Consider the following 121,896-nt stretch of genomic DNA (forward strand, 5'->3'; position numbering starts at 1 on the left):
GACAGACAGACAGACAGACAGACAGACAGACAGACAGACAGACAGACAGACAGACAGACAGACAGACAGACAGACAGACGTAGAAAAGGGAACAGATTTAGTGATGTTGTGGAGGAGTTTGGCTATAGTGCTTGTCCCCCCTGACCTCATGACTCCCCTCCCATGTGTAACAGTATAACTTTAGTCCGTCCCCTCGCCCCTACCCGGGCTCGAACCAGGGACCCTCTGCACACATCAACAACTGACACCCACGAAGCATCGTTACCCATCGCTCCACAAAAGCCACGACCCTTGCAGAGCAAGGGGAACCACTACTTCAAGGTCTCAGAGCGAGTGACGTCACCCGATTGAAACGCTATTAGTGCGCACCACCGCTAACTAGCTAGCCGTTTCACATTGGTTACACATGGTTGATGGGCTTTATTCCGATTCTACGTATTGATTATAGTAGGGCCAGAGTAAGACCTCTTGCATCATGGCTGGATAATCTGAATGCCAGAGTTGGATGGGTTGCTTGTTGCCCCTATGGTAGTGCAAGCCCAGGCTTTTAATATGGCAGAGAGAGAGGGAGATATTTTGAAACTTTCATTTGTAATGTTAACTGTTTATGTCTGATTGTTCTCGTGTTTTGCTTTCATTTGCTTTGGCAATGTTAACATGTGTTTTTCATGCCAATAAATCCTCTTTGAATTGAACTGAGAGAGAGAGAAGTATTCTGGCTTTGGAAGGCTCTTAGGAAAACAGTGGTTTTCTTCTGGAGGGGCTCTACAGGGTGACACATTGTTTTATGAGGGTTTTTGGAGATTACGTAATATTTCTCACTCCGTTTTTGAGAACTCTTCTCTACCTAAATGTTCATTCTTAATGCCTTAGATTTGTATCCCTTGTAAGTGCTCCCAAATCATTGTAAAATTAGCAAAGCCTGTAACCTAAAGTCAACTCCTACCTTCTCTAGTGGGTAATGTTGTTCAAACTATTGTCTGTAGTGTTGTTCAAACTATTGTCTGTAGTGTTGTTCAAACTATTGTCTGAGGAGCGACCATTATTTGTACTTGTCCTGGAGAGGCTGAGCTGAGGTGCATATCAATATTATTTAATAATAATTTCCTTTCTTCCTCTCTCTCCCCATCCCTATCCATATCTCTCTCTCTCTCCCCATCCTCTCTCTCTCTCTCTCCCCATCCCTCTCTCTCTCTCTCTCTCTACCCATCCCTCTCTCTCTCGCTCGCTCTCTCTCCCCATCCCTCTCTCTCTCCCCATCCCCCTTTCTCTCTCTCTCCCCTTCCCTCTCTCTTGCTCTCTCTCTATCTCCCCATCCCTATCTCTCTCTCCACCCTCTCTCTCTCTCTCTCTCTCCCATTCCTCTCTCTCTCTCTCCCATCCCTCTCTCTCTCTCCCCATCCCTCACTCTCTCTCTCCCATCCCTCTCTCTCTCTCCCCATCCCTCCCTCTCTCTCTCTCCCCATCCCTCACTCTCTCTCTCCCCATCCCTCTCTCTCTCTCCCCATCCCTCACTCTCTCTCTCTCTCTCTCTCTCTCTCTCCCCATCCCTCTCTCTCTATCTCCCCATTCCTCTCTCTCTCTCCCCCCATTCCTCTCTCTCTCTCCCATCCCCCTCTCGCTCTCTCCCCATCCCTCTCTCTCTCCCCATCCCTCTCTCTCTCCCCATCCCTCTCTCTCTCCCCCATCCCCCTCTCGCTCTCTCCCCCATCCCCCTCTCTCTCCCATCCCTCTCTCTCTCTCACCATCCCTCTCTCTCTCCCCATCCCTCTCTCTCTCCCCATGCCTCTCTCTCTCTCCCCATCCCTCTCTCTCTCCCTATCCCTCTCTCTCTCCCCATCCCTCTCTCTCTCTACCCATCCCTCTCTCGCTCGCTCTCCCCATCCCCCTCTCTCTCTCCCCATCCCCCTCTCTCTCTCTCCTCATCCCTCTCTCTCTCTCTCCTCATCCCTCTCTCTCTCTCCCCATCCCTCTCTCTCTCTCTACCCATCCCTCTCTCGCTCTCTCTCCCCATCCCTATCCATATCTCTCTCTCTCTCCCCATCCCTCTCTCTCTCTCTCTCTCCCCATCCCTCTCTCTCTCTCTCTCTCTACCCATCCCCTCTCTCTCTTGCTCGCTCTCTCTCCCCATCCCTCTCTCTCTCCCCATCCCCCTTTCTCTCTCTCTCTCCCCTTCCCTCTCTCTCGCTCTCTCTCTATCTCCCCATCCCTATCTCTCTCTCTCCACCCTCTCTCTCTCTCTCCCATTCCTCTCTCTCTCTCCCATCCCTCTCTCTCTCTCCCCATCCCTCACTCTCTCTCCCCATCCCTCTCTCTCTCTCCCCATCCCTCACTCTCTCTCTCTCTCCCCATCCCTCTCTCTCTATCCCCCCCATTCCTCTCTCTCTCTCCCCCCATTCCTCTCTCTCTCCCATCCCCCTCTCGCTCTCCTCCCCATCCCTCTCTCTCTCTCTCTCCCCATCCCCCTCTCTCTCTCCCCCATCCCTCTCTCTCCCCATCCCCCCTCTCTCTCTCTCCCTCATCCCTCTCTCTCCATCCTTCTCTCTCTCCCCATCCCTCACTCTCTCTCTCCCCATTCCCCTCTCTCTCTCTCGCTCTCTCTCTCCTTATCCCTCTCTCTCTCTCTCCCATCCCTCTCTCTCTCCCCACCCCTTCCCTCTCTCTCCCTATCCCTCTCTCTCTCCTCCCATCCCTCTCTCTCTCTCCCCATCCCTCTCTCTCTCTCTCTCCCCATCCCTCTCTCTCTCTCTCTCTCTCTACCCATCCCTCTCTCTCTTGCTCGCTCTCTCTCCCCATCCCTCTCTCTCTCCCCATCCCCCTTTCTCTCTCTCTCCCCTTCCCTCTCTCTCGCTCTCTCTCTATCTCCCCATCCCTATCTCTCTCTCTCCACCCTCTCTCTCTCTCTCTCCCATTCCTCTCTCTCTCTCCCATCCCTCTCTCTCTCTCCCCATCCCTCACTCTCTCTCTCCCCATCCCTCTCTCTCTCTCCCCATCCCTCACTCTCTCTCTCTCTCCTCTCCCCATCCTCTCTCTCTATCCCCCCATCCTCTCTCTCTCTCCCCCCATTCCTCTCTCTCTCCCCCATCCTCTCTCTCTCCCATCCCCCTCTCGCTCTCTCCCCATCCCTCTCTCTCTCCCCATCCCTCTCTCTCTCCCCATCCCTCTCTCTCTCCCCATCCCCCTCTCGCTCTCTCCCCCATCCCCCTCTCTCTCCCCATCCCTCTCTCTCTCTCCCATCCCTCTCTCTCTCCCCATCCCTCTCTCTCTCCCCATGCCTCTCTCTCTCTCTCCCCATCCCTCTCTCTCTCCCTATCCCTCTCTCTCTCCCCATCCCTCTCTCTCTCTCTACCCATCCCTCTCTCGCTCGCTCTCCCCATCCCCCTCTCTCTCTCCCCATCCCCCTCTCTCTCTCTCCCCATCCCTCTCTCTCTCCCCCATCCCTCTCTCTCTCTCTACCCATCCCTCTCTCGCTCGCTCTCCCCATCCCCCTCTCTCTCTCCCCATCCCTCTCTCTCTCTCCCCATCCCTCTCTCTCTCCCCATCCCTCTCTCTCTCCCCATGCCTCTCTCTCTCTCTCCCCATCCCTCTCTCTCTCCCCATCCCTCTCTCTCTCTCTACCCATCCCTCTCTCGCTCGCTCTCCCCATCCCCCCTCTCTCTCTCCCCATCCCCCTCTCTCTCTCTCCCCATCCCTCTCTCTCTCTCCCCATTCCCTCTCTCTCTCTCCCCATCCCCCCTCTCTCTCTCTCCCCATCCCTCTCTCTCTCTCTCTCTCTCCATCCCCCTCTCTCTCTCTCTCCAACCCCATCCCCTCTCTCTCTCCCCCATCTCACTCTCTCTCCCCATTCCCCCTCTCGCTCTCTCCCCATCCCTCTCTCTCTCTCTCTCCCCATCCCCCTCTCTCTCTCCCCCATCCCTCTCTCTCCCCATCCCCCCTATCTCTCTCCCTCATCCCTCTCTCTCCATCCTTCTCTCTCTCCCCATCCCTCACTCTCTCTCTCCCCATTCCCCTCTCTCTCTCTCGCTCTCTCTCTCCTTATCCCTCTCTCTCTCTCTCCCATCCCTCTCTCTCTCCCCACCCCTTCCCTCTCTCTCCCTATCCCTCTCTCTCTCTCCCCATCCCTCTCTCTCTCTCCCCCATCCCTCTCTCTCTCTCCCCATCCCTCTCTCTCTCTCTCTCTCTCTCTCTCTCCCCATCCCTCTCTCTCTCTCTCTCCCCATCCCTCTCTCTCTCCCCATCCCTCTCTCTCTCTACCCAACTCTCTCTCCCCCAGGTGTTTGAGAAGCTCAAGGACCACATGTTGATCCCAGTTTCCAACATGGAGAAGGTGAAGGTGGATGGAGCCCTCACCTGCTGCTCTGTTCTCATCAACATGAAAGCCAAAGTCTGATCTGAACATGCTCCGTTGGGGGTCTCTCAGGCAGACCTGGGTTCAAATACTAGTTGAAATCGTTCACATACTTTGATGTGCCAGGTTTGCCAGTTTTGGACTATACTATTGGGCCATTATTACACCAGGCAAACTCAATCAAGCACAGACAAAGTATTTGATTTGATTTCAAATAGTATTTGAACCCAGATCTGCTCTCAGGGCAGGGTCGGCCCACTGCTGCCACCTTGCCCGGTTCAGAACCCCAACTACCTTGCCCGGTTCAGAACCCCAACTACCTTGCCCGGTTCAGGACCCCAACTACCTAGCCTGGGTGCAAGTCTGTTTCTGGCCAGTCTGTTTCTGCTGTCTTGCCCCTGAAAACAAATTGGCATCAAGGTTACCAACCCCCCTCCACCTTCTGAAAGTGCTCATGTGTCAATCAATCCCTCTGCTTACTGGTCAATGTTTACAACCCTTTAAAAACAACCACTTCTACTATAACACAGGAGAGGTAAAAAAGGACAGTCTGTTTCATAGAATGGTTTGAAGGTGGAGCTATATAATGTTACGGTATAGTTAGTACATTATATGCATAGTGCAGTAGCCGGTTTATAAAGAATATAAAACGCAAATATATTTACAATCAACTGCTGATTACTCTATACATATTTGTAATTATTTATTTTTAGATTCAATTCATCATGATTCATGCCACATAACAAACAAGTATACGTTTGTATTGAGGGGGAGAAAGGAATTAAATCAAATCTACCTAGTTATGGGCAATTCCATGGTGACGGAATTACGCAGAGACTCAGATTTTTCACTTTTAAAATGTATATCAAACAAAAAACTGACTGAGAAGTGTAATGAACCACATAACTCTATACACAAGGACTACTTTTAACAATTTACACACCAAATCTTACAAAAGCAGATTTACAGGTAAAACTGTGGATACCGATCGGTATCAAACCAGGATGTGTCACAGCCGGCCGCGACCGGGGGACCCATGAGGCGGTGCACAATTGGCCCAGCGTCGTCTGGGTTAGCTGAAGGGTTTGGCCGACTGGGTTGTCCTTGTCCCATCGTGCTCTAGCGACTCCTGTGGAAGACCAGGCGCAATGCACGCTGACACGGTCGCCAGGTGTACGGTGTTTCCTCTGACACATTGGTGCGGCTGGCTTCCGGGTTATGTGAGCATTGGGTTAAGGAGCAGTGCGGCTTGGCAGGGTCGTGTTTCAGGAAGGACGCACGGCTCTCGACCTTCGCCTTACCCCCTTTTCTCCCCAAGTTTGTGATATTCAAAAATGTATCAAATGTAAATGTATAAAATAAAATCTGTGCCGGTACAAAGTTTAGTAACCGTCATGCTGTCCCCAAACTTTGCAAACGGATAGTTTTTCAAGGTAAATGTTAACTTTTTTACTGTGTAAATTGTTGAAAGTAGTCATTGTGCATAGAGGTGCATGGTTTGTTGAACTTTGAAATCCATGGTTTTTATTTGGCATACATTTTAAAGTGACAAATCGGAGTCTCAGTATAATCCCCTGTGGAATTGCCCTTATCTTAGTCAAATATAAATAGTGAGCTTGTTCTCTCTGTCTGCCATAGAGACCTGAGTTCTCTTACTTTATCAACATCATTGTTGATTAAAAATGTATTATTATTGGACATGAATGTTGATTGATCCCTAGCAGTGGGGGGGGATCCCACTAACTAGCACCCCCCCCCCCCAGTGGATCACTAGCAGTGGGGGGGGGGGGGGTGCTAGTTATTCCACCTGGCTGATCAAGGGGTTATTTCTGTGACTTCAGAATCAAACCCAGGGTAGGAAATGAACTACAAAATTCCCCTGAAAATAAAATGTCAAAGGATGCAAAGTAAAAGTGAATTTCCTACCCTGTCTTAAACTAAGCTGTGCCCACTTTATAAAAGACGGAGCACACTGTGTGACGTATGTTTAATTATGACCAATTGGCTTGTCATTACTCATGATATACTCTCATAACTTTTAACATGCCTCAATCTGCTGTGTGCCTCCATCGAAAACCAAGTGGCTTAAATAACTACTGCTCTATACTCTAGTCAAGAAGCCTTTATAGCAGATTTCAATGGTTTTTGTTGAGTTTTTTAAGCCCATTGTCACTGTGTTGACTACTGATACTCACCCTGGTACTTCCTTCCTGTTATGCTCTTTCTGTATGAGAGCATGTTGGGAAATCAACATGAGACTGTTCCTCCAGCTGGAGAGATGATACACACTCAGTAGGGTCTCGCCACTAACCACCTCTAATCTATCCTGCTGTGTTTACATTGCATAGATAGCCTTTAGTAAGATCTTTGAAGTCTGTTGACGACATAGAAATACATGTATAAATACTAAAACGGGATCTCCCATTCAAGTCTGGAGTCTACATATGAGGGTGCAGACTTTTTCACCATTCTAGTAATTCTATTTCTATGGTTAAGGAGCTCTTCCCAACGGCCTCATCAGACATGAGCGTATACATCTCCAGCAGAGGTTTATGAACATACAGATGGCTACCAGCATCCACAACCAAAGCCTATTGCAGAGTGGGGCAGATGAGCAAAGAACCTGAAAATGTTTGCTTTCGTTTTTTACTTTTTCTTTCTTAATAATCTGATGCAGATGAAAACTGTTTCATCAAAGGAAGTGACGTCTTGCAGTAAGGAGCACAGCTAGAGACTCTCAGCGTGACGTCCAGTGCTCTGGCCTGGAGTGATGTATAGCCTAGTCTGCGGCCGTTCAGGAATGGGCGAGCAGAATCATTGTGATGAAACATGGAAAGAATTCATTTTGGAAGAGAGGCTTGTAAGCCAGTAAATACTCACTCTCTCTTAAAATGTTCTCTCTATAATTCTCTCCCCCTCTTCATGTATATGTATATATATGTATGTATACATGATCCCTTTCCCTGCTATTGCCTCATACACATTTCTGGGGTAATTTATGACAATGATATCATACAGTCTGGCAAAAGGGCGCAATGGCCTGCAGTTAAAAAACATAATTTGTGACACTAGCAGTATATTTTACAGGAGGCCCTTGGCAGGTCCACTGATGATACCATAGTTGCTGTGTATCCAGCACAGACCAGAGCTGACGCAGTCAGTGGCTGTTTACATCCCAAATTGCACCCTATTCCCTACATAGTGCAATGCTTTTGACCAGAGCCTTATGGACCCTTGTCAAAAGTAGTGCATTATATATATATATATGGTGCAATTTGGTATGTACAATTTTTATGGAGGCCAAAGCACCTGCTGCAGTTGTAGCCTACTGCTGAAAGTTAGAATAATCACAATATCCCACCAATCACACTGGCTGTTGCTTGTGATAATCTGAATTTTAAATCAAGTCCCCAAAATACAAATCTATTCAATCTTCCTTCAATTTGAATATTTTTTTTCTTGATCTATCCTTTTTTCTATTGGTGGTGACAACTTTCATTACTGATAAATGTACTGCTCCCACTGCCAGCAACATAATGTGCTGTTCCACATGAGAAAGTGTTCCACTGGTAGCCTAGGTTGAATTCCTCATAAACTACAATAACATTTTAAGATGGACCTTTTGAGTGACCCTGTGTATCCCATAGAAGTGCTGTGAATTGTCCATTTTCTCAGGTTTCTTGGTTTTAGTGTATTGTAGATGTTAAGTTGTGTGGAAGCCTCGGTCAGCCATTTCAGTCTTTTTACACTGCATCTTGATTTTAGCTTTTCATCCACTTTCTACAATAAACTTCATTCTAACATCAAATTGAAGGGTTAACTTATTGTGCATTGTATGGGTTTATACTGCAGACTAACCAGGTTTCCATCCAACCATTTCATGCGGATGAATTACCTGACGCAGGAAAAAAGTCACAACCGTGCTAATGGAAGCAAACAGGATATGCCGGTACCATTTCATATAAAGACACTGCTCGTTCGACATGGTGGGATGTTTTTATTAATTATGCGAGAAATAGCGGTGGAAGCACCTTTATGTGCAAATATTGATATAATAACCATCATATCGAAGTCAACTTGGAGTCACGCGAAGACATTTTGCGTGGTCCTCCCACTACGACTCGGGAAAGCATGCAGTTTATTAGGCTACATAAAAGATGAAGCACTTCACAGGGTGGTGAAGGTGTAAGTTGATGAGCTTGATACACCTTTCCAATAAATATCGCGAGGGTCTTATTATGGTAACATGATGATCGGTGCTTGGCTGACGTTTGACAAATACAAATAATATCATAATGTAGATAGCCTACCCGCACTGTATCTGCTAGCTGTTGGCTAGAGCGCATGTTTGCTATATATCCTAACCAACAGTTTTTGTGACAAAACCATCAGGAGTTGAGAATGTACGGAATGTAGTGTAACGACCCTGGGTTTATAAGCGCGGAAATCGACTATGCTTTTGCGGCACAGTCGATAAAGCGCCTGACCTCGGGCACGAAGATCGAGGGTTCGCTCCTTGCTTTTTCATTACACTGGTGTCAGAAGTGGGATGTACATGGGAATTTATCAGCAAAAGTATTTATGTGCACTATGTCATTACACATATACTTTTATCCGCAAAAAGTCAATTTGATGGAAACACAACTTTTTTTAAACGCACATATTGTTTTAGGCAGATTTTAGAATGTTCGATTCAAAATCTCGCAAATTGGATGGAAACCAAGCTAGTGATTGGGCTGCCCAATCAGTCAATTGCGTCACACATTCAAAATGAAGTGTTATATCGCCACATTGTGGTCGTACATGGGAAAAATAATTATAAAAGCCTTTCACAACTCAGGGTTGCAAAGAGGAACATGAGCACACATTTTATGGAAAATCTGTTAGGTTTTATTTATATATAAAAACACGTTGAGTATGATAAATAAATCATCAAGGACCTGAGCCACGGCCTAATCACCCCACTACCATCTAGAAGGACGGGGTTCTACTAAGCTACTATATGAAATTGTTTTAAGATGGTCCTAGGATACCAAGGATCATTAAGCTATTTGATTATGAATTTTAGGGCCCTTTTTTGTAGGTATAAAAGTGTATACTGAACAAAAATATAAACGCAACATGCAACAATTTCATTGCTTTTACTGAGTTACAGTTCATACAAGGAAATCAGTCCATTTAAATATTCTTTAGGCCCTAATCTATTAATTTCACATGACTGGGAATAGAGATATACATCTGTTGGTCACAGACACCTTAAAGAAATGGGTCTCGCAATGTGTTTTTGTGCATTCAAATTGCCACCAATAAAATGCTATTGTGTTTGTTGTCTGTGCCTTATGCCTGCCCATACCATAACCCCATCGCCAGCATGGGGCACTCTGTTCACAACGTTGACATCAGCAAACCGCTCGCCCACACAACGCCATACACGTAGTCTGCAGTTGTGTGGCTGGTTGTATGTACTGCCAAATTCTCTCAAAAAATGTTGGAGGTGGCTTATGGTAGAGAAATTCATATTAAATTATCTGGCAACAGCGCTGGTGGACATTCCTGCAGTCAGCATGCTCCCTCAAAACTTGACACATCTATGGCACTGTGTTTTGTTATGAAACTGCACATTTTAGAGTGGCATTTTATTGTCTCCCGCACAATGTGCACCTGTGTAGTGATCATGCTGTTTAATCAGCTTCTTGATATGCCACACCTGTCAGGTGGATGGATAACGTTGTCAAAGGAGAAATGCTCAATAACAGGGATGTAAACACATTTGCTCAAAAAATTTGAGAGAAAAAAACTTTTTGTGCATATGGAACATTTCTGGGATATTTTATTTCAGCTCAGGAAAAATGGGAACAACACGTTAATTGTTGTGTTTATATTTTTGTTCAGTGTACACATAAAAAAATATTTGATGAAACATTGAATTTGGCTTTACTGATATTAGCCCATAGAAATGCATTGAATAACAGATAGTAAAATAAAAATCAGAAGGATTTGGTTTTGAAGTGTCTGTATCTGAGAGATATAAGAAAGATCAGGAAATTATTTTAAAACATGTCGGACACATATTTGACCCCTGTTTAAGGCACTGAGTCTTGTGGGTGTTCTCAGTGGCAGCCTCGGCATCCTAGATCAAAACAACGTACAGTCGTGTACAGTCGTGGACAAAAGTTTTGAGAATGACAAATATTAATTTCCAAAGTTTGCTGCCTCAGTGTCTTTAGATATTTTTGTCAGATGTTACTATGGAATACTGAAGTATAATTACAAGCATTTCATAAGTGTCAAAGGCTTTTATTGACAATTACATGAAGTTGATGCAAAGAGTCAATATTTGCAGTGTTGACCCTTCTTTTTCAAGACCTCTGCAGTCTGCCCTGGCATGCTGTCAATTAACTTCTGGGCCACATCCTGACTGATGGCAGCCCATTCTTGCATAATCAATGCTTGGAGTTTGTCAGAATTTGTGTTTTTTTTTTTGTCCACCCGCCTCTTGAGGATTGACCACAAGTTCTCAATGGGATTAAGGTCTGGGAGGTTTCCTGGCCACAGACCCAAAATATCGATGTTTTGTTCCCCGAGCCACTTAGTTATCACTTTTTCCTGATGGCAAGATGCTCCATCATGCTGGAAAAGGCATTGTTCGTCACTAAACTGTTCCTGGACAGTTGGGAGAAGTTGCTCTCGGAGGAAATGTTGGTACTATTCTTTATTCATGGCTGTGTTCTTAGGCAGAATTGTGAGTGAGCCCACTCCCTTGGCTGAGAAGCAACCCCACACATGAATGGTCTCATGATGCTTTACTGTTGGCATGACACAGGTCTGATGGTAAGCGCTCACCTTGTCTTCTCTTGTCTTCCAATCAGAAAGGGGATTCATCAGTGAAAATGACTTTACCCCAGTCCTCAGCAGTCCAATCCCTGTACCTTTTGCAGAATATCAGTCTGTCACTGATGTTTTTCCTGGAGAGAATTGGCTTCATCTTTCTGGTAAGAAGAGGGGCGGGGGCGTATGCCTTATGGCTAACGAGACATGGTGTGATGAAAGAAACATACAGGAACTCAAATCCTTCTGTTCACCTGATTTAGAATTCCTCACAATCAAATGTAGACCGCATTATCTACCAAGAGAATTCTCTTCGATTATAATCACAGCCGTATATATCCCCCCCCCAAGCAGACACATCGATGGCTCTGAACGAACTTTATTTAACTCTTTGCAAACTGGAAACCATTTATCCGGAGGCTGCATTCATTCAGCTGGGGATTTTAACAAGGCTAATCTGAAAACAAGACTCCCTAAATTTTATCAGCATATCGATTGCGCAACCAGGGGTGGAAAGACCTTGGATCATTGTTACTCTAACTTCCGCGACGCATATAAGGCCCTGCCCCGCCCCCCTTTCGGAAAAGCTGACCACGACTCCATTTTGTTGATCCCTGCCTACAGACAGAAACTAAAACAAGAGGCTCCCACGCTGAGGTCTGTCCAACGCTGGTCCGACCAAGCTGACTCCACACTCCAAGACTGCTTCCATCACGTGGACTGGGATATGTTTCGTATTGCGTCAGATAACAATATTGATGAATACGCTGATTCGGTGTGCGAGTTCATTAGAACGTGCATTGAAGATGTCGTTCCCATAGCAACGATTAAAACATTCCCTAACCAGAAACCGTGGATTGATGGCAGCATTCGCGTGAAACTGAAAGCGCGAACCACTGCTTTTAATCAGGGCAAGGTGTCTGGTAACATGACCGAATACAAACAGTGCAGCTATTCCCTCCGCAAGGCTATCAAACAAGCTAAGCGTCAGTACAGAGACAAAGTAGAATCTCAATTCAACGGCTCAGACACAAGAGGCATGTGGCAGGGTCTACAGTCAATCACGGACTACAGGAAGAAATCCAGCCCAGTCACGGACCAGGATGTCTTGCTCCCAGACCCGAGGTGAGTAAGACATTTAAACGTGTTAACCCTCGCAAGGCTGCAGGCCCAGACGGCATCCCCAGCCGCGCCCTCAGAGCATGCACAGACCAGCTGGCCGGTGTGTTTACGGACATATTCAATCAATCCCTATTTTTTATTTTTTTTATTTTTTATTTCACCTTTATTTAACCAGGTAGGCTAGTTGAGAACAAGTTCTCATTTGCAACTGCGACCTGGCCAAGATAAAGCATAGCAGTGTGAGCATACAACAAAGAGTTACACATGGAGTAAACAATTAACAAGTCAATAACACAGTAGAAAACGAAGGAGGGGTCTATATACAATGTGTGCAAAAGGCATGAGGAGGTAGGCAAATCATTACAATTTTGCAGATTAACACTGGAGTGATAAAAGATCAGATGGTCATGTACAGGTAGAGATATTGGTGTGCAGAAGAGCAGAAAAGTAAATAAATAAAAACAGTACGGGGATGAGGTAGGTGAAAAGGGTGGGCTATTTACCAATAGACTATGTACAGCTGCAGCGATCGGTTAGCTGCTCAGATAGCTGATGTTTGAAGTTGGTGAGGGAGATAAAAGTCTCCAACTTCAGCGATTTTTGCAATTCGTTCCAGTCACAGGCAGCAGAGTACTGGAACGAAAGGCGGCCAAATGAGGTGTTGGCTTTAGGGATGATCAGTGAGATACACCTGCTGGAGCGCGTGCTACGGATGGGTGTTGCCATCGTGACCAGTGAGCTGAGATAAGGCGGAGCTTTACCTAGCATAGACTTGTAGATGACCTGGAGCCAGTGGGTCTGGCGACGAATATGTAGCGAGGGCCAGCCGACTAGAGCATACAAGTCGCAGTGGTGGGTAGTATAAGGTGCTTTAGTGACAAAACGGATGGCACTGTGATAGACTGCATCCAGTTTGCTGAGTAGAGTGTTGGAAGCCATTTTGTAGATGACATCGCCGAAGTCGAGGATCGGTAGGATAGTCAGTTTTACTAGGGTAAGCTTGGCGGCTTGAGTGAAGGAGGCTTTGTTGCGGAATAGAAAGCCGACTCTTGATTTGATTTTCGATTGGAGATGTTTGATATGAGTCTGGAAGGAGAGTTTGCAGTCTAGCCAGACACCTAGGTACTTATAGACGTCCACATATTCTAGGTCGGAACCATCCAGGGTGGTGATGCTAGTCGGGCATGCAGGTGCAGGCAGCGACCGGTTGAAAAGCATGCATTTGGTTTTACTAGCGTTTAAGAGCAGTTGGAGGCCACGGAAGGAGTGTTGTATGGCATTGAAGCTTGTTTGGAGGTTAGATAGCACAGTGTCCAAAGACGGGCCGAAAGTATATAGAATGGTGTCGTCTGCGTAGAGGTGGATCAGGGAATCGCCCGCAGCAAGAGCAACATCATTGATATACACAGAGAAAAGAGTCGGCCCGAGAATTGAACCCTGTGGCACCCCCATAGAGACTGCCAGAGGACCGGACAGCATGCCCTCCGATTTGACACACTGAACTCTGTCTGCAAAGTAATTGGTGAACCAGGCAAGGCAGTCATCCGAAAAACCGAGGCTACTGAGTCTGCCGATAAGAATATGGTGATTGACAGAGTCGAAAGCCTTGGCGAGGTCAATGAAGACGGCTGCACAGTACTGTCTTTTATCGATGGCGGTTATGATGTCGTTTAGTACCTTGAGTGTGGCTGAGGTGCACCCATGACCGGCTCGGAAACCAGATTGCACAGCGGAGAAGGTACGGTGGGATTCGAGATGGTCAGTGACCTGTTTGTTGACTTGGCTTTCGAAGACCTTAGATAGGCAGGGCAGGATGGATATAGGTCTGTAACAGTTTGGGTCCAGGGTGTCTCCCCCTTTGAAGAGGGGGATGACTGCGGCAGCTTTCCAATCCTTGGGGATCTCAGACGAGATGAAAGAGAGGTTGAACAGGCTGGTAATAGGGGTTGCGACAATGGTGGCAGATAGTTTCAGAAATAGAGGGTCCAGATTGTCAAGCCCAGCTGATTTGTACGGGTCCAGGTTTTGCAGCTCTTTCAGAACATCTGCTATCTGGATTTGGGTAAAGGAGAACCTGGAGAGGCTTGGGCGAGGAGCTGCGGGGGGGGCGGAGCTGTTGGCCGAGGTTGAAGTAGCCAGGCGGAAGGCATGGCCAGCCGTTGAGAAATGCTTATTGAAGTTTTCGATAATCATGGATTTATCAGTGGTGACCGTGTTACCTAGCCTCAGTGCAGTGGGCAGCTGGGAGGAGGTGCTCTTGTTCTCCATGGACTTCACAGTGTCCCAGAACTTTTTGGAGTTGGAGCTACAGGATGCAAACTTCTGCCTGAAGAAGCTGGCCTTAGCTTTCCTGACTGACTGCGTATATTGGTTCCGGACTTCCCTGAACAGTTGCATATCACGGGGACTATTCGATGCTATTGCAGTCCGCCACAGGATGTTTTTGTGCTGGTCGAGGGCAGTCAGGTCTGGGGTGAACCAAGGGCTGTATCTGTTCTTAGTTCTGCATTTTTTGAACGGAGCATGCTTATCTAAAATGGTGAGGAAGTTACTTTTAAAGAATGACCAGGCATCCTCAACTGACGGGATGAGGTCAATGTCCTTCCAGGATACCCGGGCCAGGTCGATTAGAAAGGCCTGCTCACAGAAGTGTTTTAGGGAGCGTTTGACAGTGATGAGGGGTGGTCGTTTGACTGCGGCTCCGTAGCGGATACAGGCAATGAGGCAGTGATCGCTGAGATCCTGGTTGAAGACAGCGGAGGTGTATTTGGAGGGCCAGTTGGTCAGGATGACGTCTATGAGGGTGCCCTTGTTTACAGAGTTAGGGTTGTACCTGGTGGGTTCCTTGATGATTTGTGTGAGATTGAGGGCATCTAGCTTAGATTGTAGGACTGGCGGGGTGTTAAGCATATCCCAGTTTAGGTCACCTAACAGAACAAACTCTGAAGCTAGATGGGGGGCGATCAATTCACAAATGGTGTCCAGGGCACAGCTGGGAGCTGAGGGGGGTCGGTAGCAGGCGGCAACCGTGAGAGACTTATTTCTGGAGAGAGTAATTTTCAAAATTAGTAGTTCGAACTGTTTGGGTATGGACCTGGAAAGTATGACATTACTTTGCAGGCCATCTCTGCAGTAAACTGCAACTCCTCCCCCTTTGGCAGTTCTATCTTGACGGAAGATGTTGTAGTTGGGTATGGAAATCTCTGAATTTTTGGTGGCCTTCCTGAGCCAGGATTCAGACACAGCAAGGACATCAGGGTTAGCAGAGTGTGCTAAAGCAGTGAGTAAGACAAACTTAGGGAGGAGGCTTCTGATGTTGACATGCATGAAACCAAGGCTTTTTCGAACACAGAAGTCAACAAATGAGGGTGCCTGGGGACATGCAGGGCCTGGGTTTACCTCCACATCACCCGCGGAACAGAGAAGGAGTAGTATGAGGGTGCGGCTAAAGGCTATCAAAACTGGTCGCCTAGAGCGTTGGGGACAGAGAATAAGAGGAGCAGGTTTCTGGGCATGGTAGAATATATTCAGGGCATAATGCGCAGACAGGGGTATGGTGGGGTGCGGGTACAGCGGAGGTAAGCCCAGGCACTGGGTGATGATGAGAGAGGTTGTATCTCTGGACATGCTGGTAGTAATGGGTGAGGTCACCGCATGTGTGGGAGGTGGGACAAAGGAGTTATCAGGGGTGTGAAGAGTGGAACTAGGGGCTCCATTGTGAACTAAAACAATGATAACTAACCTGAACAACAGTATACAAGGCATATTGACATTTGAGAGAGACATACAGCGAGGCATACAGTAATCACAGGTGTTGAATTGGGAAAGCTAGCTAAAACAGTAGGTGAGACAACAGCTAATCAGCTAGCACAACAACAGCAGGTAAAATGGCGTAGACTAGGCAACGGGGCCAACAGATAAAACAAACAAGCAGAATGGAGTACCGTGATTTATGGACAGTCCAGCGTGCATCAGCTATGTAGCCAAGAGATCAGTGTCCAGGGGGCAGCGGTGGATGGGGAAGGGAAGCTGGACTGGCGAGTGTTATCCAGGTAAAAAAAACGAACAATGACTAAATAGCTTGTAGCTAGTTAGCTGGTTAGCTTCTGGAGGTTCTTGAGTGTGTTCTAAAAATAAATAAAAAATAATAGCGATTCCGTATCACATTGGGTGAGGCAGGTTTCCGGAAGGTATAAACAAATTAAAAGTCAAAAGAGATAGAAAGTAAATATGGGTCCGGTGGGCGTTTGGGACGCGGCGATTCAGGCGGTTAGCAGGCCTGTGCTAACAAGCTAACAGTTTGTAGGCCCGGGCTAGACAAGGTAGCAGTTAGCGGACCGGAGCTGGACAAGCTAGCAGTTAGCAGGCCGAATTAGCAAGCAGGGAGATAGCGAGGGCTAGAGAGTTAGCCTTTGGGGGACGTCGCGATGGGGTGAGTCTGTTTATTCCTCTTCATGCGGTGACATCGATAGACCGGTCGTGGGCCCGGGTATTGTAGCTCAGGAGTATGCTACGGTGGTAGCGCAGGCCGGGCTAGCTTCAAGCTAAGTGGGTGGAAACGCTAGCCAGGGGTAATCATCCAGGGTTGCGGTTTAGCTAGATAGCTAGTTGTGAAGATCCAGCGTATTTGGAAGCTTAGGTTTAGCAAAATGTTTTTAAAGGGATAGCTATGTAAAAAACGAAAAATATGTAAAAAACGAAAAATAAACAAAATATAAACAAAATATACAGGGACACGACACGACAGGACGACTTACTGCTACGCCATCTTGGATCATCACCAGTCTGCTATTCCCACATGCTTCAAGAGGGCCACCATTGTTCCTGTTCCCAAGAAAGCTAAGGTAACTGAGCTAAACGACTACCGCCCCGTAGCACTCACTTCCGTCATCATGAAGTGCTTTGAGAGACTAGTCAAGGACCATATCACCTCCACCCTACCTGACACCCTAGACCCACTCCCTAGACCCACTCATCAAGCTCGAGACCCTGGGTCTCGACCCCGCCCTGTGCAACTGGGTACTGGACTTCCTGACGGGCCTCCCCCAGGTGGTGAGGGTAGGCAACAACATCTCCTCCCCGCTGATCCTCAACACTGGGGCCCCACAAGGGTGCGTTCTGAGCCCTCTCCTGTACTCCCTGTTCACCCACGACTGCGTGGCCACGCACGACTCCAACTCAATCATCAAGTTTGCGGACGACACAACAGTGGTAGGCTTGATTACCAACAACGACGAGACGGCCTACGACGAGACGGCCTACAGAGGAGGTGAGGGCCCTCGGAGTGTGGTGTCAGGAAAATAACCTCACACTCAACGTCAACAAAACTAAGGAGATGATTGTGGACTTCAGGAAACAGCAGAGGGAACACCCCCCTATCCACATCGATGGAACAGTAGTGGAGAGGGTAGCAAGTTTTAAGTTCCTCGGCATACACATCACAGACAAACTGAATTGGTCCACTCACACAGACAGCATCGTGAAGAAGGCGCAGCAGCGCCTCTTCAACCTCAGGAGGCTGAAGAAATTCGGCTTGTCACCAAAAGCACTCACAAACTTCTACAGATGCACAATCGAGAGCATCCTGGCGGGCTGTATCACCGCCTGGTACGGCAACTGCTCCACCCTCAACCGTAAGGCTCTCCAGAGGGTAGTGAGGTCTGCACAACGCATCACCGGGGGCAAACTACCTGCCCTCCAGGACACCTACACCATCCGATGTTACAGGAAGTCCATAAAGATCATCAAGGACATCAACCACCCGAGCCACTGCCTGTTCACCCCGCTATCATCCAGAAGGCGAGGTCAGTACAGGTGCATCAAAGCTGGGACCGAGAGACTGAAAAACAGCTTCTATCTCAAGGCCATCAGACTGTTAAACAGCCACCACTAACATTGAGTGGCTGCTGCCAACACACTGACACAGACACTGACTCAACTCCAGCCACTTTAATAATGGGAATTGATGGGAAATGATGTAAATATATCACTAGCCACTTTAAACAATGCTACCTTATATAATGTTACTTACCCTACATTATTCATCTCATATGCATACGTATATACTGTACTCTATATCATTGACTGCATCCTTATGTAATACATGTATCACTAGCCACTTTAACTATGCCACTTTGTTTACATACTCATCTCATATGTATATACTGTACTCGATACCATCTACTGTATCTTGCCTATGCTGCTCTGTACCATCACTCATTCATATATCCTTATGTACATATTCTTTATCCCCTTACACTGTGTATAAGACAGTAGTTTTGGAATTGTTAGTTAGATTACTTGTTGGTTATTACTGCATTGTCGGAACTAGAAGCACAAGCATTTCGCTACACTCGCATTAACATCTGCTAATCATGTGTATGTGACAAATAAAATTTGATTTGATTTTCTTTGCTGCCCTTCTTGACACCAGGCCATCCTCCAAAAGTATTTGCCTCACTGTGCATGCAGATGCACTCACACCTGCCTGCTGCCATTCCTGAGCAAGCTCTGTACTGGTGGTGCCCCGATCCCACAGCTGAATCAACTTTAGGAGACGGTCCTGGCGCTTGCTGGACTTTCTTGGGCGCCCTGAAGCCTTCTTCACAACAATTGAACCGCTCTCCTTGAAGTTCTTGATGATCCAATAAATGGTTGATTTGGGTGCAATCTTACTCGCAGCAATATCCTTGCCTGTGAAGCCCTTTTTGTGCAAAGCAATGATGACGGCACTAGTTTCCTTGCAGGTAACCATGGTTGACAGAGGAAGAAGAATGATTCCAAGCACCACCCTCCTTTTGAAGCTTCCAGTCTGTTATTCGAACTCAATCAGCATGGCAGAGTGATCTCCAGCCTTGTACTCGTCAACACTCACACCTGTGTTAACGAGAGAATCGCTGACATGATGTCAGCTGGTCCTTTTGTGGCAGGGCTGAAATGCAGTGGACATGTTTTTTGGAGATTCAGTTCATTTGCATGGCAAAGAGGAACTTTGCAATTAATTGCAATTCATCTGATCACTCTTCATAACATGCTGGAGTATATGCAAATTGCCATCATACAAACTGAGGCAGCAGACTTTGTGAAAATGTATATTTGTGTCATTCTCAAAACTTTTGGCCATGACTGAACATGACTGTTCAAAGGTTTAAGTACACCTACTCATTCAAGGGTTTTTATTTTTACTATTTTCTAAAGTTGTAGAATAATAGTGAAGACATCAAAACTATGAAATAACGCACATGGAATCATGTAGTAACCAAAAAGAAGTGTTAAATAAATCAAAATATATTTTATTTTGGGATTATTCAAATAGCTACCCTTTGCCTTGATGACAGCTTTGCACAGTCTTGGCATTCTCTCAACCAGCTTCAGCTGGAATGCTTTTCCAACAGTCTTGAAAAAGTTCCCATATTCTGAGCACTTGTTGACTGCTTTTTCCTTCACTCTGCAGTCCGACTCATCCCAAACCATCTCAATTTGGTTGAGGTTGGGGGATTGTGGAGGCCAGGTAATCTGATACAGCACTCCATCACTCTCCTTCTGGTGGTTGAGGGAATGCCACGAGTGTGCAAAGCTGTCATCAAGGCAAAGCGTGGCTATTTGAAGATTCTCAAATATATTTTGATTTAAAAACTTTTTGGTTACTACGTGATTACATACTGTATGTGTTATTTCATAGTTTTGATGTCTTCACTATTATTCTACAATATAGAAAATAGTAGAAATAAAGAAAAAGCCTTGAACGAGTAGGTGTTCTAAAACTTTGGACCGGTAGTGTATGTGTTTGTGAGAGTCACTTTTCCATAGGTGTGTAGCCCAAACTGTTCAGACGCTACAGGCAGAAGTTGGCAGACAGGCAGTACCGATTTCAGACAAGTCCCGTGAAGCTTGTGGGGGTCGTAGAGCAAAACGGAAAAACACATTGTGTTTGTAAGTATAATCTTTCCATAGCGGGGTCATAGTTTCTAGGCCAAACCGTTTGGAAGCTACAGACATTTTCGGGATGTCTCGTGTTCTGACAAACACACTATCTCTGTCACCTTTCACAGCAGATGTGGAAGACAGACATGGATTGATACACAGCCCATGCAACAACAAAAAATCCCAGATTATTCAAGTTCAAACAGAGCTATTATGCTGACTAGATTTCTGTGGTCACAGACATCGACTTTAGGGGGTTTAAATAGTTACCATTAGCTGGCCTCTGCCCAATACCCTGCCCTGAACCTTAGTCACTGTTACTAGCCGGCTACCACCCAGTACTCTACCCTGCACTTTAGAGACTGCTTTTCCCTATGTACATAGAGTAATTGAACATTGGTCACTTTATTAATGTTTACATACTATTTTATCCACGGGGCGGCAGCGTAGCCTAGTGGTTAGAGCGTTGGACTAGTAACCGGAAGGTTGCGAGTTCAAACCCCCGAGCTGACAAGGTACAAATCTGTCGTTCTGCCACTGAACAGGCAGTTAACCCACTGTTCCCAGGCCGTCATTGAAAATAAGAATGTGTTCTTAACTGACTTGCCTGGTTAAATAAAGGTTAAATAAAAAAATATAAAATAAAAAATATGTACACTGAGAATACAAAACATTAGGAACACCTGCTCTTTCCATGACATAGCTTTCACCTGATCAGTCTATGATCTCTTTTTCATGTCACTTGTTAAATCCACTTCATTCAGTGTAGATGAAGAGGAGGAGGTTAAAGAATGATTTTTAAGCCTAGAGACAATTGAGACATGGATTGCGTATTTTCACACTCAAAAGTTTCCCATGTGTATCAAGAATGGTCCACCAGCCAACTTCACACAACTGTGGGAAGCATTGGAATCAACATGGGCCAGCATCCCTGTGGAACGCTTTCCACACCTTGTAGTGTTGTCCATGCACTGACAAATTGAGACTGTTGAGGGCAAATGGGGAAGCAAGTAAATATTAGGAAGTGGTTCCTAATGTTTTGTACACTTAGTATATGTACTGTATTCTAGTCATGGCTCATCCTATATAACTGCAAGTGCAGGTCTGAACATTTTCATAACAACTTCATTATGTTATTCATAAATTCATTTTGAAATGCTTATTTTGAAACCTAAGGGATCAAATTGATCAGTCTTACATCACCTGTTTGTTATAAATGTCTTCACTATAGTGTCATAATGGTTATGATCCAGGCCTACAGTTATAACATGACAGACAGCTAGAGCTCAGTCAATTAACTTTTCACATAGGTGATGAGAGCCTTCTCCTTTTGGGTTACTATTACTTTATAGAGTTAATCTGCACCTTGCCACTTGAGAATGGAGGAGAGGAGTACTGGGAGAGAAACGCAAGCAAGCGGAGTGATTGATTGCTCACAGTTTCAGGTAAGAGCTGTAAATAGATACAAACAGTCCTAAAGCCTAGAATAGATTCAATTTGATCCGTGGAAGATCTGCTTTATAGCCGCTTGACATTTAAAGGTAGCCTAATTGTTGATTGAGCCAACATATTCGCGTACTGTGTATGCGGGAACATTGCCTTTAAAATGTGCATCCCGGCCTAAATATAGAGGCATGGCAGGCGGGCTTGATAGGTCTATAACAAAATAGTCTACTCTAGTATCCTTTGGGCGGGGCAACTGCCAATAATGTTGCCAAGCACGTGCACCAGAGTGTGCCTTGCAGCCTACAGTTGTCCTCTTGACCCCGCCAGTTAAATGGCCTGTAGGTGTAACATTTGTATTTATGAGACTAGTCTAGAGTAGACCTAAGAGGCTACAGTGATATCATAAATATTCCCTATATAATTACAGTGATATCACAAATAGGGCCCTATATAATCGAGTCTCTCGAAAAATGCCTACCTATTCTGCGCAGGTTGCAACAAAGCAATTTGCAAGGTTGATTACCCCCGGACAACACCCTAAGTGCAATCAATCACCAAAATATGTCTGTGTCCCAAATGGCACACTATTCCCTATAGGTCCTGGTCAAAGTAGTGCACTATATGGAATTGGGTGCCATTTGGGGAGCAGACATCATCATAAAATAAAGGCCTGAAAGTGAAAGGTCACCTAATTTCTGTTGTTGATTCAGTTATGAAGGGCAAGCTCATTCCAGTGGACCTAAAAACACTTTAGATGTGTCCTCACATCTTCAGTGTGTTCTCCCCTTTGTTTGTCCCGCGTTTCTCCAGTGTTTCCAGTCCTATAGGTCGGTGGTAGTGTCAGTCGCACTGGTGTCACAGGGGCTCCTGTGACCTTGACAAAAGAGAGCCTGAACCAAGATGCTTCCGAGACCACTGACCTCCACGGAGGTCAAGGATGTACCTGCTGAGGGAGTGGGTGGAGAAGGAGGGAAAGGGGGCCGAGGAAGAGTGGCAAAGAAAGATTAAGGAGGCCGAGCTCCGGCCCTCTGCAATGGAAAAGGACTTGGAAAGTGAGAAGACCAGGGCCTCCTTGCTTGAGAGGGAGGGGAGCAAGAGGACACAAAGGCCAGTCTTAAAAGAAGTGAGGTAAGCAGGGCCTTGCATTTGAGAGCCATTGAAGAGGGACAGAGGAAGGTGGACAAGGTGGAGGTCAGGGTCTCTTGGAGGGAAAGAGGCCTGTAGAAACATCTCTCCAACTGAAGAAAGAGCAGAGCTGGAGACATTGAAAGTTAAGAGCAGTGAGGACTCTGAGGCCAGGCCCTAGAGATGGAGAATGTTAACACCAGAGTGCAGGGCTTCAAAGCTGGCCGATGCTCTGAAGGAGGAGAAAAGGGTCAGGTCAAGGGAAGGACCTTTGGCCGAAAGAGAAAAGGAAGATGGAGCTTGACATCAATCGAAAGTTTGAGGCAATCGGGGAGGTTGAGAAGAACATTAAGAAGGCTAGCAAGGAGAGCGAGGAGATGGTGAAGAAGAAGAAAAGGACCATTCAGAACCCATGGGAGGTCCTAAGGAAGAAGACTGTCAAGCTTGAGGAGGATACCCGAACACTTGTGGCCAAGAAAGGGGGAATGACAATAAAATGTAAACAATGAATAAACAGCTAGAAAGGACTGAGGAAGAAAACAACGCCCTCAAGGACAACATCAAGGTCCTTCAGTCTAAGATTGAGAAGGATGAGGAAGACAGAGGGGCGGAAAGCACTGCCTACTGTAAGTTTAGTAGTGAGATAGGAAACATGGAGGAGGAGAGAGGGGCAGAGAACATCACCTACGACCAGCTGAGGAGTGAGCTGGAGAAAATGGAGTAGGAGAGGCAGGAGGAGAAACGTTCCTTCAACCAGCTCAGGACTGAGCAGGAAAACAATCTGGCAAGAGAAAAGATTGTTTTGGAAAGGGCAACCCAGCTAGCACATTTGGTACCTCGGAAGTTCTGTAAACGTAAGTTTTTGGTTTCCCATTGGTTCTGGGAACGAACCCATACGTTTCCTGACTGGTAAAACTAAACGTTTTTTAAACATTCTGAGAACAGAAGTGACAATTTAGTCTGTTCTGGGAATGTACATTTTTAGGTTGCAGGGAGGTTCTGATAATGTTTTACTATGGTTCCCTGAAAGCTTTCCGGGGAGGTTTAATTCATGCTCAGAGAATGGAAATGATTGGTTATTTTGAGGTTTTTTTTGTTATAACTTGCTTAACTTTCACTGAATGTTTCAATAATACTTTTAATCATGCAAACACATGCATTTTTATTGTGACACACCATCACCAGGATGTAGCTAGCATGCCATGTTTTTTTACACATACAAAGCTGTTGATTTTAGTCTATTTAAACAGTCAAAGGAAACAAGCAGTTTTTTATCCTATCAGTATCGAAACATGGTCCAATGATGCACAACGACCATTCTCTCTGTGGGGTGTTTTGGGAAACACATGATACATCTTCGACTGTTGTAGGAAAGATGCATTGTTAAAACATGTGTAAGCCTAAATTCCATCGCTATCGGGAAACCGGGCCCAGGTTAGGTGTACGTGTATCACCTTTTCAGTTGAAGAAACGGGTTTCTCTGTCCGAGTAGAAGAACGGAGAACTTCCAGCTCAGGGGGAAAGATGGCGGAAGCAGATGATGAAGTGGATTCTGAATACAATGGCTGTCAAATCAAGGAGAATTGGAGTATTGTCCAAAATAATGGAAAACGGAGCAAAGTGGTGTACAGTGATGAGAATGACCCTTCATATCTAGTAGGAGTACGGTTTGTTAATGAGGAGCAGCTGAGCAGAGTACCAATCTTTAGAAACCATTTGAGTTCTGAAAACTGGTGGAGGGATTGCTGGGTAAAGGGAAGGCTGTGAGGATCACGAGAAGCGGGCTTGTTTAGATTTTTTGTGCTTATGCGGATCAGAAGGAACATGCGTTGTGTCTTAACCAGTTTGAAGTGTCGTGTATGCCTCTTCGGAACAGGGCACCCCTCAAGGGAGCTATATCAGGCGTCTCGTGGGAAGTTGATTTTGAAGAGATGAAAAATATTCCTGGAGTAGTTGAAGCACGTCGGATGAATTGTGCGGTGAATGCTGAAAAAGTGAAGAGTCTTTCTGTTCTTCTGTTTTTTGATATGGAGTCTCTCCCTACTCAAGTGCAGTTAGGGTATATTAACTACAGAGCATTTACCCCAAGACCAATGCAATGTGATCATTGTAAAGCTTTTCGTCATGTAGCAAGTGTTTGCAAAAGGGAGAATCTGAGATGTCCAAGTTGTGGATGGATCATATTATGTGTTGTAAAAGTGATGAATATGTGACATGTTGCAATTGCGGTGGGAACCATGAAGCCACATCTTCCGAATGCCCCACAGGGGTGAAAGAGAATGAGGTGGCCAAAGTCTGGGTTATAAAGGGCATTTCATATGTAGTAGCTGTGAAAAGGGTTGAGGGTTTGAATGGTGCACCAGAAGAGTCCATGGTAGTGGATAGGCCTACACTGTAGGATGCAGGGGTTGCCTTTCACCAGCAGGATCCTGAAATGTTAAAGGTTAAGAAGGTAGACTTTGTGGCATTTATAGCTATGGTAATTAATGGGACTGCCAAGGTGGAGAGAAGGTCCAGGAAGATAGAAATCATAGTGATTGTGGTGTAGCGGTTCCTGGGGCTGAAAGATTTCACATCAGAGGAGTTATATGTTATATTGGCACAATTCATACCACCCTCTCAGGTCCTAGAGCCTGAGATGGGAGACATGGAGAACGAAAAGAAGGAAGAAGTGGGAGTTGTTTATTTTGGCTATGTACTATTTTTATTAGGATGGATTAAGTTACTATCAGTATTACGTATGGATTTATTTATTTTTTGGTTTCAAACCGTCCAGTTGGTGGCGGCAATACAACGTTTTGAGTGTAGTCCACCATACAACCCACAGAAGAAGAAGCAGAAAACAAGCACTTGTTAAGGTCAGGTGTGGCCAATTATGGGTGCAGCAAACACATCTGAACACACTTAACAAGACAGATCATGTTGATGACGCATAGAACAGAATGGATGTTTTAAATAACATTCTTAGAACGTTCTCTGAACGTTACTAAAGTTTTATTGTGGTCTTTATGGAAAGTTTTCACTTTCTTGGAAAACGATTGGAGAACAAGACTTTAAATAAAACCATGAGGAAACCAAGGGTCCTGGTTGTGGGTTTGGCTGGGGTAGGCCGTCATTGTAAATAATAATTTATTCTTAACTGACTTGCCTAGTTAAATCAAGTTCAAATAAAAAATTGAGCATGACGAAAATAACTGCTCATAAAAGTTATGTCGCGTCTTGAAAAAATGGACTACTGCTCCTTTAAGAAAATATTTTTACGACCGTGTTTTTACGTCATTGCGTACTCTTTTACGGCAACAGTCACTCAAAATGGAGTAACCAGCAAAAACATCAAGCTTGCTTGCTAATTAATTAGGGGCATCATCTTATCTCTTAAGTTAAATTTATCGTATTACTATCTGAGGGAATAATTTTATCAGTATGGCTGATAAGAAGAAACCGGACTCTTTCCATTACTTCATGAGTTACGATGATTTGAGTGACAGTAGCGATAGTAACAGCAGCGATTCTGATGAAGCGGGCCAGAAGAAATCAAGGGGGAAGGGGGGGACCGATGCTACTGGAAGCGGTAGCAAATCCCCCCAACATGGGACCAAGCGGGCTGCCAGTGGAGCTCCTCTACCAAAACCCGACGAGCTCTTCAAATCGGTCTCTAAGCCGTCCTTTCTGTACAACCCGCTGAATAAACAGATCGATTGGGAGAGCCGCGCCGTGAAAGCTCCAGAAGAGGTACTGTGTTTAACCAGCCAGCTAGCGTTCGTCCATTAGCTAGCTGTTGTCGTAACTAGTTGTTGACCAAGCTAACTAACGTTAACTACTTGCTATGTATACTGAACAAAAATATAAACACAACATGTAAAGTGTTGGTCCCATGTTTCATGCGCTGAAATTAAAGATCCCAGAAATTGTCCATAAGCCCCAAAAAATTGCTTTTCTTTCAAATGTTGTGCACATTTGTTTACATCCCTGTTATTGAGCATTTCTCCTTTGCCAAAATAATCCATCCACATGACAATGTGGCATATCAAGAAGATGATTACTCAGGTGCACCTTGTGCTGGGGCCAATAAAAGGCCACTCTAAAATGTGCCGTTTTGTCACACAACACAGCATGTGCAATTTGTATGCTGACTGAATGTCCACCGGAGAATTTAAGTTATCGAATCATCAACACATGATACATCTTCGACTGTTGTAGTGTAACAGTATAACTTTAGACCGTCCCCTCGCCCATACCCGGGCGTGAACCAGGGACCCTCTGCACACATCAACAACAGTCACCCACGAAGCGTCGGTACCCACCGCTCCACAAAAGCCGAGCAAAAGCAGAGCAAGGGGAGCTACTTCAAGGTCTCAGAGCAAGTGACGTCACCGATTGAAACGCTATTTAGTGCGCACCACCGCTAACTAGCTAGCCGTTTCAAATCCATTACAGTAGAAAAGATGCATTGTTAAAACATGTGTAAGCCTAAATTCCATCGCTATCGGGAAACCGGGCCCAGGTTAGGTGTACGTGTATCACCTTTTCAGTTGAAGAAACGGGTTTCTCTGTCCGAGTAGAAGAACGGAGAACTTCCAGCTCAGGGGGAAAGATGGCGGAAGCGGATGATGAAGTGGATTCTGAATACAATGGCTGTCAAATCAAGGAGAATTGGAGTATTGCCCAAAATAATGGAAAACAAGCCGTCATTTTAGAGAATTTGTCAATACGTCCAACCGGCCTCACAACCTCAGACCATGTGTAACCGTGCCAGCCCACCTACACATCCTGCTTCTTCACCTGCAAGATAGTTTGAAACCAGCCACCCGGACAGTTGATGAAACTGTGGGTTTGAAATTTCAGCAGAAATGGTCAGAAACAGTCTCAGGAAGCTCATCTGCGTGCTCGTCGTCCTCACCAGGGTCTTGACCTGACTACAGTTCACATTGGAACTGACTTCAGTGAACAAATGCTCATCTTCGATGGCCACTGGCATGCTGGAGTAGTGTGCTCTTCACGGATGAATCTCGGTTTCAACTAACGGGCAAATGGTGTTCATGAGGGCAAGTGGTTTGCTGATGTCAATGGTGTGAACAGTGCGCACCATGTTGGGGTTATGGGTGAGCCAGAAATCTTGCTTGTTTGTAGGTGACCAAATACTTATTTTCCACCATAATTTGCAAATAAATTCATTAAAAATCCTACATTTTGTCTGTTATAGTTGAAGTGTACCTATGATGAAAATTACAGGCCTCTCATCTTTTTAATTGAGAGAACTTGCACAATTGGTGGCTGACTAAATACTTTTTTGCCCCACTGTAAATAGGGGAAACCTATAATTTTTCAATTGAAAAGATGAGTTAATTATAAGTAACTTTTCCTGCAGCCTGCAAAGGAGTTCAAGGTGTGGAAGACTAACGCGGTGCCCCCTCAGACCTACGCCGCGGAAGCGGAGAAGCCCAAGAAGGGAGCTCCCCCAGGGATGGACATGGCCATAAAGTGGTCCAACATCTATGAAGATAATGGAGAAGACGCTCCGCAGCCTCACACCGGCAATGCTGTCTTCCTGCCCACAGAGGAACAGCCATCAGATTCCGGTAGGGAGAAAAGTGTTACCCGTGTGACTGACCGCATTCTGCCTGCTTAGTATTACATCTTCCTCCCTACAAAGGGTAGTGGTACACTGTCCATACATCTGCTCGAACCAGAGCCCTCTGCCTCGCAAACACACATAACTGCCCGCTTGACGAGGTACTAGCCACTTGCGCCACTGAAAAACTAGCAGCTATGTGCAGACATTTCAAGCTGTTGTGTGGGCTTACGGTACCAGCTTTACCTCCATCTGCTTATGCCTGCACATCTCTCAATTATTTTCAGGAAGAAAATGATTTCTCTCTCCTCTGACCCACAGTAACTTGATATTTACAGCAGGGGGGGGGGGGGGGGGTATCAGTGCTGGTTAGGCAGGATACAGTACGCAGCTGTGCATTCCCAGTTCATTTCTGAATGATTATGACGTGTTGTTTTCTCCCTGGTGTAGACGAGGACGGAGACAAGGCCTCTGCGAAGAAGCGTAGGGTGGAGAGCTTCCAGCAGAAGGAGAAAAGGAAGAGGGATCTGGGCCAGGCCACATCTGACAAGAGTTTCGTAGAGGAAGAGAAGAGGATCCTCAGGCAGAATGCGGATTGAGGCCCAGATCTGGTGTGAAGCTCGGGTCTGGCTGCCCTAAGCCTCTGACTGTCCTGCAGCTTTACCCCAGACACCCAACACTTTCCCTTCTTCTCCTCTGTGTCCAGCCCCTGGTTATGTGAATGGTCCAGTACTCGTCTACCTAGGACACATGATATAGATGTTATTGTTCTGAAAACATTTGGACTGTTATTTTTAATCCCTTGTTATATCTTTGAGCATATTATCCAAACACTAGTGGAAAACGCACGTATTACTGAGTGTGTCTAGGTATTGATCAATGTTTCGTTGTAAATACACGACCACCTGATCTACATAATATAGTCTGGATTTGGATGAATGCCTCTGGACTGCGTTGGGCAAATCAATGTGTTCATCTGTTTGGATCATGAGCAGATGTATTTTTTTATATGGCAACTTATTTTTGAAAAGCAAGAAATGTATGGTAAATACATTTAGATTATTACTGTCTCTACATGTCTCTGTTGGTGAGACATTAGGTCATTTACTGCATTTACTAGAGTAATAAACTGTTCCTCAACATGTAATATTCGCTAGATGGCAGCCTTGGGCCACATTTGGTACACAACCTTTTCACTGGTGGGGAGTAGTATCTTAAATGTTGCCATGTCTTTTAATGCGTCTATACAATATGTATACAGTTAACCACACACTGACAGTTTTGTCTTTTGTAGTAAATTCCGTTGTCTTACACAACTGATGCAATAAATGGAATGTGAATATAAGGCTTGCTGATTGGCTCTGTCTTATCTTGAACTTAGAAATCAGCATTGATGTGAGAGTACTAGTAACACAAGCATAACTCTACTGAACAAAACAAATGGTGTGTTTTGGATCTTAATGCTCAAAGTGCTATATTTAAGCCATAAGGCACGTGGGGGTGTGGCATATGGCCTATATACCACGGCTAAGGGCTGTTCCACTATAAACTGGTTACCAGCGTAATTCGAGCAGTTAAAATGTTGTCATACCCATGGTATATGGGCTGATATAGCATGGCTGTCAGCCAATCACCATTCAGGGCTGAAACCACCCAGTTTATAATGTGAAAAGTGTGTGGCTTTTGTTGTCGAGAGTAACTTAAAACTACTTTTGATCATTCTGTACAGGCAGTGTACTTCAGATAAGTCAAGGATGTTTCTCATTACATGGAAACACCTGGGAAGTTATTCTGTCAAACATTAACCCATGTTCTGGACTAAAAGTCCTTATATAGCTACTCATTTAAAATGAAACTACACCTTGGTGATATGGGCATACTGCACTGTTAATGAATACAGTGTTCCTTTGGTCTTACATTGACTTTGTTCATATTCAATTCATTGACTTGTTTTTATAACCTGGATTTCTGAGAATGTGCTCTGATTGACATGCATGAAATGTGAATTCCCTATTTAAATTTCTTTAGTAGTAAATGGAGCAAATGTGTTTTTTTTAGCCCAAGAAAAAAAAGCTGTGTTTCCGCAACGCTTCTGTGATCTGAGGAATTCCTACCATATCAGTCATCGACCGCTGACATGAAATACTGGCAAATATGCTTTTGATAACATTCCACCTCCAGGTATGTGCCTGGCCTTGCCTGAAATGCATACCTAATCCAGTTTTGGAAGAAGAAACGTTGTTATTCCACAATACTAACTTAATTAACGGAGTGAAAACAAATAAGCCTCTACAGAATACAAATACCTGCCTGCTTTCCACCAGTGGAGGCTGCTGAGGGGAGGACAGCTCATAGTAATGGCTGGATTTGTCAAATTATTTGACCTTTATTCAACTAGGCAAGTCAGTTAAAAACAAATTCTTATTTTCAATGACATCCTAGGAATAGTGGGTTAACTGCCTGTTCATGGGCAGAATGACACATTTTTTACCTTGGGGATTCGATCTGGCAACCTTTCGGTTAGTAGTCCAACACTCTAACCACTAGGCTACCTGCCACCCCAGAATGGAGTCAATGGAATGGTATCAACCACAAACACATGGTTTCCATGTAGTTGATACCATTCCATTGACTCCATTCCAGCCTTTATTATGAGCCGTCCTCCCCTCAACAGCCTCCACTGCTTTCCACCAGACACTGGGAAATTAATTAACCTTTCAGCAGGACAAGAATCTAAAACACAAGGCCAAATCTACACTGGAGTTGCTTACCTAGGAGACAGTTAATGTTCCTGAGTGGCCGAGTTAGTTTTGACTTAAATCTGCTTGAAAATCTATGGCAAGACCGGAAAATGTGTTTTGTCTAGCAATGATAAACAACCAATTTGACAGAGCTTGAAAAAATGTGAAATGAATAATGGGCACATGTTGCACAATCCAGGTGTGGAAAGCTCTTAGAGACTTACCCAGAAAGACACACTGTAATTGCTGCCAAATGTGATTCTAACATGAGTCAGGGGTGTGAATACTTATGTCACTGAGAGGTTTCTGTATTTAATTTGCAATACATTTGCAAAAATGTTTTTAAAAAAGGGTTTTGAGTGCCTTAGACCACTGCGCCACCCAGGAGGCATGTCCAAACTTTTGACTGGTACTGTAATCTCTATTAAACAAAACAAAAAACAAAAAACCAGATCATTCTGGAGTTCTATTTTGACAGTAAAATATAGCAACTGTTGTCTAATTAGCAACCCAAAATTCATGACAATCACTGGAATAGGTTGCACAAAATATCTTGAGTCCTGCATTCCTGCTTGGACGTGTTAGATGAAACAAGTTATTTCTTGAATACGTCAGTAGTCTATTTATTACACTTCCTATAGAGCACTAATAGAGCAATCTTACTTTATAAGATGATTACTCATTATCTGACCAAATCATGGGCTGGTGCCACCAACTGTAAAAGTTAGTTGCAGCAGTGATACCAGAGGAAAATGTTAGTCTGGAGCCCTGTAATAATAGTAATTCACACTTAGGGTAGGTGTTGATTCAGGGGTACAGATATGCCAATTTGCCACTGATTTGCAATATATCTTAATTCTTTGGCTTGGCTTTTATAACTTATAAGGCTTAAGCAGACAGGCAGACAGACAGACAACGACAGCAGAGAAGATGCTGAGACAGGCAGATAGACAGACAGGCAGAGAAGATGCTGAGACAGACAGACAACGACAGCAGAGAAGATGCTGAGACAGATAGACAACGACAGCAGAGAAGATGCTGAGCCAGACAGACAACGACAGCAGAGAAGATGCTGAGACAGATAGACAACGACAGCAGAGAAGATGCTGAGACAGATAGTGCAGCAGAGAAGATGCTGAGACAAGCAGACAGACAGACAGGCAGAGAAGATGCTGAGACAGACAGACAACGACAGCAGAGAAGATGCTGAGACAGATAGACAACGACAGCAGAGAAGATGCTGAGACAGATAGTGCAGCAGAGAAGATGCTGAGACAGACAGTGCAGCAGAGAAGATGCTGAGACAAGCAGACAGACAGACAGGCAGAGAAGATGCTGAGACAGACAGACAACGACAGCAGAGAAGATGCTGAGACAGACAGACAACGACAGCAGAGAAGATGCTGAGACAGACAACGACAGCAGAGAAGATGCTGAGACAGATAGACAACGACAGCAGAGAAGATGCTGAGACAGATAGACAACGACAGCAGAGAAGATGCTGAGACAGATAGTGCAGCAGAGAAGATGCTGAGACAGACAGACAGCACAACAGGGAGGATAACAAAATGGCTAGAGCAGAGGCATAGTTATAGTGGTACCTCCAGTAGAGTGGTACATCCTCTGAATGTAGTTTGTATTTGTACATCAGTACGAGTGAACTACTTCAAGTGTAGGAAACCTGTTACATACAGGTTTGATAACAGGCATGAGTTGATACGTTTACTGTAAGGTCAAGTGTATGTCCTTTATAAATGTCATGCATAAGCGGGGTTGGGTAGGTTACTTTCTAAATGAAATCCGTTACAGTTACTATTGACTTGTCCAAAATTGTAATCAGTAACATAACTTTTGGATTACCCAAACTCAGTAACGTAATCTCATTACACTTCGTTAATTTTAGATTTACTTTCCTCTTACGAGCATTAGAAGAAGACAAAAATGTATGTTACCAATTGAACAACATCTATTGCAGGATAAATCAATGTTAGTTTACATAGCTGGCCATATATGGATGTTATATTTTACTTTATGGGTTGGTTATGTAGGCTACTTCCAACCAATCGCTTTCTACTCCATATAATAATATGATTCAATTATATTTTTATCAGAATTCCAATAAATGTTACACCCCTTGATCTTCAAGAACAGGACATGGAAATATGGAAGTACAGATTAGCCAAATTGTTTTACCTGAGCATGACCCCAAAACTAAGGATTTATTAGCCAGCCCTACTCTGTTGTTTTTGATTTTGTTGTCATGGAGAACTGATTGAGCTCATTGAGTTGAGTTGAAAAATAAATGCTGCTTTGAGCACTACTGAAAAGTGCTATTTACATGTAAAAAATGAATGTCATATGCTGCATTTGCTATAGGCCTATTGTTTACCTTTTTGTTGGTGACACTTTGATATGCTAATAATATGCAGCTGTTTAAAGGGCAAATCTAAAGATGAAACAATAACAAAACGGATTTGGTAAAAAGCTGAGGGATGGGCCTGGAGAAATGTAACCACTCTCAGATTAATACACAGAGCTACGGATGCAAGGACTGACCCTCCATGAAATCCACATTTGTGTTTTAACCATGTTATGAGGCTATACCGTGTTTGTTTACAAACATTGGAGAAAACAAGCCTATATTTTGGGTTCTGATGGAGTGTGACAGTTGAACTAAGCTCATGAAGCATTTATAAGTTATATTCTTCAAGAATCAATGGATACACATATATACCCCCCCCCCCCCCCCCCCCCCGTTTTTCTTGATGGCCAAAAAGCCCAATTTTAGTATCATCTGACCAGAGTACCTTCTTCCATATGTTTGGGAAGTCTCCCACATGCCTTTGGGCAATCACCAAACGTGTTGGCTTATTTTTTTCTTTAAGCAATGGCTTTTTTCTGGCCACTCTTCCGTGAAGCCCAGCTCTGTGGAGTGTACGGCTTAAAGTGGTCCTATGGACAGATACTCCAAACTCCTCTGTGGAGCTTTGCAGCTCCTTCAGGATTATCTTTGGTCTCTTTGTTGCCTCTCTGATTAGTGCCCTCCTTGCCTGGTCTGTGAGTTTTGGTGGGCGGCCCTCTCTTGGCAGGTTTGTTGGGGTGCCATATTCTTTCCATTCTTAGATAATGGATTTAATGGTGCTCCGTGGGATGTTCAAAGTTTCTGATATTTTAGGGGCTTCATAGCAAAGGGGTGAATACACATGCACGTTCCACTTTCTTCTTTATTTTATTTAAACAAGTCATTTGTTTAATTTCACTTCACCAATTTGGACTATTTTGTGCATGTCCATTACATGAAATCAAAATAAAAATCCATTTGAATTACAGGTTGTGATGCAGCAAAATAGGAAAAACGCCAAGGGGGAGAATACTTTTGCAAGGCACTGTATATGCCTGATAAGTGAACTACTCCATGCGTGATGTATCACATGCTCATGAAATGGGTTGTTCCACAAAAAGAGTGTCTTTTGCATCCCTTTGATATTTTAAGTAGGAATTTGGCACCAATATTGAATTTTAAAAGCATGTTATATTAAATGAAGTACCCTTTAAAATAGACCACAAGGATCATTCAATAAATCTGAATAAATAAATTCAGCATTTTGACATGTCCCTCCATGCACCCTCTGTGACTTCTAGGAAGATTTTAACTTCGCGAAATGTTGGGGTTAAGTGTGTTTTCACTATCATTGTAAAGCCCTAGTTATTTTGTTGCTTTGGCAAATTCCTTTCTGAAGATGATTATTTATTTTATGTGATTAGTGATTCATTTAAGTCTGTCCCTGTTACATTTCTTTTCAAATATTTTTCCGAAAGAAACATGGAACATCTAGAAGTCAAATCATAGTGTAAAAGCAGGTGAGCTGGTTCTACTCTTTGGCCATTTTCTGGTGTTTTGTGTTGGAAAACTTAGTTGGTCGAACATAACAAGTCAACCCTGTTGCCAATAGATAGACAGGCTAGACATTTTTTAAAGAACCTGTGCAATCGAAATTCAGTTTTTCCTGTTTTATCATATTGTAGAACAGCTGATGAAACTAACACTGTAAATGTTTTTATTTTATTTTGTGAGTGTTATTTCCTGATAGTTGCTGGTTGAAAATACAATTTACACAGGACCTTCTAATCAGCAGGTTCGCGTCGGCGGACGTTTCGGCTTGCAATGGTGACATCACCATTCAGTAAATTGGTTAATAGACCAATAACAAAAAATTCCAAACCAATAATAGCTAGTTTTCAGTTTCCCCCTCCCCACTCAGACCACTCCCAGACATCATTTTTATCCACGGCAAACTTGATGCAAAACCACACCCAAGAGTAACCTAACAACATTCAAAGCCATGCTGATTGGTCAGAGTTTGGATGTTCCCTGTGATGAATTAAATGCGTATGAGAGAGTAAGAACTCTACCTCGAGAGGGAATCCCCGTGAACGTGGAGTTTGCTCATGCCTGCCATGCCACAAACCTTAGGAGATGCGCAGTTTCGTGGCAACATGTGACTCTGTAGATCAGTGGTTGCCCAATGCTGGAAGTGGGGCCCCGATTGAAAAACTGTGATTGTCAGTTCCCCAATGCTGGAAGTGGGGCCCCAATTGAAAAACAGTGATTGTCAGTAATAGTGAATCAATGGAGCTAGCTTTGCCCATTCAGCTAGAGTTAGCTATGCAGCATCTCTTTTAGTTGCCAACTAGCACAAATGTCAAGTATCTCAATAGTCCTTTCGTAAACAACCTAAGCTAACGCTAGATGATGCACACTGCTAGACAGCTTCAGTCCAATCGGCGTTGTAAATTAGCGATAACACTTTATATAATTCACAGCTTACTTACCTCTAAAGACAATGCAATTATCCATGATGTCGATGCTATCCATCTGGTCAGGCTGGCTGCAATCACTCAATAAAAAGCTACATAATTTAACTCAACTTCATATACAAATTTGGGAAAATGCTAAATATGGATGGCAATGTTTTGTTTTGTTTTGTTTTGGTGGGGATTCCGTCTCTAGCGTTCTTCCCAGTGTTGCCAACTCCTCAGTAAGGAAAGTAGCTATTGGCTGTCCTAAAAGTTGCTAGAAGTCGCTAAATGACAGCATCGCCTAATTTATATAATTGGCCATGTGCCTGTAATTGTGATGGACGCTGTAGGAGAGAGGAATAATGTCGTGGGAGAGACAAAAAGTGAGTAAAAAACACCCTAAATATGTTTAGAACTACAAATGAGCTGCAGAGAGGCACACACAGCGAATAAGAACCAGATATTTGAGGCCATACTCCTCCTTCAGCACTTTATCAGCACTGGATCCCCGTCATAACAGAGGCATTGTCAGTCCCTATCCCCAGGAGTTTCTCTTTTTTAAGACAACACTTCTCGAGGAAAGCCACAACAGCACGGGCTATGGATTTGGCATCTCCTCCCTCCAACTCAACAAGCCCCAGAAATGTTGATACAATTGTCTGCTTGGTGTCACTAAAGTACCTTATCACAACCCCCAGGTACTTAGAAACGCTTACATCCGTGGACTCATTGAGGAGGAGGCTGAAACGTTGGTCACCCACATCCGTGGACTCATCGAGGAGGAGGCTGAAACGCTGGTCACCCACATCTGCGACCAACTCAGAAAGTATGGTGCTAGAACACCATTAATCATTTCTGTACACTTTGTCCTGTGCATTTTGAAGTGTGTAGCAGCTGAGAAGTGGGTAGCAGCTGAGAATGCTTCTCCAATGTGATCACATGCCAGCATGTAACAGTGTTCAGCGATAGCTAATGCCATGGTGGCCTCAGCCTTTTTTGCAGAGTAAATTCTTTTAACCATAAATGGCAGCTCAAAAGGCTTAGCCTTTTAGAGTATGTTTTTGAGTTTACGTGTTTTTTTACATCACTAAGTTTGGTGTAGAAATCAGCCTTACAATACAGGCAGAATGCCCATGTATAATCTCCAATAAACAGCTTCAACCAGCCTTTGAATTCAGGGTTTGATTTCCACTCCTTTCTGTATTTTTGAGTGTACAGTTTAGACTGAGACATGATGAGCTAGCCAGCTAGATGTTTAGCTTATGTCACAGAGAGGCACACACACAGTGGACAAGGTGAGTAAGTGACTGAGGCTGTGTGAGTCAAATGCAGTGATTTATTTTTGTGCAGGGATTTATTTTAGACAAAGAACATTTTACATTTACATCCCACCCTGAATGTAAGCCAGGGCGGGATCAACCAGCGGAGGCTTCCCTCATGCGCGAATCATTTGCAGTCTAGACGTGGAGGGGTGAACATCTCCTGCTCTGACTGCAGCTGGGAGGGACTGCTGCCTGTGAGTGCTTTGGGACGGGGGTGGGGCCCACGGCAGCACCTGCTGCTCGTTGAGAAGAGTAAGAACGATACGTGCTTTCACGTCAGAGTCTCAAAAGTCTCTAATAACACCAGAAAAAGTCACTAAATTTGTCGCTAGTTGATTTTTTGAAAATGTGTCGCTAGACGGGTCTGAATACTTGCTAAATATAGCGACAAAGTCGCTAAGTTGGCAACACCGCTCTTCCTTCTCTCTCGCGCTTTTACTTCTCACAGGGATCAACAGAACTCTGACCAATCAGCTTTAAATGTTGCTAGGTTTCTCATGGGCGTGGTTTTGCATCAAGTTTGGCGTGGATATAAAGGACACCTCCCAGACAGTCCTAGCAAAATTCTTGCTTGAGAAATAGTTGTGTGCTAAAAAGCTATTTTTGGCCATTTTAATGGAAATCTATTACAGTACTTAATCTATTAAGGTACTTCATTCTTACTCAGAAATTATTTGATATTGATATAAAAATGGCTGCATTGGGCCTTTAACAATGCACTTTGTTTTGTGAATTTTGTCAATTGATTTAAGTTGAAATCATCATCTCTGTTACTTTATTTATTTATTTGACACTTAACAGGCACTAGCTATAGTATTATTATTATTATTTTTATCTATTGAGATGGGAAATCATGTTTTTTTAGGTTGAAAATTAGCTCTTTATGACAGAATGTTAACAGTTAATGAAATCAAAGGTTTTCTTTTGACAAAGTTACACTTGGTTGAAGTTACACTTGGTCCACAGTTGGTGGAACGACCACATTTTGTACTGTATTTTATGTGTCATATAACCAGTAAAATCAAGCCTTAATGATGATGTCCAGGCATGACACAAGTAATGTGTCCAACAATTGTTTGCAGACAGATTATTATCACAATTCCAGCGGGTCAGAAGTTTACATACACTAAGTTGACTGTGCTTTTAAACAGCTTGGAAAATTCCAGAAAATTATGTCATGGCTTTAGAAGCTTCTGATAGGCTAATTGACATCATTCGAGTCAATTGGAGGTGTACCTGTGGATGTATTTCAAGGCCTACCTCCAAACTCAGTGCCTCTTTGCTTGACATCATGGGAAAATCAAAAGAAATCAGCCAAGACCTCAGAATTTTTTTTTGTAGACCTCCACAAGTCTCGTTCATCCTTGGGAGCAATTTCCAAACGCCTGAAGGTACCACGTTCATCTGTACAAACGATAGTATGCAAGTATAAACACCATGGGACAACGCAGCCGTCATACTTCTCAGGAAGGAGACGTGTTCTATCTCCTAGAGATGAACGTACTTGGGTGCAAAAAGTGCAAATCAATCCCAGAACAACAGCAAAGGACCTTGTGAAGATGCTGGAGGAAACAAGTACAAAAGTATCTATACCCACAGTAAAACGAGTCCTATATCGACATAACCTGAAAGGCCGCTCAGCAAGGAAGAAGCTACTGCTCCAAAACCGCCATAAAAAAGCCAGACTATGGTTTGCAACTGCACATGGGGACAAAGATCAAACTTTTTGGAGAAATGTCCTCTGGTCTGATGAAACAAAAATAGAACTGTTTGGCGATAATGACCATCGTTATGTTTGGAGGAAAAAGGGGGAGGCTTGCAAGCCAGAGAACACCATCCCAACCGTGAAGTATAGGGGTGGCAGCATCATGTTGTAGGGGTGCTTCGCTGCAGGAGGGACTGGTGCACTTCACAAAATAGATGGCTACAAGAGGGAGGAAAAAACATCTCAAGACATCATGGGTTGATGTTAAAGCTCGGTCGCAAATGGGTCTTCCAAATGGACAATGACCCTAAGCATACTTCCAAAGTTGTGATAAAATGGCTTAAGGACAACAAAGTCAAGGTATTGGAGTGGCCATCACAACGCCCTGACCTCAATCCCATCGAAAATTTGTGGGCAGAACTGAATAAGCGTGTGTGAGCTAGGAGGCCTACAAACCTGACTCAGTTACACCAGATCTGTCAGGAGGAATGGGCCAAAATTCACCCAAATTATTGTGGGAAGCTTGTGGAAGGCTCCCCGAAAGGTTTGACCCAAGTTAAGCAATTTAAAGGCAATGCTACCAAATACTAATTGAGTGTATGTAAATTTCTGAACCACTGGGAATGTGATGAAAGAAATAAAAGTTGAAATAAAATTATTCTCTCTACTATTATTCTGACATTTCACATTCTTAAAATAAGGTGTTGATCCTAACTGACCTAAGACAGGGAATTTTTACTAGGATTAAATGTCAGGAATTGTGAAAAACTGAGTTTAAATGTATTTGGTTAAGGTGTATGTAAACTTCTGACTTCAGCTGTAGTTAATGAAGACATTTTTTTCCATAATGTGCTAGTTGCAATATCAAACCCAAATTATGATGGTACATCCACTTATAATTTCATCCCATGACTCTGGCCAAGGCTATTATCCAACTGCTGGTGAGCTGTGTGGTGGTCTGTATTTACACCCGGAGGACTGCTAAGTGCCAGGAAAAAGGGCTGTCAGGCTGTCACCAAGGCTCGCTGGGAATGCTAGGTGGTGGGTGCTGTGTAGAGGAGCAGACCTGGGTTCAAATACTATTTCAAATTTCAATTACATTATCTGTCCTTGATTGAGCTTGCCTGGCCAATAGAATTCTCCAAAACCTGCAAACACCGCCCATCTGACAACTCCAGACAGGCAAGAGCACAAAGTATTTGAAAGATGACGAGTAGTATTTAAACCCAGTCTGCTGAGTGCTGAGAGACGTGTCCTGTGTTGTCTCTTTCTTCCCACTGCCAGCAGGGGCCACAGGCAGATGTTTCTTAGAAGTTACTTTTCACACCACTGGCCGGCCCATACTGACAAACAGATGTTGCACAGTGGAAAACACGGAATAACAGCTAGTAGGGACAAATCCTTTCTTAAATCTGTCATTAAATGCTTAATGTAAGGCAACATAAGCAGTGGTATAAAAAGGCCCCAAATCCTGGTAACCTCACATAGGTCTTATTCCAGACTAAAGGGGAATATTAACTTGTGTAAATCAATTGTATCTGCTGTGTAAGTACAGGTAGTAACATACAAATATATGTAATATAGAATGAAAATACAGAAATTGTAAGGCATAAATGATAAGAACTCATTCAAAATCAATTGTTTTACTGTTGATTGATGCAGGCACGAAATAGGCTACTTTGTAGACATTAGAGTTTATTCATTCATCCTGCTCTGTGCTTTTACTCAGTGATGGAAAAAGTACTTTATTGTCATACTTGAGTAAAAGGAAAGATACTGTACCTTAATAGAAAATTACGGAGGCGGCTTAGGGTAGAGAAATTAACAGTAAATTATCTGGCAACAGCTCTGGTGGACATTCCTGCAGTCAGCATGCCAATTGCACGCTCCCTCAAAACTTGAGACATTTATGGCATTGTGTTGTGTGACAAAACTGCACATTTTAGAAAACTGCACATTTTATTTCAGCTCATGTAACATGGGATCTGCACTTTACATATTGTACGATTTTCTTGTTTTGTTTCTTGTTTTTTTAAAGTTACGGATAAAGGGCACACTCCAACACTCATAATTTACAAATAAAGCTTTTGTGTTTAGTGAGTCCGCCAAATCAGCGGCAGTAGGGATGACCACATGTTTTCTTGATAAGTACGTGAATTGGACCGTTTTCCTGTTCTGCTAAGCATTCAAAATGTAATGAGTACTATTGGGTGTCAGGGCAAATGTATGGGACTAAAAAGTAAATATTTTCTTTAGGAATGTAGTGGAGTAAAAGTAAAAGTTGTAAAAAATATAAGTAGTAAAGTACAGATAACCCCAAAAATGACTTAAAAGTAGTACTTCAAACTATTTTTACTTAGTTACTTTACACCACTGAACGTAAGGCAACACGTTGCTGTTGCAGATGTACATCAGACGTGTGTTTTTGAGATGTGTGTGTGTGTTTTAGGCAACACAACATAATCATTACATTTCTTTACAGGTAGTGTTATAAACCTACGCTGAGGTTACAAAACAATAAGAAAATCTTCCTAATATTGAGTCAACAGCCTCAATTTGTCGGGCATGGACTTTACAAGGTGTCGAAAGCATTCCACGGGGATGCTTTGCCCATGTTGACTCCAATGCTTCCAACAGTTGTGTCAAGTTGGCTGGATGTCCTTTGGGTGGGGGACCATTCTTGATACACACGGGAAACTATTGAGTATGAAAAATCCAGTAGCGTTGCAGTTCTTGACACAAACCAGTGCGCCTGGCACCTATTACCAGACCCGTTCAAAGGCACTTAAATATTTTGTCTTGCCCATTCACCCTCTGAATGGCACACGCATGCACAATTCATGTCTCAAGGCTTAAAAACCCTCCTTGAACCGGTTTCCTCCCCTTAATCTACACTGATTGGAGTGTATGTAACAGGTGACATCAATAAGAGATCAGAGCTTTGACCTGGATTCACCCGGTCAGTCTATGTCATGGAAAGAACAGGTGTTCCTAATGCTTTGTGCACAGTGTATAGTAGACCAAGGCATTTCGTTGAGTGGTATTGTGAGTGATTTTATAGAGGAAAGACAAACACACACACAGGCCATGGCCCCAGTCACTTAATAGAACCTGGACAGGCCTGAGATCAATGATGTATGGCAGTAAAGTGGAGCCAGACCCAGAGAGGAGAGATTGGTGATGAATGGTGAACAGTAGCAAAGAGGTAGACAGGAGACAAAGAGTCTGACTGTGATGATAAACATGTCAGTGGCTGTCTGTTGATAAAGCCAAGCAGAGGGAAAGGCAGGGCAGGAGGGCTAGCCCCAACCCACTGAGCCCAGCCAGGCCCTAAGTGGCTAACGGTAGCCTGAGTGATAGCCTGATAGCCAGCCTGGACAGCAGTAGGCTAATAGGAGAGATGTGTATCTCTACATCTCTGTCCAGGTTTTGTCCTGCATCAAGAGGCTTAAGTGGCCGGAGCAGGTCGAGTAGCAAACACATGCACTGGATTGGAAGCTTAGAGATAACACTGCCCTGGTCTGGGTGTGTCAATTTGTTGGTGAGTGTGTTGTCTAGATGCTTAACAGTGTGTACTGCTAATAAATCTGTGTCAAGATTTTAGGGAAGGGGTTGTGATGTGATGTCAACATATTGTTCGGCAGTGGTTGGAGTACAGATTAATGTCTGCATTTCAATGTATAAACAAATAAAAAATGTTCACTTTAGGGACAATATCACAATAAACTGTCAGTTTGACTGCTGTATTTTCCCAGACATTTTGAAAAGAGAATAGAACATTTAACAACTGTGTTCTCAACTGAAGACATACAATTTTGGGTTTGTGTTGTTTTCATGGTCTTCTCATCATTCGTCATTTTGTCTTCCTCATGTCCCGCGTATATATACTTACATATTTTCTTCAAATATCTTTTTATATATTTTCTTTTCTAAAGACTCAATTTCAAAACACTCTCCTGCAACCCGCCTCACCAAATAAAAATAAAAAGGTATTATTCACCTCAAATCTGAAATCCACAATAGAAGCTAGCCAGAAGCTAGCCAGTTTACTGGCTAACGTTTGTATTCAGCTAACCAAGGTTGGTGGTCATCAGCTATCCTTTAGCTCGAAAAGCTATCGCCAGTTTTGTACAACGTGACTCAGACCAGAGCATACCGGACCTAATTTCTCTCCATATCCCCGGCTTCCAACCGCAAGCTCTCGACATTTACACCTGGATCTTGCAGCTAGCTAGCTGCTATCCGAGTGACTATTGGCTTACGTTGGTCCCGGAGCAAACATCAATTATTCCGGAGTTAGCCAGCTGAAGAGTTCCATCAGCCACTCCTGGGCTACAAACACATATCTGGACCCGTTTTACTGCCAATGCGGAGCCCCAGTTGGCCTTCACGACGGTACTACCGACGTTATCTGCCCGAGGGAGTTATCCTACTGGCCTCTCCGTCGCGACGTTACCTGAACACCCATCTGCGGCTGTCTTATCGGCTGCTATCTGAATAGGTCTATCGGACAATTTTCTTGGATCACTATAACTATATCTATTTTGCCAATTGGATTGGTCCCCTCTACCACACGGAACCCCACTAATCTACCGACGGAAACGCACGAGGTGGCTAAAAACAGAACTCCATCCTCTGCCGGCTTGCTACCGATGGCCCGGCTAGCTGTCTGAATCGCCGTGACGCCAACCAACTACTCACTGGACCCTTATGATCACTCGGCTAAGCATGCCTCTCTTTAATGTCAATATGCCTTGTCCATTGCTGTTCTGGTTAGTGTTTATTGGCTTATTTCACTGTAGAGCCTCTAGCCCTGCTCATTATACCTTATCCAACCTTTCAGTTCCACCACCCACACATGCGATTACACCAGGACCTGGTTTCAATGATGTTTCTAGAGACAATATCTCTCTCATCATCACTCAATGCCTAGGTTTACCTCCACTGTATTCACATCCTACCATACCTTTGTCTGTACATTATACCTTGAAGCTATTTTATTGCCCCAGAAACCTCCTTTTACTCTCTGTTCCAGACGTCCTAGACGACCAATTCTCATAGCTTTTAGCCGTACCCTTATCCTACTCCTCCTCTGTTCCTCTTGCCCTGCAGTGCCTAGCTCCACTCCTATTCCCCAGGCGCTCTCTTTTGATGACTTCTGTAACCGTAATAGCCTTGGTTTCATGCATGTTAACATTAGAAGCCTCCTCCCTAAGTTTGTTTTATTCACTGCTTTAGCACACTCTGCCAACCCGGATGTCCTAGCCGTGTCTGAATCCTGGCTTAGGAAGACCACCAAAAACTCTGAAATCTCCATCCCTAAACAACATTTTCACACAAGATAGAACGGCCAAAGGGGGCACACTCAGCCTCCAGTATTTATGCTGCAGTAGTTTATGTGTCGGGGGGCTAGGGTCAGTTTGTTATATCTGGAGTACTTCTCCTGTCCTATTCGGTGTCCTGTGTGAATCTAAGTGTGCGTTCTCTAATTCTCTCCTTCTCTCTTTCTTTCTCTCTCTCGGAGAGAGAAATAAGCATGCCCCATTCAAGAAATTTAGAACCAGGAACAGATATAGCCCTTGGTTCTCTCCAGACCTGACTGCCCTTAATAACCAACACAAAAACATCCTATGGCGTTCTGCATTAGCATCGAACAGCCCCCGTGGTATGCAACTTTTCAGGGAAGCTAGAAACCAATATACACAGGCAGTTCAAAAAGCCAAGGCTAGCTTTTTCAAGCAGAAATTTGCTTCCTACAACACAAACTCCACCTGGCTACCCCTAACCCGGTCAACAGCACTGCACTCCCCACAGCAACTTGCTCAAGCCTTCCCCATTTCTCCTTCTCCCAAATCCAGTCAGCTGATGCTCTGAAAGAGCTGCAAAATCTGGACCCCTACAAATCAGCCGGGCTAGACAATCTGGACCCTTTCTTTCTAAAATGATCTGCCAAAATTGTTGCAACCCCTATTACTAGCCTGTTCAACCTCTCTTTCATGTCGTCTAAGATTCCCAAAGATTGGAAAGCAGCTGCGGTCATCCCCCTCTTCAAAGGGGGGGACACTCTTGACCCAAACTGCTACAGACCTATATCTATCCAACCCTGCCTTTCTAAGGTCTTCGAAAGCCAAGTCAACAAACAGATTACCGACCATTTCGATTCCCACCACACCTTCTCCGCTAGGCAATCTGGTTTCAGAGCTGGTCAAGGGTGCACGTCAGCCACGCTCAAGGTCCTAAACGATATCTTAACCGCCATCGATAAGAAACAATACTGTGCAGCCGTATTCATTGACCTGGCCAAGGCTTTCGACTCTGTCAATCACCACATCCTCATTGGCAGACTCGATAGCCTTGGTTTCTCAAATGATTGCGGCAGGGGTAGCCTAGTGGTTAGAGCGTTGGACTAGTAACTGGAAGGTTGCAAGTTCAAACCCCCGAGCTGACAAGGTACAAATCTGTCGTTCTGCCCCTGAACAGGCAGTTAACCCACTGTTCCTAGGCCGTCATTGAAAATAAGAATTTGTTCTTAACTGACTTGCCTATTTAAATTAAATTAAATAAAAATTGCCTCGCCTGGTTCACCAACTACTTCTCTGATAGAGTTCAGTGTGTCAAATCGGAGGGCCTGTTGTCCGGGCCTCTGGCAGTCTCTATGGGGGTGCCACAGGGCTCAATTGTTGGGCCGACTCTCTTCTCTGCATACATCTATGATGTCGCTCTTGCTGCTGGTGAGTCTCTAATCCACTACGCAGATGACACCATTCTGTATACTTCTGGCCCTTCTTTGGGCACTGTGTTAACAACCCTCCAGATGAGCTTCAATGCCATACAACTCTCCTTCCGTGCCCTCCAACTTCTCTTAAGTACAAGTAAAACTAAATGCATGCTCTTCAGCCGATCGCTGCCTGCACCTGCCCGCCCGTCCAGCATCACTACTCTGGACTGTTCTGACTTAGAATATGTGGACAACTACAAATACTTAGGTGTCTAGTTAGACTGTAAACTCTCCTTCACATCAAACATCTCCAATCCAAAGTTAAATCTAGGATTGGCTTCCTATTTCACAACAAAGCATCCTTCACTCATGCTGCCAAACATACCCTCTTAAAACCGACCATCCTACCGATCCTCGACTTCGGTGATGTCATTTACAAAATAGCCTCCAATACCCTACTCAATAAATTGGATGCAGTCTATCACAGTGCCATCCGTTTTGTCACCAAAACCCCATATACTACCCACCACTGCGACCTGTACGCTCTCGTTGGCTGGCCCTTGCTTCATACTCGTCGCCAAACCCACTGGCTCCAAGTAATCTACAAGACCCAGCTAGGTAAAGTCCCCCCTTCTGTCAGCTCGCTGGCCACCTGTAGCACGCGGTCCAGCAGGTATATCTCTCTGGTCACCCCCAAAACCAATTCTTCCTTTGGCCGCCTCTCCTTCCAGTTCTCTGCTGCTAATGACTGGAACGAACTACAAAAATCTCTGAAACTGGAAACACGTATCTCCATCACTAGCTTTAAGCACCAGCTGTCAGAGCAGCTCACAGATTAATGCACCTGTACATAGCCCATCTATAATTTAGCCCAAACAACTACCTCTTCCCTTACTGTATTTATTTATTTATCTCCTTTGCACCCCATTATTTCTATCTCTACTTTGCACATTCTTCCACTGCAAATCTACCATTCCAGTGTTTTACTTGCTATATTGTATTTACTTCGCCACCATGTCCTTTTTTGCCTTTACCTCCCTTATCTCACCTCATTTGCTCACATTGTATATAGACTTATTTTTCTACTGTATTATTGACTGTATGTTTGTTTTACTCCATGTGTAACTCTGTGTTGTTGTATGTGTCGAACTGCTTTGCTTTAACTTGGCCAGGTCGCAATTGTAAATGAGAACTTGTTCTCAACTTGCCTACCTGGTTAAATAAAGGTGAAATAAAACTCCAGATAGCGGGAGGATACAGCGGAAAGCATGCGAAAAGAATAGTCACTCTTGATCATAGAGGAGGCCCTTGGCAACGCTGCAGTTCTGACAGTTAGGGATCCAGTCTAATTTATACCCAGAGAAAGACTCAGTGTCATGGACATACATTTAGTTGTGGTGCACACTGAGAAAAGGAAAGGCCCATAAAATAAGCTAGGGGAGAGACTGGGAACAATGGTCAGCCATCAGGACAAGCGCTCCAGCAGCTGCAAAGCCCTCTTTCCAACACACACAAACACACACTCCCTGACCAGGCTGGCCTGAATGGGGGCCAGCCAAGCAGATGTTCTGCTTTGCCATCTCAAAGAGGAAAGCGAGTGATTGAAAAAATAAAAATAAACGTCCGGTTCTTTGTTCTTTCCCTGCTGTATCAGGGAGTTGTAGAAAAAGTTGCAGAGTAAATTGCAATGTGCTCCTACATGTACAAGGCACTTGGAACAGGCTAAGATGCTCTCACGACTTGGCAACGCTGGTTGTTGCACAACTTTAATGTTACTAAGATACTAGCATTCTACAAGAGAATGTAAGGAATGTTGCTTTGCCATGTGACTTCACTGACAATGTTATGCTTTAGGACGTAAAACTAAACTGACATGTCTGTGTTTTATAGGTTAATCTATGATAGCCTTGAGTAGTTATCCTGTAATGTTGATGGTATGAAACAGATCTATTATACAGTAGTAACACTGTATTTCTCTCTTCACTATTTCAGATCATTTGAGTCATCCACTGCTCACTTCTGTGATTATTGTTCATAGTTGTTTAAGTAGCTATCCTCTTTTACTAGTATAAACATGTAGCCTATATCAATCAATCAAATGTATTTATAAAGCCCTTTTTACATCAGCAGATGTCACAAAGTGCTTATACAGAAACCCAGCCTAAAACCCTTAACAAGCAGTGCAGATGTAAAAGCACGGTGGCTGGGAAAAACTCCTTAGAAAGGCAGGAACCTAGGAAGAAACATCCTCTTCTGGCTGTGCTGGTGGAGATTATAAGAGTACAGTGCCTTCGGAAAGTATTCAGACCCCTTGACTTTTTCCACATTTTGTTACGTTACTGCCTCATTCTAAAATTCATTCAATTTTATTTTGTTCCTCATCAATCTACACACCCCATAATGACAAAGCAAAAACATATTTAAAATAACCCCCAGAAATGTCACAGTATTCAGACCCTTTACTCAGTACTTTGTTGAAGTACCTTTGGCAGCAATTACAGCATCAAGATTTCTTGGGTATGACGCTACAAGCTTGGCACACCTATATTTGGGGAGTTTCTCCCATTCTTCTCTGCAGATCATCTCAAACTCTTTCAGGTTGGATGGGGAGCGTTGCTGCACAGCTATTTTCAGGTCTATCCAGAGATGTTCAATTGGGTTCAAGTTCGGACTCTAGCTGGGCCACTCAAAGACATTCAGAGACTTGTCCTGAAGCCACTCCTGCATTGTCTTGGCTGTATGCTTAGCTGTCCTGTTAGAAGGTGAACCTTCGCCCCAAGGAACTCTCTGTACTTTGCCCCGTTCATCTTTGCCTCGATCCTGACTAGTCTCCCAGTCCCTGAAAAAGATCCCCACAGCATGATGCTGCCACCACCATGCTTCACCATAGAGATGGTGCCAGGTTTCCTCCAGACGTGACGCTTAGCACTCAGGCCGAAGAGTTCAATCTTAGTTTCATCAGACCAGAGAATCATGTATTTCATGGTCTGAGAGTATTTTAGGTGCCTTTTGGCAAGCTGCAAGTGGGCTGCCATGTGCCTTTTACTGAGGAGTGGCTTCCCGTCTAGCCACTCTACCATCAAGGCCTGATTGGTGGAGTGCTGCAGAGATGGTTGTCCTTCCAGAAGGTTATCCCATCTCCACAGAGAAACTCTAGAGCTCTATCAGAGTGACCATCGGGTTCTTGGTCACCTCCCTGACCAAGGCCTTTCTCCCCCGATTGCTCAGTTTGGCCCTGATGGCCAGCTCTAGGAGGAGTCTTGGTGGTTCCAAACTTCTTCCATTTAAAACTAATGGGGGTCACTGTGTTCTTGGGGACCTTCCATGCTGCAGAAATGTTTTGGTACCCTTCCCCAGATCTGTGCCTCGACACAATCATGCCTCGGAGCTCTCCAGACAAGTCCTTTGACCTCATGGCTTGGTTTTTGCTCTGACATGCACTGTCAACTGTGGGACCATATATAGACAGGTGTGTGCCTTTCCAAATCATGCCAATGAATTGAATTTACCGCAGGTGACTCAGATCAAGTTGTAGAAACAGCTCAAGGATAATCAATGGAAGCGGGATGCACCTGAACAAAATGTAGAGTGTCCTAGCAAAATATCTGAATACTTATATAAATAAGGTATTTCTGTTTTTTATTTGTAATAAATTAGCAACAATGTTTTAAAAAACTGTTTAGCAATAGTAATAACCTGAACCTGGTTATGGCAATAACCCATGGTCCCATTTCCAGGCTCCTGCTTTCCATGTTGCAAGTAGTTGTGCGATGAGACATCTTTCACATACAAAAATGTTCACTTGTGTCGTGTGCCATAAGTTATGCACAGTTGTTGTTGTGGTGGTCTGCATATAGAATAAAATGACCTCTCTTTCTCTCTCTCTCTCTCTCTGTCTCCCCCTCTTTCCCTACCTCCCTCTCTCTCTACCACTCTCTCCTCCCCCATCTCTCTCTCTCCCTCTGTCAGTCTCTTCCTTCCCATCTCTCCCTCGTCTCTGTGCCTGCCTGTAGGCTTTGACCTGTAAATATCAAATCAAAGTTTATTTGTCACATGCTCCAAATACAACAGGTGTAGTAGACCTTACAGTGAAATGCTTACTTACAAGCCATAAATCAGCCGTACAAATCAGCTGGGCTTGACAATCTGGACCCTCTATTCCTGAAACTATCCGCCGCCATTGTCGCAACCCCTATTACCAGCCTGTTCAACCTCTCTTTCATATTGTCTGAGATCCCCAAGGATTGGAAAGCTGCCGCAGTCATCCCCCTCTTCAAAGGGGGAGACACCCTGGACCCAAACTGTTACAGACCTATATCCATCCTGCCCTGCCTATCTAAGGTCTTCGAAAGCCAAGTCAACAAACAGGTCACTGACCATCTCGAATCCCACCGTACCTTCTCCGCTGTGCAATACGGTTTCTGAGCCGGTCACGGGTGCACCTCAGCCACACTCAAGGTACTAAACGATATCATAACCGCCATCGATAAAAGACAGTACTGTGCAGCCGTCTTCATCGACCTTGCCAAGGCTTTCGACTCTGTCAATCACCATATTCTTATCGGCAGACTCAGTAGCCTCGGTTTTTCAGATGACTGCCTTGCCTGGTTCACCAATTACTTTGCAGACAGAGTTCAGTGTGTAAAATCGGAGGGCATGCTGTCCGGTCCTCTGGCAGTCTCTATGGGGGTGCCACAGGGTTCAATTCTTGGGCCGACTCTTTTCTCTGTATATATCAATGATGTTGCTCTTGCTGCGGGCGATTCCCTGATCCACCTCTACGCAGACGACACCATTCTATATACTTCCGGCCCGTTCTTGGACACTGTGCTATCTAACCTCCAAACGAGCTTCAATGCCATACAACACTCCTTCCGTGGCCTCCAACTGCTCTTAAACGCTAGTAAAACCAAATGCATGCTTTTCAACCGATCGCTGCCTGCACCCGCATGCCCGACTAGCATCACCACCCTGGATGGTTCCGACCTTGAATATGTGGACATCTATAAGTACCTAGGTGTCTGGCTAAACTCTCCTTCCAGACTCATATCAAACATCTCCAATCGAAAATCAAATCAAGAGTCGGCTTTCTATTCCGCAAAAAAGCCTCCTTCACTCACGCCGCCAAACTTACCCTAGTAAAACTGACTATCCTACCGATCCTCGACTTTGGCGACATCATCTACAAAATTGCTTCCTACACTCTACTCAGCAAACTGGATGCAGTTTATCACAGTGCCATCCGCTTTGTCACTAAAGCACCTTATACCACCCACCACTGCGACTTGTATGCTCTAGTCGGCTGGCCCTCGCTACATATTCGTCGCCAGACCCACTGGCTCCAGGTCATCTACAAGTCCATGCTAGGTAAAGCTCCGCCTTATCTCAGTTCACTGGTCACGATGGCAACACCCATCCGTAGCACGCGCTTCAGCAGGTGTATCTCACTGATCATCCCTAAAGCCAACACCTCATTTGGCCGCCTTTCGTTCCAGTACTCTGTTGCCTGTGACTGGAACGAATTGCAAAAATCGCTGAAGTTGGAGACTTTTATCTCTCTCACCAACTTCAAACATCTGCTATCTGAGCAGCTAACCGATCGCTGCAGCTGTACATAGTCTATTGGTAAATAGCCCACCCATTTTCACCTACCTCATCCCCATACTGTTTTTATTTATTTACTTTTCTGCTCTTTTGCACACCAATATCTCTACCTGTACGTGACCATCTGATCATTTATCACCCCAGTGTTAATCTGCAAAATTGTAATTATTCGCCTACCTCCTCATGCCTTTTTGCACACAATGTATATAGACTCCCCTTTTTTTTCTACTGTGTTATTGACTTGTTAATTGTTTACTCCATGTGTAACTCTGTGTTGTCTGTTCACACTGCTATGCTTTATCTTGGCCAGGTCGCAGTTGCAAATGAGAACTTGTTCTCAACTAGCCTACCTGGTTAAATAAAGGTTAAATAAAAAAATTAAAATAACCAACAGTGCAGCTTTTAAACAAAAAATAAGAGTAAATAGCTGCCCAGACAAGGTCTAATCTATCAGTGAGGCACGCAAAGGTGACAGGTCTACATGGCTCCGCAGAAATAACAGATGCTTATCATAGTGTTTTACTTGGGGGTGCATGCGATCATTACAGACATTGTACTCTGTTTTATTCTCCTAAAGCTGGATTCCCCTCCTGGAAGCACGCAGACCGAATATGTCCCGCGAGTGATTTTTTTAAATGTTTTTATTGTTGAACAGAAAAGACTGTAAAACACCAGCAAATCTCTTATTGATGTCACTTGTTAAATCCACTTCAATCAGTGTAGATGAAGACAGGTTCAATAAGGATTTTAAGCCTTGAGACAATTGAGACATGGATTGTGTATGTGTGACATTCAGGGGGTGAATGGGCAAAACAAAAGATTTAAGTGACTTTGAACGGGGTATGGTAGTAGGTGCCAGGCGAACCAGTTTGTGTCAAGAACTGCAGCTGGATTTTTCACGCTCAACAGTTTCCCGTGTGTATCAAGAATAGTCCACCACCCAAAGGACTTGGCACAACTGTGGGAAGCACATTGGAGTCAATATGGACCAGCATCCCTGTGGAAAGCTTTCGACACCTTGTAGTCTATGCCCCGACAAATTGAGGCTGTTCCCGAGGGCAAAAGGGGCTGGGTGCTCCTCAATATTAGGAACGTGTTCCTAATGTTTTGTATACTCAGTGTATATGATCATATACAAATGTAAGCCGTGCCTGAATTGGACTGAAATTGGTGCCGGTACTGGTTATATTTAGGTGCAGGAGCGCCACAATACTTTTGAGCTAATATTCTACAAGAGGAACTGGAGCTCCTAAAAATCTGCCCCTTTTGCCTGTGGTCAAGTGAGTTTTGGATGACGTTTTTGGCTGATGTTAGCATGATGAGAAATCCTCTTTAACATAGAAAGGATAGAGAGACTGTGTTGTTATTCCTCTAAATATGGAGTCATACTGAGGAGGAGATGTCTCCTGAATGGTTCCTTACACACCCACCATGATTATCCAGACTTTAAGGTAGGGGAGCTGAGGATTCTGCAGCACCCCCAGAAAAATCAAAATAGTTGTGCACAATTAATGTTGTGGTGGTCTGCATACAGAGTAAAATGCCCTCTCTTTCTCTCACTCCCTCTCTCCTGAAAATTCATCATATTTTTTCAAAATGAATATGTATATACTGTATATTAGCAGACCAATATAGCTGTCTGTAGCGCAGGCAAAAAACAAGTTAATCATATTTATCTGTATGGACACTCTGTCCAACATGTTTCCCTCTGAGGCAGGCAGAAGACAGATGTGTCTCTCTCTGCTGAAATGCTTCACAGCTATCTACCAGTGAAGGTGTTGATTTAAAACCTGATCAGAGGCTATTTACTGCTCATGGTCCTGTACTTTCATTAAACATGTCAGGACTGGGATTTGAATGTGAAAAAGGATTTTCACTTAGAAAGAAGGAATTCCATAGGGTGGCGCACAATTGGACCAGCGTCGTCCAGGTTAGGGTTTGGCCGAGGTAGGCCGTCATTGTAAATAAGAATTTGTTCTTAACTGACTTGCCTAGTTAAATAAAGGTTCAATAAAAAATCTAATCAAATCCTGGCAACCTCACATAAGTTAATATTCCCCTTTAGTCTGGAATAAAACCTATGTAAATACATTGTATCTGCTGTGTAAGTACAGGTAGTAACATACAAATATATGTAATATAGACTGAAAATACAGAAACTGTAAGGCATAAATGATGAGAACTCCATAAGAAATCAAGTGTTTTACAGTTGCTTGATGCAGGCACGCAATAGGCTACTTTGTAGACATTAGCATTTATTCATTCATCCTTCTCTGTGCTTTGGTGGGAAAAGTACTTTATTGTCATATTTGATTAAACGTAAAGATACCTTAATAGAAAATGTCAAGAACAGATCTTGAGATTGACAAACATGTTGCTAATAAACACTTATCACAGTTTAAAAGATTATAGCTATCAGTTGTTATAGATTCTGGACTGGCTTATTACTTAATATTATCATGTATTATTATTATGCCTATTTTGACTAGACCTATATGGACTCCGTGGGGATTTATTCATGCGTTTATAGCTTCACTGGAATGTAACCAGTGATTTGCTAATCTGTCACATGTTGCCTCTAGGATACAATGGCACATGTTGTGTCAGTGGCGTACTAGGCTGCGTTTACACAGGCAGCCCAATTCTGATATTTGTCCCACTAATTGGTCTTTTGACCAATCACATCAGATCTTTTCACAGCACAAGCTCTTATTCAAAGCTGATCTGATTAGTGAAAAGACCAAATAGTGAGAAAAAAATATCAGAATTGGGCTGCCTGTGTAAACCGCAGCCAAATGTTGACAAATTCTTAACATATTGTCGTGAAGTTCTACAATGTAGCAGGTAGCTAAATATTATACTGCTTGCGTACGAGTTTGCGCAATGCGCCTATCACCCCCGCCAGAAAATATTCCAAATATTTGAACAGCAAGCGCAGAGAGGAAGGGGGCGTCGGAGAGAGCAGAGAGGAAGGGGCCGGAGAGCGGAGAGAGAAGAGAGAGAGGCGCAGTTGAGCAAGTGAGCTAAGTAGCTAAAGCCAGTCAGTGAGGCCGAGGCGGACAGTTTTGAGGTGACAGTGGAGAATGGGGAGGACTTTGCACGCCCGGCGAATTTTGTCCGCAGAAAGGGTGCTCAAACTCGATCTCTACCCATCTGAGAGCGTGTGCTGAAACTGGAGAAACACCGGTGGACAGGAAGGAATGGCTGATCCTCTGAGGAGGAATTTATTAGCAAAACTTCGGGGGAAGAAATCTAAGAAAGGGACGCCGGCTGGTGGATACGGCGCTGCGACTAATGGGGGCAGAGCAGGTAAAGGAAAAGTTTCTCAAAACCCAGACGGCCAAACTCATCCAGTAGTAATGTTCGCAGAGTTGCATTGTCTGACAGACAACATCATGAGGGGTAACGATAGTTACGTTAACGACATTGTAGTAAACAAGGTTGGATTAGATCAAGAGCAGAGCACGGTAGGAGTTGTTGAGACGAGTGAGTTTCCCCAGCAGTACGAGGCTTCAGCTAACATGCACATAAACACTAGCCGGGGGCCGGGGGACAATCAGGGTAGCGGGTGCTCCGGGATTAGGGGTCGAGTAAATGAGGAACTCTTGGGGGTCTCACTTCAAAGAGCAACTCAGTACGAGGGGAACGATAGAGACGAGATGATCAGAATCCATAAACAAGGGCCCGGCTACTTCTCTGGACAATTACAACAAGGACACATAGGTAGAGCGCACGAACAGAGAAAACACTTTGTCCCCATTCCGCGACAGTATAGCGCAGGGGATTCAATAGGGTTTGGGAGCAATAGTCCTAATAATCACATGATATACCACAGAAGGCCTGATGGGGTAGTTAAAATGACAAATGGCCACTATCCTGCTTCAAAGAGTAATGGAACAAATGTCTGCTTTGACAAAGATCTAAAGACTCGAGTAAGCCACGGGCAGACAGACGACTCCTGCCATCAAACTGTGTACAACTACAAGGCAGACAACGGGCAGAGGTCTATAAATGATTTCAAAGTTACGGCAAACGTGCATCCTGGCCACAACCAAATATTGAAAACAAATGTTACAAATAACGGGACGCAAATGTGTCCGCCGGGTATCCCGTGTGCGCATCATCCGGACAGTAATTACACCGAGGAAAACATTGTGATTAGAAACATAGAGAGTTACGGGAGCTCGTCTGAATTTACAGGGGACAACATTAGTGTGACCCATTTGCAGAGCCCGACATTTTTCCCCACTGAATTGGAGATATGCGACGTTAACGTGGCCTCCCACTTCATATGCGCCAGAGAAGGAGCACTCCGACACTACTCTCTAGATAGCGAGGATGATGATTATTATGATAATGTAATTCTTCCCTTTTATGTATCTGAGTCATTAGGTCCAAATGATAGAAAAAGCTCAGATAAAATAGAAGCCATAGAGTCGGGAAAAGATGTTCCTAAAGGACAAGTCATTAGCGACAGTGTGCAGGAGACAGACAGACTGCGGAGCCAGTTGAAAGAGGCCTATTACCTTCTTATAAACACCATGCATGATATTAGTTTTGATGGTCAGGTCAGTGTCAACGGTTTTATAGATCAGGCAAGTTCCTCCAGTCACTCTCGGGACAGCATGTGCTCACGGTTGTCCATCAAGCACGTGGACAGTGATGCTTGGTCGTCGGGAGAGCACAGTGTCCAACAGGTGTCTGACACAGACTCCATCCTGTTGTGCCTGCTGAGTGAAAACCGAGGGGATCCAAGTCTCAAAAAAAATTTAATTAGCAAGAGTCTCGTGAATCTATCTGCTAGCAGGACTGGGCCTCCCTTACTGCGTTCCACTAGTGACAGAGCTATCAAATACCGCAGTGGTGCGCACAATGCGCCCTGCATCCAGGCCCTCGGTTCCCAAAGCCCTGCCTGTGAGAATGGGGATGGAGCAAGTAGGCCACAGGCTGTTGGAGCCTCTGACCCGTTTGAGAAACAGGCCAGCTACAATGGTGACACGAGCAGCGACGACCTGCTTCAAGACACCGGTGAAGACTTCAAGTTGAACGAGAGTAGTGGCTCGGTCAACAGCCTCACTGGATCGTCCGACAACGCAGACACCCAGCAGGGTGGTAACAGCAAGCGAGATGGAGAGATGAGCGCATGGGACCGGGGAGGATCTGCCAAGACCCATGGAGTCACCGTCAACAAGATGCAGGAGTGGATGCACAAAGGCCGTCTGTTGTCTTCGGAGATGAAGCAGCGCATCGCGGGGTCCACGCCCCAACCCCATGGCACCCACGGTGACCTGGATAGTGCACCACGGCCCAGCCAGGGCCAGGCCAGCTCAGTTCCAGGTGGATCTAAACCAGCAGCCCTGACGACCAGAGTTCACGGGGCCATACCCGCCACTGTGGTCCCATGCCAGAGCCAGGCTTTGCATCAGTCAGGTAGGAAGGGAGGTGGTGGCCCCCCCTGGTGGAGCCACTCTCCGGTCCAGGGAATCTCCCCCTGTCGTCCTCCTCCATCCTCCTTCACCCATATTAAACTACTCCGTCTGGTCTGGTGGTGGTGGTCTCACTTTCTCTCCCTCTGGATGCAAAGCAAAGGGACGGAATGAATAAATGCCTGTCTGACCGGCCCCTTTGCTTTCCTAGTAGGATTCTCTAGTCTAACAGGTGGCGGGTTCTGGTTCTTCTTCTTCACACACTAATGTAGGTTCCATTTTAACACTGAATAGCACATTGGTTATAGTGGGCCACACTGTAGTAGTAACAATAACCACTAACTCACTCTGTAGTCTCATGGTGTTGATAACAGTGATAATGGTTGTGGTGGGTATGAACATTACTCTTGAACAATGAAATGTATAATGTGTATTAATGTTTGTTTGAGACCATAATTTGAGATGAAAACATCTGTATCGTGAAACACAAATGGATATCCTGTTTTGATATTACCATGTTATTATTGTATTACCATAAAACCTGTCCTTTCATCTGCTGACCTATTTTTTAAGGAAATGGGATACATGTCTACTTTTGCAGGTTGTAAGGTTTAGTTGGTGAGGTGACATCTCTTTCTTGTTGTTTCCCTGTGATATTTTCTATGGTTGGTATGGATGTGTGTGTGTGTCAGGTTGGTGTTCCATGGTATGTGTATGACTGGTGGGTTGAGCCTCATCCAGGGTAAATAGGGTGATAGGCCACATGTACCGGGTGCTGTTGTTGACTCTCTCTGGTGCAGGGCTAGAAATAGAGTGTGATCTCCAGACTGCAGCGGAGAGGGAGAGAAATAAAGAGGGTGAGAGAGGAGGAGGGAGAGAAGTAGGGAGAGGGGGAGCATGGGGATGGAGAGGGGGAGAGAGTGAGGGGGAGGGAGGGAGATGGAGGGCAGCTGTTGGCTCTTCCGAAGATGGTTTGGCTGCTAACTTTCTACTTTCTCTCCTTTTCTCTCTCCATCTCATATCTTTGTCTCTGTTTCTCTCTCTCTGTCTTCATCTCTCATGTTTCTGTCTCTCTTTCTCTCTATCCCTCTCTTCATCTCTCATGTCGCTGTCTCTCTTTCTCTCTATCCCTCTCCTTCATCTCTCATGTCGCTGTCTCTCCTTCTCTCTCTCCCTCTCTTCATCTCGCTCTGTCTTTCCCTCTCTGTCTCTCTATTCATCTTTGTCTACTCTACTCTCTTCTTCTCATCATAGAAAAGTTCAGCCTCTTCTGCACTTTTCCACTGTCTAACCATACCTGTTGAAGTCGACAAACAGGAGAAGACAGGGAAAGAGAGGACAGAGAGACATAGAAGCCACTAGGTGTATGAAAAGGGATGTATAGAAAGACTAGCTCAGGGACCTGGGAAGAGAAAATAAGGTTTCTCTCCCTGTAGGTTGTTTTATTCACTGTCCTGTCCCCCACTCCTTCCTTCATAAGTTCCATGGTAACTTGTATTTTAAAAGGACCTGGGAGTGAATATTTAGAATGCCAATCCTGTTGTTTAAATTGTTTGCTCCCTGTTACTTAATTCCTTAGTATGAATGAACAAAATGGGCAGCGATTAAGTATTTATTAAGGTCAGCCCCAGAGCTTATCTTACCCCTGTGGATCTCTCTCTTTCTAGATCTCTCCCTTTCCCCTCTCCCTCTCTCTAGATCTATCTCTCTCCTCTCTCTCGATCTATCTCTCTCTCTCCTCTCTTTCTCTAGATCTCTCTCTCTCTCTCTCTCTAGATGTCTCTCTCTCTAGATCTATCTCTCCTCTCTCTCTCTCCTCTCTCTCTCTCCTCTCTCTCTCTCCTTCTCCTCTCTCTACTCTCTCTCCCTCTCTCGATCTCTCTCACTCTAGATCTCTCTCTCCTCTCCACAAAGAGCCATTTAAAAAAGTAATACCAAAACGTCTCAAAGCGTGACTATAAACTTAGACTATAAACGTTCCTTTTATAGGCGCTCTTTTAATTTATGTAGATATGTGTCTTGGCTGACACGCTAAAAGTGATCCCCATTTATCCCCCTCCTGGTTTATTTATTGGAAATTAGAACTCACTTTGAAGTCATAAATATAATGCAGTTGATTAGGAGTGTAAAATAGATTTGACGACAGTCCTTTTAAAGTGTCTGTATGGCATCTTTGTACTTTTATAATTAGTGTGAAATCCCCCTGCATATTCATCACCCACAATGTGCTATTCACAGTGATGTGTGTGTGACTGAGTGTCTTGGGAAGTAGGTTAAAATAGAGTAGTGAGAAGTTGTTAGATGGCTCATCGTGTGTGTGCATGTGTGCATATGTGTGTGTGAAGTGGGACCACCACGATATTGTTGATGGTTAATAAAGATAGGGAATATCTAGAATGGTACGCTGGGACAAACACTGGCTGAGTTGTGTTGAGTTCAGTTATCTCCAGGTGTCTACTACCATGTGTAGCATGCAGGCAGTAGGTCTCTACTCAGTATTTTTGTTTTCGTCAGTTTGGGGCTCAAAGGAATGGGGATAAATCAAACCTACTGTAGACCAATAGCCATGCCAGCCAGTAGGGTGAAAGGCCCACCAGACTGCTGTTTGAACTTTGAAGATTTGATTTTCTCTTTTTCTCAGTACCTGTTATGGCTCAGTCTGATCCCTTCGTGAGAGAATAATAACCAGCCTCTGTCTGCATGCTTTGGATATTAACCTTATTGGAAGTCACACACCTGAATTGGGATTATGGGTAACATTTGTCAGAGGTCACAATATATCATTTACAAGGCGTAAAGGCTTCATAAACCCGTTATATGGCTGACATATATGCTTCACAAATCATTTATATGCAAATGTCATACTTTCTACAGGTGATATATTTGGTCTTATAGGGGACATTTTAAAACATGTCTACTCTATATTCATGATGTCCAGCACCACGCCAACATCAACATACTGTGAAAATGGCACATTCCTGTGTAAAAAATAAATAATAAGACACAGGAAGATAAGTGATTCCAGTGACATCAAACAATTAGTAGTCAATGCCTCCTCATCATTGGTTAAAATCACTGATGCTTTCCAAAATTGTGGCGTAACCCTTTTGCTGTAACATATAACCCAAGGTAAAGTGATCTCCCCTGCTCTTGTTAATGTATTAAATTGGCTACAATATCAAATAGGCAGGAAATATTCAATCTGATCCTCTTTACCAGCTTCCCTCCAGTGTTAAGTCGTGTTAAGACTGTGTCGCTCTCTGTGTCTGCATCAAGCCATGTCTTGTTACTGAGCTGCACTGTTTTCTCTCATAAACACACGTAGCACTAGTTCCAGATTACCAGGTACAATGCTTCCTCCTGTCTGCTGTTTGTGATACTAAAGACAGATCAGATGATGAATGAGATAGAGGAAGCAGCATCATGGTAGTAGAGCCAGACATCTTTATGTAGAGGGTGAGTCAAATACTAATCATAATACGATATTCTCTCCGAGTTTGTCTGTTGACTCTGCCAAGTCAAAGTCAAGCACCAGCATCTTCATTTTCATGTGATGTCTCAGGCAGGAAGTTCGTTTTTTTTAATGTGTTTTTCTAGTTTAAGATTCCAAAGAAAAGGAGATAGCAGTATGAATAGCAGTATGAATGAATAGGTCGGAGAGAATAGGAACAATGATAAGGTGGAATTCTTGTTGTTTTTTCTGTTGGTATTCTATGTGACCGGGAGAGTGACACCATTTCCAATTCTCACCCCTGCAACAGGGCGGCAGGGAAGAGGACTGACTGACACACTCACACAAACACACACACTGCATTATTTGCCCATCCCATCTGTTACCCCTAAGGTCTTGGGTGTTCATTGGGCAGGCATGCCACTCTCACAGGTCTCAGTCTGCATTACTTTTAATTGGCTGTGTGTGTGTGTGTGCGTGTGGTGACCACTGTGGACACTATTGGTGAAGGTTACCGGACTCTCATGCCAACTAGAAGCCAAGGGCGAAGGAAGGCTCAGGTCTTGGCAAGCTGTGTCAATCAGCGCAGAGTGCACTAAAGTTATCTCAGGGTCGGGTTAGGGCACACACACAGCGCACACACATACACAGCGCACACACACATTGCGTTCCCACAGATTAGGTTTATAAGGGCAAAGTCATAGGTCTCTATCAAGGAAGTGTTGACCCAGTTTAAGTGTTTGTAACGGCTTTCCTCCTGGGAAGGAGAGGCGAACCAAAATGCAGCGTGGTTATAGTTCATGTTTTTTAATAAGAAAACTCAACATGAACAGAATACAAAACAAGAAACGTGAAAACCCCAAAACAGTCCCGTGTGGCACAAACACTAACACAGGAGACAACCACCCACAAAATACCCAAAGAATATGGCTGCCTAAATATGGCTCCCAATCAGAGACAATGATAAACACCTGCCTCTGATTGAGAACCACTCTAGGCAACCATAGACTTCCCTAGACAACTACACTGAACACAACCCCATAAATCTAATAAACCCCTAGACAAGACGAAACACAATAAATCACCCATGTCACACCCTGGCCTAACCAAAAGAATAAAGAAAACACAGATAACTAAGGCCAGGGCGTGACAGTGTTTTCACCACTGCTTTAGTTCTCACACAGTTTACTATGAATCCCAGGACATTCCTGGGAACTCTTCACATCTCATCAATAAAATGACAAGACCAGAGAAATGACATTTTCCCCCAATATGGCACTAATGCAATTCCTCAAAATGCACAACATGTCAGCAGTAGATTAGCACCAAAAAAACACTAGAAAGTGACCATTCTGGATTATTTAGGACCAATGCCGATTTTTGGGTGTCAAGGAGGCTGAAGGCCACTAATACATAACAACAAAATGGCAATCATTTCATTTGAATGGTAAATGTCTTGATAAACTGGGTAAATGAAGATGGCATAGGCCTATTCACAATACAGGTGAATGCATATTCAATAGGAGTGTGTGCATGCATTGAGTTATTGAGCTTGTTTTGGGTGATCAGTGGAGTCTATGGTGCTACAGATGACAAACAATCTGTTTGTCTTCCATTTGAGACTTAATATTATCCTACTGATCAACAACAATTGCAAAGAAGCACCACTCCCACATGTCACGCCTATATGGAAGGAAATCATACAGGCACTGCTGTTAGTTTGAAGAACATCTATGGGTCCAAAGTCATTTCATGATTTGATTTGTGATCGTGATGTGTGATCACTAGGGATGCACGCTATATCGGTGAAGATATCGGAATCGGACGATATTAGATAAAAATGCCAACATCAGCCCGATGTCTAGTTGAACGCTGATGTGCAAAAACCGATGTCAAAGCTGACATGCATACTTATATAACGTAGGTACATGACGTAATGACGCCGCGTAAAATCTGGCACTGAGGAAAGTCGTATTTCATGCTCATGACTGTGCTGGTTATGCTGGTTGTCATACCGCAGCTGCCATTTCAATGGCATTTGAGAACATGTTGGAAACTTGGAAACATGAACACATAGCTAGCTCCATTCGAACAACTGACTCGAGAAATAAGCTCATCATTTGCACCTGCAGCAGACGTGATACCCTCTTATGGCATTGAAACGCCTGCTCAACAAAACTGCCGACCCAGGCTGTGAACAAGCGGTTCGGTGGCATTCTCTCTTTACTGTGTCACCACCATGCTCGATGCGATGTACAAGGACCGCTACTTTCATGCTCGATGCGATGTACAAGGACCACTACTTTCATGCTCGATGCGATGTACAAGGACCACTACTTTCATGCTCGATGCGATGTACAAGGACCACTACTTTCATGCTCGATGCGATGTACAAGGACCACTACTTCGATGCAGACAAGAAACAGGGCTTACGTGACATGTTACAGACACAGCTGGACAAGATGGAAACAGACACATTGACAGTGCGCACCGAGGAAGAGAGGCCATGGACAGACAGAGCTGAAACTTCACTGCTTGACATGTATGATGAAATCCTGGTTGAGAATGAACAAATGAACAACGAAACAGCACAGCAAGTAAGTGAAAGAAATAGGTTTTGATGATGTTTTACTGGTAATGGGGACATACGTAAATGCTAACAAAATAACTTTTTGGTCAGTGTGGTGTGTGTGTGTGTGTATAACCTTTATTTTACTAGGGAAGTCAATTAAGAACAAATTCTTATTTACAATGACGGTCTACACCGGCCAAACCCGGACAACGCTGGGCCAATTGTGCGCCACCCTATGGTACGCCCAATCTTGGCCGGATTTGATACAGCCTGGATTCGACCCAGACCCTGTAGTGACGCCTCTTGCACTGAGATGCAGTGCTTTAGACTGCTGCGTCCATGTGTGTGTGTTAACTATTTAACTGTACTAGAATGCTTCAAAGGCCGCAAAAATGTTAAATATCGGTTATTGGTATCGTTTTTATTTTTGGTAAGGAAAATAGCCAAAAATGTCATATCGGTGCATCACTAGTGATCACTGATGCTTATGAAATTAGTATTTTCTTCTCATTATCTTTGACTAGGATTTTTTATATTTTTTTCAGCTGTCAGGACACATCTCTTAACATCTCAGCTGCCAGGACGAAATTCTAAACAATTCAATTGGCTAGTTCAGCTATCTGTCAAGAAAATTGCACGTTGTAACTGGATCCTACTGCTACGATGGGATAGAGCTAAGCTGTAACTCCGCTCCCTTTCACATCTCTCTCCATCGCTCATATCACTTACTGCTGTTTATTGCTACTATGAGAACTAGTTCAATAGCGATGGCATTTTCTTATCAAGCCATAAATGGGCATAATATCTAACAAGGAGAGCGATGGTAGGAAAAAAAGGTGACACAATGATGCAACTTCTGTCTGAATGACTCATCTTCCCATAGTTTGCAAAGTGAGAAGGTACACACACGTGCTGACCTACAGCTTTTTTGGTCCATAAGCATGCAGGAAGATTCTTAGGTAGCTACACCTATTGTCAACCTTTATTTAGGCATTTTAAAACAGTTCCTTCTTTCTATTTTATGACAATCATCTAATCCAACTATTAACTGTCAATTTACTGATACGATTGTGGTTGGTCAGGTCAGCACACCAGTAAATAGCTAACATTACACCGCAAGTCAGATGGCTCCTTGTCGGAAATGGTGCATGTTCAAAATGATAACCCGCTAACTTTAGCTAACTATGTTGGCTATTAGCTCCTATCTGATATATTAGCACCATGTTTATCTAGCCAGCATAGTAGCTAATATAGATAGCTATCTAACGCCACAGATGAAAGGGTTAGTTATCGTAATCTGTGCTAACAGGTCACATAGCTATCTGCTTAGCTAGCTAGCTACCTAGCATATTGCATGCATGTGCGGGCACGTCAACACAATCCTTATTATTAGTGAATTAACTAAACTAATATTTGCAACAGGAGTTAGATTTTGGCCACTGTGTCAATACTGCAACTTTCTGTTGGAGAATAATTTATCTTGCTGCTGCTGATTTTCCCAGTTAGACATTCCTCCGCATTGTGCAGTGCTCGTGGCTCAGGCGGTAAATTGCGGCTGGCTAGCAGCAGTTTTGCTATGTAGAGGGACTATCCGCAAAGCCGATAACGATAAAGAAGGACCCAATATTTTGGCTCGGCCGATTATCGCTTGTTCTCTAAATAGCACATTATCCAAATAGGCTGTCGCATGGTAGCCTTTAGCCTAGAGTATTTACTTCATACAAAATCGGCATAAATTCAAAGTACACGCATAATTGACACTGCCAGACTGAATGACCTGAATGCAGTTAATAAACCCTACAGGAAACCATATAGCCTATAAAATAACGTATGCCTCGTATGCCTCTTTGCTGACAGTCACAAATTTGATAAGCCTATGCAGAGTTCACTACATAGGCATCTCTGTCACAGACAATGAAGTCTGTTAACAATTCATAGAGGCATGAGGAAAAATTCTATATTTTCCTGTCCAGTCCCAATTCCACTGAAACCCAAAATCCTGTCGTGCATGACAATTCCTTATTTTATTCTGTAATCAATAGGTTGCATTATCAAAGCATGTCTCTTGCCAATGCTTGTCAAAATAGCGATATAACATTTCCCCCGCTTCTCTGCGCTGTCTCGTACTTACTTCGGTAGAGAATATGTGATCGATAAACGGTATGAGAGTAGATATGGATATTTTTTAAACAGGTTAAGATACCTTGGTATTTAAACTATTTCCACTATTTAAACTGGTCTGCTATATGTATAACCATCAACCCGATTTTGCCAAATATAGGAGATATTCTGTCATTCTTTGATGGAAGTTATTTAGCAAGTTTAGCAACTTTGGTCATTTGACTTTTGTTACTGCCATTACAAAATGTGTATGATTCGACAACGCTATACTCGAAGGACGCTCTGTGCATCTTGAGCGCGCTCTGTGTCGGGATAGCCTACTGCTGAAATGCACTGAATTGAGAAACATAACGTTCAAAATTGATGAATTGTCTGTTTCGCAATTCACAACAGTGTCATTGGCGTATAGTATTTTTTTGTTTTCAGGGCATTGATATGAATTCAATATGCGTTTACAGTTTGAATGTGATGGTAGAGTGATAGTAGGAAATGGATGGAGGGGTGTTGGAGGAAGGCGGTGCCGTGCCATGCATGATGAAGGTGTGAGAGGTGTTGAAGAGAAAACTGTCAATCTAGAGGAGCTGTGGTCTGGAATGTTCTACATGTGGGAACACGCTACCTCTGTTATGGAAGACCCCTTAAAGGAGACAGCTCTGCAGTGACCAGCTCAACTCACGCTAGGCTATACGACAGCAGCCTCTAATTCAACTTGAGCTAAGGCTAGCACTAATGCTAACATGCCATCCCCATGCTAAGAGCCTATTCTCATTGACGAAAGTTTAAGCAGAGGCACTACGACAAGATTTCAATTGACATAATATGTACATCAACTGTTTCAATATACATGACATTCTTGTCTTCCTTACATTTCGTTGAGGCTGGCAACGTGGCATTCTTGCTCTGCAGATCCAATTTACCGTAAACATCACAGTAGCCATTAGAAATGCAAACTATTCAACAATGCGAGTTTAAGGTAGGTAGCAAATTAAACAAAATGATTTCTGCATTCTCCTTAGTTACATCATAATAGCTGCATTAGCTAGTTAGCCGAATGCGGATGTTTGCTAAACCTGGAACTGCTTTGAGGTCGTCCCTAAAAAATTATAATAATGTACAATAAATTAAGACTACAGATTATTGAATGGGATAATATACACAATTTTTTGAGAATGATAATTTGAAACATACAGTTTTAATGAGTAAATGTATTTATACATGTTTTCATTTTGATAAGACATTAATCTACAATGGATGGAAGGTTATTTGTTGATGTAAAAATCTAAATGTACCGATTTTAAGGTTGTGCCATTAGATTTGGGGTGAGGTGGGGTCACGGAAATTGTTTGGGGGGAAAAATGGGGTCTCCAGAAATTGTCTGAAAAAATGGGGTACCCACTGAAAAAGTTTGAATACCACTGCCAGGCTTAATTTGATCAATATCATAGAGCTCTTTATATGAGGTAAAAAGCTAATGTACACGTGCACACACACACACACTGTGCCTTTAGGGCCCATGTCAATAAAATCAGCCAAGCAAAAAAGAAACTTAGTTTCAATCTAGTGAACTCAGAATAGCTTCCTTACGCAACTTTACAGGCCATGTTCCACTAATTTGATTGCACTGGTTAAAAAGAAACTATTTATTCTGACACGCTGGTACTTTTTAATAGTACACTTCTTCAACCCTGCACACACACCAACACCCAACTCTGGACCCTATGTATGTTGTTTTATAAGTGAAAACATTCTCGGTATCCAGTCTGTAATTTGGTGGTTTTAGCGCAGCTTGCAGGAAATCTGTTTCCTTAAGGGAAAGAGAACTTGTCATTAGCGTCTACTGTGGAGGGGCTCGTCTGGGCTGAGAGGAGAATGCACGTATCAAAACAGTCTTTACAGAGAGAAGACTGCCATGCGATGCGTGTTGCAACACGACCCAGCCCTCATCACTCAGATCCAGCCTGTCTGTTTCCCTCTCTCTTTCCCAGCAGGCAGCATCTGCTCATCAGCCCATGGCTTGTCAACACTGCCTGCGGAAAAACAAGACCTGTCAGACAAACAATCTTTGCATGATTTGCAGGGTTACTTGCTTTGCGATTTGTAAGAGATTTGGCTTCTCTTTTTATTATCTGTTAGGTAAACTGTACACACAGAGCTGCGAACTGTACAGACACACAGAGACATCTCTTGTTGCGTTGAATGGGGATGGTACTTTCTGAACCCTTTGAAAAATGTCAAGCCAGAAGCTGCTTCACCACCACATTTTTTATCTGCCCCTATTGATGCTCATATCGCCGTTGGTTTTACTTATGTCAACTGACCAAACCATCCTCCTCACCCTCCATCATCCCTTCATCCCATCCTCCTCACCCTCCATCCCCTCCTCGTCCTCCTGATCCCTGGCACCTCTATTTTCACTGCTGTCACGATGGCTGTGATTTTTCTGATTTTTTTCCCCCTGCTCTGTTTATGGGAGCTCTGACTCTATCCCATCTCTCTCTGTGTGTGATTTTCCATTAGGTCTGAGCTCGCACATTCCCCAAGCTGACATTCCAGGGATGGGAAGTCATTGGAGGAGATGTGCCAGTGTTGCGAGGCGTTTGTGTTACAAGGGGCCTGCATGGCCTGCCACGTAGTAATGACGGTTTGTGTTTTAGTCAAAATATAGCAGAACCAGCAGTGGAGAAAAATACCAAAAAACACATTTCTCATTCTGTCTATCAGAGGTGAAATACAGACGTGAAGAAAGATGATGTGTTTGGATTTTGAGTAGCGTGTGTGGTTGTATGTGAGCGTGAGAAGAGAGGGGAAAGTCCCTCCACATTTCACCATACCAAGGCTGGGTAAGTCACTGTTGGTAAGTCACCTATGGTTTCATGATACAGATGTTTTCATTTAAAGTAACAAAGGCACAACGTTATCCTCGCAAGGCAAATATAATCAGGTAATCAAATGTTGGGGGGAGGCTATGATTCAACAGGTTATAAAACATCCCACACTGTTTCCATGGTGATAGTTGCCAGAATATCTCTTTGTGTCTTAAGGCTCCTGTATGAAGGGATACAGGTGAGCAGATGGTGGCAATGAGATATCAGTACAAGAATGCGTCCAAAATGGCACCCTATTCCCTACATAGTAGTGCTTTGCTTTTGACCAGATAATAGGATGCCATTTCAGATACAGCCTCAGTCTCTCCTGCTCTGCAGCCTGACACGTCTCTCTTTCTCTCACTCTCTCTCCTGCAGCTCTGATGGAGAATGTCCACTCCTCCTCCGACAGGCACGAGGTTGGCGAGGGCAAGGCCAGCGAGCTGTCATTATGGAGACCCCCACTCAACACCATCACCGTTTCCAAGAAACGCAACTGGCTCCAGCAGAGCTCTGGGAGGCCGCATCACACCACCCAGGATGACTCCCAGTGCATTCTGGGAGCAGAGGAGGACAATGGACAAGGACATACACCCCGACCCCCTCCTAGCCCCTCCCCGGAGTACCTAAAACCCCCCGGACCGCCGCCCTCCCGGCCCCTCCGCCTGCACCTACCCCAGGTGAGCATGTGCCACGCCCGCGTTGGACCCCAGCCCAGGTGTGTGGACCCGGCCGAGGAGAATGATGCAGATGACGAGGGGGAGATCTGGTACAACCCCATCCCTGAGGATGAAGAACCAGAGCTACCTCACATTTACAGACCCACCGCCATCCCCCAGGTTAGACTGATGGTCCCTACACGGCCCCAGGAGCCCCAAGCCCCCCAGATCCAGAGGAGGCCCAGCCGGGAAGGGGTGGCCGGGCGGACCCTGGAAGGCTGCAGCCCTGACCTGGAGGGTGTGGGGGAGAGCCTGGGTGGTGGGGGTGGAGGTGGAGAGGGGAGTCAGCAGGGGAATGCTGTACATTCCATGGAGCCGTCGGTACAGCTGCACAGACAGATGCTGCACACATGCAAACCTCAGGAGGAGGGGCCAGCCAGTTCCAGCAGAGCCACAGCTGCAGGTAAATAACCTCTAGAACTATGTCTATCCATCTCCCTCCTCCTAGTCTTATACTCTTTCTAATCTACTCTCACTCACTCTCTCCTTTTCTTTTCTTTTACTATCCCTTTCTCCTCTTTCTCTGTACTCACCTCTTTCCCTTCCTCAACTTAGTGCCGGCGGCTGTCTGTCTGTCTCTCAGTCAATCAGTCTTTCAATCAGTCTTGAGACACCACGCACACACACATACCTCTCCTCTCTCTAATCATATCTCTACATAGTGGTGTCAGTCATTAGGCTAGCTAAACCCACCCACATTAGTTAGCCAGGTATAATTAGTTGGCATTCCTGAAGGGAATAAATCATTTTTTCTTTGTGACTGAAGCTCATTCCCGGTATTAAACAACGCTGTAGACTAGGGCTGTCCGAGTTAACCAATTTACTGAAGTTCACTTTTTGTAATTTCAGTGCACAATTTGTTTATTTATTGCGATTAATCGCAATGTCTGAAAGCATTCAAAATACACTGGGTGTGTGTGGGTGGGTGGCAGGCCTGGAATTTTGTGATTTTAGTGGTAATCTACTAGGGCACCAAGGCCATCTGCTAGGGCACCAAGGCCATCTGCTAGGGCACCAAGGCCATTAACCAAAATAGCCAATTAAATTGCTTTGAAAACAGAAAAACAGTAGCCATTCTTTAAAAAAAAACATATGTCTATGTAAATGTACATAACATTTTTTGCCTACAGTACATCTAAAGTGTGCCCCCCTCATGTCAGCACCAGACCGATGCTGACATGAGGGAGGCGCCAGGAAATGTAGCCACACTTTAATGAGACTTTTAATTACATGTACTGTATATACACTGCTCAAAAAAATAAAGGGAACACGAAAATAACACATCCTAGATCTGAATGAATGAAATATTCTTATTAAATACTTTTTTCTTTACATAGTTGAATGTGCTGACAACAAAATCACACAAAAATTATCAATGGAAATCAAATTTATCAACCCATGGAGGTCTGGATTTGGAGTCACACTCAAAATTAAAGTGGAAAACCACACTACAGGCTGATCCAACTTTGATGTAATGTCCTTAAAACAAGTCAAAATGAGGCTCAGTAGTGTGTGTGGCCTCCACGTGCCTATATGACCTCCCTACAACGCCTGGGCATGCTCCTGATGAGGTGGCGGATGGTCTCCTGAGGGATCTCCTCCCAGACCTGGACTAAAGCATCCGCCAACTCCTGGACAGTCTGTTGGTGGATGGAGCGAGACCTGATGTCCCAGATGTGCTCAATTGGATTGAGGTCTGGGGAACGGGCGGGCTAGTCCATAGCATCAATGCCTTCCTCTTGCAGGAACTGCTGACACACTCCAGCCACATGAGGTCTAGAATTGTCTTGCATTAGGAGGAACCCAGGGCCAACCGCACCAGCATATGGTCTCACAAGGGGTCTGAGGATCTCATCTCGGTACCTAATGGCAGTCAGGCTACCTCTGGCGAGCACATGGAGGGCTGTGCGGCCCCTCAAAGAAATGCCACCCCACACCATGACTGACCCACCGCCAAACCGGTCATGCTGGAGGATGTTGCAGGCAGCAGAACATTCTCAACGGCGTCTCCAGACTCTGTCACGTCTGTCACATGTGCTCAGTGTGAACCTGCTTTCATCTGTGAAGAGCACAGGGCGCCAGTGGCGAATTTGCCAATCTTGGTGTTCTCTGGCAAATGCCAAACGTCCTGCACGGTGTTGGGCTGTATGCACAACCCCCACCTGTGGACGTCGGGTCCTCATACCACCCTCATGGAGTCTGGAGGTCATTTTGCAGGGCTCTGGCAGTGCTCCTCCTGCTCCTCCTTGCACAAAGGCGGAGGTAGCGGTCCTGCTGCTGGGTTGTTGCCCTCCTAAGTCTCCTGATGTACTGGCCTGTCTCCTGGTAGCACCTCCATGCTCTGGACACTACGCTGACAGACACAGCAAACCTTCTTGCCACAGCTCGCATTGATGTGCCATCCTGGATGCGCTGCACTACCTGAGCCACTTGTGTGGGTTGTAGACTCATGCTACCACTAGAGTGAAAGCACCGCCAGCATTCAGCCAGGAAGCATAGGAACTGAGAAGTGGTCTGTGGTCACCACCTGCAGAACCACTCCGTTATTGGGGGATGTCTTGCTAATTGCCTATAATTTCCACCTGTTGTCTATTCCATTTGCACAACAGCATGTGAAATTTATTGTCAATCAGTGTTGCTTCCTAAGTGGGCAGTTTGATTTCACAGAAGTGTGATTGACTTGGAGTTACATTGTGTTGTTTAAGTGTTCCCTTTCTTTTTTTTGAGCAGTGTATTTAGGCTAAACACCAGTTATGTTTGGCAAATATAATCTAGGATCATTCTTATGGCTTGATTCTGTCGACATACAGTGCATTCGGAAAGTATTCAGACCCCTTGACTTTTTCCACATTTTGTTGTTACAGCCTTATTCTAAAATAGATTATAAAATGATTCCTCATCAATCTACACACAATGCCCCATAATGATGAAGCAAAAACAGTCTTTTAGAATTTGTTGCTGTCCCGTTTTTTCCCTCCATTTTATGATGCATGTCTTACCATGTTCTGACCATAGGAATTTTAAGGGGATTATTTTATTAACACTTCCTCATATGTCAATGAAACCAGTATTTCTTTCATGTTGTCAACTTTCTTTCATTGTCCAGCAGCCAAAGGCACAATCCTAGTCATATTACCAACCCATGCTAGTTTTTGAGTCTTGTTCCGTATCCGCTCCCACGTTGTCTTGGCAGTGTGCTTCGGTCGATGTCCTGTTGAAATAGTTTATCAACATTTTAAGCTTAAACCTTCTGATCTGTTGCATCAGCCTCATTGCTTTTAAAAGTTTTTTCTTAATGTACAGGGGTTGTATTCATTTGGGATCTATCGTGTCCCAGAACTGTCCCAGAGTATGTTTAGAATATTTTTTCTCGCACAGAAGGACAAGCTGACCAATAGAATATGTCAATGTTTGTACATTGACATAGGCTAGTGCTTTTGCTGTTCGTTATTCTTCTTGTTAGCTGACGAAAAGTAAATGTGGACAATAACATCTTCAATATGCGCCTCGGATTTGGATAAGAAGGATGCGCTCCTTTGCATCCCCGGTGTGTCTTCACTTGTAACCTACTTCTGAGTGGGGATGCCTGTGAGAAGGACCCGATCATGTGACGGGCATTGGCTAATAAGAATTTAGATGTTTGAGAGAACCATGTGAGTGAGAGCTGCTTCGGAGCATGGCGATTGGCAGCCGGGAGAAAGGAAAGGAATTATTATATTCAGCCCAAGGGCACAACAGCCACTTTGGCCACAAGACATGAATTCTTTTAGGCTTCATTGCTGGGAAATTTGAGGCCTGGTGTGTGTGTGTGTGTGTTTCAGTGTTGAGACTGCGCAACACGATTTTAACTATTATGTAGGGTGTCCAATCAAAAATGCATATTTTGACCAACTTCTTATCTCTATCATAATCTGTCCAAACTGTATTGAAGGTTTTACCCTTGTAGCATGGCCAGAATTAGGGTGACTAAATCAATGGAGGAAAGACACAAAAGTGGTCAAAAAACTTGGGAAATTGCTTTGCGTCAGTAAGGCTGGATTCTGTACAATAATTAAATCTACATGGCTACCTGACAGGCTCATCTTTCTTCTCGAATACTCAGGACATAAAACAATATAGAGGTAAGAGGGATATCGATTTAGAGACATGACATGTAGTATTTTCATATTTTAGTATAAGTTTAATTTGAAATTTCTATTCTTTTTCGAAGATTGAAAAACCCCACTGAACGATTCAGAACATAAAAAATTATATTTGTCTTCACATAAGGATTTAACATTTCATCACCAAAGTGCGTTTCACCCACTCTGGGCAGAGAGGGTGTACCCCCTATATTGTGATGACAGCCCCTACACAACTCTCTTAGTACGTTGTATTTTACATTTTTTTACTTCTTATTTTGACTGCTCTGATGTGGCAACACGGTTGTTTGGACATTTTGACAAATCTTGAAGTGAACCCATAATTATGACTTTTAACTACTGTCTTCTATGGCATGCAAAAGAGCTTTCTGATTGTTGAACACAAAGCGAAGCTGAATAGCAAGGATATACTTATCCCTTCCGCATAATTGGCAGCAGCCATAGCAACAGAAGTTCTTTATGAAAGTCATAACAAGCCTGACATGTGCACTGGTGTTGCTCACTTTACTTTGACTAAATGTATTAGTGAAAAGAGCAAACTACCAGATATCTATTGGTAATATTAGTTGGTTAGAAGTTTTAAAAGTATTAAAACACTTTTTACATTTGTCTGAGTGAACAACAGCAAATGTTTTGGAACCTCCTTCATCCTACATCTCCAGTCTTGTGTTGGGGACATTCCCTCCAAAACAATGTGTTCTGAGGGGACATTCTCTCGCTGAACCTTTTTTGTGAGAGTGAGTGACATAACACAAGCGTGATTGACAGGTAGCGGCCAACAGCTAGAGCTCGGCCAATGGGTAACAACAAAGCCCCGGCTCACAGTGACATCACATGCTGAGTGGCCAAAGTCTCAGTCATGAAAGACTTTACATGCAGGATCAGGATTAGCCTTAGGCCAGGGCCTGAGTGGGGTCTCAGTGTTCCAGCACATGAATGCTGGAATAGCCACAGACACTGATTATAACCAATTAAAACTAAGCTATTTTCTGCTCTTGTCATTTGATATGGTACAGTGTGAAATTCCAGATATTTCCCACAGTCTTTCATGGTTAAACGATGAAAGGGGAAAGCACGTAGAAAGACTCCTCTGTGTAGATAGAAGTTGCATGATTATTATGTTGGTTTATCTGTTCTTATTCTGTGAACTGTGTGAATTCTGTGTGATTGATCTGTGACTGAGACAGAAAGGCATTTACAGGAACTTGTATCATAAATGAGTCAGTATGTTGTTGTGTTGTGTGGAATGTGGCGTCCTTGTGATAGTGTAGGTCGCCTAGTTATCTGGGAGATGTGCTGCTTGCTGTGTTCTGTGTTGTGCATGGTGGGGAGTGTTCAGTGAGTGTTTTGTGTTCCAGTGTTCCACTCCGGAACTCCCTGCTCGTTGTTGACTTTGCGGTCGGCTCCTGTGGGTTAGCCAACGCCACTCCACACTTCAACCCGTGTCTCAACAAAAAAGAACCTACCGCATTACGTGTCCTCAAAGAGAAAGGGTGTGTGTGTGTTACTACGTTGTGTGTGTTACTACGTTGTGTGTGTTACTACGTTGTGTGTTACTACGTTGTGTGTGTTACTACGTTGTGTGTGTTACTACGTTGTGTGTGTTACTACGTTGTGTGTGTGCCAGCTAGGCCCCCAGTGAGAGGTGACGTTACCTATTTATCCGTCAGTCAGTCACAGGGGTTGTGAACGGTGGTGAGCCCTATAATAATAATAATGATGAGGATGACGATGATGATGTATGTGTCCAGGTCTCTGTAATGTGGTAAAAATACTCCCATAATCCTTTGGGATGTAACAGGACCTGAGTGCCGAGACGCTGTCACGGCAGGAAGTGGCAGGGTGACAGGCCGTGTTTTGGGTTTGCAGGAGGACGATGTATCAGACATGTCCCTGACTTAACCCTATACATTCTGTATACTCCCCTTGTCCTAATGGTCAAAAATGCCCCGCCTTCACTAAAACCCTAAAATAAAGCAGCTTAATTGAATTTTAAACCCCAAATCTATTTTGCATGAAGAAACAACCTGCCATTCATCACAAACTTTGTGAATATGTGGGTTTTCCCTCTTCACAATGCAGAAAGACTGAATTTAATCAGTGGACACCACTTGTTTTTATTACAACACACCGGTCATAATTGTTTTCTTTAAGTAGAGGTTTATTATTTTTGCTAAAGATACTGTATAGGTGTAAACATATTTGTTTTAGAAAGAGATAACACTTGTATCGCCTAAGAAAGTATCAGAAATGTGCAGAAAGTAGTTTTGAATGCATTTTATTGAAGGGAAACAATAACAGTCTTGAACTTTTTTGGCAACATAGTGATATATTCTTATATACTGTACAACGAGGAATTCAACTACAAAATAGTAGTTGTCTCCCATTTTTTGAGCCATTGCCCCCACCCACAAGGTGTATAAACATCAACAATAAATACAAATAAGATAATAGATACAAAACAAAAACGTGAAGAACATAAATCAGTCAATTCTAATTAGCACATGTAGGACAGTATGCAAGTGTGTGAGCATGGACTTTGCAGATATTCTCACATGTGCAGCACATAGTATTTGTTTTACAGTCCTTCTTTGGGGGGCAGAATTGGCATCTCCTCCTCTTGCCTGCCCCAGCTGCAGCCTCAGGTGGATCAGGGCAAGATTCAGCCCCCTGAACAGCTTTCACAAGTGCTGCAGAAGCTGCTGTGCGGGGGAGGCGCTCACTTCTTTAAATGTGTGGGGTTACAAGTGCCTTTCCCAGCTGCTCCAGGAACCCCCTCCTCTTGTTCTGCTTATCAGGCAACCAGGTAGGTTTGATCTTGTTCCATATCACGAAGGAATTGTATGAGGACACATCAATCATGTTATGGAAGATGACCAGGGTCCAGTGGGCAGTCATCCTCCTGCAACTGTAAGTCCCAATCACCTTGTCAACGTTGTCCACGCCTCATTTGTTGTGGTTGTAGTCCAGTATGATGGCTGGCTTCCTGTCCTCACTGATCTCAGCCATTTTGTGCAGTGTGCTCAGGAGGACCACATTCTTGTTTCTCTTTGGAAGGTAAGAAACTAGAGTGGTGGTGGGGGTGAAGGCAAACTTTGATGAGAAGGCCTCTCTCCCTCTTGTTGCAAGGAGTGCAGGGGGAGCTCAGGCGTGTTCTTTCTAACTGTGCCAACCATGGTGATCTTCCTCTTCAGGAGGTGCTGGCTGAGTTCATAAGAGGTGAAGAAATTGTCACGTGACATTGTGCCCCCTTAGTCCATCTGTCACATCAAGCACAACCCGCATCCCCTGGTTCTTCACCGGGCCTCCACTGGTCGGCTTCCCTGTGTAGACTTGCATCTTCCAAGCGTAGCTGGATTGTACATCACAGGCCACACATATCTTAATGCCATACTTTGCTGGCTTGCTGAGCATATACTGCCAGAAAGGACAGCGACCTTTTGACAAAAGAGATTACTATCAGTAATTAGTATCAGTGTCACAGAAAACAATCACATAAATCAATGATATTACAGCAAAACATAATACAATTAACAGTGAAAATCACTTCCATTACAGATACAAAAATAAAAATGTACCTCTGAATGGAGCCAGTTGCTCAACGCTGTTACTTCAGGGTCGTAGAGGTACGGCAGACGCTCCACCCACTTCTCCCAGACCTCTCTTGTCAAATCGTAGCATTCTTGAGAAAGTGTGAAAGACTTTCAGTGGCATTGTGGCACGGAAAATCGACCAAGTTTGTCATCTCCAGGATGATTTTCTTCTATGGCTGGTGTGATGAACATGTAGAATGTGGAGGTGATGTCCTAGGCATGGGCAACTGCATGTCTTGTGGGTCATGGGGTCATCCTTATGACTTTTTGTGCTGCCATCCTGCCCTGGTCATATGGTGACAAGGACCATGTTATTTTGCTGTTCTTTGACAAAAATGTCTCTCTTTCAGCTTGGGGGATTTCTTCTTCATCTGAAGATGATTTATCGTGCTCTGGGTTGTATTCTTCCCCCATCTTCTTCTTCAGATACCTCCTCCTCTTCTAAATCATTGTTCTCTTGTTCCTCCTGGACATCTGAAAAAATCCGATCCATGACCTGTTGTGCACTGAGAATCGTGGCTTCAGCTTAGAGAGAACTGGGGGGACTGTCATCTGCAGCACCTTTATAGCCTCTGACTACATTCCCCATTAGTAAACAATGCTTTCAAGAAATGTTTATTTTGTCTGTAATTTTGTTAATTTTGTCTGTGAACTTGAGTCATGTGTGAGGTCGTGGAGGGGAGATGCTGCACATGCACAAAAAAATTGTAGTTTTGTCTGAGTTCATCAGTAGCACGTATAATCTCAATATCTCAGTGTGTGTGTGTGTGTGTGTGTGTGTGTGTGTGTGTGTGTGTGTGTGTGTGTGTGTGTCTTTGTAGTTTTTGTGGTGTGTAAATGATTTTACACACCACAAAAACGTTAAAAAGTTATATAACTTTTTGACCCTAAGACAATCTTTGTACCCTGGTGGTGTACAGCTTTCATGGAAATATGAACAAAGGCGATGTTTCACTTTTTCTAATGTTGGGGTCACTCTAGGAAAAGTAATCAAATTTCAAGCTGAAAAAAGATCATTTAGAGGTTTTTCTCTGCTGTTAAACATAGTGGCCCTTAAGACAACACGGTTAAATAGGGTGTACTGTTAGCTGGTTGGTGGGGTTATTGGGAGGGGAGGTAAGGTTGAGAACTTAAGTTTAATGGACAAATGTCTGCTGTGATGTGTGATTTGGCCTTCTAGTCATGAGTGACTAACTGACTGACTGACTGGTCATGGAATTGTTTCACCCCTCTCCCCACAGGGAGTAATTGAGACCTGTCACTCAATCTGCTTTCCACAGACTACAGGGAGGAACAGACATGGGGGTATTATGGTCACTGCTTTCAGTAATGCATATTGTCCACATGCAGCCTGTAAAAGAAAGCCCTAGATTAGAATAAAAGGGGGATAGTAGAATGGAGAGGGAAACTATAGTGTCCTACTCCTTTTTCAGGTTTTTGTGATGCCTACATCCTATCACCCTCCTCTTCTCTTCTCCTTTATAAAGTCTCAATCCCCTCTTCACTACGAGCCAAACCCGCTAGCACAGATGGCTACTTTATTACAAGTGGCTAAAAATGGATAACACTTTGTTACTGGCTTTGAATAATAAGAGTGTCTGTTGAATAATAATTAATTTATGCACGTTAGATTAGAATGACCCAGTCCAACACTAGACCTTCTATCTCTGTCTGTCTGTCCGGCTGGTTGGTTGGTTCTTTTTCCTAACCGGATACACCCTAGACTCCTCATAGGGCAGTCATTGACTGCTCCTTTGTCTGGCTGAATGCTGTGTTTGTATGGAGGATAATGACGGATAGACTATAGAGAGCATGTAGAGGCAGGTGTGTGTTCCCATAGCGCCTGGACAGGAAATCTGGAAGTTGGGCCGTTGGGGTCAAATGTGGTCAGAGCTATTTTTATGGTTGTTTGGATCGGATCAGCCTGCGAAAGTGAAGCGCTGCAGTAAATGAAGGATCACTTCATTAATTTTGACTCTGGGGATCACAAGAGTGAAAATACATATATACACACACACACACACACACACACACACACACACACACACACACACACACACACACACACACACACACACACACACACACACACACACTGTTGTTGGAGATACAGAGGATCTCTGGGCTGAGTTGGAATGCCTGTGGCAGTAGCCTTAGTCTACATAGAGAGCAAGACAGGCTGCGTTGGCAGGTATCCATGTTGTTGTGCTATTGGGAGTATAGAAAGCATAGGGCCTGCCTGCCATGCCTGGCTATGGATGCATCCCAAATGGCACCCTGTTTCCTATTTAGTACACTATAAAGCCCATAGGGTACTGGTCAAAAGTAGTGCAGTAGTGCACTGTAGGGAATATGAAACACCTCCCGTGGCTGCTGTGGCCTCTGAAAGGATTCCAGCACTGAATGATTTAGGCCTCAAGGAGAGGAGAGCCACCAATACAGTGTCTCTGTCTGTGTCCCAAATTGCAGCCTATTCCCTATACAGTGCACTACTTTGATCAGAGTCCTATGGGCCCTGGTCAAAAGCAGTGCACTAGAGAATATGGTGCCAGAGAACAGTGCACTAGAGAACTCTCTTTCCTTCTCTGTTTGTGTCAATAATGAGTGTGTGAGTTTGCTAGGGAGAGGGCAGTTTTTCACTTTAAAATGTATGCCCCCAAAAAAACAATGATTGCAAAGTTAAAGGGATATTTGGGGATTTTGGCAATGAAAGTCATTATCTACTTCCCCAGAGTCAGATTAATCCGTGGATACCCTTTTTATGTCTCTGAGTGCAGTTTGAAGGAAGTTGCTAACTAGCGTTAGCGCAATTGCGAGCTAGCATTTGCGCAGTTTGCATTGGCTCGCGAAACTACCTCTAACTTCTTTCAAACTGGATACAGAGACATAGAAATGGTATCCATGTAGCAACAGTCATCAAAATTGTTAAAATGTTTTTAAAAAACAATTGTAATAAATGCAACAGTTGGACAATATATGAAGATACTGTCGTTCTGTCCCTGAACAAGATAGTTAACCCACTGTTCCTAGGCCGTCATTGCAAATAAGAATTTGTTCTTAACTGACTTGCCTAGTTAAATAAAGGTTAAATAAAAAATACTAAATCCATCAGATATTGACAGAATTATAGCATATTAAACATTTTACTGGCATGGACAAATAATAAATGAAGTTCAGGAATTTTGTTGGGAATTCAGGTATTCAATATAATGTCAAATATCAATTTTTCTTCTTAGAATGCACTCATATTTACATTTTCTAATGCTATCAGGTATTTTTTTATATATATTTTGTGTTAAAATAAAGTTATATGTGCAGCTTTTGCATAAATACACTGGGTGTATTTGCATGTATTAATACATTAACATAAAGGGGTGGAACAGGGTTGCAACACCAACAATGTGCTGTCTGCATTGCTTGCTGTTTGGGGTTTAGGCTGGGTTTCTGTATATCACTTTGTGACATCGACTGATGTAAAAAGGGCTTTATAAATACGTTTAATTGATTGATTGTTGTAGCCTATCTGCACTGTCTAGACTGCCTTATTAATTACTGTTGTTGTCAAATTCTGTTGCATTATTCAACAAATGTGTCAATAGCAGGATACCCTCAGATAACAAGTCAACACGCTTGGCTCTAGATTACACCTATCTATACATACTTTACATTGTTTGCAAAATCAGACATACTATCACTATAATCAGTGTTCATTTTCAAAAGTTTGCTTTCATTTCAGTGCAACTAATTTGTAAGCATTTCAACTGTATTAAATTGAATTAAAAGTCTCTTCTCTTTCTTGTGATGTAAGTGTCGATGAGGCGTTAAATCTCAGACGAAGCTTTAGTGTTCTTATAGATTCAACGGAAAGACGATGTATTCCATTTCAGCCATTACTGGGTTGTGTTTGACGCGGTTGTAACGTTAACGGGAATAACGACAGGCACAAGCAAAGAGTATGAGAGTCTCAGGAGTAAAATGAAAGCAATCAATCCAGCCAGATTTAAGCGACAAGGGATTTTGGGCCACTCAAACACAGCAAATAGACGGTTGGAAAAGACAGATCTTTAGGTGGCCGGGGCATGCATGTTGCTAATCCATGAGTGCATCTGATTTGGGGGAAGTAGATAAAGGGCTTCCTTGCCAAAATCCCGAAGTATAACTTTAAACAAACCATACAACTCTATGCACAAGTACTGCAATATGCAGAAATAGTTCCTCTATTTCCTGGTTGAAAAATGTTAATAGTTCGCCTAATTTCAGTTTATGTGACAAAACAAGCAAGTGTAAAAAATCATTGTACCATCTAAACCGCTGTGAAATATCATTTCAATAACCAAAAAGATTGTATTTTCAGCTGTTTGAAGCTGGTGTACCAAACCGAAAGTAAAAGTTGCTAAAATGAAATTTAAGAATGGGAACATTTCTATGTGAATTTGGTCGGGTCGCACAAAAAGTTTACATATGGCAGCTTTAACAATTTCCACAGAAAATGGTGCAAAAACAGATTTACTTTAAGAAAAGTGCAGATGCAAGGTTTGGTAATAGAATGACAGCACAAACAATCATTCTGTTATCAAACTTTGCATCTGCACTGTTCTTCAAGTAAATGAGTCACTGTTACCGTGGAATTGCCTAGGGGTAATTAAGGACACCAACTTTGTCTCCTATCACCTTCTGTCAGAGGAAGTACACTCATACACGCACAGTTACTGTTACAGAACACAGTAACTTTCTCACACTGCCGCATTCACACATACTATGCCCCCCCCACACACACACAGTCTCTCTTTATGCCCACACATATACACACACACACAGACACACACACATACACACACTCCTTCCACACACACACACCGCTCTCTCGCTTAGCACCTGTCTGGGCCCAGAACTTTTTTAAAGGCAATCAAGGGCCATAAATTCCTTTTCTTTGTTAGAGGGGTGTCAGTGACAGTCTGCCCGGGGTGGGCCTTGGCGGTCATAAGGGAGAGGGGGGTGTATGGGGGCGACACTGGTCACCCAGCTCCGGTTCCAACGTGCGGAATGCTACCCTTTGCCCTTTGACCCTATGAACATCCCCCGGGGGTTAAGTATCAAACAGTTCCCCTGATCCTCAGGTAGAGGGTGTCGAGTGTCTGTCCCTCTCTTTCTCTCTGACGTTGCTGTAGATGTTGCCACAGGGTAAATGGCTACAGAATAGTGAGGGAACTATGGAGAACAGCACAGTAGTCATTGGATTTGTTTTAAAGGTAATGTTATTCTACTTGGTAAATGTTATATCCACCAGATTTAACTCAGTTGGCTGTTGTTGTGGATGAGGGTTCTGTTCATACCATTAGATTTAGGATAATTGCCAAATACAATTGAAGGCATGTGAGTTTGGCCAAACCTAAACCTCAGTATCTGGGACGCACCGTAGATGTTGTTTGGCACTTCTTCCAGAGGTATTTTGCACCTTTGGTCCGGCTCTCTCCCCCTTTCCCCCTCTGTGTGCTGGTATTTGTTATTGTCAGGAACCACTAGCTAACAGGGATTTATATTCAGCAGCCTAAGGAAAGGGAATGGAGGCTAAACATGGTTTATTATGGAATGTCAGATAACACCCCCTTTCACTGGCCAGGCCTCTGATTCGCAGTACAAGGAGTGCCTTTGTCCCCCCCATACCCCCTTCCCCCCCCTCTCGTCTTCTCTCTGCCCCTCTTCATGCATGCAGCAACCCACTCTGCCCTACTGCTGTCTCCATCTTACCCCCTCGCTACACCCTCCAACACCTCCTCTACCCCCTCCCTGCCTCCCTCTTACCCCCTTGCTACACCCTCCTACACCTCCTCTACCCCCTCCCTGCCTTCCTCTTACCCCTCTCTCCAGAATAGCACAGCAGGCCACTCTGAAAATAGAGCAGGGGATGTTGGCAGGTCATGCTACCCTCTTCTGTGCTCTCTCTTTCTCTTTGCTTTCTTTTTCTCTTCCTCTCACTCTTTAACTCTCTTTCCCTCTATCTCTCTTTCTTCTACTTTCTCTTTCCTCTCTTTTACTCTCCTTCTCCCCCTTTCCCTCTCTTTTGCTCTCTTCACAATGAATAGCCAACAGAATCACTCCTTTGTTTCAGCAGTGTGGAGGAACTTGCGGTTTGAAAACAGAAAACTGAAAATGATACGCAAGTGATAACTGTAAAGAGAGAATAAGCACATTGTAGTGTGTTTTGGAGTGATTTAATGTCTTATATTCAACTGTGTTGTTTTATCCCTGAATTCTGATTGGCTGAAAGTCATGGTATATCAGACCGAATACCACGGGTATGACAAAAGCTTTAGTTTTACTGATCTAATTACATTGGTAACCAGTTTATAATAGCAATAAGGCTCCTCTGGGGTTTGTGATATATGGCCAATATACTCAGCGTTATGTCGTGCATAAGAACAGCCCTTAGCCGTGGTATATTGGCCATATACCACACCTTCTCTGGCCTTATTGCTGAAATATTCAACTGTGACAGAATTGTGCTCAAAAAGTAACTGAATGTTGAAGAAATTAAATCAAGTTTTTGTTGTACTAGTTACTGACTTATTGTCTTGGAAGGCCATGAATGTAGATACTACTAGTACTGCAGTGCACCAAATCATAAAGTTATCTTAAAATGGTGGTGATGCAGACTGGTTCTGTACAATATATAAATGAGTTACCTCAGCCATGTTACATGTTTTGGACAGTCTGTCCCTTGAAGCTGATGGTATTTCCCTGTGATGTGTGAAAAGGGGAGAGGATAGAAAAAGGGAAAGGTTAGCAAAAGAGGAAATCCTATTAGGAAAGGGAAAAGCGAAAAGTGCTCTTCTCTGTTTGAAACGGGCTCAAGAATCCCATCAGGGGACCAGCGAGACACTTCAGTCATCTAAACTGTAGCTGGCCTGGCCTGAGGCTGGAGGGTAAGGGCTGTCCTGTCCATGTCCTCTCTGTCCACTGCACCTGGTGCTGGCTTGCTGCTGGGGAAGGCCAGATGGATTTGTTTAACCTGACAAACTTCTACTGAAACAAACTAATAGAATAGTTTGTCGCAAGAGGGGTGGGTTGTTGTTGTAGAAACAGAGTATGGCTGGATGGATGGATGGATCATGGAGGCAGGCAGAGCCCACTGAAGGACAGTGCCTTGGGGGAAAGATTCTGAGAAGGAGCTCCCAAATTCAGTCCCACTTCATAGGCTTTCTTTCGACTAGACTCTCACTCTGGCCCCAAGACTACTGGTTAGGAGCTTCTCTCCAGGCTCTAACATTCCTGAGTGTAATTTAGGCAACTTGTAGATGCATACCATTGAATGGATGTGTTAGTAATGGGTTCTCCCTTCAGTAACGTTAGCCCTGAGCCCTGAAGCAGAAGTGTCTAATTCCTCTTTGTGTAACAATTTTCTTCAGAGACCTGGCTCGCTCACACCTTTGCTAATAAGATCTACCGTAATCTAGAATTTACCTAGCATTTAATTTAGTTAACCACATCACAGGAGTTCATTCTTAGTTAACAACTGACCTATTTTTTCAATGGTGAAGTTTGTTACGGTCTGATCTGGAATGCAAGCTGTTGCTGATGGTGTAAAGCAATTGAATTTAGTCCCATATTAGTCTCATGTCAACCCCTGTCTAACTGTCAGACGTCTAAAAACTATGACATATACATAACTCAATTTAGATTTGTTTAGCCTTCAACAAATCTTGCCAGTGCCCTTCTTTAGTATCTAAATGTTGAGTGTTGTGTCTATCTTCGTGTATTTTCTCTGGTGACCTCTGTGAGTTTCAACATGGTCTCTCTCTCTCTCTCTCTCTCTCTCTCTCTCTCTTTCTTTCTTTCTTTCTCTCTCTCTCTCTCTCTCTCTCTCTCTCTCTCTCTCTCTCTCTCTCTCTCTCTTTCTCTCTCTCTCTCTCTCTCTCTCTCTCTCTCTCTCTCTCTCTCTGTCTGTCCTTGTTGTTCTCACTGCAGCAGAAGGCCCTGACCTGGCCACCCCCGGCTTCTCGCCTCCCTCCAGCCCCAACCCTGCTAAGAAGGGAAGCTCCCTCAACTGGTCATTCCCGGACAAGATCAAGTCCCCGCGCACCGTCAGGAAACTCTCCATGAAGATGAAGAAGCTTCCGGAACTCAGCCGCAAGCTCAGCGTCAAAGGGATCCCTAGCAACAACAACAACACCAGCGGTAACGGAGCCAGCGCGAGCAGCCAATCAGAGACAAGGACCCAGTGTCCCAAAACCAATAGTGGGTCAGAACCAGGCTCCGCTCCTCCCAGGTTGTCCCCAGGGGGCGGGCAGGGGGCGGCCGCCAGCCGTAATGTGATCTCGAGATATCACTTGGACAGCAGTGTGTCGACACAGCAAAGTTACAGCAAGAAGAAGAGCAGCGGGACCTCCATGTCGGCTAGCAAGGGGGGCTACCTCAGTGACGGGGACTCCCCAGAACTGGTGGCCAAGTCTGGGAAGCACAGGTCCTCAGAGGGCAAGGGAGGCAAGGGGAAGGAGAAAGAGAAAGACCCAGCCACTGGAGGAGGAGAGAGAACAGGAGCAGGAGGAGTAACAGGAGGAGGTGGCAGCTCCAAGCTGCACGGCACAGAACTAGACATTGACGCGTTCCGCCACTACTCCTTCACAGAACAGCCCAAGTGCACCCAGTACATCTCAGGCCTGATGAGCCTGCACTTCTACGGCGCTGAGGACCTCAAGCCGCCACGTGTCGACTCCCGGGACGTCTACTGCGCCATCCAGGTGGACTCGGTCAACAAGGCACGCACTGCCCTGCTCACCTGCCGGACCACCTTCCTAGACATGGACCACACCTTCAACATCGAGCTGGAGAACGCCCAGCACCTGAAGCTAGTTGTGTTCAGCTGGGACCCCACACCCAAGAAGAACCGGGTGTGCTGTCATGGCACTGTGGTGCTACCGGCTCTCTTCAGGGTGACCAGGAGTCATCAGCTGGCCGTGAAGCTGGAGCCACGAGGCCTGATCTACGTGAAGCTGAACCTGATGGAGCAGTGGCAGAACTCCCTGGATGGAGGCTACGATGGGGACCGGGAGCGACAGATGTTTGGGGTGGAGGCCTGGAGGGTTGTGGAGAGAGAGAACTCAGGACTCATGGTGCCCCTGCTCATCGAAAAGTGCATCACAGAAATTGAGAAGAGAGGCTGCCAGGTGAGTTTAGCTCATGAGAGTTCATGTTTAATGTTTGTTTGGCAGATTTAGCGGATTCATCTCTAATGGTGGTAGACTTGTGAGAGGCTACGCCTTGGTGGGGGGCAACCTCCTTGGGTCTTTCGCAATTACTTTCACCGGGCCTCTCCACAGCTAATCTATCAAATGGGGGAGTACAAAGAAAACAAGTGGCCTGAGGTAAGGTCTGGCCAATGTGCTAATGGTTTTAGCCACTGGCCAAATACGTTTATTAGTTGCGTTTTCTTTGTACTCCTCCATTTCTCTCTCTCTCCCCTCTCTCTCTCACTCTCTCCCCCTCTCTCTATTTCTCAATTTCTCTCTCCCTTTCTCTGTTGATTCAAGAGACAAACATAACTCAGACACTTGGTAGAGTTTGTGTAGGGGAGATGATTGTCACTAGATGCAGTTTGGAGCCATCTTTACCTGGGTCCCCCAGGGGCTCCGTTTGAGAGGGGTTAGGGGGGATCTACATCAGATTACACAGGAATGTATAGGAGGTGTCACAGAGGCATGCAGAGAGAGCCAGACACACAGCATAGCATGTCTTTAGAAATAATTATGTGTATCCCTAGATGGAGACTACTCTCATTTCAGTGTCTCCATAAATGCATGGCCTTTGGGGCTGTAAAGCCTTTAAGGTGCTGGATGAATGTGGCTGTTCTGAAACAACTGCTGATTGGTGTCCCAGAAGCGAGTTATGTGTGTGGGGTTGCTGTAAGGCGTGTTTTTGTATTTGTAAGAGACAGATGCCCTTTCAGAAAATGTATCTGTCTGATATAGTCCTGTGTGGTTCAGTTGGTAGAGCATGAGGCTTGCAATGCCAGGGTTGTGGGTTCGATTCCCATGGGTGACCAGTAAGGAGAAAATGAAAGTATGAAATGATTGCACTCACTACTGCAAGTTGCTCTGTGTAAGAGTGCCTGCTATGTGATGAAAATGACATATGTTGAGACAAATAACTATCTGATATCAGCTCCACTAGTTCTATTATCTTTAGTAAAAAGTCAGTGAATTTTAGTGCATTGTTTTCCTAGAAGGGGGTCAGAAGTTTGTGAATGGTGCAGGTGCATCCATCTATTTGCTATCTGTCAAGATCGCCTAATCCCATCCCTACTGATTGGCTTAGTTAGGGGTCCAACAAGCCTGTGTGTGTGGCTGGGTGTGTGGGTGGGTGGGTGGGTGGGGGTGCATGGGTACCTGCCTGTCCTCATGCTCGCTCATTCAGGAAGTCTCTGACTCACCACGGGAAACCATTCTGTTGTTTTTAATTAAGGCAAGGACAGACCATTGTTTCCTATTGGTGTGTGTGTGTTGCTCAGCAGCAGATAAGGCCAAGGCCTCTTCACCATCAGCTGTCACACTACTGCCTGTCTGTGTGCTCTCTGCTCTCTCCTCTCAGAGCTGCTACTCACCCTAAACTAAAGAAAGAGCTTTTTCTCAATAGGCTTGTTGTTCATTGTGCCCAGTGACTTCTGTTTACTCTTGTACTAAGCTAAATCCCAGGCTAATCTGCCCATTTTTTACCCTGTCGTGTGAGTGAGTGGGGTTTAGAAATGTTAGACAGAAGAGAGAGCTCTCAGTCACAAACAGTGTGGCTAGTGGCCTGTGTAGACATTAGTGGCTGTAGTCTGGAGGCCTGTTAAAAGTCATAAATAACCAGCTATGTACCAAGCTAGGGTCTGGAGCCTAGAGGCCTGTAAAGAATATACAGTGCATTCGGAAAGTATTCAGACCCCTTTACTTTTTCCACATTTTGTTACGTTACAGCCTTATTCTAAAATGGATTATATGACATTTTTTCCTCATCCATCTACACAAAATTCCCCATAATGACAAAGCAAAAACAGGTTTTTAGAAGTTTTTGCAAATGTATTAAAAATAATAAAACATAAATACCTTATTTAAATAAGTATTCAGACCCTTTGCTATGAGACTCGAAATTGAGCTCTGGTGCATCCTGTTTCCAATGATCATCCTTGAGATGTTTCTACAACCAGATTGGATTCCAGCTGTGGTAAATTTAATTGATTGGGCATGATTTGGAAAGGCACATACCTCCATATATATAAGGTCCCACAGTTGACTGTACATGTCAGCGCAAAAACCTTAGAGCTCAGAGACAGGATTGTATTGAGGCACAGGTCTGGGGAAGGGCACAAAAACATTTCTGCAGCATCGAAGGTCCCCAAGAACACAGTGGCCTCTGTCATTCTTAAATGGAAGAAGTTTAGAACCACCAAGGCTCTTCCTAGAGCTGGCCGCCCGGCCAAACTGAGCAATCGGGGGAGGTGGGTCTTGGTCAGGGAGGTAACCAAGAACCGGATGGTCACTTTGACAGAGCTCCAGAGTTCCTCTGTGTAGATGGGAGAGCCTTCCAGAAGGACAACCATCTCTGCAGCACTCCGCCAATCAGGCCTTTATGGTAGAGGGGCCAGATGAAAGCCACTCCTCAGTAAAAGGCACATGACAGCCTGCTTGGAGTTTGCCAAAAGACACCTAAAGGACTAATTTAATCCATTTTAGAATTAGGCTGTAATGTAACAAAATGTGGAAAAAGTTAAGGGATCTGCATACTTTCCGAATGCGCTGTAGATTTCCAGCTATGTGCCGAGCTAGGGGCTGGAGCCAGGAGGCCTGTAAACACCATAGATATCCAGCTATGTACCGAGCTAGGGGCTGGAGCCAGGAGGCCTGTAAACACCATAGATATCCAGCTATGTGCCGAGCTAGGGGCTGGAGCCAGGAGGCCTGTAAACACCATAGATATCCAGCTATGTACCGAGCTAGGGGCTGGAGCCAGGAGGCCTGTAAACACCATAGATATCCAGCTATGTACCGAGCTAGGGGCTGGAGCCAGGAGGCCTGTAAACACCATAGATATCCAGCTATGTACCGAGCTAGGGCCTGGAACCAGGAGGCCTGTAAACACCGTAGATATCCAGCTATGTACCTGAGCTAGGGGCTTCAGAAAGTATTCATACCCCTTGGCTTATTCCACATTATGTTGTTTACAGGCTGAATTCAAAATGGAATAAATCTATTTTTAGCACTCATCTACACATATATAATGACAAAGTGAAAACATGTTTGTAGAAATTTTTGCACATTTATTGAAATGAAATACATATATATCTAATTTACATACAGTACCACTCAAAGGTATAGTGAAGACATCAAAACTATGAACTAACTCATATAGTAACCAAAAAAGTGTTAAACAAACCAAATATATTTTATATTTGAGATTCTTCAAAGTAGTCACCCTTTTCGTTGATGACAGCTTTGCACACTCTTGGCATTCTCTCAACCAGCTTAGTGAGGAATGATTTTCCAACAGTCTTGAAGGACTATGCTGAGCACTGGTTGGCTGCTTATCCTTCACTCTGCGGTCCAACTCATCCCAAACCATCTCAATTGGGTTGAGGTCGGGTGATTATGGAGGCCAGGTCATTTGATGCAGCACCATCACTCTCCTTCTTGGTCAAATAGCCCTTACATAGCCTGGAGGTTTGTTTTGGGTCATTGTCCTGTTGAAAAACAAATTATAGCCCCACTAAGTGCAAACCAGATGGGATGGAGTATCGCTGCAGAATGCTGTAGTAGCCATCCTGGTTAGGTGTGCCTTGAATTCTAAATAAATCACTGACAGTGTCACCAGCAAAGCACCCCCACACCATCACACCTCCTCCGTCATGCTTCTTGTTGGGAACCACACATGCGGAGATCATCCGTTCACCTACTCTGCGTCTCACAAAGATATGGTGGTTGGAATCAAAAATCTCAAATTTGGACTCATCAGACCAAAGGACAGATTGCTCGTGTTTCTTGGCCCAAGCAAGTCTCTTCTTCTTATTAGTGTCATTTTGTAGTAGTTTCTTTTCAGCAAATCGACCATGAAGGCCTGATTCACACAGTCTCCTCTGAACAGTTGATGTTGAGATGTGTCTGTTACTTGTTGCAATCTGAAGAGCAGTTAACTCGAATGAACTTATCCTCTGTGGCGGTCCTCATGAGAGCCAGTTTCATCATAGCACTTGATGGTTTTTGGTCTTTTACCAAGTAGGGCTATCTTCTGTATACCAGTCCTAACTTGTCACAACAAAACTGATTGGCACAAACGCATTAAGAAGGAAAGAAATTCCACAAATAAACTTTTGACAAGGCACACCTGTTATTTGAAATGCATTCCAGGTGACTACCTCATGAAGCTGGTTCAGAGATTACCAAGCGTGTGCAAAGTTGTCATCAAGGCAAAGGGTGGCTAGTTTGAAGAATCTCAAATATAAAATATATTTTGATTTGTTTAACACTTTTTTGGTTACTACATGATTCCATATGTGTTGTTTCATAGTTTTGATGTCTTCACTATTATTATATAATGTAGAAAATAGTAAAAATAAAGAAAAACCCTTGAATGAGTAGGTGTGTCCAAACTTTTGACTGGTACTGTATACCGTTAGGAAATGGCTCAAAGGGGTGTGGGTGAAGACTTTTCTGCACATATTTTTTCAAAGCCAATTAAATGGAGATTCCCGATTGAAGATGCTTTTTAGTCCAGGACTAGGAATAATCTGTGTCCAGTTAACTACCCCCTAGTTGTTGGAATGTGTGACACCATGCTTGTTGTTGTTTTAAAATTATTATTATATTTTTAAAATATATATATATATACTGATTTTATATATATATATATATATAATTAATTAATTAATTAATTGAATATTTAAAACATACAATATACTTGCAGTGAAGCCACTCAACAACTACATCATATTAGCCATCTAACAGCCTCCCATTCAGAGCGACACACAGAAGCAACCAGGGTCAACGCCCTGCTCAAGGGCACATTGACAGATCTCCCACCAGCCCTCCAAGACCCCCCCTACAGTTCCCCAAGAGTTGCCCCTCAACCATTCTATATACTAATTTGAGCTGAAAAGCACAAAGTCTTGAATCTTACGTCATTTTATATGTCAACTCATACACCCTGTACCATGGAATAGGTACATCAAAAATCTCTTCACAACTATTTTGCAATCTGTATGGCACAGCTGTAAACATCCGGGCCTAAAATAAAACTGGTAAACTTTCCTATTTATACTATTTTTATTCCTCCACGAGTTTTGATCCTTTATATTGGGCAGACAGACCAGTTTCCTACCTTCTCCAACTGCCACCTGCCTCCGCCAGTTTTGATCCTTTATATTGGGCAGACAGACCAGTTTCCTACCTTCTCCAACTGCCACCTGCATCCTCCGTTTTTGGGGTAATGCTGTAATCAATTAGTTGTCATCTTGGATTGAGCAGACCTTCCCATACAATTCTGATTACTCCATGAAAGACAAAACTCTACCATTTCAATTTACAATATCATTTATAGAATACCCTTTTCAAACATATTTTCCATAAATACAGGTATTTTATGCTTGTTGGTGTTTAGCTAGCTTCCAATTCCAGTTGTGAAGAGTCCAGTCAGTGCAGTACCCCTCTGGGTTATGCAAGAGAACGTGGTTTCTGCATTGTACTCATTAAACCTATTGTTTAGTAAGAAACAAAGCAAAGAGGCTTCGTACCACCCAGAACCATAGATAGGTGCTGCACTACCTGGAACATGGCAGTTCCCTGGCCGGAGATTAGGAAGCTGTATCATTGAGCTACTCATAACAGTTCCAAACAGTTCATAACAGTGTATAATGTGATCAGCCAGTACACACAGGCTCCGTGTTCCCATGGGTTTTCCATGGTGGTTTCACTGGTCATGTAACTACTCTGTTGCTACTCTAAGAGGTTGTTTACAGTGTGTGACTGCCATGGTTTGAACTGACAGCTGTGGGATTCTTGCTAGTCATTAGTGCTGAGCAATTAACTGACATTTTGGTTTTCAAACAACTAATTGACAGACATCGGTTCAATTATTTGAATTCCATTTTGTAAAAAATAATTCTGTCAGCTCAATGCACACGTTGTGCAGTTTCTGTAGAGATAAATCAGATCATGCCCGAAGTCTGTGATGTCGTAGGGAGATGTAGTTTCCAACAGGCCAATATTCTACATAGTTTAGCGCAGAAATAATGTTAATTAACTACAAAGACCATAATCCATTGCACGCCTACTTGTCCGATCTGTTTCTTTTATACCTGTTTAGTAAAAGAGACAGAAGAATGCGCCATAGTACGATTTGAGAGGGATGAAATACATGATCTAAGCCAAGGTTTCTCAAATTCAGTCAAGTGTTTATTTATATTTTACACTTTTTAAGGAATAGTGCCAGATTGTGGCAATTAAGCCCTTTTTATACTTTCAGAGTTGTTTAACCCATGGATACAATTTGTATTTGAATTGCCAAAATCTTATACTATCCCTTTAAGATCAGAGTGACAAGTTACAACATATATTTGTAGCAAACATAGCAAGCAGTGGCGTGAATGAGAGCCACGAGCGTCCAGCCACAGCTTGCTCCTCGTAATTTCTACAGTGCAGTGGTGCACATCAGTTATATTTCAGATGTTGTCAACCTCATATAATTTTTATGCATTTTGGAGTAGAATGTCTTTTTAAAAGTCACCAGAAGTGCCTCCCTCCGCCCGTCCACTATCTTCTGAAAATCCTAGGGGAAACACTGTTGTATATAGATAATGGTATAACCCTAATGGTATAATGACTCATGTTAGCGGGTCTGCACTCTGTATTTGGGACGGTGAGTATTTAACCTAGTCATGTGAGTGATTTTAGCATGTTTTGTCTTTGTGTTTGACCTAGTTGTGTGTTTTTGCAGTTTTTTTGTTTGCCTGTATTTGACCCATGTGTGTTTTTGCAGGTTGTGTGTATTTAACCTGGTTGTGTGTGTTTTTCTGTAGTTTGTGTGTATTTAACCTGGTTGTGTGTGTTTTTCTGTAGGTTGTGTGTATTTAACCTGGTTGTGTTTTTTTCTGTAGGTTGTGTGTATTTTTCCTGGTTGTGTGTGTTTTTCTGTAGGTTGTGTGTATTTAACCTGGTTGTGTGTGTTTTTCTGTAGGTTGTGTGTATTTTTCCTGGTTGTGTGTGTATTTCTGTAGGTTGTGTGTATTTAACCTGGTTGTTTGTGTTTCTGCAGGTTGTGTATATTTAACCTGGTTGTGTATGTGATTTTGCAGGTTGTGTGTATTTAACCTGGTTGTGTGTGTTTCTGCAGGTTGTGTGTATATCAAATCAAATCAAATTTATTTATATAGCCCTTCGTACATCAGCTGATATCTCAAAGTGCTGTACAGAAACCCAGCCTAAAACCCCAAACAGCAAGCAATGCAGGTGTAGAAGCACGATGGCTAGGAAAAACTCACTAGAAAGGCCAAAACCTAGGAAGAAACCTAGAGAGGAACCAGGCTATGTGGGGTGGCCAGTCCTCTTCTGGCTGTGCCGGGTGGAGATTATAACAGAACATGGCCAAGATGTTCAAATGTTCATAAATGACCAGCATGGTCGAATAATAATAAGGCAGAACAGTTGAAACTGGAGCAGCAGCACAGTCAGGTGGAAGTTGAAACTGGAGCAGCAGCATGGCCAGGTGGACTGGGGACAGCAAGGAGTCATCATGTCAGGTAGTCCTGGGGCATGGTCCTAGGGCTCAGGTCAGTTGAAACTGGAACAGCAGCATGGCCAGGTGGACTGGGGACAGCAAGGAGTCATCATGTCAGGTAGTCCTGGGGCATGGTCCTAGGGCTCAGGTCCTCCGAGAGAGAGAAAGAAAGAGAGAAGGAGAGAATTAGAGAACGCACACTTAGATTCACACAGGACACCGAATAGGACAGGAGAAGTACTCCAGATATAACAAACTGACCCCAGCCCCCCGACACATAAACTACTGCAGCATAAATACTGGAGGCTGAGAGGCTATTTAACCTGGTTGTGTGTGTTTCTGCAGGTTGTGTGTATTTAACCTGGTTGTGTATGTGTTTTTGCAGGTTGTGTGTATTTAACCTGGTTGTCTATGTGTTTCTGCAGGTTGTGTGTATTTAACCTGGTTGTATGTGTTTCTGCAGGTTGTGTGTATTTAACCTGGTTGTATGTGTTTCTGCAGGTTGTGTGTATTTAACCTGGTTGTGTATGTGTTTTTGCAGGTTGTGTGTATTTAACCTGGTTGTCTATGTGTTTCTGCAGGTTGTGTGTATTTAACCTGGTTGTCTATGTGTTTCTGCAGGTTGTGTGTATTTAACCTGGTTGTCTATGTGTTTTTGCAGGTTGTGTGTATTTAACCTGGTTGTGTGTGTTTCTGCAGGTTGTGTGTATTTAACCTGGTTGTCTATGTGTTTTTGCAGGTTGTGGGCCTCTACCGTCTGTGTGGTTCAGCGGCAGTAAAGAAGGAGCTTCGGGAGGCCTTTGAAAGGGACAGCCTGGGTGTGGAGCTCTGTGAAAACACCTACCCTGACATCAACGTCATTACAGGTAACATTACACTGCAAATAGCATCAGAACCTCTGTCCTGTAACACCTATTAAAACTATTGCTGTGTGTGTGACATGTACAATGCCTTTAGAAAGTTGTTTGCAACAAGGCACTACATTAATACTGCAAACAATGTGTCAAAGCAATTCACTTTTTGTCCTGAATACAAAGTGTTATGTCTGGGGCAAATCCAAATTCAATACAACACATTACTGAGTACCACTTTCTATATTTTCAAGCATAGTGGTGGATGCATCATATTATGGGTATGCTTGTGATCGATAAGGAGTTTTTGAAGAAAAAAGCCCAGCAAAAATCCTAGAGGAAAGCCTGGTCCAGTCTGTTTTCCACCAGACACTGGGAGATGAATTCACCTTCCAGCAGAACAATAACCTAAAACAGAGTTGCTTACCAAGAAGACAGTGAATGTTCCTGACTAACCAAGTTACAGTTTTGATTAAATCTGCTTGAAAATCTATTGCAGGACCTGAAAATTGTTGACTAGCAATGATCAACAACCAATTTGACAGAGCTTGAAGAATTTTTTAAATAATAATGGCCAAATGTTGTACAATCCAGGTGTGCTAAGCTCTTAATCGCTGGTAAGATGTAATCGCTGCTAAAGGTAATTCCAACATGTATTGACTCAGGGGGTTGAATAGTTATCTAATCAAGATATATTACTGTTTTATTTTTCATATATGTTTTACAAATGTTATAACTTTTCTTCCACTTTGACATTACAGAGTATTTTGTGTAGGTCATTGACCAAAAACGACAATTCAATCCATTTTAATCCCACTTTGTAGCAAAACTAAATGTGGAAAAAGTCCAGGGGTGTGAATGCTCTCTGAGGGCACTGTACACACGTCACACATGTGTCTGTGCATGTGTGTGTGCGTTCGCATTTACGTGTGTGTGTGTGTGTGTGTGTGTGTGTGTGTGTGTGTGTGTAAATGTGTGTGTGTACATGTGTGTGTGCATGCATGCTTACTTGCATGTTTTTGTTTGTTGTAAAAGCATTCCAGTCAGCATACCACCAGCATGTGAGTGTATCTGAGAGGAGAGCCCTCACATCAGCCAGCCAACCATCCAGACCAATGTGCATTTAGGTCATTCCTTCATTTCCCTTCCCCAGGTTTAGATATGCCACTCGCTCTGACCACCCCCGCTCTGACACACACACACACACACACACACACACACACACACACACACACACACACACACACACACACACACAGACCCCTGAACATAATTCACGCACTGAGGGTTACCATTATTTACACATTATAACCAGTTTCACTCTGCTTGAAGTAATGTAATTCCTCACTGGTTTCTATCATTATCAATGACAAACTAGGGCTAAACTGTTCTGCTTGGCCATGTTGGGACTGGAGTGAATGTCCAATATTCCCCTTCGCTGCAGCCTGCAGAAGGATGTTAGCCTGATCAAAATAGCTAAACAACACCAATGATCTGTTAACTTCCAGAGTATGTCTGCCATGTCACTTGTTAACCAATGAATTCAGATTCCGGAATAGACAAGGGAGGGGCAACAGTTAAGAGAAAAATAATAAATAAACATACTTGTTCACGGATTATTATTTTCTTCCCACTGAAAAAGAGGAAGACCATGGAAGCCCCTTGGCATTGTGGGAGCTGCTGTTGGTTTTGGAAAGAGGCCCATATAGGCGTCCTCGTATCATGCCTGCTTTGATCCAAATGCATTAGCATGGCAGGGCAAAGAACACAGTTAACAGTTGAGCGGGTTAGAAAAAAAGGGCCAGCACCAGTGTGGATTGTTGGTTTTTGCTTGCTGTCTAAATTTACTCTGCCGAGCGTGTGGCTGTTGCAGATGGGCTGAGGGAGTGAGAGAGAGAGCGCGGGGGAAGGGTGGCTGGGCAGAGAGCAGTGATAGATAGAGGGGGGTGGGGTATGGGGTTGGTGGTTTGAGTGTAGTCAGGTCAGCCAGAGAGAGAGACAGAGAGACTAGCTAATAAGCAGGCCAAATGGATGAGCTAAGAGGAGGCGGCGAGGTCTGGGTTGTCACCCGGCTCATTTAAAAGGCAGAGGTATTGAAAGGGATTACCCCGTGTCAAAGTTCAATCCAAAGCTTGCAAAACATGTGAACTGCCTAGCCTTACTTTGTTTCAAACCATGATCCCAGACAAAGGAAACAACTCATCATGATTGTCATGCTCTGAATAGAGAATAGTTATGGTAACATACATGAACTGCATTTAGCCAATGGCTCTTTTTTGTCTCAGGCAGCGGAATTTCTGGGTTAGATGTTTTTATTGCGATACAGTATTTTTAGGTACACACTTTTTTGGTATTAACATTAAAACTTGTCAGTACATTCAGAAGTTGTATGTAGGTTAACATGGATGACAACAGGAGTCTAGATGGTGTAGGTCTCTACTGTAATTGAATTAGTGTTGACAGCTGGGATGTGACTTAAATCAAGAAGGGTGGTGGAGGGGGGCAGGAGCTCTCTCTCTTTAGCCCCCTTTGACTCAGAGACATTCCTCCAGGGCTGTGAGGGCTTTGGCAGGACCCCGTGTCCACAGACCCGCCCCCCCAGCCCCTTCAGTCAGGAGCACAGATGGAAGGACAAGCTGCTCATTTTAGTTTTAGTCATGGTGGTGTGCTTCGGTCACCGGCCAGGCATTACTTCAGACTTCTCTGGTTCTGATCTCAGAGAACGCCATGCTTTACACAAGGAGGCTTCTGAGAGGCCGACTAGGTCAGTCACAACATCTGCCATTTTTAAGTTATTATTGAAGTATTATATATTTCTAGTCTATGTAACACAGCAATGAGACTGTACGAGGATCATTGTAGATGCAACTGATGTTGTTTCTCCACCTGGTAGCTAATGCATGGACAGTTATCTGAGAGTCCCATCTATCAACCTTTTCTTGGCAGGAAGCCAACACACCAAGAAGCCTCAGTGATGCGTTCTAAATTAAATAGAGCAAGGGTTGATGGTGAATCAGTGTAATTTCCCTCCTCTCATTGAAAGGGAAGATAGGGGTTTGGGCTTAGTTAGAGTCTGTACGTGTGATGAGCTGCTAGTTGCTCCGACAAAGGTCATTACAAACTGAAAGCTTCGAAAAACGAAAAAATCTGAAATTGCATCTGATTTAAGAGACTCCCTTTGTTAACAAGGATAAAGAGTCTAGTTTGTAGCCCAGCTAGCTGCCCTTCCAGTCCTCCAGTCCAGCCCTCCCCATGCAGTGAATACATGGAAAGTCATTAATAGTGCTCTCTTTGATGCAGAACACACAGATGGTATTTGGTTAAGTGGAGGCATGGTGGCTTAGCTGAACTCTAGGCCGAACAGGAGGCAGGAAGGGCCCGTCATACAAACACCTACAGTCCTTGTCCAGTGTGAGTGGGTGGGTGTCAGAGAGAGAAGTGGGCAGGGCAAGTCAAGGCCCCGCCCCCTGTCCTCTACAGCCCCTCTGACTCTCTCTCTACTGGTCTGGGAGTGTGAGGAGAAGGCAGGTGTTGGAAGGGGAGAACAAGCCCCTATTTGTTTCTTTAGGACAGCATCGACCGACGGCAGCAGTGACCTGTAGTTTTGTTTGAAAAAGGTGTTGGACCATTGCCATATGGGTCTTGTAGTGTTTCTTGTAGATATTCTGCAAAAGTCTACAATTTCAGTTGTGAGAATATAAGAATATAAGACCAAAAACACAACACATTTCTCTATCAACTCAAAGCTCATTTCTGCCACCAATTCCCCTACAGGAAAATCCCAAAACAACTTCACTGAAAAACCAAAACACCTTCCCTGAAAAACACAAACACCTTCCCTGAACAACAACATTCCTGGTCTCCATGATGTGTTTGTTGCCTAACACATCACAGGCTGTGAAAATAAAGGTAACACCTGCAGAGGAAGGCCACCTGTTCCAAACTGAGCATGACCTTGCCTGGTGTGTGTGTGTGTGTGTGTGTGTGTGTGTGTGTGTGTGTGTGTGTGTGTGTGTGTGTGTGTGTGTGTTGTGTGTTGTGTGTTGTGTGTGTGTGTGTGTGTGTGTGTGTGTGTGTGTGTGTGTGTGGCAAGCCCCAAAAGGGGTTAAGGTACTCCAACGGCAGAGTAAACACAGAGCTGTGTCATAGCAGGCTAATCATTTACCCCACACATAATGGCTGCATTCTCTCTGCTCTGAGTCACTACACACACACACAAACAGGGGGACCAGTGTTTATATCAAAACTACTGCGGAAGGGAACATAGAATATTGGTGTGTATTGAGTTATAGGTGTGTTGTGTTCACACAGAGATCATTAAGGTGGTATAAGTGAGAACCTATAATCTATCATTATTTGCTCAGTAGTAAAACAAAAAAGAAGGTTATTTTCATTGTCACATTGCATTTCAAACTTGGTAATAGTACAGCACTATGTTAGTTGGCGATGGAATAACTAGATTAAACTGAAGTTGATGAATCTATTTGTTTTTGTGAGGACTTATAGAACACTGTGTTTTTGTGAGGACTTATAGAACACTGTGTTTTTGTGAGGACTTATAGAACACTGTGTTTTTGTGAGGACTTATAGAACACTGTGTTTTGGTTTTGCTGGGGGATGTTCACAATCACTGCTTCTATCTGTCTGGGAAATCAGCATGTCTAACGAAGTATCCAGAGAGCTAGAAGTAAAACCCTGTTACATGTATCTCTCCTTTATCTGTACTTATCTTACTCTGCACATTCTAAACATCTCTTTAATACCTGGTACCTCTGAGTCAAATGGGGGGGGGGGAATCATGAATGAAAAAGCAAACAACATTGTAGCTGTTTGTCAAATGTTTCAAAAGCTCAATAGTAAACCAGGTAGAGTCTCTGCCCAGACTGTTGTTAAAGAGGGGCGGGCTGACTGACTGACTGGCAGGCTGGTTGGAGTGCTATCTATCACCAGGCTCCCTGAACAAAAATTTCCTTTTCATATCTGCTGTTTTCATCTAGGCATGCAGTCCTCCAGTCTGAACAGAGACCTGTCATCATTGTAGATCTACCTAAGAGAAAGGGGGAGAATGGTGGGGGGCTGGGAGAGGGGAGAGAGAGAGAAGAGAGAAATCACAAAATGTGACAAACACCAAATTGAGACTGAATGCATAATTCTGCTAAAATATCCTCTGTGTACAATTTAAAGCTCCAAATAATGCCTGCAGAGCAGAATTAGGCTGGTACCCGCTAATTATCAAAATACAGAAAAGAGATGTTACATTTCTACATTTCTTCCTAAAAGGAAGCGATTCCCAAACCTTCCATAACAAAGCCATTATCTACAGAGAAATTAACCTGGAGAAGAGTCCGCTAAGTATGCTGATCCTGGGGCTCTGTACACAAACACAAACAGACCCCACAGAGCCCCAGGACAGCAACACAATTAGACCCAACCAAACCATGAGCAAACAAAAAGATAATTACTTGACACATTGGAAAGAATTAACAAAAAAACTGAGCAAACTAGAATGCTATTTGGCCCTAAACAGAGAGTACACAGTGGCAGAATACATGACCACTGTGACTGACCCAAAATTAAGGAAAGCTTTGACTATGTACAGACTCAGTGAGCATAGCCTTGCTATTGAGAAAGGTCACTGTAGGCAGACCTGGCTCTCTAGAGAAGACAGGCTATGTGTCAGGCCCTGACCTCAAAGAGCCGTTTTATTTCTCTATGTGGTTAGGTCATGTGGGCTTTCTATGTTTTGTTTTCTGGATATTTATTATGTTTTGGCCGGGTATGGTTCTCAATCAGGGACAGCTTAGAGACACATATTTCCCTCAGATTACACAGACCCACAAAGAATTCGAAAACAAATCCAATTTTGATGAACTCCCATATCTATTGGATGAAATACCACAGTATGCCATCACAGCAGCAAGATGTGTGACCTGTTGCCACAAGAAAAGGTCAACCAGTGAAGAACAAACACCATTGTAAATTGAACCCATATTTATGTTTATTTATTTTCAGTTTTGTACTTGAACTATTTGCACATTGTTACAACACTGTATATGGACATAATATGACATTTGAAATGTCTTTATTCTTTTGGAACTTGCGTTATTGTAATATTTACTGTTCACTTTTGTTTATCCATTCCACTTGATTTGGCAATGTAAACAGATGTTTCCCATGCCAATAAAGTCCCTTGAATTTAATTTAATTGAGAGAGAGACAGGATGATGCTTTAAGTGCCTACCATGATGGCTTGACACAGCAAACTTGTTTTTTAGTAGAATAAAATCTGCAGCACCACCATGGCTATGTGGTGTAGGAATGCACAAACGGCAGACTCTGTCCTCTGCACTGCTATGTTGAGGCATGTTGGATCTTGAGTACAGTTATGGAGGGGGCTCAGATTCTGACTCCTGATGTGAAAAACAGACCTGAGTTAGGGACAGAGGAAGGGAAAGAAACGGTCACACCCCTGAGTTTTATGTACGGTAGGTCAGGAGCGATATAGGAGGGAAATCCTTTCTTACACAGCAACAACTTTAAAGAGCATACAGTATGTATAAATCTTTAACATAGGGTCCTACTATATATATTTTCTTTAGATTCGATTTGTAATCAGTCTTACCACTAGACTATGCTCTTGCCAGTGTGTTTGAAGCTAGAATCCTTAATGTTGAAAAGGCCATGTTGGTTTGTGATATTACAACAACAAAGAAGTTACTGAAAACAATGGACACTGTCACCTCGGACATCATTGCACTCGCGACTGAAGAGCACAATATGTACTGCAACAACAACAAAATCTCAGCTCGACAACGAAACCTATAACAGCTGTAGTGGGACAGCCAGTGGCGCTGTTTCCCCTACTGCAGATACCATCCTTAAACTGCAGGAGTCTGGTGATGAGTAAAACACAACTCAGCCTGATGGGCATCTGGGAGTTTTCAACAGTGGACTGAATCTACATCACTCTGTCAACAGAAGTCCACCTACTGCATTCCCGCCAGACTACATGTTCTGGATGTAGAATAGAATAGTACTTTATTAGTCCATCTCTAGGGAGGAGATGCTGGTTATTCCACATACTAAAAAGCATCCTAATCCCAGATTCCCAGTATGATTTCCGTCTGATCTTTGTTTCATGCTTGTTTCTATCTGGATTAGAGGGTAGCATGGATAGAGATTATACCAGGCAGTCTGAAAAAGACTGGACAGCATTAAGTTAATGACTCCCTCTTCCTTAAGTGAACAACGGGATTGGACAGGATTAAGAAGTGAACATTGATTCATGCTCTTATTTCTCCTATAAAGCTGTTAGGGAAGACGACTAGACCGTGAGTTGTAATGTAGTATGTTAGAAATAAAATATGGGTAACAATTTACATAAAGTTCTTCTTATACTGTTGTAGTTATACTCTGGAGAACTGTTGTGAAAAAAGCCAAAACCCAATTAAGTGTACTGATTGTACTGGTTATATGCCATGCTTAATTGATTAAGCAGCTCTATTTACAGTGGCTTAATCTGGATGTTATTGTCAATCTAGTCACGTACATGCGTCTGAACTGAAGTTGTCGTTGTATGGTAATGGACCTGTAGTAGTTACTAACTGAAACAGCCTCAGTCTCTGTCTCCAAATCACTGAGGACCCGCTGACTGCCCAACTCAAAGCTCTGCTCTGAAAAGCGATAGCTAGTTACGCACAGAAATAAATATAATAATATCAATCCATTCCACCGCTGAGAATTGACACGCTGCCAAGACGTCTTTCTTTATTTCCATATTTGTCTGTTATTTTTTCTCCTCGCCTTTGAGGAAAATAAAATACTTTTAAGGGGGCTTAGTGGAGACAGACAGTGTGGGTTTCATGTTTGCTCGCCTCTTTTGTCTGGGCCTGTTGGAGGCTGAATGTGGCTGGAGTTACAGGTTTAAAAGTCTCCACCATCACAGAATCGAGTCCCCCCCACCCCCTCTTCAACATTCTCAGGCTGCCATGTCACGCCCGATTCCAATCAGGCATTGCCCTAGATGCCCCCAGAACAGAGCCCACCACAACAATGGGTCCTAAAATCCTTGGCAGCCAGCAGAGTGTGTACCAGGCCCAGCCTGCTGTGTAAAAGTAAGGGAGAAGAAAAGCCTTTGATTTCTCAATAACGCCTCTTCATAAAGATTATATTGTTAGCAATTTGTCAGGTATTTAAGCTGTCTTGTGAAGTACATAAGAGGTAGTGTGTTTCACTCGATTGAGCTGTGAAAAAAGCATCTAAAGCCCAGCTGATCGAGCCTGAATCAGGTCCAGATGGCACAGACAGACAGTGGTGTTCTTCATGGTCTTCTTTCTGGTGAAAATCTTTTCTGCCCTCTGAACTAACATCTGGTTGCTGTCATCATTGTTGCCAGAGTTGTTATAATCAGAGCTTATTATTCTGTTCATTCCATAAAGGGTTTCTCATGCTCTCCCCCCCTCCTCTCTCGCCCCCCTCTCTCTCTTGCCTCTGTCTCTCTCTCTCTCCCTCCCTCTTTCTCTCTGTCCATCCCTTCCTCTCTCCAGGTGTGCTGAAGGACTACCTGCGTGAGTTGCCGTACCCCCTCATCACTAAGCACCTGTATGAGGCTGTGTTAGACTCCATGGCTAAGAGGCCTCTGCGTATTGGAGCAGGAGGATGTGAGAACGACCAGGCAGACACAGAGCAGACTGTCAGCCTGCTGGAGAACCTGCCAGTGGTGGAGAGGGTAAGGAGAAGATCCTTTTAAGGGCTTTTCACACTACTGAGCCGTACCTGAGCCAAACCAAGCTGTACTGAGCTGGCCTGATTACGAATCCTCCCTGTAGTTTCTGGAACCATGCTGTAAAAAAAGAAAATATCTGAGGCAGCGTAGTACAGTTGTGTTAGCCTGCCCTGACCCAGCATGCTCTCTGTCTGTGTGATCCCAGTTGACCCTGCGGAGGCTGCTGGACCACCTGAAGCTGGTGGCGTCGCACCACGACGTCAACAAGATGACGTGTCAGAACCTGGCAGTGTGCTTCGGTCCCGTGCTGCTCAGCCAACGCCAGGAGGCCAGCTGCCATAGCAACCGCGTCTTCATCGACTCAGAAGAGCTGGCCAGTGCCCTGCACTTTAAGAAGCACATCGAGGTGCTGCACTACCTTCTGCAGCTATGGCCAGGTAACCTCCACCATAGAAATGCAATATTACTAGAGTGACCTATGTCATAAACCTTCATAACTCTAGAATGTAGCAGATTATGGAAGCCATCTTGGTCAGGGATAAATGAAAATCTAGTCAACTTCATCCATTTTTATAGTTCTTTAATGACTAGCTTAATTACTAGGTACTTTATCTTGCAGTGGATGTATGAGGCTTTAAGATCAGGCAGTGATTATGAACATCCTGGGCATTGTGAATCACTGAGCCAACAACTTAATAAACAACTAATTACATTTACAGATATTAAAAAGCACTCACCCAAAAGCAAGAAATTTCCTAGAAGGGCACTATGTTGGTGGAACTGCTTTCTAGTGCAAATTGCTCCTAGCTCTGTGGTTCTGTTCCAAACATGACTTTAAAAGGCTGGGCTGGCGCTTTGATCTCTGGTGGTTTGGCTTGGCTGACACACACACACACACACAGCAATTAGCCATTCGCTGCCATCTGTTCGATCGTCATAGATGAAATGCTCCACAGAGTGCTTCATCATATTGGGAGGGCCAAAGCCTTGTTGTAAACCAAGCTCATTGGGTAGCGCCACTTTTATATAAATCATTGTCCAGAGAAAATATGGCACCCTATTCCCTATATATTGCATTTATTTTGTTCAGAGCCCTATTGGCCCTGGTCAAAATAAGGGCACTATAAAGGGAATAGGGTGTAAAGTGTCGAATCAAAAACGCATCTTTTGACCAATGGGTAACATACTATGTTAATTGTGTAGATACAGTGCATTCAGAAAGTATTCAGACCCCTTGACTTTTCCCACAATTTGTTACGTTACAGCATTATTCTAAAATGGATAGTTTTTTTCCCTCATCAATCAACACACAACACACAATACCCCATAATGACAAAGCAAAAACAGGATTTTAAAATGTTTGCAAGTTTATTAAAAATAAAAAAATAAAATTTAACATTTACATAACTATTCAGACCCTTAGTACCCTTAGTACTTTGTTGAAGCACCTTTGGCAGCGATTATAGCCTTGACCTAGAGTCTTCTTGGGTATGATGCTGAGTTTGGAGAGTTTCTCAAATTCTTCTCTGCAGATCCTCTCAAGCTCTGTCTGTCAGGTTGGATGGGGAACGTTGCTGCACAGTCCGGGCTCTGTCCAGATCTAGGAAGAGTCTTGGTGGTTCCAAACTTCTTCCATTTAAGAATGATGGAAGCCACTGTGTTCTTTGGGTCCTTCAATACTGCAGAAATGTTTTGGTACCCTTTCCCAGATCTGTGCCTCGACACAATCCTATCTCGGAGCTCTACAAACATTTTCTTTGACCTCATGGCTTGGTGTTTTGGTTTTTGCTCTGACATGCACTGTCAACTGTGGGGCCTTATATAGACAGGTGCCTTTCCAAATTGTGTCCAATCAATTGAATTTACCACAGGTGGACTCAAATCAAGTTGTAGAAACATCTCAAGGATGATCAATGGAAACAGGATGCACCTGAGCTCAATTTCGAGTATCATAGCAAAGGGTCTGAATACCTATATAAATATGACGACCACCTGGATTCGGTCTTATGTAGAAACATTTGAAATTGTGTTTTTTACATTGGATAAAAGTAGAGACTCGGGGCTAGAAAATGGTATATGATACACTGCAGTTGAGGAACAATGGGAACGTAATTATGTTTGAAAGTTGATACATTTATAACCCCACATTTGAGAAAATGGCCCTTGAATGTTTTGGTACTGGAGAGCTCTTCTTTGTCTACACCCATTCAGCATCGTTCACACCCTCTTAAGGCTTAGCCCCACCCATCTCTTTAAGGATTCACATGTGAGGCCATGTGGTAAACACACGCTATATCAAAATATAATTTGTCACATGCACAGGATACAGAAGGTGTAAACGGTACAGTCAAGTGGAACCTTGCATAGTAGCGATATCAAAACAGAAAGTGTCCTGATATTTGATCATTATTAGATGACACTTACCCGCCACACTTGTCTACATTGATGGGTCAAGTGAAGGAAATTCTATAACCATCCCTCAGCCACATCTAGCTAAGTGGATGGGTCACTATTGTCTAGACATGTACACATGTTCATGAAACACAATGGATGGCCATATCCACCCCTAGACACACCTGGCTAATTTGATGGGTCATGTAATAATCCGGTCGAAGTGGAGTCTTTTGTTTAGACATTTAGCTAGCTAAACAATGAACCGGCATAATCCCAACTCATATTACTACCAATACAAACATTGTCATAGCTGTAGTATGAATCTGCAGGTAGCTAAAGCTAACAAACTAGGTTCAATGTTAGCTAGCTAACATTAGGCTATAACTAGCTAATGGAATTTCTGATTCAAATAATATTACTACACAGATCATACACGTAACGTTAGCTAGCAAGTCAGCAAGCTAATGTTTGCTAACTAACTTGCAATGAAAATGACTTTCTGACCAAATGAGAAATGTAGATCTGAAAATGTAGCTAGACTCTTACCCGTATACATAAATGAACGGTTCACGGTAGATTGGGACCATTTAACTTCGTTTTGCTTGTAGCCTCATCTCGTTTTACCTGTGTTGTGTCAAGTCGGTCTGGTTCACACTAACTGTGGCGCGTGCAGAAAGTAGCCCATTACTTTTTCCAACTGATCTGTCGATAGCGCCTGCTAAATAACGCATTTTGATTTTTAAAATTATGTTTACGTTCGAATGCCGCTCCTGTGAAGTAGTAACGTGTGACAAATGCCTACTTTCCTGAAACTGGTCACAATAAGGTATTTCTGTTTTTTATTTTCAATATATTTGCAAAAGTGTGTCATTAAATCAAATCAAATGTTATTTTTCACATACACATGGTTAGCAGATGTTAATGCGAGTGTAGCGAAATGCTTGTGCTTCTAGTTCCGACAATGCAGTAGCAACCAATGAGTAATCTAACCTAACAATTCCAAAACTACTACCTTATACACACAAGTGTAAAGGGATAAAGAATATGTACATAAAGATATATGAATGAGTGATGGTACAGAACGGCATGGCAAGATGCAGTAGATGGTATGGAGTACAGTATATACATATGAAATTAGTAATGTAGGGTATGTAAACAAAGTGGCATAGTTTAAAGTGGCTAGTGATACATGTATTACATAAAGATGCAGTAGATGATATAGAGTACAGTATATACATATACATATGAGATGAGTAATGTAGGGTATGTAAACATTATATTAAGTGGGGTATTGTGTGTAGATTGATGAGAAAAATAATTTAATCAATTTTAGAATTATGCTCTAATGTAACAAAATGTGGAAAAAGTGAAGGGTTCTGAATACTTTTCAAAAGGTCCAAACTTCTGGTCTCTATCCTAATCCGTCCAAACGTTTTTGAAGTTTTTACCCTTGTAGCATGGCCAGAATTAGGGTGACTAAATCAATGGAGGCCAGAGAAACAAAGTGGTAAAAATTTGGGAAAATTGCTTCGCATCAGCTAGCAAGAATTAAAGATAAAGATACAATATAGAGGTAAGATGGATATCAATTTAGAGACATGACGTGTAGTATTTTCCTATTTTAGTATACACTTTTCATACTAATTCGACATTCCTGTTCTTTTTCTCACAAAAATAAGCGTGTCTCTGTGAAATGTCAACGGCGCACTGAGCGTATACCAAGCATTTTCAAAGCATTTTACATTTATTTCAGCTGGTGTCATGCTATTTTAGCTTTTTGTGACCCATGGAAGCAACTTTAAAGACGACGACCACAATATGTAAAATCCTCAAAAGAGAAACCTGCACCACGATGTCAATAGAGCTCAGGGCTTATTATCAGATGTATTAGGTTACAAAATCTGACCTTTTATATATAGTTGAAGTCAGAAATGTACATACACCTTAGCCAAATACAATTTAACTCAGTTTTTCACAATTCCTTACATTTAATCCAAGTAAAAATTCCCTGTCTTAAATTAGTTAGAATCACCACTTTATTTTAAGAATGTGAAATGTCAGAATAATAGTAGCGAGAATTATTTATTTTAGCTTTTATTTCTTTCATCATATTCCAAGTGGGTCAGAAGTTTACATACACTCAATTAGTATTTGGCAGCATTTCCTTTAAATTAAATAACTTGGGTCAACGTTTTGGGGAGCCTTCCACAAGCTTCCCACAATAAGTTGGGTGAATTTTGGCCCATTCCTCCTGACAGAGCTGGTGTAACTGAGTCAGGTTTGTAGGCCTCCTTGCTCGCACATGCTTTTTCAGTTCTGCCCACACATTTTCTATGGGATTGAGGTCAGGGCTTTGTGATAGCCACTCCAATACCTTGACTTTGTTGTCCTTAAGCCATTTTGCCACAACTTTGGAAGTATGCTTGTGGTCATTGTCCATTTGGAAGAACCATTTGCGACCAAGCTTTATGTCTTGAGATGTTGCTTCAATATATCCACATAATTTTCCATCTTCATGATGCCATCTATTTTGTGAAGTGCACCATTCCCTCCTGCAGCAAAGCACCCCTACAACATGATGCTGCCACCCCCGTGCTTCACGTTTGGGATGGTGTTCTTCGGCTTGCAAGCCTCCCCCTTTTTCCTCTAAACATAACGATGGTCAATATGGCCTAACAGTTCTATTTTCGTTTCATCAGACCAGAGGACATTTCTCCAAAAAGTACGATCTATGTCGATATAGGACTCGTTTTACTGTGGGTATAGATACTTTTGTACCTGTTTCCTCCAGCATCTTCACAAGGTCCTTTGCTGTTGTTCTGGGATTAATTTGCACTTTTCGCACCAAAGTACATTCATTTCTAGGAGACAGAATGGGTCTCCTTCCTGAGCGGTATGACGGCTGCGTGTTCCCATGGTGTTTATACTTGCGTACTATTGTTTGTACAGATGAACATGGAACCTTCAGGTGTTTGGAAATTGCTCCCAAGGATAAACCAGACTTGTGGAAGTCTACAATTGTTTTTCTGAGGATTTCTTATGATTTTCCCATGATGTCAAGCAAGGAGGCACTGAGTTTGAAGGTAGGCCTTGAAATGCATCCACAGGTACACCTCCAATTGACTCAAATAATGTCAATTAGCCTATTAGAAGCTTCTAAAGCCGCGACATCATTTCCTGGAATTTTACAAGCTGTTTAAAGGCACAGTCAACTTAGTGTATGTAAACTTCTGACCCACTGGAATTGTGATACAGTGCATTATAAGTGAAATAATCTGTCTGTTAACAATTGTTGAAAAATGACTTGTGTCATGCACAAAGCAGTTGTCTTAACCGACTTCCGACTTCAACTGTAATGTTAATGATATGTTAATGATATGTTAGAGAAAGAACCCACTAAACTATTCAAAACATGAATAATCATATTTGTCTTGTTAAAATGTACTTTACAACATAAGGAAGTGAAATTTCCTCACCAAATTGCGTTTTCACCCACTCTGGGCAGAGTGGGTAGACACCCTGTAGGGTGCCGTTTGGGATGCAGACAGACACCCTGTAGTGTGCTGTTTGGGATGCAGACAGACACCCTGTAGTGTGCTGTTTGGGATGCAGGCAGACACCCTGTAGGGTGCTGTTTGGGATGCAGACATACACCCTGTAGGTTGCTGTTTGGGATGCAGACAGACATCCTGGACCAACTGTGGCTCTATGGTTTCGTAATTTGTCTCCTTGTCCAACTGTTCTGCTCTCAGCAGCTGTCTTCTTTGTGTGCATGGTGACATGAGAACAGATACGCACCGTTGAGTACAGGGATAGAGGGAGGATATGAGAGAGAGAGAGGGGTATGAGTGTTGGGTTGCTAGGCGGTTTAGATGTCAAAGCCTGTGTTATTGTTTAAGTCTAAGGAGGATGGAGAATAGAAGCCTGTAAGGCTAAACCTGTCTGATCCCCCTCAGATCACTAACATTCCAACTGCACTAACTGCATTTAACTTCATAGTGTTGTTTACGTACGCTGCATGGTGTATTGCTTAAGCTTATACATACAAGGCAAGCAGCTGATCTTAATACTCCTCGCTGTCCCTGCCCTCCAAATTGAATCCCATTCTGCTTATTAATATGTTAAAACATGACCTTTATTCATTTTTTTATACGATTTTATTTGATATTTTATTAGTACAAAACAGACATCATACAAACATCAACTACATCACTCCTACCCAGACCCACTAGCCCTCACCCCTATCTCCATCAACTACATCACTCCTACCCAGACCCACTAGCCCTCACCCCTATCTCCATCAACTACATCACTCCTACCCAGACCCACTAGCCCTCACCCCTATCTCCATCAACTACATCACTCCTACCCAGACCCACTAGCCCTCACCCCTATCTCCATCAACTACATCACTCCTAACCAGACCCACTAGCCCTCACCCCTATCTCCATCAACTACATCACTCCTACCCAGACCCACTAGCCATCACCCCTATCTCCATCAACTACATCACTCCTACCCAGACCCACTAGCCCTCACCCCTATCTCCATCAACTACATCACTCCTACCCAGACCCACTAGCCCTCACCCCAATCTCCATCAACTACATCACTCCTACCCAGACCCACTAGCCATCACCCCTATCTCCATCAACTACATCACTCCTACCCAGACCCACTAGCCCTCACCCCTATCTCCATCAACTACATCACTCCTACCCAGATCCACTATCCCTCACCCCTATCTCCATCAACTACATCACTCCTACCCAGACCCACTAGCCATCACCCCTATCTCCATCAACTACATCACTCCTACCCAGACCCACTAGCCATCACCCCTATCTCCATCAACTACATCACTCCTACCCAGACCCACTAGCCATCACCCCTATCTCCATCAACTACATCACTCCTACCCAGACCCACTAGCCATCACCTCTATCTCCATCAACTACATCACTCCTACCCAGACCCACTAGCCATCACCCCTATCTCCATCAACTACATCACTGCTACCCAGACCCACTAGCCATCACCCCTATCTCCATCAACTACATCACTCCTACCCAGACCCACTAGCCATCACCCCTATCTCCATCAACTACATCACTCCTACCCAGACCCACTAGCCATCACCCCTATCTCCATCAACTACATCACTCCTACCCAGACCCACTAGCCATCACCTCTATCTCCATCAACTACATCACTCCTACCCAGACCCACTAGCCATCACCCCTATCTCCATCAACTACATCACTGCTACCCAGACCCACTAGCCATCACCCCTATCTCCATCAACTACATCACTCCTACCCAGACCCACTAGCCATCACCCCTATCTCCATCAACTACATCACTCCTACCCAGACCCACTAGCCCTCACCCCTATCTCCATCAACTACATCACTCCTACCCAGACCCACTAGCCATCACCCCTATCTCCATCAACTACATCACTCCTACCCAGACCCACTAGCCCTCACCCCTATCTCCATCAACTACATCACTCCTACCCAGACCCACTAGCCATCACCTCTATCTCCATCAACTACATCACTCCTACCCAGACCCACTAGCCATCACCCCTATCTCCATCAACTACATCACTCCTACCCAGACCCACTAGCCATCACCCCTATCTCATCAACTACATCACTCCTACCCAGACCCACTAGCCATCACCTCTATCTCCATCAACTACATCACTCCTACCCAGACCCACTAGCCATCACCTCTATCTCCATCAACTACATCACTCCTACCCAGACCCACTAGCCATCACCCCTATCTCCATCAACTACATCACTCCTACCCAGACCCACTAGCCATCACCCCTATCTCCATCAACTACATCACTCCTACCCAGACCCACTAGCCATCACCCCTATCTCCATCAACTACATCACTGCTACCCAGACCCACTAGCCATCACCCCTATCTCCATCAACTACATCACTCCTACCCAGACCCACTAGCCATCACCCCTATCTCCATCAACTACATCACTCCTACCCAGACCCACTAGTCCTCACCCCTATCTCCATCAACTACATCACTCCTACCCAGACCCACTAGCCATCACCCGTATCTCCAGCGCCCGTATCACTTTCCACCACATGGCCTCAAACTGCATGATTTTGTTAAAATATTACTTTTAGTACCCTCTCCACCTAGGATATTCCAGTCCTAACCTTAACTCTTAGCCCTCCCAGCTTCACCCAAACATTTCACAATCATTATGAGATATGTCCAGCCTCTTCACGAGGACCACACCTTCCACTGCATTGTTGCATAGGCCTGGAGTGTGTGACCTGGGTTATGTGAATGTGTTTCTGGGGTTGTGTGAGTGTGTGACCTGGGTTGTGTGAATGTGTTTCTGGGGTTGTGTGAGTGTGTGATCTGGGTTATGTGAATGTGTTTCTGGGGCTGTGTGAGTGTGTGACCTGGGTTGTGTGAGTGTGTGACCTGGGTTGTGTGAATGTGTTTCTGGGGTTGTGTGAGTGTGTGACCTGGGTTACGTGAATGTGTTTCTGGGGTTGTGTGAGTGTGTGACCTGGGTTGTGTGAATGTGTTTCTGGGGTTGTGTGAGTGTGTGACCTGGGTTACGTGAATGTGTTTCTGGGGTTGTGTGAGTGTGTGACCTGGGTTACGTGAATGTGTTTCTGGGGTTGTGTGAGTGTGTGACCTGGGTTACGTGAATGTGTTTCTGGGGTTGTGTGAGTGTGTGACCTGGGTTACGTGAATGTGTTTCTGGGGTTGTGCGAGTGTGTGACCTGGGTTATGTGAATGTGTTTCTGGGGTTGTGTGAGTGTGTGACCTGGGTTATGTGAATGTGTTTCTGGGGCTGTGTGAGTGTGACCTGGGTTACGTGAATGTGTTTCTGGGGTTGTGTGAGTGTGACCTGGGTTATGTGAATGTGTTTCTGGGGTTGTGTGAGTGTGTGACCTGAGTTATGTGAATGTGTTTCTGGGGTTGTGTGAGTGTGTGACCTGGGTTACTTGAATGTGTTTCTGGGGTTGTGTGAGTGTGTGACCTGGGTTATGTGAATGTGTTTCTGGGGTTGTGTGAGTGTGTGACCTGGGTTATGTGAATGTGTTTCTGGGGTTGTGTGAGTGTGTGACCTGGGTTATGTGAATGTGTTTCTGGGGTTGTGTGAGTGTGTGACCTGGGTTATGTGAATGTGTGTCTGGGGTTATGTGAGTGTGTGACCTGGGTTATGTGAATGTGTTTCTGGGGCTGTGTGAGTGTGACCTGGGTTATGTGAATGTGTTTCTGGGGTTGTGTGAGTGTGTGACCTGGGTTATGTGAATGTGTTTCTGGGGTTGTGTGAGTGTGTGACCTGGGTTATGTGAATGTGTTTCTGGGGTTGTGTGAGTGTGTGACCTGGGTTATGTGAATGTGTTTCTGGGGTTGTGTGAGTGTGTGACCTGGGTTATGTGAATGTGTTTCTGGGGTTGTGTGAGTGTGTGACCTGGGTTATGTGAATGTGTTTCTGGGGTTGTGTGAGTGTGTGACCTGGGTTAGGTGAATGTGTTTCTGGGGTTGTGTGAGTGTGTGACCTGGGTTAGGTGAATGTGTTTCTGGGGTTGTGTGAGTGTGTGACCTGGGTTATGTGAATGTGTTTCTGGGGTTGTGTGATTAGGAGAGTTGGCTTGTCCTCTGTACTTGCTATGTCTTCAATGGGGGAGGAGGGTGTTAATGAACGTTGTGTGTGTGTGTGTGGGCAGATATGTGTCTGTGTATGTGACTGCTTAGCCTTGGTATTTGGTGAATTTCATAAGGAGGTGAATGTGTGTGTGTGACACTTTGGCCTTGGTGACCACTGTGCTTTTCTGGTGAGTGTGGGCGTGCTTGTGTGTGTTGTGTGTGTGCTTGCGGCCGTGTGTGTTTGGGCAGAGATCAGGTGGTCAGGGAGAGATCACAATATGGCAGAGTGGTGGAGTGAGGGGAGAGGAGAGGAGAGGGGATGAGGGGAGGGGAGAAGGGTGTGTGAGGCTCTGGATATTTTTAACTGGTCAGGGACAGCACAGTGGGAGCAGCCCTGGATTTGGAAGTGTTCAGGAGGGTGTGTGGCACAGGCAGGATGGGGAGGCTGGGAGTTCAGGGGTTGAGGTGATGGGGGTTCGGGGTTATTTGCTTATTCTTGGATCAATGGCAGATGCCTCCTTGAGCCCTGAAATAAGAACGATCCTGCTTTTCATCTACTACACTCTGTAACAGTCATCATCTGTTCATCTACTACACTCTGTAACAGTCATCATCTGTTCATCTACTACACTCTGTAACAGTTATCATCTGTTCATCTACTACACTCTGTAACAGTCATCATCTGTTCATCTACTACACGCTGTAACACAGTCATCATCTGTTCATCTACTACACTCTGTAACAGTCATCATCTGTTCATCTACTACACTCTGTAACAGTCATCATCTGTTCATCTACTACACTCTGTAACAGTCATAATCTGTTCATCTACTACACTCTGTAACAGTTATCATCTGTTCATCTACTACACTCTGTAACAGTCATCATCTGTTCATCTACTACACGCTGTAACACAGTCATCATCTGTTCATCTACTACACTCTGTAACAGTCATCATCTGTTCATCTACTACACTCTGTAACAGTCATCATCTGTTCATCTACTACACTCTGTAACAGTTATCATCTGTTCATCTACTACACTCTGTAACAGTCATCATCTGTTCATCTACTACACTCTGTAACAGTCATCATCTGTTCATCTACTACACTCTGTAACAGTTATCATCTGTTCATCTACTACACTCTGTAACAGTCATCATCTGTTCATCTACTACACGCTGTAACACAGTCATCATCTGTTCATCTACTACATGCTTTAACACAGTCATCATCTGTTCATCTACTACACTCTGTAACAGTTATCATCTGTTCATCTACTACACGCTGTAACACAGTCATCACCTGTTCATCTACTACACGCTGTAACACAGTCATCATCTGTTCATCTACTACACTCTGTAACCGTTATCATCTGTTCATCTACTACACGCTGTAACAGTCATCATCTGTTCATCTACTACACGCTGTAACAGTTATCATCTGTTCATCTACTACACGCTGTAACAGTTATCATCTGTTCATCTACTACACGCTGAAACACAGTCATCATCTGTTCATCTACTACACTCTGTAGCAGTTATCATCTGTTTATCTACTACACGCTGTAACACAGTCATCATCTGTTCATCTACTACACGCTGTAACAGTTATCATCTGTTCATCTACTACACTCTGTAACAGTTATCATCTGTTCATCTACTACACTCTGTAACAGTTATCATCTGTTCATCTACTACACTCTGTAACAGTTATCATCTGTTCATCTACTACACTCTGTAACAGTCATCATCTGATCATCTACTACACTCTGTAGCAGTTATCATCTGTTTATCTACTACATGCTGTAACACAGTCATCATCTGTTCATCTACTACACGCTGTAACACAGTCATCATCTGTTCATCTACTACACGCTGTAACAGTTATCATCTGTTCATCTACTACACGCTGTAACACAGTCATCATCTGTTCATCTACTACACGCTGTAACACAGTCATCATCTGTTCATCTACTACACGCTGTAACAGTTATCATCTGTTCATCTACTACACTCTGTAACAGTCATCATCTGTTCATCTACTACACGCTGTAACACAGTCATCATCTGTTCATCTACTACATGCTGTAACACAGTCATCATCTGTTCATCTACTACACGCTGTAACAGTTATCATCTGTTCATCTACTACACGCTGTAACAGTTATCATCTGTTCATCTACTACACGCTGTAACAGTCATCATCTGTTCATCTACTACACTCTGTAACAGTTATCATCTGTTCATCTACTACACTCTGTAACAGTTATCATCTGTTCATCTACTACACTCTGTAGCAGTTATCATCTGTTTATCTACTACACGCTGTAACAGTCATCATCTGTTTATCTACTACATGCTGTAACAGTCATCATCTGTTCATCTACTACACTCTGTAACAGTTATCATCTGTTCATCTACTACACTCTGTAACAGTCATCATCTGTTCATCTACTACACTCTGTAACAGTCATCATCTGTTCATCTACTACACTCTGTAACAGTTATCATCTGTTCATCTACTACACGCTGTAACACAGTCATCATCTGTTTATCTACTACACTCTATAGCAGTTATCATCTGTTTATCTACTACACTCTGTAACAGTTATCATCTGTTCATCTACTACACTCTGTAACAGTCATCATCTGTTTATCTACTACACGCTGTAACAGTCATCATCTGTTCATCTACTACACTCTGTAACAGTTATCATCTGTTCATCTACTACACTCTGTAGCAGTCATCATCTGTTCATCAACAATTTCTCATCCCTCTCAGTCACGATATGCTGGGAAAAATCGTCATTTCATTTATCTGACTTTAATTTATCTGTATGTCCAGCCCTCATACACTCATCACCACACACTGTGACTGCCTAGTGGTTAGAGCATTGGACTAGTAACCGAAAGGTTGCAAGTTCAAATCCCCGAGCTGACAAGGTACAAAATCTGTCGTTCTGCCCTTAAACAGGCAGTTAACCCACTGTTCCTAGGCCGTCATTGAAAATAAGAATTTGTTCTTAACTGACTTGCCTAGTAAAATAAAGGTTAAAAAAATATATATATTGAGCCTCACAATGAAGTGTTTTAACATTTTATTTTCAGGACAACCAGGGCTACAAGTAGATCACAAATCAATTTGATATAAACAAATGCATTCATGATTTATTGACAAATGTCAATACAAAAAAGAAGGTCCACCAAAGCATAAATCTGATAAAAAATGAATTTATACGAATGTAAGTACAGAAATTGTTTGCTCACTGGGAAATGACAGTGACAACAGTTTGGAATTTGAGACAGCAACTATGTGAGCTTATTACAGTATTATAGACACTTCGTCCTGGGATTTCCTATGTAGAAGAATGTAGAAGAATCCCATACCTTCTAACCAACTCTTGTGTAGCTTGTGAAGTCATAGAGCAAAACATGTTACGTGTTGGTGGGAGTCCATCCGGACTCTACAGACGTTTTTGTCGAAATACCCGGCACACCGCGCCGGCGTTATGGTGGTACTCATTGAAAGCATTCATACAGTATGATATCAAAATCAGCTGTTGGCTTTGCTGTTCCGCTGTGGGGCTTGTGTACTTTACTTTCTACCTTCTTCAGCATGAAATAGCTGTAACAGTAAAGTCAAGGTCAAGGTTTCAAGGTCTTTCATGTCAACTGGCTGCTTGACTGGTTGCTTTTTGTTGCAGTGAGTGGACATATCAGTTTTACCTCTGAAATGTGTTTGGTTTGTTTTGTTTTATTCCGCCACTGACTGTAGGAGGTATGTAAAGGTGTGGGGGACACCATGTAGTAGGAACACAGAGAGACAGACAGGTAACTGGGCTGTGGTGGTTGGAGTGTTGGCGTGCTCAGTGTTCTGTTGATCTTCCTAGCTCAGACATGCTCATATCATGTGATTCCCTCCTACCCCTTCTTCACCCCACAGAAGGAACGTGTGTTAGGTTAGTTCACAGACATTTGAAGACTCTGTAAAATGTACAGCTGTAGAAGTGAAGTAGTAGAGTGTGTTGGAGTGGCTTTGGCATATTTCTATGCAGCATGGCATGGGTTAATGTCTAAACTACCACCTTTAGACCATGGCTGTACTCCAGGAGGACCTTGTGTATACAGTGTGCTTGAATGAAAATTATAATATTTTTTAATTGGCTTGCACCAACAGTGCTTGAAGAGCTTGTGCCATACACCAGGAGTTAACAGAGCTAGGACTATGGCACTGACTGAATAACTTCCTGTTTACTCTTTAACTAACTCTTTCTTTCTCTCTCCTGTCTTTCCATCTCTCCTTATAGTGGTGGACCCACATGGAAAGACCTCATCCCCCATCCTGGAGCACCCCGGCCCAGCCGACCAGCCTGCCGCTCCACCCCTGCGTCGGAGGAAGGAGCGTCCCCAGGTGCTGAACTTGAGTGATGCAGAGATGGCCGGGGTGCTGCGACCTAGGCCGGGCCGACTGGACAGCCCTAGCAACCGTTACGCCGGTGACTGGAGTCGCTGTGGAGAGCGCTACCTCCCCCCTCCTCTGGCTCAGGAGGAAAATGACTATGATGATGTTCCTTCTGAGGATATGGAGGTCACTGAGGAGGGACAGGAAGGAGAGGACAGGGGGAAGGAAGGGGGAGAGGAGCTGAGACAGGAAGGATTACTGGACAGTGGACAGGAGGAAGGACAGGCAGAGCCACCTACAGCAAAACAGGAACCCCCACTACTCCAGGAGGTGATGGAGGGACCTGTAGAGAAGGAGGAAGAGGAGAGAGAAGCAGAAGAGGAGAGAGTGGAGGAGAGCGATGTCTCCAGTGACGGTCAGCCATCAGACGATAGGGTGTGTGATGATGAGGATGAGCGCATCCTGCCCCTCCACAACCCCAAAGAGCACACATACCAGGCTTACATGAAGATCCAGGACATCAGCCCCGTTCTCAGCAACAGGGTCAACCTGCGAGACCTGCAGGAGAGCATCGACACGCTCATAGGCAACCTGGAGAGAGAGCTCAACAAGAACAATCTCAAAGTTAGCTACTAACACAACACACATTCAGCCTAACAGGCTACTGACTCAAACACACAGCCCAACAGGCTACTGACTCAAACACACAGCCCAACAGGCTACTGACTCAACACACAGCCCAACAGGCTACTGACTCAACACACAGCCTAACAGGCTACTGACTCAAACACACAGCCCAACAGACTACTGACTCAAACACACAGCCCAACAGGCTACTGACTCAACACACAGCCCAACAGGCTACTGACTCAACACACAGCCCAACAGGCTACTGACTCAAACACACAGCCCAACAGACTACTGACTCAACACACAGCCCAACAGACTACTGACTCAAACACACAGCCCAACAGACTACTGACTCAACACATAGCCCAACAGACTACTGACTCAACACACAGCCCAACAGACTACTGACTCAACACATAGCCCAACAGACTACTGACTCAACACATAGCCCAACAGACTACTGACTCAACACATAGCCCAACAGACTACTGACTCAACACACAGCCCAACAGACTACTGACTCAACACATAGCCCAACAGGCTACTGACTCAACACATAGCCCAACAGGCTACTGACTCAACACATAGCCCAACAGGCTACTGACTCAAACACACAGCCCAACAGACTACTGACGCAACACACAGCCCAACAGGCTACTGACTCAACACACAGCCCAACAGACTACTGACTCAACACACAGCCCAACAGACTACTGACTCAACACACAGCCCAACAGACTACTGACTCAAACACACAGCCCAACAGACTACTGACTCAACACACAGCCCAACAGACTAGTGACTCAAACACACAGCCCAAAAGACTACTGACTCAACACACACAGCCCAACAGGCTACTGACTCAAACACACGGCCCCCGAAGATGGAAAAGGCTTAGCTAATTCTAAGGGCTTCGAGACTGGAGAGTTGTTGGGGTTCAGGAATTTGGCTCCAGGGTTGCCGTGGTGACCTTTAATAAAGACGACTCAGTGGCACGTGCACCCGTGTCGTGCGCCCCTGCAGAACTCTGGTGTTTAGAACTCTGGTGCGTGATTGGCTGGACACTTGATTTAGCACCTACCCACAAGACATTATTAGATGTTTCATTAATGTTTTGCTTTTGATGACTTGTTTTTACATGTCGCTCATGTTCTGTTGTTCTTATCCGGTTGTTGTTGTTGTTGTTGTTGTTGTTGCTTCTCTTCTTATTAGAAGAACCCATTGACCCCCAGGGGTGTAAACGGTGCCTTAATTGTGTGAAGGTGGGACTTTAAGGCAGGGGACAGCTTTTCTATTGAGGTACGAAACATTATGACGTACAGCAATGCACTTATGAGGCAGGCTTTAGTGTATAGTACAAGTCATTTAGGTATCTGGTACATGCAGTATAGCTGGCTATGGACTGGGAGGAGAACCAGGGAGGGGGCTAGACCTCTGAACCCTCCTCCTCCTCAGGTACGAGTACAAACGTATCATACAGTCACATACATACATACCTGCTTCAATACCATGAAGAAACACATAAACAAGGAGATAATGGGTGATGAGTGTTTCTCTCTACCTGCTAGAACAGAGCAGCTAATCTGTAGCAACAAAGAGAGATAGAAAAAATAACTAAAGTGATGTCATGTATTTGAAAAATGAATAAGTGAATATGACATGGGTGAAAACCATTAATATCTGGTTTTCTTTTAGCCCTTCTTCCCCAACCTCCCACATGATCTCGACCAGGGTTTGGTCTTAATGTGCACCCAGGGGTTCCCCAGAACCCCTGATCAAGACCACACGTACCAAACTCATTCCACGGAGGGCCCAGGGTCTGCGGGTTTTCGCTCCTCCCTTGCGCTTAATTGATTAATTAAGGTAATTAATTAGTAAGGAACTCCCTACACCTGGTTGTCTAGGGCCTAATTGAAATGGAAAAACCAAAAAACCTGCAGACACTAGGCCCTCCATGGAATGAGTTTCAGACCCATGATCTAGACAGACAGTGATCACCTGCGGGTTTAAAGAGGAAAAAGTCAAATATGGGAAACTTACGTATGGTACATACTGACTGCAGAACAGCAGTTCACGTGTTTCATAGAAACAGTTACTGTGTGGAGAGGGTTCTGGCTAGTACGACATGTGAGTCCACTACCTAAATAGATAAAAGCAAGTTTTCAGAAATCCAGGGATTCAGAATGATCAGTATTTAACATATTTATGTATATATAAATGTATTTGGAGTATATATATATATTATTTTTTACAGCTTATATATATATTTCCATACAGGCATATTTAAATGCTCACCATAACCTTGTAGTGTTGACCCATGATAGACTATATAGACGGATTGGTTGTTTAGCAACAAAACCAACACATGTGCAACTATGGGGTTAAACAGATGGGGTTGGCTTAGACTGTTGATAACATGTCAACTATATTTTGTTTCTAATGTTCATTGAAAACAAATACATTTGCACAATGAGCACTTGTCTCTCAAATACATTGTTACAGTTGGTTAGCTAGCTAGAGAATATTCGCCATATTAGCATAGATGTGACATCAGTCAAAACAAGACATGGTATCAAGAACAAGATAAAACAAGCTGAAACGAGCCACCTACAATTCCCCACATGGCAGATTCTTGTCATTGTTGCTAGCTATCTGTCCATCCAGGACCACAACACACGGCCTTCTGCCCCATTGAACTGCGTGCATGGTTTTCGTGACGTTGTCACCTAACCCGTCTGTTGCTTTGTTTCCTCCCACTTAAGCTACCTGTACACATCTTAAACGTGCTGGACTAATGGTACAACTTAAGCTGTAATATATATGACATAGAAATACATTCTTGCAGAAAGAGAGATATTGTTATTTTTGTTATATTTTTTTGTACATATTTGGCATCTGTTTTGTCGCCGGTTGGTCTAATCTGAGTTCATAGTTGTGTTTAAAAGGTACTGATGAACATTGTTGCATGGTCAAAAGCTTTATTACTGACTTAAACAAGTATATTTCCCACCTGAGGTTATCGTATCATATTTATGTGTACATGGAGATTCTTTTCTATTTGTTCCTATCCCACTTTTTTGTCATCCCTTTGACAGCTGCTGACACAGACTAACAACCAGGTTCAAAAGAACATTTAATTGAAAGACTAAAAGAAAGGAAAATCATTCAGCTAGCTAGTCCCTAAGGCGATTGCAGTGCAGTAGTTTCCTATGGTGATGGGAAACTATCCAGTGAATCTTTCATTATATAAGGATGTTTTTCTGGTTCTAGCCTGGCTCTTGTTCCTCTCCTCCGGATCTGGCCCTTGTTCCTCTCCTCCGGATCTGGCCCTTGTTCCTCTCCTCCGGATCTGGCCCTTGTTCCTCTCCTCCGGATCTGGCCCTTGTTCCTCTCCTCCGGATCTGGCCCTTGTTCCTCTCCTCCGGATCTGGCCCTTGTTCCTCTCCTCCGGATCTGGCCCTTGTTCCTCTCCTCCGGATCTGGCCCTTGTTCCTCTTCTCCGGATCTGGCCCTTGTTCCTCTCCTCCGGGTCTGACCCTGGTTCCTCTCCTCCGGGCCTGGCCTGGCCCTGTTTCCTCTCCTCCGGGCCTGGCCTGGCCCTGTTTCCTCTCCTCCGGGCCTGGCCTGGCCCTGTTTCCTCTCCTCCGGGCCTGGCCTGGGCCTGTTTCCTCTCCACCGGGCCTGGCCTGGCCCTGTTTCCTCTCCTCCGGGCCTGGCCTGGCCCTGTTTCCTCTCCTCTGGGGCTGGCCTAGCACTGTATCTATCAATGCATTCCTCCCTCTTCACTCTTTCTCTAACCCCCTCCCTCCTTCCCTCTTAATCAGTGTGTCACATGTCCACATTGTGTCTGAGCACGTGCACATCGTTGTTTGCGTGTACAGTAAGTGTCATACGGTCAGCGTGTTTCTGTAATAGTTGTTTTGTTTAATCTCTGTCCTGTTTGTATGTCTGTCTTGGAAACAGAAAGCTATGATGAAAGCATCCCTAAATAGAATAATACTTTGAACTGATCTTGAGAAATGTATGGTCATATTAAAGTATATATTTCACATGGCCTTGCGTCTTTCTGGTTATTACATTTTGTCAAGTTGATTCAACCATGTTCTGCTGCCAAATCCTTGGCCGGTAGATGAGAGTAAAGTGAAACACTCAAAACATCCCATTTTGAGATGTAATGTCTGTTATGTCTTTTTGCTATTCACTTTAGACCCGTATTAACATTTCTAACATTAACAGTCATTAACAGTCACTTATTTATTGAGTCTTGGTTTCTACCGATGTTGCTTTCAGAATCCGCTACTGTGCTGTGACTTCCTGCCTTTAAGTTAGAAGGGATTTCAAATAAGGGTTTTTAAGGT

The 121,896-nt window shown here is 43.9% G+C and overlaps 3 protein-coding genes across 6 annotated transcripts in view; all 3 read left to right on the forward strand.

Moving 5' to 3' along the window:
* The window catches only part of ddah1 (dimethylarginine dimethylaminohydrolase 1), a 143,570-nt gene extending 135,414 nt beyond the window's left edge, over positions 1-8,156 (forward strand). Inside the window, exon 6 of the mRNA XM_020499503.2 lies at positions 4,274-8,156. Within this exon, the coding sequence (XP_020355092.1) occupies positions 4,274-4,390 (117 nt within the window). The 3' untranslated portion in view covers positions 4,391-8,156. The remainder of the gene's footprint in view (positions 1-4,273) is intronic.
* Positions 8,157-26,070: 17,914 nt separating this feature from the next.
* lg13h1orf52 (linkage group 13 C1orf52 homolog) lies at positions 26,071-29,709 on the forward strand. The gene is made up of 3 exons (XM_020499501.2): positions 26,071-26,524; positions 28,161-28,371; positions 28,815-29,709. Exons 1-3 carry the CDS (start codon positions 26,216-26,218, stop codon positions 28,961-28,963), a joined length of 669 nt encoding a protein of 222 aa, XP_020355090.1. The 5' UTR covers positions 26,071-26,215; the 3' UTR covers positions 28,964-29,709.
* A 24,500-nt stretch (positions 29,710-54,209) lies between these two features.
* Positions 54,210-121,592, forward strand: syde2 (synapse defective 1, Rho GTPase, homolog 2 (C. elegans)). Of its 4 annotated transcripts, none has more exons than XM_031785675.1 (7): positions 54,210-56,684; positions 68,067-68,810; positions 84,111-85,306; positions 93,622-93,748; positions 102,280-102,461; positions 102,664-102,895; positions 116,814-121,592. In XM_031785675.1, exons 1-7 carry the CDS (start codon positions 54,455-54,457, stop codon positions 117,542-117,544), a joined length of 5,442 nt encoding a protein of 1,813 aa, XP_031641535.1. In that variant the 5' UTR covers positions 54,210-54,454; the 3' UTR covers positions 117,545-121,592. The 4 variants fall into 4 exon arrangements, with proteins under 4 accessions (XP_031641535.1, XP_031641534.1, XP_031641536.1 ...); XM_031785674.1 differs by having other exon boundaries at positions 54,212-56,684; positions 84,108-85,306; XM_031785676.1 differs by having other exon boundaries at positions 54,224-54,563; positions 84,108-85,306.
* The last annotated feature ends 304 nt before the right edge of the window (positions 121,593-121,896 follow it).

The sequence above is a fragment of the Oncorhynchus kisutch genome, linkage group LG13 (assembly GCF_002021735.2).
Source record: "Oncorhynchus kisutch isolate 150728-3 linkage group LG13, Okis_V2, whole genome shotgun sequence".
NCBI lineage: Eukaryota > Metazoa > Chordata > Actinopteri > Salmoniformes > Salmonidae > Oncorhynchus > Oncorhynchus kisutch.

Coding starts and splice junctions, on each gene's coding strand:
- syde2 (XM_031785674.1), top strand. CDS start 54,455: ATGGCTGATCCTCTGAGGAGGAATTTATTAGCAAAACTTCGGGGGAAG. Junction 85,307..93,621: donor TTGAGAAGAGAGGCTGCCAG/GTGAGTTTAGCT, acceptor GTGTTTTTGCAG/GTTGTGGGCCTCTACCGTCT. Junction 93,749..102,279: donor TGACATCAACGTCATTACAG/GTAACATTACAC, acceptor TCCTCTCTCCAG/GTGTGCTGAAGGACTACCTG.
- lg13h1orf52 (XM_020499501.2), top strand. CDS start 26,216: ATGGCTGATAAGAAGAAACCGGACTCTTTCCATTACTTCATGAGTTAC. Junction 26,525..28,160: donor CCGTGAAAGCTCCAGAAGAG/GTACTGTGTTTA, acceptor CTTTTCCTGCAG/CCTGCAAAGGAGTTCAAGGT. Junction 28,372..28,814: donor GGAACAGCCATCAGATTCCG/GTAGGGAGAAAA, acceptor TCCCTGGTGTAG/ACGAGGACGGAGACAAGGCC.